We start from the raw sequence: 144,179 nt of genomic DNA on the forward strand, positions 1-144,179 counted from the left end.
AGGGACGCCCAGATCTCGACTCTGCTTCGTTTCCAGCCGGCAGGAACCCTTGAGGTAAGGGCCGGGACGTGGGCTTCACGGACTGGACCGCAACAATCTTGTAATTTTGGTCCCAGATAGAAACCTCGATCATGGATCAAGATCACTATCACAAATCCAGACTTCTTCCGCCGCTACACATATTGGCATCTATAAATATTTCTCCTTCTATATAATTCATGTATTAGTTCATTGAATGTATTTTTTATAACATATTTTTTATTGATGCTTTTAAACAATAAACAAATAACAGATTACAAAAATTCATAAATTGTTTTATTAGTTCTATAAGTTCTGAATATGAAAACTGAAGTCTCCACTTTCACCTGAATTTTTACTGCTTGCTGTCCGGATATTATTTTGTTTGGAAGGCCAATAATTCATCTCCATATTACAATTGTGACAACATTAGCAACAAATTGTGTTAGAACCAAGATTTGCAGGCCAGCAACCAATTAATACTGAAGTTTGAACATTTTTTTTAACCCCTATTAATCCAAATGAAGATAAACTTCGAGTTTTAATGTTTAAATCTATAAACTCTGTTCATCTCCTGCTACTTTTAACTAAACTGTTTTATCCCTATGAACCTTTTGTGCCTCTTTATTCCATAAATAAGGGTTTTCTTATGATCCCTTCATTACAGTTTGCAGGAAATTCGATATCGAATCTTGTCAATTAATGGGTCAGTATAAAGGCGCAGTGCCGGGCCAGTACATATGCTCCACCAATAACCTGGTGCCGTGCCTGGAGCAGGAAAGGGGAGAATGCAGCGAGGGCGGCATTGATGCAGTGTGGTGATGCCACCGATGTGGGCATGCGCAGTCGATACCGCAAAGCTGTAAGGGGAAGTGCATAGGGGCAAAGGGGGCATGACCAGTGATGGTGCACGCCTTGAAGGCGGGTTGGAATGGCTTGGGATGGCTCATTGGGCCATTTGAAGCTCACGGGCTGTCCTGGGGGTGGGGGCAGCGGCACGGGGAATGATATGGCCAGCACGCCCTGGCCCTTTTGGCTTATGCTTCCCGCCCTGCTGCCTTCGCTGTGAATCCCATCTACCCCTCCCCCTTTTTAAGGACTGTAAATTATACTCTATGCTTAGGGCCAGGGACACAAGAACACTTAGACTCAGTAAAAGGTATAAAGTATTTTTATTAGGCAATATAAGTGTTCTTGGGAGATGCTGGATACTGAGTGCCCTTAGTCTTACAAACTGACCAGCATCTCGTTGGATACAGGAAGTGACCCTTCTTTTATAGATAAACATACACTATTATGGAAGCTTCTAGACTTACGTGACTGCCCAGAGAATCATTTACAGAATCACATCATGATGTTGACATGACAACCTATCCCTGAACTGCCCTGATTAGTTTTCCCAGGCGTAGCCCATTTGCCCTCATTCTCCAAATAATCCTTTGTTCTGTTAATTATCTTGTCCAGTGAGATTTTAACAGAATAGTGCCTGAAGCTCCCGCCGTTGGTTTCTTCTTTGTGACCCAATGAATAGGCCTCACCTTTCTGGTGCCAGCTTGTCTACCTGTTCAGGGACATTCTGCAAGTCATGCTCAGAAAGTCACTCAGAGTTGGTTAATAATTATAAACATATCTGGCTTATTTGGCTAGTTAGACTGATTGTTAGTGAGAGTTGTTTCTGAGCCGGGAAGGGGGCCACCAGTTGGAGGCAGTGCACAGCACATGGTGTACCCTACTTCAATGCAACGAAAGGCTGTCTGTTGCCAGGGCCCGCTGGCCCCTGGTGCAGTGACAGACTGGATGTTCCCATTCCATGATTGGACAATCACTTTGCTTGGACGAGGAGGGAGACCAGAAAGCCCTGGAAATGGTTACCTCCCAAAAGGCAGGTCCTTACTTGGTTGTGGCAGGCCCCAGGCTGGATATACTAGCATGCTGCTTGCTCTAAAAAGGGTGCTCTGGCAGCTTATCTATGTTATGGCTCGGATACAATGTTGTGTTGTTTCTAGTTTCTTGTAATAAAGCTGCGGCCAATTTACTCCACATCTTGTTTCTGTGGTACTCTGTATGTGTAGCATGCTATGTCACTCCCCCCCCCCCCCCCTTTCCTCAGTGACAGCTTTCACCCAGGAAGCCCTGGGTCCCAGCCACGAAGACCCAGGTCCCAGTTACCCTTGGGAGGAGCATGCTGTCCCATTTCAGCTCGATGCACAGACCAACAGATGGAGGAGGAGGTGCAGCAGCAGCAGCTTTTTCAGCAGCAGGAGTAACTCATGGTTCCTGTACGTACCCGGATCAGCCCAGACTGCTCGGTTATGCCTCCCTTCCAGCAGATGAAGACAGAGAAAAACGTGAAGGACACCCCTGTAAGTAGGATGCGCCACCTGCAGCCCCTTCAGTATTTCTCTGTCTTCAGCAGATGAAGGTGGCAGAACCTGCAGTCCTGGCTAATTGACTCTAAACAAGATAAAAAAAAAAAAAAAGAGAGAGAGAGAGTTGCAGTGACAGGAGTTCTTTAAATTTGTGTGGCTGAAACAAAGTTTTAAAAAAAAAAAAAGAGCCGGGTCTCCCAAGGAGCAGAGTCATTTCTCCTCAGTGGTAGGCCTGCCATGTGTTTTGCCCTTCACTCCAGTGTACCAGGAACAGCAGCCGGTGAGAGACTGGGGAGGATTGTACAAATCAAGGCACTAAAGTTATCTAAGACTCCTGGGCCCAATGGCTTGGGAAAATAATTTTATAAACTTTTGGGTCATTTAATAATTTCATCTGAGGAAACTGTTGTTGCTCGCCAATTCTCTTCAGACATGAACATCTAATTGATTACTCACCTACTGAAGAAGGGAAAGGATTTTGAATTGCCAGAATCTTTTCATCCTATTTCTTTGTTGAACTCTGATTTAAAACATTTTGCCTCTATATTAGCTGCTAGACTTGGATCTGCAGTCTCTTTTCTCATTGCTCTGGACCAATTTGTTTTTGTGGGCAACAGATATGCCCTTAAAACTGTGGCTAAGGTCTTCCGAGCACTTGATACTAAGCAACCTGTAGCTATTCTTTTGAGTTTAGATGTGGAGAAAAGGTTTGATATGGTTAACTGGTCCTATTTGTTTCGGTTATTGCCTCAATATAGGTTTAGTGACTTCTTTCTGAACAGTTTCACTGCTTTATAAGCTTCTCCTAGTGCACAGATTTTGATTAATGGCCACCCTTCTGAGTCTTTATGTCGTGGTATCAGATGGGGATTTGCTTTGTCCCCTTATTGTTTCTATTTCCTTTGGAGCCTCTGGCTCTTTGGCTAAAGGACTTGGCCTTGTTTTCTGGTATTAGAGTTTAGGGTCACAAATTTGAACTTGGGCTTTTTGCAGATGACTTTTGCTAGTTATGGGTGATCCTAAACTGCCCATTCTAGTGGTATTGCAAGAAATCTCTCATTTTGGGCAGTTTGCAGGATTGTGGGCTAACTTTTCCAAGTCTGCTGCCCTCCCCCTTGGATACGTGGGAAGCAGCCTTTCCCTTTCCTTGGGCAGTAGACCATTTTACTTATTTAGGTATTAAATGCCCTAGGACTATTCAAGTTATTTATAATTTAAGTATTTTGGAGACTAATCAGGGAGTAGTCTCTTTTAGGGAAATGACATGATTTCTTACTGTCTCTTTTATGCAGGAATGCGTTCATCAGAAAATGTTCATTTTACCAAAACATTTATATCCTCTTCAAAATATACCCTTTTGGGTCCAGCAGAATGACATTAAAAATGTTTCAGTCTGCAATTGTATGTTTTCTTTGGAGGGGAAAGCAACTAGAATTAGCTATGCTAAGTTGACCATTGATAGAGAATTCATTGGGTTAAAATTGCCAGACCTGAGACAGTATAATGCGCTTGTCAATTGTGATTGATAGCTGACTTGTTGTTAAAGAGAGAACTGTGGTGGTGCAGTTTTGATAACATGCATAGGCAGTGGAAACCCAACAGGAGAAAAGGAAGTAAATTCCACGGCATGTAATTTTAATGACATGTCTGTGGGTTTCCAACCCCCAACAGGCAAATTTTAAAAACTGTGGCAGCACTGAAAATGAAGTGCCCATGGGCTTCCACCCCCTGTGGGCAGGAAGAAGAGCACCAAGAGGTGAGGCAGATGAGATGAGGTAGCAGTAATGGAAGTGGATGGAAGAGGTGAATGAGAACTTCCAAGCAGCTCAGTGAGGGAAAGGGAAGAGGGCAGAGTGAAAAGAGAATGGGATGGAAAGGAGAGTGAGTGAGAGGACAGGAAGGTGGTTGTGAGGGGCGGTATGCATGAGAGAGAATGGTAGAGGGAAGGTAATGGAAGGAAAGGGAAAGGAGTGAGGAGAGGGAAAGGTGGGGAGGGAAGGGAAGGGAAGCAAGTGAGTGAGTGAGAAGAAAGGGGGCAAGAGAATGAGAGGGAAGGGAGTAAGGAGACGGAAGGGGTGAGTGAGGGAGGGGTAAAGGAAGGGAAGGGACAAGTGAGAGAGGAAAGGGGGTAAGGGAGGGAAGGGGCAAGTGATTGAGAGGGAAGAAGGTAAGGAGAGGGAAGGGTGGGAAGTAGAGAGATGGCAAGAATGTATGGGGTTGTAAATGGGAGAGAGTACAGAGCCAGTAGAAGAGTGCAATTGTCTAGAGTGCCTCAGTTTTGGGAGCAGCACAGCAGAGGAAAGACTGTGATGATTGTGGCTCCTTGTTCTTCCCACCCGTGTGGGCCCAGAGTAGGAAGCTGAGTTGCATGGACCTCCATGGATATAAAAGAAGCATAATTACTGCTGACAGAAGGAACAGGAGCAGCATGAGCCCATGCCCCAACAGAAGAGCGGTTTACTCCCATTGGCTGTGTGGGCTGAAGATAGAGGCTTCTGCAGCTTGTGCATTCCAAAGGGGGAAAAAATATGTGTGTGTGAACATGTGAGAGAATGTGAATGAGTGTGTGTGTTACTATGTGTTTATGAAAGAGAGAGCAAAGCATGTTTGCAGCCTCCCTCCTCTCACTCTTCCATGACAATCTCTGTGTGACTGGAAATCAAAACTTTCCAGGTTAGGAGAGTTGAAAAATTATTTTATCTTTAATGCTTTTAATTATTGGTTGTTGTGATGTATCTGTTTTTATTAAATATTGATTTTTTTAGGAACCTTTTAAACAATTTAATATGAGTTTAATTATTGAATGTTTTATTTTTCAACTTTTGAAATATTCATTTTTTTAGTATATTTTTATTATGATTAACGTTCTATGTTTCTTCATTGTATGGTTTTTTTTTAAAGGAAAGGTTATGTCTTTGTTCTTTCATTGTTGCATTGGATACAGAGTCTAGCTTGTTGCAGTCTTCAGTTCAGTATTTGTCTCTATGTTTCTATTTGTAATTTATGGTTTCTTTGTTCTGTATTCGGTCTGTGTTCTGCTGCATGTATGGCTGAGGTGAGGTATTCTGCTGGCATATGTAGTTTCTGTGTAGGAGTCTAGAGCAGCCTAGCTTGTTCTGTTTCCTAATAGGAGCTGTATTGATATTGTTTTAGGGCTTGATGTTATATTTACAATGATGCTATTCATGGGTAGGGTTGTTACTATTTGAGTGCTGGCAGTTAGTGCTGTTTTGATATGGGAGGTTTAATATAGTATAATTTGTAATTTAATTTACTCATGGCTTTCTAAAGGCCAAACTCACATCCAACACACTTTACAATAGGCCTAAATCCATATAAGGGTTTCAAGTGTCTTGCTTTTTTTCAAGGTTTTCTGATCTATTATGTAATGAGTGAGCATAATTGATAGACGCTAATCGGTTATTTACTCTTTCAAAAAGTACAAAGGGTAGGGAACATTCAATGAAGGTAAGACATTTAAGACAAATAGAATTACATTTTTTTTACTCCACATATAATTAAACTCTAGAATTCATTGCCAGAAAATGTGGTAAAGCTGTTAGTATAGCTGGGTTTAAAAAAGAATTAGATAAGTTCCTGGAAGAAAAGTCCATAAACTATTACCAAGTTGAACTTGGGGAAATCCATTGCTTATTCCCAGGGTAAGCAGCATGGAATCTAGTAATCTTTTGGGATCCTGCTAGGTACTTGTTACCTGAATTGGCCACTGTTGGAAACAGGATACTGGCCTTGATGAACCTTTGGTCTAATCAAGTATGGCAAATCTTATGTTCTTAAATATAATATACCTGTTATAAGTGATGTTTTTACCTTAGAAGACTGTACTTTTTCATGTAAAATGTATTATAAATGCATAATGTTTTATTGTATATGTGTGTGGGGAGGGCCAGTGGGTTTGGAGTGGGGATGGGTGCAAGGCTGTAAGATTCATCTAGGTGCCCAAAATCCTTGTACTAGAGAATGCTTTCCAAACAAATACACACATTCACCATCTCCCACTTCCCCAGGGGTCAAATGTTGAGAAATGATGGGAGGCAGATTGTAGAGTTCTGGGAGTGTGGCAAGGTTATCAGCTTCCTAGAAATATCGCTGATACTCTCTCTGCCACTTCTCTAGGAACCATAACCCTACCTTTTCCCTTCCCCAGTGTTTCAAATTACCAAAAGGGCTAGAGTCCAAGAGGGACCCCCTCTGTCCTCTTGCTGATTTGACCTGCGCCATGCCTTGAGTGGAGGGGTACCATCTTTTTCCTCGCTTCAGGCAGCAGGTTGCATTGATTTGCCCCTGTCTGTATAGATTGAGGGCCTGAAGAAGGCCTGGGAGCTGCACCAGTAAACAGAGAAGATAGATGGACCAGCTGTAAGCCAGACAGGATAGGGCTGGGTATAAGTTCATGATATAGTTATATGGGCGATTTTCTCAAGGTTTGTCTATGTCCTTTTCCATCATCAACCACATTATTGGCCTACCAATAATATAATGCAGGCAGCATGACCCTGTTTCTGCCTTGAGCTTAAATAAGCAAACATATTACACCTTGGTATTTCTCTGCGTCATAGGCAGTACTGTCAATAATCATTACTTGGAACGTACCCTCTGGACTAGCTGGGAACCCTTCAGGGTGTTCACATCCACTACTAAACTTATTTCCACTGAAAGTATATGCTCTCTATCCTATACAACTAGGTTTTGCCTCATGACCCTAGATGCCTTGCTATGTATACCACAACCCAACACTAAAAACCCTGACATTGAGTCTAACTTTAAGCCCATATCACAACTGAGGCATCACCAGTTATGTATGTCAAGGACATAGGTGTCCTGTAGTTAGGAGCACTTACTTCCCTTTGCCTACACTTCTCCCAGAAAAGAAATTCCCTTTAGCTGCTTGTATGATCATGCCCATCACTTCCTGAAGCATGCGAGCACATGAAATGACACTTTTTCTTTTTTTTTTTTTTTGGGGGGGGTTTCACAGGTGACAGAGGAGGCAGAGGAGGAGGGGGAAGAAGAGGTAAAGGAGGTGGCAGAGGCAGAGGAGGAAGATGGAGGCAAGATTATGACCTCTCTTGCAGACCCAGCCAAGGCCACCACTGACGAGGAACAGACCACTCCTCCCCAGCCCCTCTACCACCAGGGGACTCTGTAGTGGCTGTCAAGCCCCTCCATCCCCAGCCAGTGGGCAGTAGGCCAAAGAAGAGACCATATTTCTTACCATCCCAATTTGGCCTTCTCTCTGTTCTGCCCTGGAATCTAGGGATTCTGGGACTCAGACTGGCCAACTCTTACTGTCTGAAGGGAGGCTAATATCCCTAAATCCCTTCCAGTACAATCTGTGATCCTGCCAGGGGTTCCTAGGAAAATCTCACTGCTTAGAGCTCCAGGTTTTGGGGAGGGTATGCAGATAATGGTGGAAGGGATGAGAGGGATCTGAGCTGATCTCAGGAGTCTGCTGGTATTGTGGATTGCCTCAGTGAGAAGCAAGAGCGCCTCATGATGGCTATGCAGTCCCTTGTCATGAGGCTCTCACCATACCAACCAGACTCCTAATTCTTCTGGACCCAGCATCCCTGGGTCCCTGGGCCTTTTTTAAGTCTGTAAATTGTTTGTTCCCTACAATGCTCCACCCCTGTCCATTTTTTATTCAAAACAATTGTAAATAGTCATTTAAAAGTTTTATATTTTCTATTAAAGTTTTACATTTACTTTGTGTGTGTCTCTCCATTATTTACTACATATTATGCTTTCTTTTCTACAAAGTACAGTCCCTTTAAGGTTATCCTATAGCCACAACTATCTTAACCACGCATAACACTGAATGTCATTTGCCATGCTGTTTTGACAGCATGGCAAATGTAATTGTATGACTTTTCTTATCTACCATTACATCATCATATGTAATTGTTTTAGTAGTGTTAACCTTACAACTCTAAAGCAGCTATCAGTAAGGGAGACCACAAAACAGAGGCATAAATCTATATGTACCACTTCCATCCCAAAATGCAGCAGATGTGAGTGCTGACAACCACAAGCAGGATCTTTTGTGTATAAAGTTACTAGTATATTATGTATTACCTTATATACATTCATAACATAGGGAGTTAAGGAACACAGGTGAGGTAGCTTTTTCTAAATCATTACACTATACAATAGAGAAGAGGTATATTATAGATGTCTGATAGGAGATGCATTTACTTGAAGTAGGCAGCTGCTTAAAAGTCTATTAAGTAACCTCGATGTCCCATGGACTTATAGAAACAGAAATGATGGCAGAAGAAGACCAAATGGCCCATCCAGTCTGCCCAGCAAGCTTTCACACTTTTTTTTTCTCTCACATACTTATCTGTTTCTCTTGGCTCTTAGTAACCTTTTTTATTCTACCCCCACCATTAATGTAGAGAGCAGTGTTGGAGCTGCATCTAAGTGAAATAGCTTAATTAGTTAGGGGTATTAACCACCGCAATAAGCAAGCTATGCCCATGCTTATCTGTTTATCCAGACTATGTAATTCAGTCCTTGTTGATTGTTGCCTGAATATAGAGCCACCTTTCTTCATTCCCCACCCCTGCCGTTGAAGCAGAGAGCTATGCTGGCTTTACATTGAAAGTGAAGTATCAGTCTTGCTCCCCTGCCGTTGAAGCAGAGGGCTATGCTGGATATGTGTGAAGTGTCAAACTTTCTCCCCTGCTGTTGAAGCAGAAAGCTATGCTGGATATGCATTGAAAGTGAAGTATCAGGCTTATTTGGTTTGGGGTAGTAACTGCCATAACAAGCAAGCAACTCCCCGCTTCTTTGTGAATGCAAATCCTTTTTTCCACATTTCCTCATTGCCGCTGAAGCTTAGAGCAATGTTGTAATCGCATTAACCGTGTGTATGTTTATTGAATAAGGGTATTATCACCAGGTAGTAGCCATCGTTCCCGAGGGCCACCCACTCTTCATTCACATCCTCTAGACTTTATGGATCCACAAAGTTTATCCCACGCCCCTTTGAAGTCCTTTATAGTTTTGGTCTTCATCAAATATAACAGTAAAGAAATGTTATATTTCCAATACTTCAGAGATGCAATGCCTACCTTACCTTAATACAGCTATCTGATTAATGACCAGCACCCAGCCTACTCTTCTCCATGCTCACAATGGCTATTCTTACAGGTAAACTCCTGCTTTTTAGTGGAAAGCTATCTGCAAATCCCTTCAAAGACCAAAATAAGCATATAGCTTTCAAACGCCCTACCTTTCAAAGGACATCTGCCTGCTGGAAGACTGTTAAGCTTGTGTTCTATAAGACATCCAGGATCACGTGCTTTTTTAGGACTCTTACACCACAGCTCTCAGCTGAAAACAATCAGTCAACAATTGGTAAGTAAATTAGCTGGCCTGCTCACCCTCTTCCATCAAAGGTGAAAGGAATGGACCAGAATGGTCACCTGATTTAAGGGAATCTCGGAGTTTGTCTAGCACCTTGAGCTTGTTCTACAGTGTAATTGTCAGGAGAAATTTCCCATTACTGATTTAAGAGGACATAGGGTGGGAAGACAGAAGAAAGGCAGAGTCTGAATAGAAAATCTGGGCCAGATATATAGTGGGACATAGGACACATATAAATGCCTAGGAGATACAGATTTCCAAATATGAGATCCATTTTCAAATGGAGAGAAATACCGGTTCACAGGGAATAAGTCCAAGCTCAAATAAATGTTCATCCTGATCTCTGATGCTCATGAAGTCAATATTTAAAAACCATTTAGATGCATAACTGACAAATTATCCATCTAAATGGCTTATATAGTAACATAGTAGCATAGTAATGATGGCAGAAAAAGACCAAAATGGTCCATCTAATCTGCCAAGCAAGCTTCCCAAGGTAGTAACTGATGCTCCGTGCAGGTTACCCCTATTTTTCTCTTAAGAATAGTAACTGCCGCTCCGTGCAGGTTATCTCCATGTTTCTCTTAAGGGTAGTAACTGCTGCTCCATAGGTTATCTTCATGTTTCTCTTAAGGGTAGTAACTGGCACTCCATGCCAGTTAAGCTTTTGTATTTATTTCCATCCTCTAGCCTCTTAGGGATCCACAGTATTTATCCCATGCCCCTTTTATAGGGCATATTCAGCCTCTTAACCAGCTAAATTATAGCTAGATAACTATTTATATAGCAATAATTTAGCCGTATAAGAAAGGGGTATTTCAGGGGTGTTCTAAGGAGGTGCTGACATATCCGGCTAACCTAGCCAAATATTGTGTTTATCTGGCAAGGTTAGCCAGATAACTTTAGACCTGCTTCCAAGGTCTAAAATTATCCAGCGTTATGTGGCCAAATAACTTCCTATCTAATGGGATATCTTCAAAGATATTTGGTTAAGTAGTAAAGATGTCCATTCTTTTATCACAAATTAGGCCAATTCAACAAAATTGCCTAATTTGTCCTAGTTCAGGGGACCCGAACCCCGAAACGGATTTACTCCGAACTTCGGGAAAAATTAGTTTTTTGGGTTAGTGCGGGGGGGGGGGGGGGGGGGGAGGGCACATTTAAAAAAAAACAAAACACCCCAACCCTTCAATTTTACTTTATTACAACCCCCCACCATCCTGATCCCTCCCCAAGACTTACTAAAAGCCCAGGTGGTCCAGCGGGGTCCCGCGAGTGATGTCTCCCTCTCGGGCCATCAGGTCATCGGGCCTGCCAGGAATCAAAATGCCGCTGGTGGCCCTTTGCCTTTACCATGTGACAGGGGCTACTGGTGCCATTGGTCGGCCCCTGTCACAGGGAAGGAGCAATGGATGGCCTGCGCCATTTTCTAAGATGGTGCCGGCCGTCCATTGTTCCTACCATGTGACAGGGCCCGACCAATGGCACCAGTAGCCCCTGTCACATGGTAAGGGCGAAAGGCCACCAGCGCCATTTTGATTCCTGGCAGGCCCGATGACCTGATGGCCCGAGAAGGAGACATCGCTCGCAGGACCCCGCTGGACCACCAGGGCTTTTAGTAAGTCTTGGGGAGGGATCGGGATGGTGGGGGGTTGTAATAAAGTTAAATTGAAGGGTTGGGGTGTTTTTTTTCAAAATAAATGTGCCCCTCCCCCCCTCCCCCCCACCGCACTAACCCAAAAAATGAATTTTCCCCGAAATTCCTGTCACATGGAAAGAGCAATGGTGGCCCGCGCCATTTTCTAAGATGGCGCCGGCCATCCATTACTCCTACCATGTGACAGGGGCCGACCAATGGCACTGGTAGCCCCTGTCACATTGTAAGGGCAAAGGGCACCGGCGCCATTTTGATTCATGGTAGGCCCGACGGCCCAAGAGGGAGACATCACTCACGGGACCCTGCTGGACCACCAGGGCTTTTAGTAAGTCTTGGGAAGGGATTGGGATGTGGGGGGGTTGAAATAAAGTAAAATTAAAGTGTTGGGGGTGGGTTTTTTCCGATTCGTTTTTTTTTTCGATTCGTTTTTCGGGTTCGTTTTTCCAGATCCGTACCGCCAAAAAACGACCCGCAGGAAAACAAAATTTCCCCACGAAGCGCCCGAAATGAAACTCAACCTGACACAGAAAAATGAAGCTTATCTCTATTAAATAGTGCTGTCATTGTCTCATGAAAAATAAAATCATAACACTGGACAAGTCTTTGGGACAAATACCACTTCCACCCTTGATACCTCCCTCTCCCAGTAGACCAAAGTAGCTGCTATTTTATTCTCAAGTTCTCTATGCCTAAAACCAGTAAGAAACCCTTTTCAAGAGCCACACTATTTACTAGAGATGTGCTTCGGCCGAACCTTTTGGTTCGGCCTTCGTTATCAGCCCGCCGCAGGAAATTTCGTTTTCCCACGGTTCAGGCCAATTTTTTTCAGCTGCCCCGAAAAAAAAACCCACCCCAACCCTTCAAATTCAATTACCTACAATCTCCCCACCCTCATGACCCCCAAAATCTTGCCGAAAATACCTGGTGGTCCAGCGAGGGTCCCGGGAGCGATCTCCCCATCTCGGGCCGTCGGCTGTCACTAATCAAAATGGCGCCGGTGGCTCTTTGCCCTTACCATGTGACAGGGGCTACTGGTGCCATTGGTCGACCCCATCACGTGGAAGAGCAATGGATGGCCTGTGCCATTTTTTAAGATGGTGCTGGTTATCAGTTTCTCAGGCCCCTGAAATGCAATGAAATAGGAAATATTGTCTTTATTTCCTATTTTGTTGCAAACGAATGAACATCCCTACTATTTACTGTGTTCTCTCTAACCAGCATAGCATGCTGGTGTTTTACAAGTGTTTCCAAGGTATATATCTGCAGAACAATGTTTAGGGATGTGAATCGTTTTTTGACGATTTAAAATATCGTCCGATATATTTTAAATCGTCAAAAATCGTTAGGGCCACGATACAATACCAATTCCCCCGATTTATCGTTAAAAAATCGTAAATCGGGGGAAGGGGGAGGGCAGGAAAACCGGCACACTACACTACCTGCAGGAGGTCGTTCAGCGGGGGTTCCGGACCGCCGCTGAACGACCTCCTGCAGTCGATCTCCTGCCGGCGCCATTTTCCGTACGGAAAATGATTCGCGGCAAGAAATCGCTTCCTGAACCCCGCTGGACTCCCAGAAACTTTTGGCCAGCTTGGGGAGGCCTCCTGACCCCCACAAGACTTGCCAAAAGTCCAGCGGGGGTCCGGAACGACCTCCTGCGTCGAATCATTTTTGTCTATGGCCGCCGCCATTTTGCGGTGGCCATTTTGCAAAATGGCGCCGGCTGAAGACAAAAGGATTCAATTGAGGGGGCCGTTCCGGACCGCCGCCGTTCTGGACCACCGCTGGATCCCCAGGTCATTTAAAGTATTTGGGGGGGGGGTTCGGGAGGGTGGGGGATTTAATTTAAAGGGTCGGGGGTGGGTTTTAGGGGGTTGGCTCACGATTTTAACGATTTTTCACGATATTTTTAAAACCCAAACGGCAACAATACGATTCCCTCCCCCTTCCAGCCGAAATCGATCGTTAAGACGATCGAGGACACGATTCACATCTCTATTTTCCATACAGTTAGTGATGTAGTTCCAGGTGCTATATGATGGCTCATAAAGAAACATCAACTGGGCATAAAGAGAAATACCCACATTGAATGCATATTTAAAGTATGTGCTGTTTTTTATGATGCAGTGGAGCAGTCTGGCAATGAGTCAAATGGATCAGGCAGTCACTGTAGGGCAAGGCAGCACTCATGGGTGCTGCCTGCTACTTGTGAGGAGGACACAGAGGTAGAAGAGGAAGCAGCAGAGTAGCAGTGACAGTCCGAGATGAAGGAAGAAGAGGAGAAGACCACAGTGGGCTGCTCTTTTTTAACAGTCTCCTGATCTCAGGTAACTTGTGGCTGACCAGCAGAAGGGAAGCTTGACAAAGAAGGAGCTCATCTCTCTGCCAGAAAAGAAGGTGCAGTTTAGTCCTGCAGGGAGGCAACTCCTCAGTATGAATGCCAGAGCGGTAGAGTAGATAGTGAGACTCCACATTGAGATGCATGGCCTCCAGGATTCTGTGAAGGAGGAAATTCAGGGCCTCAGGGATGTTGTGTGTTAGGAAATGTGGGGCATTTGTGAGGCAACAGATGCCCAAATTGCAGTGTAGAAAGAGATGCTAAAAAGGATGCCTCTCTATCAGCCACAGTGCCCTCTTGCTCCATACTTTTTCATAGGACCTTGGATGCAGCCCCCACCACATTTTCTAGCACAAGGCATCTGGATGGCACCTTCGCAGGCCAAAGTTTCACCTGTGCTATTGACTGTGCAACCTATTTCTTTACCATCGCCCATCATGCTATCATCTCCAGTTATGCTGCTACCACCAACTAAGCAGTCTGCAGCATCAACACTGCCACAGCCAGAGAAAGATGCTCCCACCTTTCACAGGGAACACATTGCTGAGAAGATAAAGAATACCACAGTTGCCAGGCTATCTTCACAGTTCACTTAAAGCCCAGAAGGAATTGCTGAAACATCCAGCAATGATGATGATGTGCTACTGTCCCCAGGTCTTGTGCCCTCTGAGGGCAGCATCAGCAGTGACAGGTAGGGGTGTGCATTCGGATTGACCGCATTAGTAAAACGCAACTCATATTTTTTTTTTACTTAAAAAATTGATTCGACATAAACGATCGGATTTCCCACATATCGAACATAGATATGTTCGATATGTGGGAAATCGCGATTGTTGAGCCAAAATAAAAATATAAACCCCCTCACCCTCCTTAATCCCCCCCCCCGACTTACCACAACTCCCTGGTGATGGAGCGAGGAGTGAGGACGCCATTTCTGCAATCCTTGGCGAGAAGCATGTGACGTCGGTGGCACGTCGAGTGACGCCGGTGTCACGTGATTCCCGGCTGGCCAAAAGTTATTTTTGGGCCGAACGAGCCGTCCGGCGCGAACGAGCCGGGAATCACGTGACGCCGCGTCACTCGACGTGCCACCGACGTCACATGCTTCTCGCCAAGGATTGCAGAAATGACGTCCTCACTCCTCGCTCGATCACCAGGGAGTTGTGGTAAGTCTGGGGGGGGGATTAAGGAGGGTGAGGGGGTTTAAATTTTTTTTTTGCACATATGTACATATACCCAACTCATTGGATTTTTTTTATGTCCATATTGGCCGCAAGTGGGACCCCCTTTCGGACATAAAAAATATGAACATAAAATTTTGCTCTGCACATCCCTAGTGACAGGGCACCCCTATGGAAGCACTCCAGAACTGGGCACGTGAAGGTAACAGAGCTTCCCACATCCTGAAAAAGAGGAAAATCAAGTAAGCACTAACATTATGTTATATATTAGTCCTCACATAGAGCACAACATGTAAATAAATGCATGTTCACCTTTGAAAATGTCTTTATATTAGTGTTCTTTTCCTCTACAGCCTTTCTTTGAATCATGCAATATATCTCCTTCAATTCCTCCTAACTCAGGTCTAGATTCATCATTCTGCTATATTTATAGCAGAATGATGAATCTATTTATAGCAGAATGATGAGTCACGAGAAAAAAAAGGTGGGGGCATAATTGTGTAGCTGGCCGCATCACGGTGGTGTGTTTTCACCCGCCGCTTTTGCGGCTGGGCCACACAGTTTTGCACCCATAGTACCACGGGAGAAGGTGTAGTTATTTCCTGTGGTGCTGCCAGGACATAACTCTGCTCAAACCCCACCCACACTCCCCTCTTTTCCCTAATTTGCATTGTACCACCATGATGTGGCCAGTATCGCAAGCGGTATGGCAAAACGCAGTTTGATGAATGACCCGGTCAGTTCTTCTTCCTCCTCCTCACCTTCATCCAGATTCTCTTACATTCTCTCTGAATGAGGCATGTGTCTGGTTTTAACCAGGTTATGTAGCATACAGCAGGCTAAAAATATCTCACAGACTTTAGGTGGGTTGCAGGGAAAGCAACTGCTAGATCTATCCAGACAGTGGAAACATGTTTTGAGTAGCCCAACTGTTCTCTCAATGACTGCCCTGGTCTGTTGGTGGACCCTGTTGAAGCGAACATCTGCTGTAGTCTGTGGGTTAACTAGTGGGATCGTGAGCCAGGGTATGATCTGTCACTTGTAGGGGAGAAGACAGGGAAGACCAGTGTTAGATATGCCTTAGGGTTGAGCAGCAGGGCAGTTTACAGGACAAGGTTAGAGCAGGCCTCTTGGCCCAATGCTGTCAGTCCTCCTTGATATGAGGAAGATAATAATGGGAGCTCTGTTGATTTTTTGTGGTAGTGATAAATGCATTTCTCCCTAGAAGCCAGCCCTGCCCCCACCCGGTGATGTGGCCTTTCTGGAAATAATCATGAATTCCTGACTACAACAGAATGTAGGCATCATGAGTGGACCCCTGAAATTTGGGTACAATGTCCAGGATGATGCCTTTGGTATTGCAGTGGAAGTCCTTGCAATTGCAGTAGTTGGCCTTGTCTTCCCCTGGTGTCCTTATTGGGATGTGAGTGCAATTAGTTGCCACAAGATAGAAAGAAAATGTGTTATTTAATAGAAATTAGTCATTATTTGATGTTGTTGCTATTGTCTCCAAGGGAATAATATGTAATGCTCTGTTTTCCTGAGCAACACAGTCAGAATCTGATCTATATATATGGATAGGACAAACTGGTGGCTAATTACAGCCATGACCTCTAGAGGTATTTGGAAGGTGCCAATGGCAAATAAATGCCATGTCAATAGTGACCTTGATGTGTACTGATAAGGTGTGGCTACTTTGAGGGGTAAGTTGTAGGTCCCACTCTAACGAGGTACAGTATGGTTTCCTTGTTGAACCTGAACCTGTGCATGACTTGTTCCTCACACTGATCCAAAACTGTGTCCTAGACCTGTATTTTTTTATTTATTTTTATTTATTTATTAAAACTTTATATACCACCTGTAAATCATGTTAACCATGCGGGATACAGAAAAATCATAATGGAATTAAAATAAATACATAATACAAACAGGGATATATTAAACATAACTAAAGTAAAATAAAATCAAAATTAACAATATACATAATATAAAATACAATTACAATTAAAAAAAGAAAAAATCAATCTTAAAACTATCAAACATAACATTAACAGACAACAACAGGAGATTAAATTGTTATAGAATGATGTTAAATTCCTGTGTAAAAAGCAAAGCTTTAACTGCCTTTCTAAACTTTGTGAAATTAGCTTCAGCACAAATCTTAGATGGTACTATGTTTCAAAGCAAAGGAGCTTAGTAATTAAAAGAAGAATCTCTGGTTGATTCAAGATAAATTACAGAAGGCTAGGGTAAGGAAAGTTGACCCTTCTGAGAAGAACGAAGGAAGTAATTTGTTACATAAGGAGACAAAAGATTAGAAAGATATAAAGGGGAACCAGAATGTAATGCTCGAAAAGTAAGGAAAAGTAGGTGGAGAACCAAATCCCATATGTAATCATACATATACTGATTTGGTAGATAGTTCAAGTCCATAAACTTTATAAGCTATTCAAATATTATGCTTTATTGGCTTAATAGAAACAGCATTTCAAATAGTGGTGTTCACGGTCCACTGACACAGACCGTGTTTCATTAACTGTGTTTGGAGGAACCAGATCTCAAATAAGAACAATAAACTGTATGCACATGTCTGAGATAAAATAAAGCTTTCTGAATGATGTAAAAGATTTGATGAACCATAGTAAGTTGTGAATCAGGAACAACTCCCAAAGTAATTACAGTATCTTTCAAAGGAATACTAGTTCCAGCAATAACAGGAATCAGAGAAGGAATAGAGAATCTAAGGTTAAACCAAAGTGCCTCAGACTTTTCAAAGTTTACTTGAAAATGATGATCCGACAACCAGGAAGCAACAGAGTCCAAATAGGAGTTGAAAATATTCATGTGACTCACTAGGGATAACTGTCACATAGGTAACTTGAGTAGATAAGGTAAACGGTTTCCTTAAAATAATTGATTGATTAACTATCAGTTCACAATACTCCCCAAATAATTCACAAGGAAATAAATAATTAAAATTAAATGATGAGATAAGTTTATTTTACATTAGAAATAAGCTGGAAAAGGGCAAATTACAATATTTAGTTGCAACATTTTAAATATTCAACAGATCATCAAAGTAGCATGGATGGAAACTGGTTTCTCAGAACAGAGTACAACAAAATATTCAACATTCACAGCCTTGCAGATAAGTAACAGTTTCTACTATATTACTGTATTTCATATATTCAAATTAATGTAACCTTTAGTGTATTTAAAGAATTGATTATTTGTATGTCTTTCTCTTTAAAAAGCACTCGAGAAAATCAAGAATCTTATTTACTGTTGAAAGATTCCCTCAGGTAAGTATTGTATCTTATTAGATGTAACCGTGTCCGTTTCCTTATCTTTTACTAATGTCTCTTTTGTAGGTGTGCACTTATCTTTACTTCTTCACTATTGGGCTAGGGGGCAGAGTTTGTATTCATTGCTGGTGTATGTGGGATTAGGACAACCCAGGAAGAAGGGCAGCTTTAGATGCTGGAGTTTGAAACTGGGACTCACTAATGTGGCAGTGTGGCCTGTGGACCTCTTGATCTCTTGACCTCATAGATGACCTCTATGGACTTCTTTGGACCTACTACTTCTTTGGACCTACTACTTCTTTGGACCTACTACTTTAACCTAAAAAAAATCTCTAACTCCCTGTCCCAAATAATTCTTCTATTTATTAACTGTCAGATAAATAAATTAACACTTTTAACTAATTAAAATAAAGAATAATTAAATTCCCTGACTATGATGACACTGGGAGGGAACTGTGTTATTTAATCTATATAAACTATAATAGTTTATGATTCCAGCAATGTTGTCTTCTCCAGCAGTAGGTGTAATGCTGTGAACACTCGCGCATGTCACAGTCAATTTTTGTAACCTCTCACTTTCACAAATCTTATTTCAAAACTTACCATCTTTCAGTCTATTTAATTGATTGAGAAAATTATATGCAGAACTCAAAAACAATCCTGGTTTCTTTAAAATGAAACAATATATATTTGGTGATTTACGCACAATGTTGAATCATTTATTAATCTCTGACTTGTTTTTGTTGCTAACAATCTATTATTTTGTCTCAACTACAATTAAATCAAGCTGGATTATATTTGTAAATTCCAATTCCCTTTTTCTTCATATACAGGAAGGGCCAGCTTTGTTCCCTTTAACCTTTATGTATAGGATGAATATTTAATCAATATTTATTTGGGGATCCTTTATTTGACTTAGGGGTTATTTTCTAAGCACCTATCACGTGCTTTAGGACCTAACGCACGCGATAAGGCCCTATCGCACACGAAAAGGGCCTTTCGTGGCGGTAATATTAAAATTAGCGGGAGGAGAGGAGTCGGGGCAGAGTTAGGGAGGAGTCAGTGGCAGCACTGCTGCCGGCGATAATGTTTCAAACATTATCGCCGGCAGTAGCGCAGGGAATAGCACCACCTTTTACGGTGGCACTATGCCCACGATAGCCTGCAGCTGGCCACATGTGGAAAGCAAAATCACACCGCCGTGGTGCAATTGGCTGCGGGCTATCACCCGCCTGCCCCCTCCTTCGCCCCCTGCCCCCTTTAACACAGGCTTCATCTTTCGACACGGAATGATGTATCCTAGCCTTAGAGGTAGATCTTCAAAAAATACGTGCGCGCGAACAAAAGTACACCAGATTTTATAAGATACGCGCGTAGCCGTGCGTATCTTATAAAATCCAGGGTCGGCGCGCGCAGGCTGCGCAAAATCGGCAGCCTGCGCGCGCCGAGCCGCGCAGGCTGCCTCTGTTCCGTCCGAGGCCTCTCCGAAATCAGAGCAGCCTCGGAGGGAACTTTCCATCCGCGTCCCCCCACCTTCCCCTCCCTTCCCCTATCTACCCCACCCCCCAGCCCTACCTAAATCCCCCCCTACCTTTCTTGGGCAAGTTACCCTAGCATCCCCCCGCAATGCCGGGGGACTCAGGACCGCCCTCCCGGCCCACCCCTGAACCGTCACCACGCCCCCGGACCCGTCCCGGACCTGCCCCGGACATGCCCCAGACATGCCCCTCCCGCCCCTTTTAGGAAGCCCCAGGACTTACGCGTGTTCCGGGGCTTTGCGCGCGCTAGCGCGCGCGCAGGGGTTTTAAAATCTACCCCTTAATGTGAGATATGTAATTTTAATATTTTTTCTGCTTCTTTCAATTCACTAATAAAGCCAATGAAATACACACGGATTGACTAGTTAATTAAGTTCAACTATTCCTATCTCCTTACCTTTTACAAGGGTATCTTACAATAAATAATCATTTCTCACTCATTCACACTTAATCAGTTGTGTTTCTTCACTATTCTGAGTGCTTTAACATAAACTAGGCCTAAAATGTGAGCTCTAGTCACACAGCTCCTGCTCCTCTCAGTGCCTCTCCAAGAAAAATCAACAGCCAGTTCTAAACTGTCAGTATTCAAGTTTCTACCTGAGATGAAAAAACATTAAGTCTAGCTAAAATGTACCTAGACATAATTAAACAACTACTAAACCAGATGGAACTGGTTATCAACATTGACAAAACTGAATTCCTTCACCTTGAGAGAAAACATACTAAAATCATTCAAGCACCGATAACCCTAAGAAATAACCAAAAAATTGAGCTAGCTGAAAAAGTAAGTAATCTGGGAGTAATAATGGACCCAGAAATCAACCTGAAGCAACACATATCTATAAAAGTAAGAGAAGGCTACGCAAAACTTATGGTCCTCAGAAGATTAAAACCATTACTCACACCTGCCCACTTCAGAACAGTATTGCAAACACTTTTTTCTAGCACTGACTACTGCAACGCACTCTTACTCGGACTCCCAAGCACATCGATAAGACCACTCCAGATACTTCAAAATACTGCAGCCAGAATACTAACGGGAAAAAAGAGGAGGGACCATATAACCGAAACTCTAGCAGACTTACATTGGTTACCCATCGAATACAGGATAAAATACAAAGCCTTATGCACCATACACAAACTAATATATGATAAAGAAGCAGACTGGCTAAACACAGCCTTACGAGTACACGTTCCACAAAGAAACCTCCGCTCAGCAAACAAAGCACTACTAACAATCCCTTCAGTAAAGTCAGCAAAATTAACCCAAGTGAGAGAAAGGGCTTTATCATTGGCTGGGCCCATACTATGGAACACGATGCCACCCGAACTCAGATTACAGAATAATCTCAAAACTTTTAAGAAAAATCTAAAAACATGGCTCTTTAAAAAAGCCTTCACTAAAGAGTGTGGAGGGTAGAGAATGAAAGTACAAGGTAATGCAGATGAGAATGAATTTAATCAATCCTACTTTTAAGAAGTAATATTTCAATGCGATAGTAACTCAATAATATACCTGGACTTGACCAACATTACTCAAATAATGATTTTATTTATGAAATTGTAACCGAACTTTATTGGCACCTGTTAGAATGTAAGATATCCTACATTTACTTACCTTAGTCTATGTGCCTATTTGTAAACCGTTGCGATGGTATATAACTTAGCGACGGTATAGAAAAGTTTTAAAATAAAATAAATAAAATAAATAAATAAATAAATAAATAAAATAAATAAATGTAATTTTTCTGGTGATGTCATGAGAGATACTTCTCAGCAAATCTAAATATTCTATGTAACTTTCTTACATCTTCATAAAAATATACTGGTATATATAAGTCAATTAAAAAGGAATTTTTTAAATCATCAATTTTTTCTTAACAGGAATAATTTGGGAAAACAATTTTGAAATTTGGCTAATGTTCTGTATAAATCCTCCAACCTATTCACCTTCAGCAATAGGTGAAGCTTGAGTTGCCATGGAATTGCTATGGTATCTTTAAGGAAACAACTTCAAAATATTGGCAAAGACCAATTTTTTATAATAACAGACCTTGCTTTTTTACCTGAGCCCATTTGCGTTAATGGAAAGGAAAATCCTATTGGAATAAATACAAATATACTATCACTTATAAAAACCCAGAAAAAAATAACTAAAAGTTTTAAAAAACTTTGACAACATTCTCACCCCTCACAGACATCATACTGTTGAATACAGCTGTAAAACTTCACTACTGCTCTCCTCGAAATTATTTAAGTAATAAATCAAAATGTCAAAGAATTTTGTCCATACTAATGGTCCCTTGGCATTTTGTAACTTCTCCGGTGACCAAATCCTCTAAAACCCTTTTTTGTGAATTTTACAATTTTTTACTCAGCACAGTAATGATGCCATTTGTCCTTTCCCTTTTACGTACATTTATCTTAACACATATTTAGTCCATGGTGCTACACTCCTTCTTTTCTTTTTTTTTTTTAATGTGTTTTATACTTAATTCTTTTTTGTCGATTTTACATTGTTTTTATTTTTCTGGCAGCATTTCCAATTGATCACTGTAATACATATCAGCCTAGGTATGTAAACTGTTTGCTTTTTTTATAGCTTCATTCATAGTGGTGTCCTCCACAGTATACATATTTGTCTCTTGATACATTCTACTTATTTAAATTGTACTTGTCTAGATTTTTTCATTTAGTGGAGGGGAGGATAGAAACTGGGCATTTTTCTAATGTAGATGTGCAAAGTGTATAGTGATTCCTCACTCAGCAACCTTTAGGTCCCGTGCATTGTTTGCCCTCACTCACTTTTCTGCCTGTGAAACATGGGAGCAAAAAGCCCTGGCCTGGGCCAATGGTCTGCATACATTACTGCACAAGGCACTTGACATGCCACCGAACATGTCCTCCTCCACAGCCACCTCCATTTGCGTGCCATTAGCCAGATACACATAGGCAGACATGGAATTGAGAAACATAAGTGTGTCTTCCCTACAAGCCAATCGTCACCATACAGGCCAGCTTCAAAATTGTCAAAGAGCCCCAATTGCCAAAGGATAAAGGAATCGTGCGCGATTCCCAGATACCTGACTACCGCGCCAGGATGCCCATTCCAGTGTTGCAGACCACATAGATGTTCAGGGAGTGGAAGATCTTTCTCTTAAGGTACTTCTCCTCACTCCGATGGGGTGGAATGATGGCCACATGTGTGCAATCGATAGCTCCAACAACATTGGGAAAGTGTACAAGGCATAGAAACCTCTCTTCAAGTCCATCAACTCCTGCCGGTCGCAAGGAAATGTGATGTAGCGATTAATGCGGTCAGTGACTGCTTCAATGACGTAGTCAAGACAGCGTGAGAAAGTGCTTTGGAACATCCTCCCCATGACCCCTCCTGTGGTTTGGAAGGATCTGCTTGCAGTGAAATGCAGGGTGACCTTGTCTGTTGCTCAGGTTGTTCTTCTTCCAGGTCATCTGTAGCGAGGCTGGCGAGGCACAAAGTACGCCTGTACAAGTAAACGTCACACAAACCAAATGGCTTTAGAAAAGTTTACCGGGTAAAAACAGGCATTTTTATTGGTCCAGGATGGCCTGGTAGGTGTGCCGGTAATGTTTGGAGTTTTATCGTGCGTGATACGCGCCGCAATAATTACTTTTCGGCCCATACCGCCAAGAAAAAAGGTGCAGTTATTTCCCATGAAAAGGATCACACACAGTGCCAGCAATACTTTTTTACATTAATCCCACCCACTTTAATATTTATATAAAATTTACATATGCAATTTTCTGTTTATCATGTGCATTACAGCACACAATAACAGCATATTGCAAATTGATGAATGTATGAGAGAGAGAGAGAGAGAGCCTCTTTAGAAGGCTCTCATTCAGGAGGGTCATCAAGTAACTCCAGGTGGTGGTCTAGAGTTTGGGGGCAGTTTTAAATGCACAGTCAGAAGTACGAGCAGCACAGAACACAACAGTGAAGATTTGTTGTGATTTGGAATGAGGAAAGATATACAAACATGGGATTTCAACAATGTGTTCTCGCCCTAGCTTGATGCACTCTGTACCTGGGTGCTATCAAAATAGGATGAGAGTACACTGTAGGAATCACATCTTTGTGTACCTTTCCTCATTCCAAATCACATCAAATCTTCACGGATCTGTACTGTGCTGTTCATACCTCTGACTGTGCATGTAAAACTGCCCCCAGACCCTAGACTACCACCAAAACCTCAACTCATGTTACTAGATGACCTTCCTATTGTGGTATAAATAGATGACAAATGTGTGCCACCCCAGAGGCTCCCTCTCCCTCTCCTCCCCCCCCCCCCCTCCTCCTCCTCCCCTGTTTTGGGCATATCACACAGATTAATGCCAGGAAAAAAGGTGTAGATAAAACATGCAATAATGTGCATTATGCTATTGCATACAACGTTAAACACCTCTCATGTTTATAAACACTGCCCAAACTCCTCCCCTTTGACAAAGTTTTCGAAATTTGCATAAGCATTACGCGATGTGAAAAATAATGCATGTGTTATGGTGTTCTCACAGCCCTAACACCTGCGATAACTCCCTAATGCATTTTGATGCATGACCCTGCAAGATTGGTACAAAAACCAGATTGATTAGGACATAGCACATTTGTCTTAACAACAAAATCATTAAGTGATTTAAAACTATTTTTCTCAATAATTTTAGAAATCATTGATAAATTTGGAATCATTCTATAATTGGCCAGGATGCTAAAAGATTCCTTTTTGAAAATTGGTTTAACTCTCACAATTTTCAATTGATTAGGAAATGAACTATTAGATAATGAATTATTAATTATGTGAGAAATAGATTCTAAAATGAGGAGATCATTCCATTAGTAACTTAGAAGGGAAAGGATCTGAAATTGATAAAGTAAATGTTGCGAGCGCAGCCTTCAAGGGCCTATGGAGCGGGCTCGGTGCGCGTCACTTACCTCATAGGAGAGCGGAGCCCTTGGGCCATAGGAAGGCTCAGGTAGAGACATGAGTCGCACACATGGTGAGGTGTGTGTGCAGGATGGGCAGCACAAAAGCAGAACTGGATGGAGCTTGGTACACAGGGCTACAACGTAGGTCTCTGGCTAGGACTAGGAGCTTGGAACATAGGAGAGTTCAAGGAAAGCTTAGAGCACAAAGAGTCAGAGAAGAGCTTGGAACTTGGGACTCTCAAGGAGTATGACGTGGAGCTTGGAACATGGACTTGGAATGTGGACACAAGGAGGTGAAGACTTGAAACATGAAGATGAGGAGATGAAGATTTGGAACATAGACTTGGAACGTAGACTTGGAGTCATGGAGACTTAGACTTGGAGACATAGACTTGGGCAAGGAAGGCGAGTCCCTCAGGTGCCCTACACAGCACATGTGGCTGGTCATGGACCACACTGAAGACTCAAGCAAAGAACATGGAGACATGGAGGTCTAGACGTGGACTTGGAGATGTAGACTTGGGACGTAGATTTGGGACGTAGACTTGGGCGAGGAAGGTGAGTCCCTCAGGCGCCCTACACAGCACATGGGGCTGCTCACTGACCACACTGAAGACTCAGGTGAAGAACAAAGACACAGGCAGGGATGAGCAAGACCCTCAGGTGCCCTACACAGCACATGGGGCTGGTCGCAGACCACACTGTTCCCTATGCACCCTACACAGCCAGGAGGCTGGTCACGGATCACAAGGGGAGCAGGGCGAGCTCGGAAATCTCATAGCACAGGAGCGAAGCAACCCCTCGGGGCCTCTGGAGTTGGGACTGGATACAAGGAGATAAAACTTTGTACATAGTAATTGAGGACCGAACCTCGGACTTTAAAAACAAGGAGACTCTGGAGGAATGGGTACATTGGGACCTGGAGAATTAGGACTGGGACAACATCAGGAAGGAAACAAGGAACATCTTGGAACTAGGAACATCTTGGAACATGGGACATCTTTGGAACACGGGACATCTTGGAACATGGGACATCTTGGAACATGGAACCGGATCTAGACACATTGACATCCGGACTTGGAACAGCATCAGAATCTGGACTCACAGACCTCCAGACTTGGAACAGAAATCGGGATCTGGTCTCACGAACATCCAGACTTGGAACGGACATCGGGATCTGGACTCACGGACATCCGGACTTGGAACAGACATCCGGATCTGGACTCACGGACATCCGGACTTGGAACGGACATCGGGATCTGGACTCATGGACATCCGGACTTGGAATAGACATCAGGTCCCGGTCTCAGGAACAGACATCAGGATCCGGACTCAGGAACAGACATCAGGCTGAAGCGATGTCTTCAGGAGCATCTGGATAGATGCGAAGACAAGGGTGAAGTGACGGACGAACCTTTAAGTAGGGCTGAGAGGCAACTCCCTGGGAGGAGCTACCAGGAGGGCCACGCCTGGCTGGCCCCATAAGAATGGGGGAAAGCCGTGTGCCTGCCCCTTAGGAGAAGCAGCCAGAGGAAGTCTGCAGGACCCTGGACAGTGGCCCTGCAGACGCCAAAGCAGGGAGGAGCCGGAGCTGGGACGCGCAGGCCCCGACATGGGAGGTGGACTAACGCAGCGTCTTGCTGCTGGAGAAGGCCCTCGGGGGCGGCTTCGGCAGTGGCCTCCAGGCCACGAGAGGACAGGCATGGGCGGCGGCTCATGCCGCGAAGAGCAGAGGTGGCGGAGGCAGCCTCCAGGCCACGAAGGGGAGCAGCGACAACAGCGGCTCCAAGCCACGGGGATCGGCGTTGTCCAGGAGCAGCACCTGGCAAGGTCAGAGGCGGCACAGGGCTGCAGAGGTAAGGCCCTGTCTGCGTGAAGCGCAGGCAGGGGTGCAACAGTAAGATGAAGAGTCTTTAAAAGAAAACCAACATGTATACTATACATTGAAGAACATGAAGAAAATTATGAGCAGCAGAGCAACCAGAGACAACTGGTGTAGGATTGATGAAAAAAGAATTACAAATATTCTTCACTTTTTCTAAGAAAAACAATGCAAAATAATTTGCTGAAAGATTAGAATCCACAGAATCCACAGAAGAAGCTAAATTTTAAATAACTGTTTAGGATGGTTTTCAGCGGATCTTTATTTATGAATGTATTTATTTTGACATTTTATATACCATAGTTCCATGTATAGATCACAATGATTTAAAAGTGACATTCATCATTAACAGTCAACAGTGATCATATGAGATGAGTTTATTTCTCATTTCTATGTGACTAAGGGTGGTTTTTGTAGTTCATATATGATAATTGATGTGTTGAGAGGTTTGAGATAGGTATAAAAATAAAGAACAATTAACTAGCAGAAGAATGAGAACAGTTTCTGATACTGCGGTGGACATAAACATATTTTCTTGCTGATGCTGTGTTCTTTTTTTTTTATTTATTATTTTTATATAATGACATTTGATCTCAATTGGGATATTATATCGGTTTACATTCAGGTATTGTAGGTATTTTTCTATCCCCAGAGGGCTTACAACCTAAATTTTTGTGCCTGAAGCAATTGAGGGTAAAGTGACTTGCCCAAGGTCACAAGGAGTGACAGCAGGACATGAACCCTGGTCTCCTGGTTCTTAGTCCACTGTGCTAACCACTAGGCTATTCCTCCTCCCTCAAGAAGTATATCAAATACGTATATTAGATGATTCTTGATAAATCATCTAATATACATATTTATGTAAGATTTTTTAATTAATGCTTTTGTTCTCCCTTGTTGCGGTTTTGGTTAAGCTAATTAGTCAAGGATTGGCCTGTTTTGGTTGGTTGCAAAATTCTTTGAATGCCATATACTTAATAAACATGCTTACGTGGCCCCTTTTAAAATATGACTTACTTGTTCTAAGACCACATGAAGGTGGATATGGCCTTTTTTATGCATGTGAGCCTTTGAAAATTCACCTTAAGAACATGCCATACTGGGTAAGACCTAGGGTCCATCAGGCCCAGCATCCTGTTTCCAACAGTGGCCAATCCAGGCCATAAGAACCTGGCAAGTACCCCAAAACTAAGTCTATCTCCTATTACTGTTGCTAGTAATAGCAGTGGCTCTTTTCTAAGTCAACTTAACTAATAGCAGGTAATGAACTTCTCCTCCAAGAACTTATCCAATCCTTTTTTAGACCCAGCTACACTAACTGTACTAATCACAACCCCTGGCAACAAATTCCAGAGTTTAATTGTGCGTTGAGTGAAAAAGAACTTTCTCCGATTAGTTTTAAATGTGCCTCATGCTAACTTCATGGAGTGCTCCTTAGTCCTTCTATTATCCGAAAGAGTAAATAACCAATTCACATTTACCCATTCTAGACGTCTCAAGATTTTAAACACCTCTATCATATCCCCCCTCAACCATCTCTTCTCCAAGCTGAATAGTCCTAACCTCTTTAGTCTTTCCTCATAGGGGAGCTGTTCCATCCTCTTTATCATTTTGGTTGCCCTTCTCTGTACCTTCTCCATCGCACCTTCCAGGGAGCAGTACAATATGGGGGGTGAGTACTATGCACAAAACAAGAGCAGGATCTGGGAATGATTATATCTAATGATCTTAAGGTGAAGAAACAGGTGGATAAAGTGATCACAAAGCCTGAAGGATGCTTGGGTATATAGGGAGAGAAATAACCAAAAAAAAAAGGAGGAGATATTGCCTATGTATAAGTCTCTGGTGAGCTATCTTTTGGAATGGTATACAATTCTGGAGGCTGCCTCTTCAAAACATAGAAACACAGAAACATAGCAGCAAGAAAAGGCCTGCCACTCAACTACTTTAGCCCTCTGAACTGACTCTATTCTGCTTATATCCTTTACAAAAGAATATAAACTGAATAGAGTCAGTCCAGAGGGCATCTACTAAAATGGTCAATGGTCTTCATCATAAAGCATATAGGGACAGACTTAAAGATCTAAACATGAATACCCTGGAGGAAAGAAGGGAAAGGGGAATGATAGAGACATTCAAATACATCCAAGGAGTAAATATACATGATGTGGGCTTCTTTCCCCAGAAAGGAGGCTCTAGAATGACAGGACATGGAATGAGAATGAAAGGGGGTAGACTCAGGAGTAATCTAATGAAATATTTCTTTTCAGACAGGGTAATAGACACATGGAACAGCCTCCTTGTGGAGGTGGTGGAGACAAGGTCAGCATCAGAATTCAAGAAAACATGGAACAGTAAGTAACTATAAAGCTGAACAGGATGTTGCGGAGGTAGACCCCACAAGTCCCTACCATTGGAAGGTGAGGTCAAGCGGAAAGCAGAGGCCGACTGAACCTTAGCCAATACCAGCCCTCATTCCCCACAGGTTGAGCCCTTGGGCACTGGGGCCCGCTGGACTTAGGTGGGCCTCCATGTGGTTGATCCTAATGGAGGTGTCCAGAGGCAGAGTTCCAGAATGCAGCAGAGATGGAGGGTCCCAGTAGTGCGAGGCGAGAGCTGAGGTCAAGTCCAGACAGAGGGTTGAATCAGGAGGCTGGAATCAGGGTCAGGTTTGGCTGAGTAGTCAAAGGCAGGTGGCTATAGGCGAGATCAGGTCCAAGCAAGAGGTCGAAGGCGGGCAGCTAACGGCGAGGTCAGGTTCAGGTCCAGGTCAAGCAAAGGAAGTCCGTCCGAAGGTAGAGCAGGAACAGGGACTGGATCAGGAACTGGATCAGCAACAAAGTGCACAGCAGAGAAGTATGGAGACCTGTTGGCAAGCAAGCTCTATGCGTTTGAGCCTGCCTTAAATAGTAGTGCTGGTTGACGTCATCACCTAGGGCCGCGGGAGGCTTTCCCACCATGGCCGACAGGCCAGAGAGGAGGAGGTAGCGGCATCTCCCCGTGCCACACGCAGGGAGGCCTGGTCAGCCCCGGAGGAACTCGTGGAGGGTGCCGGGAGCACAGAGGGAGCACAGGCACGGAGGTGACTGCCCACCATTGCCAAGGAGGTCGGGCCAGCTCTGGAGGCCCAGTGTCGGGGGTGAGTGAACCCGGCTGCGGGCCTGCCACGGCCGGAGAGTGCAACACAGGAATTGTGGGTAAGCAGATTGAATCAGCAGTATGGTTTTTATGTGCTGTCATGTTTTCTGTTTCTGTGTTTTTCTTTCACCATAAACTTTAATGGGACCAAACCAAATGAACTGAAAAGGATCCAGATTTCTTTCGGCGATCACACCCATCCTGTTTGGTTGCCCCAAAGCGAACATGGCCTCATTTAACACATTTTTTACATTCAGATTGACTTGAATGCACATCCCCAGAATTTATTAATCATGGTAATATAGGAAAAATAGGCTGCTAATCATTCCAATGCTGAAGTGCCTGGTGGCTTGTATAATAGCAATTTACTTGTGCTTTTTATGTCAAGGCAAAGGCAAAGTCAGTTCAACATAAGTGTACAGGTCAAACTGCATGTAGATAAGCCAAGGAAAGTACCAGGGGATCAAATCTAGCAAGCACAAACAAAGTCAGGGCCAGACCAAGGTTAAAACAATGAAATCATTCTGTAGGAAACAAAGCAGAAACTGGCAGAGGAAAAAAATGAAGAGAATACAAAGGAGAGAGCAAACAGACAAGAGATTCAAGGCAGCTAGGTGCAGAAACTGAACTGAAGCAGCAAAAAACAACAATGAAATAGGAAGCGTCATATATATTCATTATGGATATTTTTGAAACCCAGACCTATTTCTGACTATTCAGGACTGAAGTGGCTACTTCTAAGCTAAAGTTCTGAATGTCACATGAATTCCTGGCAGTGTGCAAGTAAAATGCCTTCATTAATTTAACACTTTTTTAGATTTCACATCTTTTCTCACGATGTCTTATTTGTTAGAAGAAAACAATCAAGCAAAGGTTAATGACAAAACCAATGAAGCAACTGACATGATAGATATGAAAGCCAGAAGCAAATGGAAAGAGGTTGCATTGGAGAGGGACTAGATGGCGACCATAGCAGAGCACTGAAAGGGTTTTATCGGTTACCAACATTTTTGTTTCTTACTCTCTGGAGGTTTTCCTTCAATTATGGTAAAATGTAAGGGGTAGTGTAACTTAAACCCTGGTCAGGGCTCTAATTTGAGACTCAGTTGCAAACATCTCAGCATTCAGGGTCAGCATCCTGGGATCGGTGTCATGACAATCGAGGTGGAGAAGGACGGATCCCCAGGTGGGGCAGCATCTCCCATTTCAGGCTCTCCAACTCCCTCCACCCCCCAACACACACACTCACACACTCACACACACACACTCACACACACACATACACACTCGCACACACACATACACACACACACACACATACACACACTCACACACACACACACTAACACACACACATACACACTCGCACACACACACACACACACACACATACACACTCACACACACACACACACTCACACACACACACTGTCGCCAATTATTTTGCATTTTACTGCCACCCCTGCTACTGATGCACTGCTAAGGAGAAGGGAGTTTGGGGAGCAAAGAGTAAGACTTTTGACTAAGTTAGCCAGATAATGTAGATCTGCTATTGAGCAAAGGCTAGAGTTAGCCAGAAAAAGAGCAGCGTTTTAGTGCTGCTGAATATCCTGGACTAATTAGCCGTATATATTTAACTTGTTCAGCCAGATAACAGATGAATATAGACCTCTAAATTATGGGCAGAAGAGCCAAGCTTTCATTTGTTTCCTGTAATAGCAGCATGTGTTTGTGAGAGCTCTTCTAGGAGAGAGTTCCAGAAGGCTTGTGCTGCTCTCAAGAAGGATATTTTGCGAATGCTTGTTCTTTTGATTTTTTTTGACAACAGAATTGACATTGAGGATCTGAGTGAAGATTTTAATTGTCTGGAGGCAGCTATAAAGATAGCCTTTGCCTCAAGTAGATAGACTCTTCTTTTCTCAGAGCCCTGAACATCATTGTCAGTGTTTTGAATTTGATCTGTTTATTGACAACCAGTGTAATTTTTGTAGGATGGGTGTGATACTCCCATGCTTTTATATCCTTCTATCAGTCATGCAGTGCAGCTTATATTATCAGGCCTTTGTGGAAGGCCTTATCTGTTAGATCCTTATACAGTGTGTTGCAGTAAGCCTTTATCTTTCTTTCCTTAGGAGAAACTTTGGAACTTTTAAACCATGTCCCTTTATGCTCAGATGATTTATAAAGGTATAACAGCTCTTTGAGGAAGCCTGCTTTTATATTATTATAGGCAGAACCAATTGTTCCTTTATTCCAGAAAACTCTATTATAGATCCAGTACTGGATTGCATATAACTTCTCCTTTTTCTACACTAATTATGGTTTATAACACTGAATTACTCAGAAATAACTGATATTCTGGGGGAGTTTCTCTTACAGGCTAATTTTAAAACAAGTGCACGTGCACCCATATACACACATATGAGTGTGTAAGCGGAGAAACACTTGAATTTTAAATCAAGCGCGCACGTGTGCACAGAAGATTTAAAATCTATTGTATTCTGCAGCCATGGCCGTCCACGGCCGCAGCCCCCTACCTAACCCGCGGCAGCAACCCGCCGCGGCAGTATCAAGAGAAGCTGCTGAGTCTGTGCCAGTTGCACCAGCGCGGGCCTCCAGGACGGCCGCCGGGCTGGGAGCCGTCCCTGCTCCTCCCTCACGGGGTCGGGCAGCCTTTCCTCCGTGGACGAATTCCAAGATAGCCGCTGCCATCTTAGGCGCGAGGCCATGCCTCCTTGCTAGATTTAAAGGGACCTCGTCCTTTTAACTACTCACAGTTGTTCTCAAGGAGCCAGAGCAGAGGAAGTATATAAGGAGATTTCCTCTGCTCATTCCTTGACTTGGCAACACTTCGGTTAGTCAAGTCTTCTTGCTTCGGTGAGTCTTCTTGTGTTTCGGACCCTTGCTTCTTGGTTCCTGTCTCGTCTCAGTGATTCCTGGTTCCTGACTTCGGACTGGCAAGCGGTGATTCTTGGTGTGAGACTTCAGACTAGCAAGCAGCGATCCCTCGGTGTGTGACCTCGGACTGGTAAGCGACAACCCTCTGGCACTTGACCTTGGAATTCTCCTGGACCATCTTCTCCAAGGGCCCACCTAAGTCCCAGCAGCCTGGGTCCTTACGGGATTCTCCCGGTAGGACCGCAGGCTTCCAGGGGTGAAGCTCCAGTTAGCCCTTGCACCGACCTCACGACTCCTTGACCTCTCAAAGGCCCATCTAAGTCCCAGCGGCCCAGGTCCCTATGGGTTCCTCCCAGGGCGACCGCGGGCTTCCAGTGGCGAAGACACAGTTCGTCTCCTTGACGTCACAACTTCATCTGCCTCCACGGTTGCCTCAGTCTACAGTGCCGAGGGTCAGCCGGTCGCATCTTCTGTTCCGCCTCGCCACCCGACGGGAGAACCTACGGATCCACCTCCAAAGGTATACCATCCTCCCATCGGTCCAAGGGTTCACAAACCTGAGCATAACAATCCACCTATCACACATAAGTATTCTCCCAATTTTAAGAGGTTATTCGACCAAACCTGCTTTGCGTATCTTTCATAGGACTTTGCTGGATTTAACGTGCATTGGGGCATATTTTTGAAGGATTACACGCGTATATTATGTGTGTAACCCTGAAAACCCTCTCCTGTGTGCACCGAACCTATTTTGCATAGGCTTGGTGATGCACGCAAGCCCCAGGATGCGCGTATGTCCCAAGGCTTGAAAAAAGGGGCTGGGCGTGGGCGATCCGGGGTGGGGCAAGGGCATGGCCAGAGGCCTCCGAAGGCCTGCTTGGCTGGGGAATCGTGCACGGCACTTGGCTGGCGCATGCAACCTATGCCTGCCCAGAGGCAGGCGCAACTTAAATAATAAAGGGGGGGGGGGGGCGAAAGGAAAGTTTCCTCCGAGGCCACTCGGATTTCAGAATGGCCTCGGAGGGAACGGGGAAAGCCATCGGGGCTCCCCTAGGGCTCGGCGCACACAAGGTACACAAGTGTGCACCCCCTTGCGCGCGCCGACCCCGAATTTTATAACATGCGTGCGGCTGCGTGCACATGTTATAAAATCTACGCCCGCGCGTAGGTTAGAAAATCTGGCCATTTATGTAAGCATATTTTAAAACATGCTTGTGCAAGGGACATTCTCAGTTTTTCCAATTCATTCTCCAGTTTGTCCAGTCAGTCTCTAAGTCACCTAGACCCCTCAGGTTCTTCCATATCCCAACTGACCTGGATCCCTCACCTTGTCGTGGAAGCCCAAAAACGTGAGATCTGCAGACTTGCCCCTTATCAGGATCAGAGGGAAATTTACAAGGTAACAAGCCACAGTGCGCTGCAGCCTCCAGTTTTAAAATACGGAGTTCAGCACATAACAGCTGGGGCCCCAGCCTAGAACACCTATTCTCCTCCCCCCCCGCCCCCCCCCCCCCTTATTTGTTGCCCGTGTAAGCGCATATACAAACATAAATTGTGGCTTCTAAACTTTGTATTGCTCACACGTGGCCCACATATATGTGTATGTGGGCATTTTAGCATGAGCAACACTTTTAAAATTGCCCCCTTAGGGGTAGATTTTCAAAAAGCGCGATTTGGCGTACTTTTGTTGGCGCATCAGGCGCCAACAAAAGTACGCTGGATTTTAGTAGATACGCGCGTAGCCGCGCGTATCCGCTAAAATCCTGGATCGGCGCGCGCAAGGCTATCGATTCCATATAGCCGGCGCGCGCCGAGCCGCACAGCCTACCTCTGTTCCCTCCGAGGCCGCTTTGAAATCGGAGCGGCCTCTGAGGGAACTTTCTTTTGCCCTCCCCTCACCTTCCCCTCCCTTCCCCTACCTAACCCACCCCCCCCCGGCCCTGTCTAAACCCCCCCCTTACCTTTGTCGGGGGATTTACGCCTCCCGGAGGGAGACGTAAATCCCCGCGCGCCAGCGGGCCGCTAGCGCGCCGGGACGCGACCTGGGGGCGGGTCCGGAGGGCGAGGCCACGCCCCCGGACTGCCCCGGGCCGTAACCATGCCCCCGGACCCGCCCCCCAAAACGCTACGTCCCGCCCCGAAAACGCCGCGTGGATCGGGCCCGCCCCCGACACACCCCCCTCGGAAAACCCCGGGACTTACGCGAGTCCCGGGGCTCTGCGCGCGCCGGTAGGCCTATGTAAAATAGGCGCACCGGCGCGCAGGGCCCTGCTCGCGTAAATCCAGGCGGATTTACGCGAGCAGGGCTCTTAAAATCCACCCCCAAGTGAGTAATAATTGTTCCTCTCTGATCTATGACTTTATACAGAGTATATTCAAGAAACTCATGGAGGTCAGTTTAGCATAGCAACGTCTCCAAGTAGGAAGAGGACTATGTTGTTCTAATTATCTATATTGTTTTAAAAAAATAAAAGCACATCCCAAGCGCCTTCTTTTTTTCTTCTGCCTCTACCAAACCATCAGTGGACAAAAGTCCAGATAGAACAAATACAAATGACACATTAGCTTTGGTAATCAGCTCTACAGACTCGAAAGGGACTACAGAAACATGTTGGCAGAAAAAGATCATGCAACCTATCTAGTCTGCTCATTAATTCTAATTTATTTATTTATTGAAAACATTTCTGAATATATAAGCACAGCGCCCAAAGAGAGATAAAAAAAATTTAAATCAGCAAATCTAACATACGAACAGGACAGCAAACAGAAATATTAGAAAGCCAATAACTCAATGAGTTTCATAATGACCCAAAGCAGTGACACACACCATCAGACCTAGATATAAAATAGGTATGTCAAACTCTGGGCCACACTTCTTCTATAAATATTCACAGAGCCCTACAGTATTTTCTTGGGTATTGAGTTTTATTACTTTTAGGGATCTTCACAGCTATAGCAGCCTCCACAATAATCCCAGGCTCCTCCATTTCTGCAGCTCCATTCACTCCCTACAATCACCAAAGTGGAGTGACCACTAATGAACCTCGATCCAGGGATCAAAATGTCCTATTCCCAATTTAGGTCTACAAAAATCTTGAGACAGGAGGCACAACAAACCTCGGCACTTAGAGGCAGTCAAAAAGTCACAGACACATCAAGATCAGATGCTGTGGCAGCAAAGTCTCACCTGGAGCAGTAGCACCGTAGAGCCAATATTCAAGATGAATAGCACAGAGCAGGCAGACATCTTACTATATGGAAAGAAAGATAAACAGTAATTCAAATACAGAAATGGAAGTGGCCAAAGACAACACTTAACAGAGTTTCTCTCATACTCATTATTTTTAAGACAAAATTGTCTGAACAATTAGCAAAGCTAGTCCGTAATTAAGCCAAGTCAAAATTATGATTGCTTTCTCCTCTTAAAAGTATATTGCACTCACAAGTAAACCCACTGTTTATTTTTTAAAGTGAAACTTTTGATACTGTCCCACATTGAAGGCTAATAAATCATCTGAGCAGCCTAGAGGTAGGTCCTAAAGGGGTTGAATGGATTAAAGTGGTTGTGTGATAGACTGAGATTAGTGGTAAATGGATTTCATGCCAATGAAGAAGGGTGATTAGTGGAGTGATTCAAGGATCTGTCCTGGGGCTAGTTCCATTCAATATCTTCATGAGTGACAATTGCAGAGAGATTAGTGGGGAAAAAATGTGACCTTTTACTAACATCTACAAGAGGGTGGTCACCCCTGAGGGACTTGACAGAATGAGGACAAATGTAGGAAAACCTGAGGAGTGATCAAGCTCTTGTCAGCTAAGCTTCGATGCAAAAAAAATGCATAATCATACATTTGGAGTGCAGAAATGCAAGGGAGGTGACGAGGGATGTGCACGAAGCAGGAAGATCTCAGGCTGATCTCTTCTGATGATCTCAAGGTAGTGAAACAGTACTAGGCAGTAGCCAGAGCCAGAGCAATGCCAGTGTCTGCTTTGACAACAATGCTGTTAACGTCAATAGCGTACATAAAGTATTTGGCACCCAGGGCAGCTACTTCCTTTGGCACCCCACCTTCCCACTGTGATCTCTGGTTCATTCCCTCCCTGCCCCTCTGGATCCCCTCATTCACGGTTCCTCTCACTTCAAAAATAGCAAAACCATATTAATAATAAGAATATTCCCAATGAGCTGACAAATACAATAACATCTAATAATTAAGAGCTCATACAAAATTTTCCAAATTTTCCAAAACCGGTAATAAAATATTTAAAAATGGAAGACACAACAGATATACAATAATTAAATCTAATAAGGATGGAAACATTTCTCACTCTCCATAACTGGGAATTTTTTATTTCCAGTCATGCTGAGCTTGTTATGGATTAATGGGGCAGCACAAACTTTCTTCACATGCACACATACACACACACACATAAAACCCAGGCAGGCTCCCATTTATTTACAGAAAAAACCCAGACAGGCTCCCATTCATACACACGCACACAGACAATCCAGGCAGGCTCCCATTCAAATGCACACACAAACAATCCAGGCAGGCTCCCATTCACACACACACACACACACACACACATATACACACAACCCAGGGAGAGAGAGGTGAGATGCTGGTGGGCACTAACTGCCAGCACTCAAACAGCAATAACCCTACTTATGAAAAGGCAATATTGGAATTACTATACCAGGCCCTAAAACCCAATGCACTTCCTATTAGGAAAACAGAATAAACTAGTCTGTCATAGATCACTATACAGAAACTACATGCTAGCAGAATACCTCACTTCAGTCACATAAGCAGAACACATACACACACACACACACACACACACACACACACACACCTTCACCATATTCAGGATAAAGAGATCACAAAATATAAAGAGAAAACATGCAGACAAAATTTGAACTGGAAACATCTACAAGCCAGACTTTGTATGCAGGTCAACAATGGAAAAATAAACTGAAGCATCATTCCTCACAAAACATCAAATAAAATCAAGAAATATAAAATATCAATCATAATGGTAAAGCCATACTAATACAAAGAATACATATTTTAAAACAGGTGAAAAATAGCCAATAATTAGTTTTTTTTATGTCCTAAATGCCAATAAAATATTTCAAAACAGCAAGAAAATCAAATAACACTCAATAATTAAAACTAATAAGGAAAGGATTTAAAAAAAAATCACCAGGTCTCCATACCAGGTCTCCATACCCAGGAGCTTTTGATTTTTAGATGCCCTGAGATTGTCATAGATTAGTAAGGAGGAAAGAATGGGAATTGGGGTATAGAGTGGGTGTTGCTGCAGACAGGTTTTCTCTCTCACTCACACATACATGCTCTCTCTCAGACACATACACACACACACACACACACACATACATGCACTGGCTCACAGTCACATTCATAAGCTGTCACAACACACAAATTCTCTTTGTTGCATACTATCTCTCAGTCACACGCTCATACACACACATGATCTCAATCACACACTCACAAACATATGTTCTCACACACACCACACATATGCTCTCAGTCATAAGCTGTCACACATGCTTTCAGTCAAAAACACACATGCTCTTTCACATATAAGCACATGCTCTCTCTCCACATATGCATTCAATGACTCACACACATTCTTTCACTCACTCATTCCCCCACACACACACACACACTCCCCAAGAAGCATATAAGACAGCAACAATCTCCTCCTTTAACCTCCACAGCCTGGAAAAAATGAAAAGTCTCATGGGCAGCAGGAACCGTCAATGCTCTGCTATTTTAGATCTAGTCCTTAGTGGAAAACAGGATTTGGTGTGAGAGGTAACAGTGCTGGAGCCACTTAGCAATAGTGATCACAAATTTATCAAATTTGACTTAACAACTAGAGGGAGTGCAAAAAAATATCTACTGCAACAGCAATTAACATTCAGAAAGGTGACTATGATAAAATGAGGAAAATGGTTAGTAAAAAGCTGAAAGGAGCAACTGCAAAGGTTAAGAGTTTAGCTCAGGCATGGATGTTTAAAAATACAATCTTGGAAAACCAGACCAGATGTATTCCATGCATTAGAAGGCTAAATGACTATCGGCATGGTTGAAAGGTTAGGTGAGAGAGGCTATAATATCTAAAAGAACATCGTTCAAGAAATAGAAAAGGGATGTAAATGAAAAAAGCAGGAAACAGAATAAGCACTGATAAGTCAGATGCAAAGCATTGATAAAGAAGGCAAAGAGATAATTTGAAAAGAAGTTTGCTGTGGAAGCAAAAACTCATAATAAAAAAGTTTTCAGGTACATTCAAATTAAAAAGCCTGCAAGGGAGTCAGTTGGACCATTAGATGATCATGGGGTAAAATGAGCATTTAGGGATGACAAAGCCATAGCGGAGAGACTAAATGAATTCTTTGCTTCGGTATTCACTGAGGAAGATGTAAGAGATATACCCATGCCAGAAATGATATTCAAAGTTATTCAGATGAACTGAAATAAATCTCAGTTAATCTGGAAGATGTACTAGGGTAAACTGACAAACGAGTGTGAGGGTTCTGTATTGAATTCTTTGGCTGATGGGAAGCCAATGAAGTTTTTTAGTGTGGGTGTGATGTGGTTGCATTTTTTTATGTTTGTGATGGACCTGGTGGCGGCGTTTTGTAGTACCTGAAGAGGTCTGATGGTGGTTTCGGGGAGGCTAAGGAGTAATGTGTTACAGTAGTCGAGCTTTTAAAAGATTATTGTTTGTAGGACTGTTCGAAAGTCTTGAGTGTGGAGAAAGGTTTGAGCTTTTTTAGTGTTTGCAGTTTGAAGAATCCATCTTTGATCATGTTGGAGATGTGGTTCTTGAGGATGAGTTCATTGTCAATAGTCACTCCCAGATATTTTGTAGATGGTGTAAGTTGCACCCCTATGTTTTTATGGGTGTTGATTTTGAGGGGAGCTGAGGGACGTTCATTGGAGATATGTAGGAATTCAGTCTTGTTTTGGTTGGGACAGAGTAATAATTGAGATAGCAGATCCGTTATTTTCGTGCTGAGTTGGTTCCATCTGTCTAGGGTGTATTCCATGGTTTTGTATATGGGGAGTAATATTTGTATGTCGTCTGCGTATACAAAATAAGTGAGGTGTGATTCTGAGAGGAATTTGCAGAGTGGGAGGAGGTATATGTTGAATAGGGTGGAGGATAAGGAAGATCCTTGTGGGACACTGATTGTGGTATTTGGGAGGATTCTGATGTGTTTATCTTTATGTTGTATGATCTGTTTGAGAGATATGATTCGAACCATTTGATTGTAGTGTCTCATAGTCCAATTTCTTTGAGTCTTATGAGGAGTGTTCCATGGTTGATGGTGTCGAAGGCGGAGGATATGTCGAGGAGTATCAGGATGTATGATTGGCCTTGATCGAGCCCTCTGAGGATGGTATCGGTGAGTGTAAGAAGGAGGGTTTCAGTGCTGAATAGTTTTCTGAAGCCATGCTGTGCAGGTTGTAGGATGTTGTGGGTTTCAAGATGTTCCATAAGTTGATTGGTTTTTCAAGGATTTTCATTTTTTCAAGGATTTTCGCTATGAAGGGGAGGTTGGATACTGGTCTGTAGTTCGCTGGATCAGATTTGTCGAGCTAAGGTTTTTTGATGATTGGTTTGACTGTGGCATTTTTGAGTTTGTCAGGGAATATTCCTTGCTCGAGTGATAGGTTGATGTTGTCGGTTATGGGTTTGGTGATGGTCTTGCTGATGAGTTTTAAGGTTTTGATGAGGATGGGGTCTAAGGGGTGGGAGGCAGGGTTGGTTTTTTTTGATGATGGGTTCTATTTCTGTCGATGCAACAGGGATAAATTGTGACCACGTTGAGTTGAGCGGGGGAGTTTCTGTTGCATCAGGGTGGATTGGGGGAATCTAGGCGATGATGGTGTTGACCTTGTCTTTGAAGAATTTTTCTAGCTTTTCGCTGGAGATGGTGGGGGTGTCCAGGGTTGAGTCATTCTGGTGTGGGTTGGTTAGATCTTTGACGTATGAGAAGAGGGTCCTGGGGTTGAATTGATATTCATGTATCTTTGTTGTATAGAAGTTTTGCTTTGCTGTGTTGATATCCATTGCATATTTGTGAAGTAGAGTTCTGTATTTGTTTTTCAGTTCTGGCATTGGGTTTCTTCTCCATAGTATTTCTGTCTGTCTTAAGGTTTGCTTTGAGTTTTTTAGTTCTGGGGTGTACCATGGGGATTTGTGTTTCGTGGATGCTTTGATTACTTTTCTTACTTTGGGGCATAGTGATTTGGCAATATCCGCATTGATGGAGATCAAGGCGTTCGTGGCAGAGTTGGCGTCATTTTTGTTGAGAGTCTTTAAAGCTTCAGGTAGTAGATCGGCGAGGTTGTCGCTGGAGCATGGCTTGGTGAATTCGATGATGTGCTTGTTTAGTTTCATTGGAGTGCGTTGAAGTTGAAGCTTGGTTTGAATGAGGTAGTGGTCTGACCATGTGGTTGGGGTAGCTGTGGGTAGGCCTAGGGTGGAAATTTTGTTGTTGATGAAGAGTAAGTCAAGGGTGTGACCTGATTTTTGGGTGGGGGTGTTGATGATTTGGGTGAATCCAATGGCAGACATGGTGGAGAGGAGGAGTTGGCTGGTGGAGGAGAGGGGGTTGGTGTCCATGTGGAGATTGAAGTCCCCCAGACTGATGGCTGGCTCCTGTAGGTTGATGTGGGTTGTTACGGTTTCGATTAAGGGGGAAAGGTTGTGCTGGAGGAGACCGGATGGTGCATAGAGGAGGAGTATTTGGAGATTTTTAGATTTAAATAGGTTGGTCTCAAACCGGGGGGGGGGGGGGGGAAGGTTTAGTGTGTGGGATGATAATTTGTGTTTTTTGTGTACTAAGAATAGTAGGCCACCTCCTTTTCTTTTGGGTCTGGGGATGGAGAATATGTTGTAGGTGTTTCTGGGCAGTTGATTTAGTAGTACAGTGTCGGTGCTTTTCAGCCAGGATTCTGTGATGCAGAAAATGTCAGGTAGGGAGTCGAGGATCAGGTCATTTATGATAGGGATTTTTTTGGTAATTTTGCGTTAATGAGGAAAAGGGTGAGAATAGTGAGTGCTGACCTGAGGATATTTGGGTTGATAGGGATGTTGGTGAGGCGTCTGATGTGGATGGTTTTTTGGGTGGTGGGGTGGCGGTTGATGCAGTGGGGAAGTTTGGGAATGTGGCATGGTGTTGCCATTGTGGGTGATTAATGTGTATATGTGCCTTTGTGCCTTGCTGGTTTGGATTATGGGAAGGGGATAGGGTGGGGGTATGGTTGGGTGGGAGGAACTCGATGGGGGGGTCACAAGGGGCAGCACAAAGGAGCATGACTAAGGGGCTAGTCACACTCCTTCGGCGCGCGACACCTGGTATGAGGCACCTGGGCCTAGCAGGAGGCTTTAAAGGCCTTTTCCTGCTCTCCGCCTCCCAGGGGTGGAGCTAGGTTAGAGGGGCAGATCGACAGCGTATGCGGCTTTGGGTGTCCGGCTCGAGGGAGGCCTTACCCCGATGGGATGGCGCCGATCGCACAGCCTGGAGTCCCTCTGCTGTTCCTTCCTCTGGCTCTTTTCCGGTAGGCCGCGGTTCCTCTCCGGCGTCTCTCCGTGGGTTGGGTCCGGCGGGGAGGATCAGTCCGGGTGGTGCTCGCCGGGGCGTGGGTTTGAGCGGCGATCGGGTCCGGCGGTTGGGTCTGGCGGTGGGGTCCGGCGGCTTCGGGCAGTTCGGATCAGGCGGCTCGGGTCCGGAGGCTGGGTTGGGCGGCTAGGGTCTGGCGTGATCTAGAAGCTATTACTGAATCAGCTCCCCTTTCCACTCCTCCCATATGCTCTCCCTACCTGGTGGGCTCCCTCCCCCCCCCACCCAAGCAATCAGACTACACCTTTGCATTTAAACTTACTCTTAAAGTTACTGTATCTCTCAGATCTTGTGAAGCTGGTTTTAGCTGCTGAAATTCAAAAATATTTTAGTTTGTTTAGAATTACAAAAGGTTCATAGGTCGCAAGGTGTGGAGATATGCCCATGCATTTGGAAGTATGGAGAAAGTGCTTTGTGCATAATTTATTTATTTTTGTATTTATTTGTTGAGTTTTATATACCGTCATTCGGTGAAGCCATCATAACGGTTTACAAGATTCAAATTGTAAAAAGATTTTTAAAGATGACACCTTCATGCTAACTTAAAGCTGGTCACAGATGAATTTAGTCCATTAAAAAGGTATTGCCTACGACTTGTTTGCTTATCTTTTTTTCTACTTAACAACAGAAAATATGCCTCCTGTACACTATAATTAGGGACCATCGTTTTCAGTTGTATGCTGATTTCTGCATTTCCCACACCCCCTTTGATTTTTAAGAACAAAAGAGAAAACTCCAGTGGAGAGAAAGGAACTAGGGCGCTTGCGCAAGAGTCCACTATCTTCTCTCCAGCAACCTAGATTTCTAGGCTTTTCTAGCCTTGTTTTTAAACTGTTTTTATATCCATAGGTATTTTTGTCAATTTGTCTGCATGCAATGCAGGACTTTGTATAGAATCTTACTTAAATAAAAAAAGTTTTTGCAATTTTTTAGTTTTGGGCTACATTTGGGCCAGATATTGTGATTGATTGGGCTTTAAAACTTTTTGGCATCTGGCAACACTGATGTGGACAAGTGAAAAATGATGCACTTAAGGAAGAGTAACCTAAATTATAGCTACATTTTATTTATTTATTTATTTGTTTGTTTGTTTGTTTATTTAAGAACTTTTCTATACTGACATTCATTTAAAATATCACATCGGTTTACAAAGAACTTGGTTAACACAACAAGGTAAAAAAGAAACAAAAGTTACAATGAACAGGGAAAGATAACTTGGAAGGGGACAGAATAAATTGAAGATAAAGACGTAGTAAGGAAATCAGGGGTGACTAGCTCGAGCATAATTTCACTAACTGGCGGGCCGATACAGGAAAAACCGCGGGAGAGCCGGCGCTCCGAGGCGAGCGCCCACTCTCCCAATGTGCGCCCAGGTCACTCTCCTGGGCGCGCGATCGACTATTTAAATGAGGGCCCGCGGTAAAAGAAGGCTGTCAGTGGGTTTGACAGCCGACGCTCAATTTTACTGGCGTCAGTTCTCGAACCCGCTGACAGCCACGGGTTCAGAAAACGTACGCTGGCTAAATTGAGCGGCCATCTTCCAACCCACGGGTCGCAGGCAGATTTAAAAATTTTTAAATTTTACTTTTTTTTTTAAATTTTGGGGCATCCAACTTAATATTGCAATGATATTAAGTCAGAGGGTGTACAGAAAAGCATTTTTTTTTCTGCTTTTCTGTACACTATCCCTGTGCCGGCCGAAATTAACTTCTGCTTTTGGGCAGGCGTTAATTTCTGAAAATAAAATGTGTGGTTTCGCTGCTCATTTTACTTTCTCTATCACGCGGGAATAACTAATAGGCCCATCAACATGCATTTGCATGTTGCGGATGCTATTAGTTTCGGTTGGGGGGGGGGGGGGGGGGGGGTTGGCTGCGCATTTTCAATGCACTATTACACCTTACTGTATAAGGGGTAAAAATAGCACGTCGAAAACACGCAGCCAAATCGGGGCTAAAGGTGCGCTCGGCCGAGCACACTATACTGAATCAGCCCGTGGGAAGGCAAAGGTAGTTTCACTGGTGTTCAAGTAGTTTCTATACTATGGCTTATATACAATGGTTTCTATACTATGGAGGGGAACAGTATAAATTGAAGTTAAAGTAGGGGTAAGGAAGTCAGAGGTGGCTAGCTCGAGCATAATTTGATTAACTGGAAAGGCAAAGGTAGGTCCACTGGTATTCCAGTGGTTTCTATACTATGGCTTATATACAATGGTTATATACAATAATTTATGTATAATTAGGCAGGAACCAAGGTACTTGAGTATTCACGGGCAAAGAGGTAATTAGGAAGGGGCGTTGGGGCAGGCAGTTAGCGGTAAGGAGAATCGTAGAGAAGGACGTGGCTATGTGAAGGCTTGTTTGAACAGTCAGGTTTTTAGGTTTTTTTTAAAGGTTTGGGTGCAGTGTTCCAGGCATAGATCTGGAGGCATGGAGTTCCATAATTTAGGTCCTGCTAAGGAAAAGGCCTGTTCTTTGGTAGAAGCAAGGTGGAAACAGCTTGGGGGATGGTGTGTGAAGGGATCCTTTGTAAGTGGATCTGACGGGTCTGTTAGATGTGTGGTATTTTAAAGAGTCATTTAGCCAATGAGTGTGTTGATTGTGGAGTGACTTGTGGATGATAGTAAGGCTCTTATGGATTATTCTAAAGTGGATGGGGAGCCAGTGGAGGTCTTTGAGGATGGGGGAAATATGTTCTTTCTTGCGGGTATTAGTGAAGATTCTGGCCATGGTGTTTTGGAGCATTTGAAGAGGTTTGATGGTAGTCATCGGGAGGTTCCACATTAGAAGTCACCACTCACGAAAAGGATCTAGGTGTCATCACTGAAAATACGCTGAAATGTTCTGCTCAGTGTGCAGCAGCAGCCAAGAAAGCAAATCGAATGCTAGGGATTATTAGCAAAGGAATCGAGAATAAAACAGAGAATATCATAATGCCTTTGTATCACTCCATGGTGCGACTTCATCTTGAGAATTGTGTGCAGTTCTGGTCACCACATCTCAAAAAAGATATAGCAGAATTAGAAATGGTACATAGAAGAGCAACCAAAATGATAAAGGGGATGGAACAATTCCCGTATGAATAAAGGTTAAAGAGATTAGGACTTTTCATCTTGGAGAAGAGACAGATGAGGGGAGATATGTTAGATGTCAAATAATGAGTGGAATGGAACGAGTAAACAATCAGGTGTTTACTCTTTCAAAAAATATAAAGATCAGGGACACACAATGAAGTTACTAGGTAATACATTTAAAATTAATGAGAAAATATTTTTTTACTCAACGCATAATTAATCTCTGTAATTTGTTGCCAGAGGACATGGTGAAAGCTGTTAGTATAGCTGTATTTAAAAAAGGTTTGAACAACTTCCATTATTAATGTAGAGTTGCAGAAATCCACTGCTTATTCATGGGATAAGCAGCTTGGAATCTATCTATCCCTTGGGAGCCTGCCAGGTACTTGTGACCTGGCTTGACCACTGTTGGAACCAGGATCCCTGGCTTGATGGACCTTTGGTCTTACCCAGTATGGCAACTCTTATGTTCTTATGTTGTTTTGCTTCCTGCTCCTTTGTGCTAGCATCCCAGCTTTTTCTGTCACCACTCCTGATGATGAGCAAGATGAGCTATGCTCGCGGCCTTCCAGGTGTTGTCACTCCTCAGCCGCAAGAGGGATGGGCTCCGCTTGTAACTCGCCAGATGTCCTCACTATTTCTTCTCCATCTGATCAGGGGTTGACGTTTTTTTACTTTTTGGCTGCTGCATGTTGGACTCTGCATGCCAGTGACCGCAAGTCAGGGTCTCCCAATGGCAACCCCCTCCTGTCCCCTCGCCACCCTCCTTAGTACACCACTGATTAACATACTCTTCCAAAATTGCTAACCAAGTTTTAGAACTTGGATAGCTATGGATAGGAACTAGTACACTTTTATCACTGGAAGGGTGATAAACGTGTACTAGTTCCAGGCCCATATTTGGAGAGGGGGTGGGGGTTCCTGCAGGAGTGGCAGGGTGGAAGTTGGGATTTTGGATGAGTGGGGAGGGAGAAGTGCTTGACAGATGGGGTCAGGACCGAGATTTCAATTGAAATGTGTGTGCATGGAAGTGACCTCAGGCCGCTATGGCCTGCAACGTTTTTATTTTGGGGTTTGGGGCAGAATCAGACACTATACCCGATACATATATATATATATATTTTAGTATTTTGGGGATTGCAGGAGGTGGGAGATCAGGTCTACTGGCTTACAAGGCTTTTTTTTAAAGCTACCCAGCTAAGGGGGTCATTTTCAAATGCTTATCGCGTGCGATAGCATGCTGGGGGCGGAGTCGGGGCGGCGAGGGGAGGAGTCGGGGCGGCGAGGAGGCGGACTTGGCGGTGTCTTTGCTGGCAGTGATAAGGTAAGCAACGTTATCGTCGCCAGTAGCGCGCCCAATAGCGCCACCTTTCACGGTGGCGCTATTGGGTGCGAAAGACGGCAGCGAAAACATCACGGTGGTGGCGTGAAGGCTGCCGGCTTTTGCAGGCCCGCCCCCGCCCCCCGTTTTCGCTGGATTCACCATTCTGCGATAGAATGGTGAATCCAGGCCTACATTTGTCCTGCCCCTGGAATGCCTCTTTTTCATCCGAATAAATTTTAGCCGGGTAATAATTTACAAGGCTAAAACTTAGCTTGGTGGGGGGGGTGGACATATAAAAAAAAAAAATGTCAGGTTAGTTTGGATCTCTTTATACACATATACATATTAGCAGTGAAAGAGCAGCATCCTGCTATATAGAGATAGTATTAGTATTATCATTAAAATGATTTACTCAGATTTAGCAAAATGTATAGAATTTTCCATAACAATTTTTAAGTGAGGAAAAGAGAAATGTGCAGAGAAAGAAAGAGAACTTTGTGACTGATCCTAGTTTTCATTGACATAAACATCATCACAAAGAACACCCAACAAAAGAAGTGAAGTGAGTATGTGAATCATTCAGTTGAAAAGCTGAAAAAAAGTTATCCATGTTGCTCTGGCAGGGGCAGATTTTCCTGCGCATTTCTGTTTGAAGTCATGCCTGTGAGATGACTGCTGCCCTTCTCACTTTTTATATCAAAAGAAGGGGAAAAAAAAGGCCTTTTGAAATTTTTTTGAAATGGGATCTTTATTTTTGCTTTCGCTGTTCCCTGTTAATAGAAATGTACCCTGGAAACCAAACTGCAACAGCACAGAAATATCAGGGAACATTCTGCTCAGATGGTACTAAAGAAAAATAAACATTGCAAATACATTATATTACAATGCTCGTTCCATAAACAACTGTGCTTCTAATGCAGATTCCTTCATAACTTGGAACCACATCAAATGTTATAAATACTATGCTGCTCATAAACCTCCACAAAAAAAAAAATATTACAGAGAAAATAAAATGATTTGGCATGCTGGGCTGCATCTATTAGATTATGCCTGGGAAACAACTTTAGCATTTTTTTTTTTTATTTTACATGCTTTTTAATGATTACCTTTTAGTGGTTAGCTTATTGGATCAGCCCTCCCAGTGCCATGAACTATGATATTCTTCAAAACAAGAAACTTTATTAGTTTAATGAGAGTGAAAAGACATGGATGCACATGGACTAATAAAACAGGAAACCCCACTACAGGTCACTGAACAGTCGTCTTGTTTTCAGTATTGTTGTCATAACAGTGGCCTTCATCAGAGGGATGTTTTATGTTGAAGCAAATATTTGTAACCCCTCTTTTGGAGAATTGTTCCTCCACCTCAGGGAACCCAACTAATTTATATCTACTGGGGCTGCTCCAGCTAGCATGTTGCATCCCACGCTGGATCTCAATCCCTGGGGTGGGGGGGGGAGATTCTTTTTTATGGGGGGGGGGAGCTCTTGCTTATAGCCCAGATGATGAAAAGGGGTCACCAGTATGTATGTGGTTATTTTGTGCTTCAATGAAGTGAGAGGCTGCAATAACTCAGACAGGACCAGATCTGGGTGTTAAAATAAAGTTTACTGATTGGTAATAATAAATTAAAGTCTGTTATCCAGAAGTATAAGTTTACATCTGACTGAAGGTGCATTACGGTTTTCCTCTGTAGACAGGTGTCCTTAATCCAGAGCCCATGGTGATTTTAAAAGTACTTACTCTCCCAGCGGCTGTGCAGGAATCCTATCGGAGGTGTCCCCAACTTTACTGAAAAATTCTACCTTTATATATATATCTTCTCTCGGACAGCCAGCCTGTCCTGGACCTTCAGTTGGAAATCCAAATGGGATCTCCTGATCTTTTTTTCCGTCCTTTAATTTAGTTTTTCGTTCATCATTGATTTTCTGATTTTTCTGGGGACTTCTCTTAAGGAAAAGGTAGTAGGATGAGGCTATTACTCCTGCTCTGAAATCTCAGTGGGGAGGGTTTTATTATTTGTATTTTATTTAATTCTTTTCTATACCGACCTTCATGGTCATAACCATATCAGATCGGTTTACATAGAACAAGGGGTATAACTTTAACAAATCAATTTAACAACAGGAGCAAAAAAGTTACAATCAACAGGGTTGAATAACTTGGAGGCTAGAATAGCCGGAAAATAGGATAGGGGGACAGAGGTTAACAAAGAACAATTGAGAATTAGGAGATTAAACATATTAGGTACTTATTAGTAGGTTCCTGGTTGCATGATTGGCGAGGTATGGCTAAAGGCTATTTGTATGTTGTGAGGGTTACGGGAAGGCTTGACTGAATAGCCAAGTCTTGAGTTTTTTCCTGAATGTTAGATGGCAGGGCTCCAGTCTAAGGTCTATGGAGATGTTATTCCAGATGGCCGGGCCTGCTGCCGAGAACACCCGGTCTTTAGTCGTAGTATGACATGTAGCTTTGGTTGGAGGGGCTTGCAGGGTTCCTTTGTATGTTTCTCTGATGGGTCTGGTAGAGGTGTAGTTGTTTGTGGACAGTTTTGAGTATTATGGTGAGGGATTTGTGTAGGATTCTGTAGTTTACTGGCAGCCAGTGTAGGTTCCGGAGGATTGGTGAGATGTGTTCTCCGCGGTTGGTGTTCGTCAGGATTCTAGCCGCGGCGTTCTGTAGCATCTGTAGAGGTTTGGTGGTAGAGGGCTGTATCCAAAAATCTCCCCATACAGTTTAAGTTCTAAACATACGTCTAATGATAAAACTGGATCTCTCTTCTGCCTTCACCGTCTCTCGCAGCAGGAGCCATTTACTGGTGCTTGCCTACCTAGGGTTTAGAGTGGGCTCACAGGTCTTTGGTCCCCTGGTGAGAGCCCTTTTGCCCCTAAAGAGTATCAGGCTTACAGATCTATCTCTCTATAAATTATAAGAAGGAGCCTCAGGCAAGAAGTGCACTGGGAGGTGTCACTTCTAACATAAACTACTTGGAGTGAAGCTAGGAGGCCTGACCAAAGTGTGGGAAAAAAAATACATCTTTACTCTCTAACTGCTTCTTTAAAACTGTCTTAAAATGGCTGCGCTAAATAGAGCTGAGGCATCCAATCCAGAACCTCCAAGAGGGAGGGACTCAAGTGTATTGGATGCCTCCTTAATAGTGTTATATTACAGGGGACAGGGACATCTGATGGACCAAAACCCAGTAGGGGTGCCTCATATTTATAAACTGTGGGTACAGGAACCCAATCCAGCTGTGGCACGGGCCTCCTGAAAGTCTGGTCCACTAAAGGATAATCGTGTATCTGAAACTTTCTAGGAGTTCTTGAAAGCCTGAAATGAAAATCACAGAGGTGTTAAGGGCCTGTGCCACAACTGGAATAGGGTCAGCAACAAGGAGGCAAATAGAGAATTCTAAAACATTAACTCCCAAGAGAAGTTTTCTGGCACAGTGCCCCCATTATGGCAGGAATTGTGATTGTATTTTCAAAATATATTAATCCTAGCACATGAAGTCCTTAATTTGGGTTCTATGAAACATGATCATGGCTCTAGGGCAAGGAAATCTATGACAAGTGTGGTGTCACTGTTAGAGCCCAGTAGGTGCATTCAAGGGATCCATCTTGATAGCTAGCTATCTGTTTACATTATTTCAATGAAGTTTTGTTCAAGTTCACTCATGATGGTGATAGGGCAAAACCAGTTCTCTTTTGCACGTCTATGGCTGAGACAGATCCTTTGTGCATTGCATGAATGAATGAAAACAAAAATGAACAAATGAACAAATAAAGTTGGAAGGCGTGAGTTCTGACTATCTCCTGCATGTACAGCTCAGATGGAGCCTCATTAGTATGTGTACAAGCAAAAAGTGGAAATGGAGGGAAGCTTAGACATGACTTGCTTTTTGTCTTGGATGGGGCCTCCTTACCCTTCACACAGAGGCAGAAGTTTATAAATGGGAAGAGGTCTGGCCAATACTTGCTTTTACAGCTGGGATGGGGAGTCTTTAAGCCTACAGGAAAATGTTTGTAAATGGGAGAAGGTCCCGCCATTCTTTGCTTCTCTAGCTCAGATGGGGCCATCTTAATAATAAAACTCCCATGCCTCAAAATAAGAATAAGGAGAATCAGCCGTTCCAAGTTCCTTAGAGGACAAGGATGGTGGCTCCACAGCTTGGGACAGTGGCAGTAAAACTGTGTATGCCTAATAACAGTTCTATTAAAATTGCCTGGATGGATCCAGTTTATTATTATGAAAATTTGTAATGTAAAGAAATAAAATCTGCAGCCCTGTTATTCTGTAAATCAGATCTCCTTACCGTTTCTTGGTATGAACCCAGTTCTTGGAGGGAAAAGGCAATAGGGAATGAGGGGATGAGGGCAGAAGTGAAAGGGGGTGGGCGGAGAGGAGTTGTAGGGGTAGGAAGTGGAACCAAGCAGGGCAGGGATGTGCACCAGTTCTCAAAGGCAAAGTCACTGCATACTTTCTCTTTGAAAATACTTAGGAAAAAGCTACCCACAGTTATTTTCACCTGCTTTTACTGTGGGTTCTTTTTCCCTTCAAAACAATGTGCAGTTTTGAAAATCCAACAACATGGGTTGTTGTGTTCCCTGCCCTATCTCCTATTACTTATCAGGTCTAAACTACTGCTAGATGTTTTCATCATTCTTCAGATATACATAAGAGACAGTTCCTGCTCAGTGGAGCTTACAATCTAGTCAAAACAAGCAAGAGTATACAGGAATGTATTTATTGTAAAGAATGGGTTAATATTTAAAAGCAGCTTTAAAAAGGTGACTTTTTAGATTGTTTTTAAATATGCCCAGAAAGGAAGCATGATGCACTAATGTAAATAAATGTGGCTAAAATCACATATATTATGGAACAACACAGAGAGAGAGAGGGCAATTTACCAAAAGCCCTTTTACCTCAGTAAAGAGCGATTTGTGATGTTTCAAATAGTAACATGACATTCAAAAATTAATTCTGACACCAATGACATTGATCATTTTGAACTCTATGCAAACAAAGTAAATATACCTTTATACAATAGTCATGAAGGTCGGTATATAAAAGAATTAAATAAATAAATAAATAAATAAATAAATACTATTCCTCAAAAAATGTTGTGCCTGCTCTACTTCGTTAAAGGTCATTGAAACATGAAATGCCTTGCCTGCTTCCTTAATTTGTTTAAGAGCCAGGCTTAGAGACGTACTTGATATCTCAAGGTTATTTATTGTTATAACATGCTACCTTGGCCATGTTTTCAGGTGTTTTGGTTCTTCCATTTTTGTAACTCCTTTCTCACATCCTCTCTTCATATGTCATATATAAATGATGCCGTCCAACACCTGTTCAGGCTGGTAGAAGTGTTTTTTATATTTCCTTCTGTGTATTTGATAACTGCCAGACGATCCTGAATAATTTATGTAACATTAGAAAATCAAATGCTAGGCATATTCCCTACTGACAGACATGAATTGACCATATTTAGCTCTGGAAATCCAAGAGCAAAGACCTTTCATTTATTGCTGTGACACAAAATTGTGCATGCTCAAGATCAGCAGTAATAAAACTGTAATATTGTTTATATGCTGTGTGCTTTTCATTATCATTATTGTTCTAATGTTACATAGACCGAATCTCATATTTACAACCTAATGTCTAAGACTTCTTTTAATCCTTTTAAATTCTGGCAGTCTGCAGTTTGCTAAAGTATGTACAAACCACTGGAAGATCATATCACATCATTATCCTTTTTTAACGTGATTCACCTGTTAAAATGTCTAGTTGTATGCTTAAATGTGAATGGATTATCATTCTTGTAGTTTGTAAGGACCCCCAGAAATATGTTTAATGTCATATTTATGTTAAATCATAATTTTCAGTCTCTTCATCAAGAAAGGTGTTGCAATACCCCTCATGGGAGGGTCCTTCAAGCGGCCCCACTCACCCAACTCCGCCGCACCCCGCAGCGGGAGAATGCTACCATCGCTGCCTGACCCCTGCAGCCACTTTCGCGGCAGGAGAGATATGCTGCTGGTCACTATGCAGCAGCGAGACTCCACTGCCTTTGGTCTTTGTGGCCTGCAATGCCACTGAACGCCGATGGTGCTCTTATCCTCACTAGGTGCGTGTGTGCGCCTTTGCTCAATATTTAAAAGGACCATGGCAGGAAAAGCCATGTGGCCCCTCCCGAGGATGTCACTGTTTCAGGCCTTTAAAAGGCCACTTCTCCCATTGCTTCAGGCCTTTGCAAGGTCTCCGAATGTCCATTGGTTACCAGTCCTTCAAGGTCTCCTGTTTTGAGTAGTCTTCTGTTCCTGGTCTCCTGGTTCCTGTGTCCAAGTCTTCGTTCCTGAATCCAAGTCTTTAGTCCAAGTCTTCAGAGTCCTATCCAAGACTTCACCACTAGTTCAAGTCTTTAGAGTCTCCTCCTGAGTCTGAGTTCCTGAGCCCAAATTCCAAGTTCCTAATTCTGAGGTCTGAGCTCCTAGTCCCAATTCCTAAGTCTGAGTTCCAAGTTCCTGAGTTTGAGTTCCAAATCTGAGTTCCTGAGTCCTGTCCCTGGTCTGCGGAGTTCTTCTTCCAGCTACCTGCTCATTTCGAGTCCTGAGCCCTCATCTTGTTCCATCAAGCCATGTTCCTGTTTTAAGCCATGTTTCAATTTCAAGCCATGCTACAGTCTTTCTCAAGTCCAAGTCTTCAGATTCCAGTATCTTGTTCATGTCTCCAGAGTCATCTTTGAGTCCTCTGCCTCTGTCAGTCATCACATAAGAACATAAGAAAATGCCACACTGGGTCAGACCAAGGGTCCATCAAGCCCAGCATCCTGCTTCCAACAGTGGCCAATCCAGGCCACAAGAACCTGGCAAGTACCCAAAAACTAAGTCTATTCCATGTTACCATTGCTAATGGCAGTGGCTATTCTCTAAGTGAACTTAATAGCAGGTAATGGCCTTCTCCTCCAAGAACTTATCCAATCCTTTTTTAAACACAGCTATACTAACTGCACTAACCACATCCTCTGGCAACAAATTCAAGAGTTTAATTGTGCGTTGAGTAAAAAAGAACTTTCTCCGATTAGTTTTAAATGTGCCCCATGCTAACTTCATGGAGTGCCCTTTAGTCTTTCTACTTTCCGAAAGAGTAAATAACCGATTCACATCTACCCACTCTAGACCTCTCATGATTTTAAACACCTCTATCATATCCCCCCTCAGTCGTCACTTCCAAGAGGCAGTCCAAAAGGGCTTTTGGAGTGACCGGAGGGCTATCCCAGAGATGAGCATGAGTTACTGGTTCTCAGTTCCAGGAGCATGATGGACATCCAAGTGTCATTGTTCCAAGTCAAGAGTGGTCTCCTAGTTACTATTCCAAGTCTTCAAGTGATGTTGTTCCAAGTCTTTGAGTGTTCCTGTTCAAAGTCACAAGTGATCCTGTTTCTGTCAGCCTATGGTCCAGATGCACTCAACCACCAGCAGTGTGGACCACAGCCAGCCCTGGGTTGAGTCGGCCACGTCACGGCACAGGGACTCGCGTTCTCGAGCGCACGTTCCGTGCTCCCAACAAAAGGTCTGCATTGTTTCTTTGTTTAACTCAGTAGACTGAGTAAAAAATTAAATACCTGTTGATCTGTCAAATAAAAAAAAAGTTTCAGTAGTTTCAAAAATAGACTAAGACAAAAACAGTAAAATATTCAACTTTTTTTTTTATTTTATTTTTAATTTTCAAAGATTTACAGCAAGCCATCACTTACTTACAGAAAAGAAAAAAGGAATACAATAATCTTATTTAACCCCCCATAAACACAGAGGCAAAGGAAAAACACTTCTCCAACATTCAACTTTTATATATTGTATCCCACGTGAAACACAGAAAGGAGGACGAAAATTTAAGGAAGAGTTTTGCAAGAAAAATGAAAACCTGCATGAATTGGCTTAACATAGATATAGGTGTTAAGCCAATTCATGCAGGTTTTCATAGATATAGGTGTTAACATTATTTTGATCCACCTTTAGATGTTAATATTATGTATTAGTAAGGTTAATTACTCTCCTTGCGTTTAAAAAAGATCTCAGCTGCTCAGGATATTGGAAAGCAAAAGTATCTATTGTGGATTTTACCATACATTTACACGGATATTTTAAGATATATGAAAAACCTAGAGCAAGAACTTGAGATCTCAATGCAAGGAACTCACGTCTCCTGTTCTGAGTAACAGGGGCGTAATCTGGGAAGACACGTATTTGTGCCCCCTTAAATTGCAATTCAATATTTTTAAAGTAACGTTTCATGATTTCAGATAAATCTTTTCTGTAATAAAGGATACCATAAGCGTTGCTCTCTCATAGTATTCCATTGCAGAGTCTTCTAAAAACCTAGTCAAGTTCCCTTCATTAACATTCAGCTGAGGAACATTCCTATTTTTAATTGACTTAGACAAAAAATACAATTTATTCACTAATGGAATTTCTCCTTCTTGAAATTTCAAAATCTCTACGAAATACTTTTTCAATGTGATATATGGAAGCTCTCCAATTATTTTAGGAAAATTTAGGAATCTTAGGTTTAGGTGTCTAGAGAAATTTTCCAAATGCTCCAATCTCTGAAACCAAGTTAATGTCCTTTATAATCTTCAAGTTACTCTCTTGATTTTTTTTAACCTCTGCTTCAACTGTAAACAATTTTGGCTTTATTTCATCCAACTGATTTTCACACTCCTCCAATTTATGCTCTGCTAACTCCAAATTGTCCTGAAAGCTGCCGATCGATTTTACCAATGCAGCCATAATGTCCCATATTGTTTCTAAAGTTATTTTATCTGGTTTTGCAGGCATTGAAAAATGGGGTCTTAACACTGACTCACCCGTTTTCAGTACCGGTGATATTCCATCCAGTCAAGTTCCTCCTGTTAAAATCATCTCTGTTGCTCCGCTCGGTACTTCGGTGAACCCCTCCCGAACCGGGGTAGATACTGGGGGCATCGAAAACAAATTTTCTGCCCCTGTTGTTCCAGAGCTCACAGAGTCCTGCTGCTGCAGCCATTCGGTGTCTTCCGCCCTCTGACCCCCCTCCGCTGAGCCAATCGCATTTGCCTCATGGGCCTGCGCCTCAGCTGCAGTCGGGCGTTCAGGAGAAACAACAATATCGGGCTTACGAGGATCCAGAGGGCTTAGAGTAACTTCTCCCGGGGAGACCAGCGCTTCCTCGATGGTTCCCTCAACGGAGCCTGCTCCACCCGTCTCATACACCTTTGCTGTCACATACGAGGTGATCAAACGCTGTGCTGCCATTAGCTCCGCTTCAGAGGGGTACGTTCGGAGCTTGCCTTTCCGTTTAGCTGGCATCCTTTGCAAGAAAGAATTTGCGGTATCGGAGCTCAGGAGTATGTGACTGCCTATGCCGCCATTTTGCCTCCTACCAAATATTCAACTTAATTTTCCAAATTTGCTTGTTCTTTTAACATTTCATACTTTGTTAGAACTCATCAGTTCCTTCTGCTGGATGAGTTTACCTAAACCATGATAGTGAGACATATAACAGACTTACTATTAATCTTAATTGGTTTGCATTACTATTAATATTTCCATGGTGGCATATTGTCTACAATTCTAGTGGGATGTATCAGCATGGAAATGCACTTGACCAGTAATGCCAACTCAAGGAAGTGCATAAGAACATAAAAACATAAGAAATAGCCATGCTGGGTCAGACCAAGGGTCCATCAAGCCCAGCATCCTGTTTCCAACAGAGGCCAAACCAGGCCACAAGAACCTGGCAATTACCCAAAGAACCTGGCAGAGGGAAAGGCATTAGGTAGGCCTTGCTCCTACAGTGCACCTCAAACCACAGTAGCAAAGGCTTAGGGGATTAGTATTTGCAAGATTTATATGGTTAACACCGACTTAATTGTATAAATTATACCTGTTAAAAATACCCCGACACACACATGCAACAAGGGATATTCAGCTCTAACTGGTTAAGGGTGTTATTTTCCAAAGGCTTATTGCACGCAATACAGCCATATCACGTGCGATAAGCCTCTGTCGCACGCGAAAAGGCCCTTTTCGTGTGCGATAGCATGCAAATTAGATTGAGGCGGAGTCTGGGCGGGGAGAGGTGAAGTCTCGGGGTGGGGAGGGGTGGAGTCGGCGGTGGCTTCGCTGCCAGCGATAATATTACTAACGTTATCGTCGGCAGTAGCGCGCCGAATAGCACCACCTTTCACAGTGGCGCTATTCGGTGCGAAAGCCGGCAGCCGGCACACCGCAGCTGCCAAAAATCACACCGCCATGGTGCGAAGGCTGCGGGCTTTCACAGGCCCGCCTCCCCCTTCGCCACCCTGCTCCCCGTTCTTGCAAATAAGTGCAGTTGAATATCTGGGCAAAGTTAATCTGTTAAAATTAATGGATTAACTTTATCTGCTCAATACCAGCCTTTTAGTGGTTATGTTTTTAGTTCGCTGGTATTGCCTTGGAAATTAATTTTACCCAAAATGCAGATCCATAAAGCATTGGATGCTACTACATTAGGTATAGTGCCAACTTTTATAAACACCATCTACTGTATTCTGTAGATATTCCAGAGGATTGTACAGCAATTTGTGATAAGTGATCAGCGCCACTAAAGTCAGTGGCACTGCAGGATGGCCAAGGCAATTTACAGCACCACCTTACCAGGGATTCCTGTCAATTATAAGATCCCTTATTGCAGGAATCTGCAAAAATTGAAGCAGTGTAGCAAACAGAGGGATTATCCTGCATTTGGCCCTGGCTGACATGATTGATGGATTAGAATGAGTCCAGTGAATGTATGAGACACAGCAGGAGACACAGAGAAGGAGAAAGGCAGGTATCTTGTAATATATTATACTTCTAAAAAGAAAATAAAATCCAGCTTTATTGCATTATATGTGATGGGCAAAAGGTGTTGAGTTATTGTTGCAGCAATCAAGTTAGAACTATAATATCACTCCCTAAGAGTTTTTCTAAACTCTCAGCAAACTTCTTGAATAAGAATTGCATGCAACCCGAAACAGCACTTGTTTCTTGTTTTTGGAAAAGTCCTTTCAGAAAACTTGAAACTAGTGATGTTCTAAAAGGAAATGTTCAGAAAAGATTGGATGCACCAGTTCAAATTATGAATGTAACTTTTTTTTATAAATATATTATACATATACACACACACTATATATATAGTTTGTGTGTTTATATATATATATATATATATATATATATATATATATATATATATATTTCTAGGCCTACTCTGTTATCCTTACAGACATTAACAGATGGAATTTTGCATGATAATGGTTAGTAATTTTTTCTATGATGAATCTCTGAAGCTTATCCTAATCACGTTTGCTGTATTTTACCACTAATGCACACACTGATATAAAAGAATTGTTTTTCATGCCTCTGTAAACAAAAGATTTTTAATTATGATTCTGCATTTTTTTCTATTTTGTCTCGTTTGTATGGAAATTGGCCTTGATTGCTATACTTCCCTTTTTCCCTCTCAGCTTGCACATATTCTTCCTGTTATCTTTCTCTCCAGGTAATTTTCTTAGTTTCTCTAGCTATATTTTGCTGAAGCTGGCCATTTTTCTAAGAAAAATACCCAAAACTGACTGGAATAAAAGCAAAACCATTCCCAATCTATAAAACTTCAAAAAAAAAACTATGAAACACATTTGAAAACTATTGTAAAATATAATTGTTTTTATTAATTAAATCTCCAGGGGATATCATGAATACCTAAGGATCATCCAATAATTTTTTTTCTGAATGCCTGACCAAAAATATATAAATAAAACTGTATACCAAACAAAATCCCATAACACAAATATGACAAAGACTAAAAGGCATTGTTCCATCATATAATGCCTGGTCAATGAGGAATTATTAAAAATCACAATTTATCCATTATCCATAAAATGAAAAAAAAACCATGTCCATGCTATTCATCAAATATCAAGTTCAAGTTGTCTGAGAAAAATCTTCAAACCACAGAAGACCATGTAACATGCATTTCATTCAGTGCACATTGATAATAAAAATAGCTACTTCCCTTTTGTGTTCAACTAAAAAGCTCATGATGCCCACAGCAACCTCTGTGACTTTCTATAGTCCTTTTCAAACAAGAGTTAATATCTCTAATTTGTGAAATTTATAAAGCTTTATTATTTCTTTTGTAATCAAATTGAAACCAATGAAAGTCTTTTTCTGGTTAGAAATAAATCTTTTTGGGTACCAGCTGGACCTGAGGATCCCTTTGTCAATAAGATTGTCCATGTTTTTGGAGCTTTCAGACAACTTGAACTTCATAGGTGCTTAACCATATAAAAAACTTTTTAGAAAATTGACCCTCCTCCCTTCCCCTAAGGGGGAGCAAACTCTATGTGTTATTCCCCACAAAAGTTCAAGTCCCTAGTACAGAGTATGTAATGGCTGCTGTCGTTTCTGAAGAGAATGGTTGCCGACAATTCTGAAGTCATTCCTATGTGTAAGCATTAAAATAGAGTGTTCCCAGAGGATATACAGAGATCCCGCGTGAGTTTCTACTGAGTTCCAGGAGAATTCTAGAGTAGAGGTCCTACAGGAAGGAGGTGAAAGCAAGCATTCTTCTCCTTGAGGTGAAAGGAAGAGTTCTTCTCCTTGCTGCATTGATTGGACAGAATTTGTCTAGTTCAGCAGCATTGATGCATGCTTGTTCAAATATAGCAAGAATCTTAAAGGAAGGTGCAACATCTGTGCAAAAAGATCTGGAGACGGAAAAGTAATTTGAGAAACATTAGGTGTTGAATTAAGTTTATGCTCCCTTGAAAATTCACATTAAATTCATCCTACCTTGTTTTCCATTTTCGGTATGTGATTTAGATTTCCTGTTCCTTTCTGTTTCTTATGTCTATTAGATATTCAGGCATTTCTCATAAATTAGAAAACTTTAAAATAAATGCTGAACAAAAATGATTTTTCTTAAAATTGCCAATCTATACAAATCAACCCAGACTGGATAGAATGAAATGATTGGAAAATTGTTTACAGAAGGTACACCCAGAAGGAAGTACTTTCTTTTTGTAAATTCTAGAAAGTCCTTCTTTAGATTAATGCATTAGCCAAACTCAGCATGTCTTCTTAGGATAGAAGTTTATGGGGCAATAATATCTGGTCTAAGTATAGCCAACTGAAAATATATTTATTTCCAGATTATCTTTTCAATACTGAAACATTTTGATTTGTGATGTATTTTCTTTGAAGTATTTTATTTATTTATTTATTTATTTGTGTTTTTCTATACCGGCATTCACGGGAGTACGTATCATGTCGGTTTACATAAAACAAGGGGTGATCAATACATTATAACATCAATACATTATAACATACATAACTAAAACATAAGAGTATACATTACAGTAGTATAAAACAAGTGCACGGAAGAGAAAGTTACAATAAACAGGGGTTATTCTAACTGGGATTAGAGTTAAAGGAAAGATAAACAAGTTTAATAAGAATTAGAACATTGTAGTGATTGGTTTGAAGTGATTGATTCCGTTTGGAAGGGAATGTTCAATTAAGTAATTGTTCTTTTAAATAAATATTTTATTTGATAGAAAATGTTCAGTATTGCTGTATTAGATTTTGCTGCAATTGCTGGAAGAGATCTGGACATCATATTATATTGACATCATATTATATTGGGGCACATGGGGAACTGTTAAAAGCACTGCTGGGGATATATCTATCAAAATATTCCCCTGGGAGGAAGCACATTTGTTGAAAGTAATTTAGAAAGTGCTTTCTTCTGGGATAAATAATTTGGCCAATTTCAAGAGGTCTGCTGATAACACAAATATGGAAACAGCAATTTCAGTCACTTTAGGAGTACATTCAAAATAAATATTTAGGGTGGGTAAACAAAACTCTAAGGTAAGTAAAACAAATATTCATATAAAAATAGGAGATATGGGGAAAAAAGAGTAATATTTGAAAGCTATGTACATTAATGCCCATAATTTGGGAAATAAAGTTGCGGATCTAGGGGCAATCAGAGAAGAAGCTCATTTAGATATAGTAGCTGTCACAAAGACCTGGTACATAGAAAACCATGACTAGAATATAATTATACCGGGCTACAATCTATTCAGGAAGGACTAGGTAGGAAGGAAGAGAAGAGGCATGGCCTAATATATAAAAACAATATTAAAGCAACAGCATTGCTGAGCTTACAAAATAAAGAAGATGCACTGTGGGTTAATCTTGAAAGAAAGAATGAGAAACATCTATTTATATTGGTGTAATATACAGACCTTCATCGCAGACAGAAGAAATGGATAGAGATTTAATGTAGGATATTCACAGGATTGCTATGAAAGGGGAGGTGCTATTGCTAAGGGATTTCAATCTGCCTGGTGTTGATTGGGACATCCTGGCTGCAGTGGGAAGTAGAAAGATCCTGGACTGTTCTGTCGACTGGTAACAGAACTGACACTGGCGGGGGCGATATTTGACTTAGTGCTTGGTGTTGATGTTGTACTGGATGATCATTTGGGATCCAGTGATCACTGGAGTGTGTGGTTCAGTATGATGGTGCAAGAAATGAAGGTTTATTCAAAGGTGAGGGTCCTAGATTTCAGGAAAAATAACTTTCTTAAAATGGGGAGGGGGGGGGGAGTACCTCAAGGAGACATTAGCTGGATGGGAAAATCTAGGGGAAATAGAAGGACAGTGAGCAAAACTATCCCTTGGGCTGCTGTAAACTTGGTGCAGCCTATTTTGCAGAGATGTGAATCGTGTCCTCGATCGTCTTAACGATCGATTTCGGCTGGGAGGGGGAGGGAATCGTATTGTTGCCGTTTGGGTGTGTAAAGTATCGTGAAAATCGTTAAAATCGTGAGCCGGCACACTAAAACCCCCTAAAACCCACCCCGACCCTTTAAATTAAATCCCCCACCCTCCCGAACCCCCCCAAATGCCTTAAATTACCTGGGGGTCCAGCGGCACACTAAAACACGGCACACTAAAACCCCCTAAAACCCACCCCGACCCTTTAAATTAAATCCCCCACCCTCCCGAACCCCCCCCCCCCAATGCCTTAAATTACCTGGGGGTCTGTAGCCTTAAATTACCTCCGTAGCGGCGGTCAGTAGCTAAATCGGGGGAAGGGGGAGAGCAGGAAAAGTGGCACACTAAATCGTGTAGTCTTCAGCCAGCGCCATTTTGCAAAATGGCCGCCGCAAAATGGCGGCGGCCATAGACCAAAACAATTCGACGCAGGAGGTCGTTCTGGACCCCCGCTGGACTTTTGGCAAGTCTTGTGGGGGTCAGGAGGCCCCCCCAAGCTGGCCAAAAGTTCCTGGGGGTCTAGCGGGGGTCCGTGAGCGATTTCCTGCCACATGACCTGTCACATGGTAGGAGCACAAGATGGCACCGGTGACCATGTGACAGGGACTGACCAATGGCACCGGCAGCCCCGTGACACAGGCTATCGGCGCTGTGAGGAAACCACAAACGAGTGCGGGATTTTGGTAAGTCTTGGGGGGGAGGGGTCAGGAGGGTGGGGGGTTGTAGTTAATTTAGTAGTAACGTATTTACAGATCGACAACTTATTGAATTCGCCATACGTTCGCATTGAACGGAATTGACCCCCCACAAATACGTATCGCGTACGCAACGGAAACTTTTTGCCTGTACATCTCTACCATTTTACAACATATGTGCGTATATGCATGAATGATATAAAATTGGATATACGTGCATACATGTTCACACAGTTTTATATGGACACGCACATGTGCGCGCAAATGCTGGCTCTACCGTGTATGTGTGGGCATTTTATTAGAAACGTGCACCAATGCAATAGCCCTTTTTTCAAGTTCGCTCCCAGTTTGTCCAGTTAACAGATCCGATTTCCTAAACTCCCTCCTGTAATTTAGCCTCCCTTTTATCCCAACCCTTAAACTTGCCTAGTTTTATTTATTTTAATACTTACAAACCAACCATAGCAGAAGTAAAATTACGTGGTAGGGGAGCCTGGCACGTGCTTGTGCATGTAAATACTTCCATGCATATTTCAAAGTAACTTCCCAGAACACCCATGTCCTGCCCATGCTTCACCCAGACCATGCCATTGCCCCACTCCTTTTTAAACTTCTTGATTTGTGTATGTACTGGGAGATACGTGTGTATTCGTGTGTTTATTAAATCCGCGCAGTGAACACCAGCCTGAGTTGCACAAATCTTCCAGCCTTGGCTCGCATAGGCCTTTTAAAATCAATGTTTCAGGGAGCTTAGAGATTTTATTTATTTATTTAGCATTTTTATATACCGATATTCATGTAAAAATTACACATCACTTCGGTTTACATTAGAACGTGAACTAGCATGTAAGAATGCATTACATTACAACAAGGGATACATTAACTGGGATAACCGGGCAAATAAAATGATGGGCTCTTATCTAGGGCCGGAGAATAAGGAGGAGAACAAATTGACTGTACCTAGTGTACCTGAACACTGTGCAGAGTCTTGTGTCTAAGGAGACCTCATCAACTGAAAGGGACTTGTAAATAGGGTATCTAACGTGGGCTAGTCTTCTGTAGCACACATATGTTTGTATGTGGAAGGGACACTCTTACAGTGAATTTCTAGGGAAATTCTGCTCAAAATATTTAAAATTCTGCAACTTTAAAGTAATAACTTTTTTCTATAACAATTTAAAATGTAATTACTTAAAGACTGTCATGTAAATTGTGTTATTTTGACCAATATACAGTTTACAGAATTTTTCTGAATTTTCAGTTTTTGTGCGCAGAATTTTAAATTTTTTGTGCAGAATTCCCCAGGAGTAAATTTGCTAGCTGTTAAAAAATCAAACATTTAAACAGTGAAAATCTTGTTGACAGAATACATTCAAAATGACATTGATAAAATTATAATTTATAAAAAAAACAACCAAACTGCAGTATTTAAGAATGCACAAAACTAATACAGTACATAGCATCCTTAATATGGAAACTGATTGTTGTCTTCAGCAACAGACACAGGAGCTCCAGTGATCTGATTTCCAAATGGGATGGTAGACAAAGCCCAAACACTCAAACAGCATGAAGACCAACACTCGGTAAGACTACCGTGTATTGCAAAAAAAAAAAAAGGCCTCACATTTTTACTGTACCAGCATCAGGGCAGGGTGGGGCTTTGTGTCCTGAGGATCACATGTTTAAAGGAAAATTAGTGCTTACCTGATAATTTTTGTTCCTGTAGTACCAAGGATAAGTCCAGACTGCTGTCCTGGCAGCTCTGCTGGCTGACCTTTTCAATGCTTATTCAGAGTAGGGAGTACCTCCGGAGGACTAGGTGGACGTGGTTCTATTCATAAAAGTAGAAGTAAGGAGGAGGCTGGAAACTACAGACCAGTTAGTCTGACTTCTGTGGAAAGCAAATTAATGGAATCTCTGCTGAAACAGAGAATAGAAATCAATCACTAAAATATGGATTCAGCTATGTGGTAAGAACTCTGTGAAAAAGGGTGTCTTGCAACCGTCATATATTGCCACAGTATACCTTCTGGCTTATATCGTGAATCCCTTAAAGTACTGGGCTTGTCTAATCATAGGTTGCATGGGCGTCCGATATTCTCCTAGTCGGAACAAATCGCTGTTTGGCTGCACTTCGATAGCGCACCACTTAAACAGACGCTGTTACCAACTCATGGACTGATCGTATACAGCCATCTAAATTATTCTGACAGTATGTCACCACCTGAAGCTCCCTGAAGAAGGAGTCATATACTCCGAAACACTGCCGTGTTGGAGGATATTCTTCAGGACTGTACATGCTATCTGCTGTCTTGTGGATTAAGATAAGTGCACGCATAGTCATTTAATAGTATACAGTGCAAGCACTTGTGATATAGCCCCGACAAGGAGAATATCGGAAGCCCATGCAACCTATGATTAGACAAGCCCAGTACTTTAAGGGCTTCACAATATAAGCCAGAAGGTATACTGTGGCAATATATGACGGTTGCAAGACACCCTTTTTCACAGAGTTCTTACCACATAGCTAAATCCATATTTTAGTGATTGATTTCTACTTTTCAAGCTATTGTTTGGGTTACATATAGCACTAGAAACAGAGAATAGTGCAGTTTATGGAATCCAATGGATTGCAAGATCCAAGGCAGTATGGTTTTACCAGAGGTAGATCTTGTCAGACAAATCGGATCAATTTCTTTGATTGGGTGACCAGAGAGCTGGATCAAGGAAGAATGCTAGATCTAGCATCCTTGGATTTCAGTAACATATTTGACATGGTTCTGCATAGGAGATTTATAAATAAATTAAATGTTCTTTGTTGGAATCTGTGGGTGGGAGCACTAGGGAGTGCTCCTGATTCCGGGGAGATGTATGCCCTTGGACCACGTGGAGAGGAGTTCCGTGGAAGCACCGCAGCAGGCAAGATGTATCCCAGCATGGGAGTAGCAGGCTTACCACCGCCCTAATCTCTGCCGAACCTGCACGCACTGGTAGAGACCCAACAACACAATGCTGATCTCTGGGGTAGCCTTCTGGCCACTCGATAGCCCTTTTGGACCTGCCACTGGGTAGCAGCAGATGCGGCAGGATGGACAGAGCTCGAGGACAGACGATGGTACTGGAACCTGGAACAAGATGAGACCTCGGCCTTAGACTAGGCTGATGGCTTGAAGAAAGCAAGGAAGCTCGGAGGTTCAGATAAAATGAGGACACATGGAGGTTGGGACTCAGACGAGATGAGGACACTTGAAGACTCAGGCAAGACAAGGACGTGAGGTGGCTTGGAACTCAGACGCAAGACACTCAGGCATAGGTGGAGATCAGAAGTGGATTCTAGAGAGCCAGGCGAGGATTCCGGATACTCCGATGAGGATTTTGAACTGGGGAAGACTCAGACGAGGATAAGGACTCAGGATACTCAGAGGCTCAGGAACTAGAAGGAATACGGCCAGTGCTCAAAGACAGATCCTGCCAGAAGAGGGCTCCAGCCACCAAACTCAGACACTGGAAAGAAATGGATTTACTCCAAAGAAGGTCACCTGAAGACGAGGTCCAGGGCGAGCAAGCTGAACCCATAACTTAAGGATTGTTGGTACTTCAGGATTGGAACCTGACAAAGGACATCAGAAGCAAGACTTGGAATATCAGGGTTGGAATGTAGGACATCGGATATGAATGGACACCGGTACCTCAGGACATCGGGACATCTATGGTATCTGGGCATCAGGAGACTTCTAGAGAGGAGGATCAGAGAGACGACTGGAATATGACTGATGAAGACATCAAGAGACTGGAACGTCTGGACATCCGAAGACAAGGAGACGTCAGGGCATACAAATATAGGGAGACGTCAGGACACCTGAAGACAAGAAGACATTTGGAGACATGGTGACATTGGGACATCTGAAGACACGAGAACGGGATCCGACGAGAGACCAGGACATGGAACAAAGATGACAATGAAGGTTCAAGAACCATGGATGAAGACAAGGAGGACCAACGAAGAACAGGGTGCCTTGAAGAAGTGAAGAGGGATCACGGAGGACTTCCAGAGTGAAGAGCTGGAACTGAAGATCCAGGAGAGGTCCGACTCCATGACCAACTCCTTGTGAAGGCGAAGACTGACTGAAGGCTGAGCCCTTTTGTAGGGCTGAAGAGGAAATGCCTAAGGACGTCAGCAGGAGGAGCCCAGGAGGACTGCCCATCGCTGGCCCTTTAAGAGGAGAGAGGAGGCACGGCCATGCACCTAGGAAGAAGGCAGGACTAGGAACAGCAACATCTGTAGTGAAGGAGGAGGCAGGCCCTGTCGAGAGCGGCTCCCTTCTGTGAACAACACTGAAGATGATGGCGGCTTCCTGCCGCAAGAAGAGGAGCTTCAGGGTGGCCTCCAGGCTGCCGAAGAGGATGTTGGTGGCGGCCTCCAAGCCACAAAGAGGAGCTTTGAGGTGGCCTCCAGGCCGCTGAAGAGGAAGGCTTCGGCGGCGGCCTAGCTGCAGGGAAACAGCGGTGTTTGGTGGCGGCCTCCAGGCCGCAAAGAGATGAAGGAGGTGGCACCCAGGCCGTGGGAGAGCAGCGGGGTCGGCGGCGGTCTCTTGGCCATGAAGAGAAGGTGCTGATGGTGGTGGCTTGAGCCGCGAAGAGAAGAATTGACAGTAGCGGTCACTGGACCGCGGGGCACCGCGGACGACATCGGGGAGCAGAAGGCTGGCTGGAAAAGGAAGGTAAGAGGCTGCTCATGGCTAGGTCCGCGGGCAGCATCGCAACATTCTTATATGGGACCTAGAGTGATTGAATGAATTAGAAACTGGCTAAATGGGAGGCAAGAAAGGGTAGTGGTAAATGGAGTTTTCTCTAAGGAGAGCAGGAGGGTGTTACTAGTGATGTGCCTCTGAGATTAATCCTTGGACCGGTTCTTTTTAATATTTTCATGAGCACTATAACGTATGGATTGTCGGGAAAGATTTGTCTTTTTGCCGATGATACCAAAATCTGTAACAGGATGGACAGCCAGGAAGTGTGGAAAACATGAGGAGGAATCTAGCAAATCTCCAGGAATGGTCTAGGGTCTGGCAGCTTAGAATTAATGCTAAAATATGCAGAGTAATGCATTTAGAATGGAAAAACCCAAGGGTGAGGTACAGTATTGGAGATGAAACTCTTCTAAGCACAAAGGAAGAGCGGGATCTGAAGGTGATTGTATCTGATGATCTTAAGGTGGCCAAACAGATGAATAAAGTGTTGGCAAAAACCAGAAAGATGCTTGACTGCATAGGAATGGTAATGGAAAGCAAAAAAGGGAGGTGATATTACCCCTGTATAGGTCCCTGGTGAGACCTCATTTGGAATATTGCACACATTTCTGGAGACTGCACCTTCAAAGGATATAAATAGAATGGAGTCAGTCCAGAGGATGACTATAAAATGGTCAGTGGCTTTTTTGCTCTAAAGCATATGAGAATATACAGAAAAATCCTAAAGAAAAGATGAGATAGGGGAGATGTGCTATATTTTTATTTGATCATAGTTTGGTTATAATTTATGTCTGATTGTGATGTGTTTTGATTTAAGAATGTATATGTTTCATTTTTCAACTGCTTAGTACCACATCTTTGATTTGGGCGTCCTATAAACATTTTAATAAACAAAAAAAAACAAATATAATAGAGGAGACATTTAAATATCTCAAAGGTTTCCATACACAGAAGACAAGTTTTTTTTCAATGAAAAGGAGGCTCTAGAATGAGGGGGACATGGGATGAGGGTGAAAGGGGGTTGACTCAGAAATAATCTTAGAAAATATTTCTTTACAGAGAGGGTAGTAAATGCATGCGACAGCCTCCCAGTGGAGGTGGTAAAGACAAAAACAGTATCTGGTCTAGGAGGTTCAGATCATTTGGAGTCTTTCTTATTGATCAAAAGTGTGAATTGATTATAGCCAATACATAGCATGTTGGACAGCCAAGTTATTCAGGGATGAAAGCATATCACTAAAAGATTTGGCTTGTATGGTGTTTAGTGAATAATTGTGTTCTATTTTTCATCATTCAAACTCTCTGAAAATAGAATTGTAATCTGATAGTTTGGTACAAATATTTTATTATAGGCAACTATAAAACCATAATTAAGTACCAGTACAGTATAAATCTGTTTTGACAAAAAACTAAAGCTAGGTATTATTATGTGCATTGTTAACATGCCAGACAACACTGTGGATGACATCATTTGAAATGTGTTTCATTTGTTGTGAACATGTAATATCTATAGGTGAAAATGTATATTCACACTTGCTTAATTGGTTGGCAATGTTCACTCCTAGTACCTGATTCCTCAGGATCTTTTCCAATAGACAAAAAATAGAGAAAAAAAGCCCTAGTGAATCAAGCTATTAAAGTAAGCAGGCAGACTACACAGTGCTAGGACAAAGGCAATGCCCTCTCTTTTGCAGTGTCTCTCATTAGCTGCCAGACTATTTGTGATAGGCCCTAAATAATTACATTTGATACTAAAGCCTAGCATTACAGAAAAATATGATAGCTATCACATCAGAAGCCTGTGTGGATGACCTTTTGAAACCTTAGTGAACTACTGCCTGCTTCCCACAGTTTCTTAAATGCACGCTTTGATATCCTGATCTTCCCATGCTTTTTGTACAGCTGGCAATGAGCACAATGAAATTTCAACAATATGACATCATGACCAGTAATGTAGGCTGCTATTGAATTATAGACATATAAACTGCAGAGCCCATGAAGATTTTTAGATTTAAGATTTAAAGTGATTCCGTTTTTATTTTCATTTTTCATGTGCGCCAAACTGCTACACATTCCAAGTCAGCATATTAAACTGATTTAAAAATGTAATACCCCTGACCATAAAAATTACATATGAAGACATAAAAAGGATTAATGCTGGTTATTTTTCAAAGCTCCTCAGCAGTGAAGCAGTCATGAAGTAAGACTATTATTAAAGATGGACAAAGCACGGTAATTGTGAAAAAATAAAAGTACAGATGAGAAATTGCACTGAACATCAACCTTCTAACCACATGGGCTAAGTCATAAAAGGCTCATGGTTGCTGGCAACACACTTCATCTCTGTACGGTATCAAGATACCATAAGATCTAAAAGAAAAATTCTGTATATTTTGGGAGGGTCCATTTTCAAAAGTTGCTAAGTACATATGCACTTTTAGGGCACATACCTGGAAAGTTGCTCTTTAAAACTTAGCTAGCATAAAGCATACATGTAGAAATACTTGTGGATCTTGCACCGTTTATTTATGCAGCGAGGAGTTTGTAAAAAGAGCATGCACATTTGAAAACCAAATGAAAACCATGTGCATTTTTCCTCCCCTGACCTAACCACAATCTCAGGAACATATCTCTTTAACCTACTTCAAACTCTGCAAATATTTAGTTAGACCAAGTAGTTAATTTCAACCAAGCCAATTTATTGATTTACTAAGGTAAAAACCTTTGAAAATTGTCCTCAAAGAGATCAATTTTCAAAAGACCACTAAGCGAACAGGGAAGATAACTGTGTATATTTTTAAGCTGTTACTTTGAGCTGAATTTTCAACCAAGTTGTCTGGCTAAATTTAACCATTTATATGCTATTAAATGGTTATATGGTTAGCATATAAATTTAACCATTTATATGCTAACCAACTATTGTCATAGAAATGTCTTTCACTTTGTCCCTTTTTTCTTTTTTCCTAAGTCCTAGATTTAACAAATTGCCATAAATAAAGCATAACTATGGCACATTAGTGCCTGTGTTGAACAAGGGGCATGATTTACTGCGTTGTATAGGTAAGTTTTGCAAAGCACGAACTGTTAGCATGTCGCACGTTATTTTATGCGTCTTATTTTATTTTCATTGTTTATATATATATATATACCGGCTTCCTGCAGCTGCCTCTTTGAGGGTGTATCAGGCATGGCAGAGAAAGGAAAGGAGAGGAGAGGCGGTAAGTTTTTGGTAGGAGATCTATAGGGATAACTGAGTACATTGTCTTGTCTTCTGTTTTCATCTGTTTCCCTTTAGCTTTGTCTCTTGTCTTTTTCTATATGTGAAAGTTTTTGTAAATGTGTCGTTTCTCTATCTGTCTTTGTAGTGAAGGAGTGGAGGTGGTAGTGGTGAGGAGGTTCGATGATGGTGGTGGTGGAGGAGGAGTGGTATTGGTGAGGAGGAGTTGTGTTGTAGTATTGAAGGAGTGGTGGTGAGGAGGGCTGGTGGCAGTGGTGGTAGTAGTAGAAGAATAGTGGTGTGGTGAGGAGTGGTTGTGATGGTGGTGAGGAGTAATGGTGGTGAGTGGTGGTAAGGAGATGGGGAAGATGGAGCATGAGAGGCATGGGGAGAGAGGAGGAGAAGAGAAGTGTGAGGAGAAGAGGGGAAGGAGAGAGGTGAAGAAGAGAATGAGGAGGAGTGCAGGAGTGTTAGGAGGAGGAGGAACAGGGACAGAAATAGAGATAAGGAGGAGGTAAGGGATAGGAGAAGGTGTAGAGGGAAAGGGATAGGCAGGCGAGTGTGGCAGGAGGAGGATGGCAGGGTGAGGTTAGGCAGAGAGGGTGGGGGAGTTGGCAGGGCAGGTGCAGGAAGGGGGGAGGAAGGGAGTGTAGTGGGGAGCAAGAGTTAGGATAGTGACACCTCTCAAGAATTGGAAGTGTCACCCCATTCATCTGGCAGCCAGGCAGCAGGACGGATTTGTCTTTGGGCCTTAAAGTTCAGTGTAGAGGACAATGCCATATTAATTGCTGTGGTCTTTGAAAACTACAGAATGCTATTCAAGAAGCATGCGGCCAAGACATCCAGAGCAGCCAAGGGCTAGATATGGTGCAAAATCACCCAGGCTATATCCCAGAGCAGTGGAGTAAAAGGACTGGGGAGCAGTGGAGTAAAAGGGCCCAGCTTAAGAACAAGGTGATGAGCCAGAATAAATATCTGCACCAGACCAGAGGAGGAGCCCCTTGCCTCATTGTGATAACCCCATGGAGGATAGCCTTATTCAAAGGCTGGGACTGGACATATTTGAGGGACTGGACACCACCTGAGCTGGGGCCAGTAAGTTCACCTTATCTGTAAATATCAAGTGTGCTACAAATGTCCACAGGTTTTTGCATAAGATGCTCACATTGATTGTAGCAAAGTGTGCATCTTATGTCAAACAGTACTTGTGTACTTCTTAGCATTCATACTTACGTCTTCTTCTTTGTTTCCACAGCTCTTGCCCAGGAAACTGCCAGTCCCAGCTGTAAATCCCCAGGGACCAGCAGGTCAGCCCCACTGATATGAGCTACTTTACAACCAGTGCACAAACACAGGGGAGTGAGGAAGAAGATAATGACCAGCACCAGCAGCCACAACACCTTCAGATACTGGTATCCCTTGATTCGCTACTCAACATGAGCCCAAATGTCTCCAGCTTCACAGAGGAGTCATCCCTGCCATGGGAGCAAACTCAATCATCCCCACCTGCCTCCAGCATGCCACATCACAAGCAGAAGGCAACAGACACCCAGCCTGATCAGGTCACCAGCCTGGACATGCCAGTTTTGTCCCTGCAGACAGTACCTCAGCTTCCACCAGTAGCACTAGTAGCACAGGAGCAGCAGGTCCACTAAACCATCAACTGCATAGAGAAGAGGAATGGCCTCCAACTGCACCATATAGGGGAAGAGCTGGTGTGGTTGAGGAAGGCTCACATCAAGAACACCAATACTGTGCAGGTGCGCTCAGCTGCCCTTATGCAGAGCCTTACCACTATTGCCACCTCCATTGACAACCTGACATCTGCCATAACACAACTAATTCAAAGATTGTCAGAGCCTCTACCTGTTCGATCCACATCTTCCCAGAAGTCAACTCCATGCAGCAGTCCATGACTTTCAGAATGGTCCAGGGGTAGGCCCTCCAAACCTATGCCACCCCCAACAAGCCAAAGGCCCAGGTGAGGAAAAGGGCCATGAGGCCCCCCAAGTATTAAACATTTTAAAGGATAACATATTTCACTCAAAGATGATTTGTCCAAACAAGCCAGACTGATCCTCACTATAGAGTTCCTATGCCAGTAAATGAAAGAAGACTGCTGGACCCTTCCTCACTAAAAGGTTCCTGTGCTGGCTAGATGGAAGAAGACTGCTGAGCCCATTCTCACTACTGATTTCCTGTGCTGGCTTGCTGATGGAGACAGTCTACTGTCAGCCAATGACATCCTGCTGCTTTCTTCTCATGCCCTCCTCTATGCTCTGCCTGTAGTCTTGCCTCCTTGGTGAGGTCTCCAATTATGGTCCTGTTGGTGTCTCTTCTCATCATGTCTCATGTCTAGGTCTGGCTGATAGTTCTCATCTTATTTCATCCTACTGCTGCCTCCATGCTAGTGTTTCATCTCATCCTGTTCCTGTAGCCATGTTACTGTATTATCTCCTGGGGCTCCTGACTCCATACTGTGCTCTCCAGTCTTAGTCTCGCTACATCTATGCTGTGCAGTATGGTCCTGGCAATGCTGCCTACTACTTTAACTTTGCTACCTTGCTGGCCCCTTTGAGTGCACTCTTTCAATATGGACTATCTGGGCCTTCTCTTGCCATCAAATAGTTGTGCAGATATCAGCTCTAACATTAAAGCTGTACTATAGCTATTGGTTTGCTACTTCCAGTTTCTATGTTCATTGTTGTAATCATGATATTTTAAAAGGATAAGATCCTAATACTATATATGCCAAGCTGCCATTTGTAACTATGTATGTATAAGTCTACATTAAATGTGCCGGTTATTTCAGTTACAATGTCATGTGCTATTTTATCTCTTGACCTTAAGGAATGAGATTATCAAAGACATTGTCTTCCTTTGATTCTGTTGACTAAATTGTTTAATAAAATGGCCACATGTCTTGAAACTTTACTTCTGGTTGTGTCTTTTCATTGTGTGGTTTTTGTCTTAAGGGTTTATTAGATAAAAGACTTGGGACCCACAAGACTTTACATGTTAGAGTGCCATTGGCCATTCCAACTAGGCACATTTCTCACATGTAAGACTATATAGCCTAAGCCAGGGGTGGGCAATTCCGGTCCTTGAGGGCTGCAAACCAGTCGGGTTTTCAGGATATCCTTAATGAATATGCATGAGAGAGACCTGCATAGACACTGCCTCAGTTGTATGCAAATCTATTTCATGCATATTCATTAGGGGTATCCTGAAAACCCGACTGGTTTGCAGCCCTCGAGGACCGGACTTGCCCACCCCTGGCCTAGGCCATTAAACTAAAAGTTCATTGTATGCTCTGAAGGAAAACAGCAAGAGCTAAACAGGAAACTCCTTACTGTAGAGCTTCATAAGTGCCTCTTGTTGCCTTCTCCAGAGAGCATACTCTTAGCTAACTCTTGGGTACATGGCTATGCTGCATAATATTCCCGTATTTGATGCTACCTAGCCAGATAAGTTATGTCCTGCTAAGATATTGTTATTGTTTGTAAGGTTTTGGGTGGACCCTTGGACACTGTGACAGATGACCACGCCCACGGGGGGAAGTCCTGTGAGGGGCCACAGGTTAGGCTCAGCTTTAGGACACACAACACAGAATTATCTTTTATTAAACAGAGTTGAGAAGCCACCAGAGGTAGCAGTAGTGAGTAGAGATGAAGCCCGGCTGGGCTTGTAGTCCCTCAGGACACTGGAACAGCGATCCCTCAATAGCTGTGCTGTAGTGGAGAGAAACTGAGATAGTGAGTACAGTGGAGCATACACAGGGTTCTGGTATAGAGCCTCGTTGGTTGATTACTCACACAGCGATTTCTCCCGGAAGGTAACACAGAAGCTGGAATAGAGGCAGGCCCTCGAGGAGCGAGTACCTGGTTCCAGGGAACAGCTCTGAGAGAATATAGATGGTAACTCACTGATGGTGTAGGCAGCGGTTTCTTCCAAGCAGAAGTGAGCTCAGGCAGCGAGTCCGGGAACATGGGCCCTCAAGGAGTGAGTACCAGTTCCAGACAGCGACCTGAAAGAAAAGAGAGAGGTCCCCGAGGAGCGGGTACCCCGATAGTGTAAGTCCAATTAAGGAGAGGCAGAGTAGCTAGGTACGGAGAGCGAATCCCATCCGTAAGGAGTTCCTTGCTAACTCGATTAACTAGCAAACAGAGTAGGCTTTTGTATCCAGGATGCATGATGTCATCACAGGGGGACACCTCTGAGGTTCGCGCCAAAGAAGGAATAAGAAGCAGGGCTGTGCGGCACTCACGCGCTATGGCAGCTGAACAACATGGCGGGATGCAGCGCCCAAGCCGGACCGGGGACGCCAGAGAGGATGGCAGGCAGATGCCGCGGCAGCCAGACGTCTAACAACCGTGGGAAGAGTCGCCAAAGAGGTAAGGAGGGTGGAGTGCAGACGTCGGGCAGCAACAGTCGTAACAGTACCCCCCTTCAAAGGGCGGTCTCCTCTGCGGGTACCAGGTTTAGGCTTCAAAGGATGCGTGAGATGAAATTGACGGAGCATCTCTTTATCAAGGATGTTAGCCTGAGGCTCCCAAGAGTTTTCTTCGGGGCCAAAACCTTCCCAAGAAAGAATGTATTCAAGTGTTTTGCCTCATCTTCGGACATCAAGAATCTCTTTGACCTTAAATTCTAGGTCATCTTCTGCATTGATGGCAGGTGGTCCCTGAGTCTTGGAAGAGAATTCACTGAGTATGAAAGGTTTCAAGAGTGAAACGTGAAAAGTGCTGTGGATGTTTAGTCTTGGTGGTAGCTTCAGACTGTAAGTGATGTTGCCAAGATGTCGGAGGATTGGAAATGGTCCAACGTAGCGAGGAGCAAAACGAGTGGAGGATAACTTCAGTCTGAGATGTTTGGTAGATAACCAGACTTTGTCACCGGGTTTGAAGACAAGCACTTGAGAATGGTGAGCGTCATAAAACTTAGCATGGTCACTCGCTTTAACTAGCATGTCTTTCATCTGAGTCCACAGGTTATGGATTTCATCAGCAGTAGATTGAGCTGCTGGGGACATCACTGAGAGCTTCAGTGGAAGTGGCGGTGTTGGAGAGCATCCATATACCACTTCAAAAGTTGTTGATCCAGTTGATGTTGCTGGATGAGAATTGATGGCGAATTCAGCCCAAGGTAACAGTTCAGCCTAGTTATTCTGACGGCAACTCACATAGGCTCGAATGAACTGTTCTATTCATCTGTTCTGTTTGACCATTTGATTGCAGATGATAGGCTGAAGTGTAGTCTAGAGAGATGTCGAATAACTTGCACAAGGCCTTCCAGAATCTTGCCATGAATTGAGATCCTCGGTCTGAAACAATGTGTCTTGGCAGGCCGTGAAGGCAAAAAATGTGAGATATGAAGAGCTTCGCAAACTCCAAGGCTGAAGGTAAACCAGGCAGCACCACGAAATGGGCCATCTTGCTGAAGTGATCAACTGTTACGCAGATGGTATTCATTCCTCCAGAAAGGAGTAAATCGACTACAAAGTCAGTAGCGATGTGTGACCAGGGCTGTTCCAGAACTGGCAGTGGTTGCAGCAATACCCATGGTTGGCCAGAAGCAGGTTTGTGTTTGGCACAGTTGGTACAAGATGCCACATAAGATAGGGTATCTTTCTTGATAGTAGGCCACCAATAGAACTTCTGGATCTTGTCCAGGGTGCGGCATTGAGCAGGATGGCCAGCCAGCTTGGAATCGTGTACCCAAAAGAGCACTTTCTTCCTGAGGTGTTTAGGCATGATGGTCTTACCAGCGGGCACAGAATGTGTAGTCGCCAAGATGACTCTCTTCGAGTCAATTATGTGCTGAGGTTCTTCAGGCACATCCTCCGAGAGAAAGGAGCGTGACAAGGCATCAGCTCTGGTATTTCTATCTCCGGGGCGATATTTAACTTTTTGCTTCTTCAATCTATGTCTCTTGTTAATTGGTTACGGTTAACCGCTTTGTTCGATGTAAACCAAGTTGATTTGATTTGTATCAAGAAAGTCGGTATATAAAAGCCTTAAATAAATAAATAAATAAATTTAAGCACAAAGTCAAAACAATTGAAAAATAAGGACCATCTAGCTTGTCTGTGGTTAAGACATTGCACATGGCGGAGATACTCTAGATTTTTATGGTCCGTGAATACGGTTATTTGATGTTGTTCTCACGGGAAGAGTAGTTCCTGGAATAGCCCTGAGGAGTGGGGAGAGAAGGAAGACAGTGTCCGAAGCGCAGGGCCCTTTGAGGAGTGGATAGCCAGAGACAGGAACAGGGCCCCCGAGGACCAGGTACCCAAGAGTGTCTCTCACCAGGAGAACCAGGAACCAGGAACCGACATCTGTAGCGAGAACAGCAGGATTCAGCAAGGAGGGAACTCGTTGCCAAGTCGATTAGAACCAATGGTGCTTAAGAGTCCAGGGCTAGTGAGGTCATCAAGGGGAGACACCCCTGAGGTTCCCGCCCTGGTGTTCTTAAAGGAGGGCCATGGAGCATGCACAGGTGCCTAGGAAGGCCCGGGAGAGACATGGCAGTTGGCGGCGTCCTCGCCGCCCTGGGGAGTCCTGGAATGGAGCCAAGAGGTTGGAGGCAGTTAGCTACAGTGGTGAGTCTTCCCAGAGGAGAGAGGGCAGTGATACACAAAGTGAGTAATAGCAGTCGCAGCCGTCTGCGACAGACGGTCATAACAAATATATCTTCACAATGGAAGAGGCCAATGGTTTGTTATAAATATACTATGACATTAGCATAGCTATATAACCTATTGGTCACCAACAGAAGAAAGACCTTGCTACATCAACTCTAGCCAAGCATGTCTATATCTATTCTACTGGACAGCTTATGTAAGTGAATATTAGCTAGATGTGCCCATTTCTCATACATGCCCACGTACCTAATAGCTAAGAGTGTACTCTCTGGAAACGGCAACACAAGCCACTTGTGACGCTTCACACTAAGGAGGTTCATGTTTTGCTTTTGCTGTCGTCCTTGGGGTCATACAAAAAACTTTCCTTTTTAAGGCCTAGTCCACATAGTCTTGCATGTGAGAAATGTGCCTAGTTGGAATGGCCAATGGTACTCTAGTATGCAAGGTCATGTGAGTTCCAAACCTCTAACCTAGACAAACCTTAAGACAAAAAGCACACAATAAAAAGACACAACCAGAAAGATATGTTTCCAAATATGTGACCACTTTATTAAACAACATTTGTAGTCACAATAGAAATATAGAAACATAGAAATGATGGCAGAAAAAGACCAATCGGCCCATCCAGCATGCCCAGCAAGGTCCCACATTTATTTTCCCATACTTATCTGTTTCACCGACCACTAAGTTCAGGGCCCTTATTGGTATCTGTTTGATTCAAATTTCCTGCCACCACCTGCCATTGATGCAGAGAGTAATGTTGGTGTTGCATCAAAGGTGAGCATAAGGCTTAATGGTTAAGGGTAGTAACCGCCGCATCAAGCAAGTTACCCCAATACTTGTTTACCCAGACTGCACAGAGCAATGCCTTGTTGGATATTGTCTGAATATAAATCCTCTTTTCCACATTTCTCCCTGCCGTTGAAGCAGAGAGCAACGCTGTATTTGCATTCAAAGTGAAGTATCAGGCTTAATTGGTTTAGGGTAGTAACCGCCACAATAAGCAAGCTACCCCTCACACTTATTTGTTTACCCAGTCTGTGTAGTTCAGTCCTTGTTGGTTGTTGTCTGAATGCACTTCCCCTTGCCATTGAAGCAGAGAGCAATGTGGGGGTTACATTAACCATGTGATGGCTTATTGAGTAAGGGTAGTAATCACCAGGTAGTAGCCACCATTCCAGAAAGCCACCCCCATGGCTCTTCTCTTCATTCCCATCCTCTAGCCTTATGGATCCACAGTGTTTATCCCATGCCCCTTTGAAATTCTTCACAGTTTTAGTCTTCACCACTTCCTCCAGAATGGCATTCCAGGCATCCACCACCCTCTCCGTGAAGAAATACTTCCTGACATTGGATATGAGTCTTCCTTCTGGAGTGCATTGTTATAAATAGCAATATAACATAAACAATATTATGATCTTATCTGTTAGCAAAATGAAGATCACAGCAAAAAACCTACAAACTGGTTGTGGCAGCCCAATAGCTAAAGTACAGCTTTAATGTTAGAGCTGATGCCAGCACAACAATGTGAAGGCAAATGAAGGCTCAGACAATCCATGTTGAAAGAGTGTACTGAAAGGAGCTTGCAAAAGGGCCACGGCAGCAACGTTAAAGTAGCAGGCTGCAGGACCAGAACCAGAGAGTACAGTATGGAGGCAGCAGGACTAGCACGAAAGAGTGCAGAATAAAGGCAGCAGCCGGATTTACGCGCGCAGGGCATTTAAAATCCGCCCCATATTGCTTATCCTTTTTCTTGAATACCAATATTAGTATGTATTTGATAGGTATGTTTTTATGTTTGTATGTTCTGTTCCTATGTCATTTGTCAACTAATCGAAAAACTATACTGCACTCTTTTATTTTATCCACATCACTAACATTATTTAAATAATTACATTTCCAAAAAACAATTTATATCATAAGGAGGAAAAGACTTCAGAGGCCAGAATGACCGGTTTTAAAAGTCAATCTGTAAAGGGCAAAATCATTAGTCTGAAAAAAATCTTGTTGTATTTATTGTTTTTATAGAAATTTATTAACTTTATTCAATCTTCCTTTGAAAAAATTATATTTTTTACTTTTCTATTACTTTTTTTTTAATTCATTGATAGCAGGAACAAGGTTATTCCCATGTGTTTGTTTATATTAATAATCACTAGAAACAGGAACACCGTGACTTACGATGGTTCCCATACACTCTTCTCTGATGATTAATAAAGTCATTTCATTTAATTTTTGGTCTTCAGCAATTCAACTAATAACAACATTATGCAGTCTTTCATTGTAACTCATTAAATATATATACTTATTATTGATAAACAAGTGACTCTCTTGCTTTTATTTTTTCTGATCATTTATTTTGCTCTTGGGATACTGTTTCATCCTGTTTGGTTTGTTTCATCAAATTCTCATCTGTTTCTCATTTTATAGAACTACATACCTGGACTTGTAGTTCTGATTTTCCTAAGCAGGATTTGTACAAGCAACAAAGGAAAACATGAATTGGATTGGCCTATCCTGAAAATCAGAATCAGTAGGCAGTTTTATTGCTACAAACCAAAATTGATGCAAGCCTTTAATAAATCTTCTAACAGACCGAATCTGCTGGACATCCTGCTACTTATTTATTCCCTGTGGTACTCGTTGCCTATACTTTTCTGTTATTCAGAGCAGTTGCTGAGATTATGGCCTTTATTCAATAAAGATTTATTTTCATTGGCATAGAATGGGAAAAAGTCCTTTACCAATAAGACCCTGCGTGACAAGGATAAGACCAAAACAGTATTTGTAATACTTTTTCATACAATTCTTTTTAATTCACAACTTCAGCTACTTTATATATCTGGGACAGCCCAAATAAGACATCATTAGGAAAATTGATTTTTCTATCCAACATGATTGGTCGTTGCAGCACAGCTTGGCTATTTAATTATACCACAAACATTTCCATGCTGGGTACTATAACTCCAAATGAAATGCAATATCGATTGTTAGGAAAATTAATTCAAATGTGTTATGTTAATGCAGTATCTTTCCAATAAAGAATGTTTACTGGCAATGTATGTTAAAGTGAAGAGAAGCACACGGTTGATGATTAGGAGATATTTAGAACTGAGGCTTTCTTTATAAACAGCTAAAAAGATATTCACTAATATATCTCTGATGTTCACTTGCTGGAGGAAATTGATTCAATAATTACTCTCACCTCTTTTCATATTTATGTTTGCTAGAATTACTCAGAACAATAAATGTAATGTTCATTTGGGCCAAACAAGTACCTTATAAAATTAATCCTATACTTAAATTGTTTATTGCTCACAATTGCATAACATGTGTTTATTTTTATGCTTCCCAGAGCAGAAGGAAGTAAAAAATATTTAAACAGTGGGTTGGCCCCACGACTCAGTAGCTAGTTCTATGCACTTGGGTTCAATTTCCGCTCCCGGCTTCTGATCCCCTATGGGACAGTTGGAGTTGGGGGTTATGTAGGCACAGCATCCATAGGCCCTGGGAGAAAGAGACTCAGCTATTGCTCAATTGTATCACCAAGCAGTCAGAATAAAAATCCATGTTAAATAGATCCTGGCTAGAGATGCAGCTTGTTGATCCCTGGCCAAGGACTGTCACTGCAATGATGGAGATGAGTCAGGAAAGGGAATATACAAATCAGATGCAAAAATCTTGAGTAGTTGTGAACGAAAGCTCATGGCAGTGCAGCCAATAGAAACATGTTCTCATTGAGCTGAAAGCCCAAAGTAGCAGAAGGAAAGTGATGGTCCAGAATGAACACAAGAGCATAAAAGTTGCCATACTGAGTCAGACTGAGGGTTCATCAAGCTCAGTACCCTGTTTCCAACAGTGGCCAATCTAGGCCACAAGTACCTGGCAGAATCTTAAACAGTAAAATGATCCCATTCTGCTATCACGTAGTGATAAGCAGCGGCTATTACCCAAGTCTACTTGGTTTGTAACAATTTATGGACGTCCCTTCCAGGAACATGTCCAAACTTTTTTTATGCATAGCTACACTACCTGCTTTAATCACATCCTCAGGCAATGAATTCCATAGTTTAATTGTGAATTGACTGAAAAATAATTTTCTCACATATGTTTTAAATGTGCTACTTGCTAACTAACTTCATGGAATGCACCCTAGTTCTTGCACAACATATGCAGTGGGATGTCTTCTCACTCACCAGGCATGCAAACACAGCCATTCCTTATATTACAGAGGCCACACCAGTATGCAGAAAACTCTTGATTTTATGGAAATCTTTTGGCCGCAGCATCAAATCATCTGAACAAGTACACATTTAACATTATTAATTATTATACAATTCCCAGCCAAACAAACAATAACTGTGTCTCATACTGCAAACTAACCCGGTGACCAGCCTTTCTTCACTAATCACAGCCAACAGTATTTATTTATGTATTTGCTATTTATTTTCTGCTTTTCGGCACTTTAAAGCAAATTAGTCTAAAGAATTGTAGATGGATGCGGCAGTGAATGCCTTATATGCTCCAACAATATTAGAATTGCATCCTCATCCATAAAAGTCAGGATCTGGAGTTCCATCGCTGTAGTCCCAGATCTCCACCTTTGAGGTGGAGAGCAATAAACATAGCACTGACAGCACTACTTGGGGCTGCACATGCAATGTACAGTAACTTGTAGCAAAATACTATGACTAATCTTGCCACAACACAAATTTTGCAATTGCTGGTCACATCCCGTTATGCTGCAACGGACCCGGAAGCCTTCCTCCTATATACTTCCATACTTGGGCAGACGGATGGGCTTATCCGGGAAAAAAAAGAGCTTGGGAAGGCCCAATTCTGGCCTTAAATTGACAGTAGGTGGGAACCACCGAGCCCCCCCCCCCCTTTCACTCTTCCCATATGCCATCCCTGGGGACATTATCTTAACCTCTCCCAGGTCCACCCCCCCCCTCCCCACCCTCTTTCCCACCCCTCGACCCTCCCCCCAGCTCCCTAACCCTCCTTGCCTGCTCGAGGGCTTTCCTCCCTCCCATATTGTATCAGCATTCCCCAAAGAGGAGATCACTTGGATCTTTATCTGAAAAAGTAAACAAATTATTCACATTTACCTATTCTAGATCTCTCATGATTTTATAGACCTCTGTCATATGCCCCTTAGTTGTCTTTTCAAGCTGAACAGCCCTAACCTCTTCAGCCTTTCCTCATAGGGGAGCCGTTCCATCCCCTTTATCATTTTGGTTGCCCTTCTCTGTACCTTCTGCAGTGCATCTATAACTTTTTTGAGATGCGGTGACCAGAATTGCACACAGTATTCATGGTGCAGTCTCACCATGGAGCAATACAGAGATACTATGACATCCTCTGTTTTATTCACCATTCCTTTCCTAATAATTCCTAACATTCTGTAAGGAACATTTGGTTGCCCTTTACTGGAGGAGTGTACCATTAAGCTGGGGAGGTCCTGTATAGCAATAAGAGAGGGAGGTATGGGTTTTGCTCCCCCATGTGGGAACATTCAAATGGTATGAGTTAGTTGCTTATCATCCCACAGCACCTGCTATCCTTGTAGATTTTAGCTTGGATTTTGTTGTTTTTGTTCTAATTTATGGGAAAGGAGTAAAGAATTTCCCATTTAGGTGGTCATCCTCCCATTGACTCAACAACCTGTCTTTGAAGATTGGACTCTTTTAAGCCAATTTTTGAGGATTCCCTATGAAAGCCCATCCCCCTTGTTGTAGTGGATCGGGGTGTCCCTGAATTCGAGGCTGGATATGGGGTAAGGAAGACCTGCTTGTACTATGTCTCTTAATGAGCATACACAGGGATAATGACCTGCTGCAGAGGAAGAATATTTTTGCATTAACTGTTTTGCACTATCTCTTATGTTGGAGGCATGGAAGTTTAATTCCACCCTTCCTGCTTCTTGATAATTGTTCCCCTTTTTTAGGTTAAACTAATATTTTTCCACTTGGAGCTCATAACCCATGGTAGCTGGGAGTCAGTATATCAAACCTTTGAAAAAGGGAAGCCTTTCATCCAGAAAGATACAGAGGGTTACAATTTCCATCTAAAGCAAGAGATCCCAGTAGAGTGCACTGATAGGAGAAACAAAGAAGATACAACATAAAGGTAACAAAAACATTGTTGCTATTGGGGAAGGTTACTTAAAGGTGCCCACCTGGTGCTGCCTAAGGAGTGGAGAGAATTCAGGAAAACACAAGGGAGAGTGAAGTACCCTTCAGGTCCTGCATAAAGTGTTAAAAGTATTCAAACAGGATTTCTGGAAAAGATATTAAATCTGGGACGGAGGTCTAATTAAATATTTGGACTGTGTATCTATTCTAACCACCTTCATAAGGAGGAACCAAAAAGAAATAAACTGGGAGATAAAAGAATATTAAACTAATTTTAATCTTTAAGGAAAGTAAGGAATTGGATGCAAGGAGTAATTCTGTATAAATATAGAGCTTCCACTAGAAGTAGAGATTTTACTAGAAATGGAGTCACAAATGTATTCTATCTGATGTCCAATTATTAAATGCTAATCGATCAAATGAGAGAAGTATAATTATTATTCAAACATCTAACCAAACTATCAGTAAAAAAAAATTGGAAACCACCATTCCTTTGCTATGTGTTTATTGGATGCTCAGACTGTATAATTATTGATGCTGTGAACTAAAGACAGGAACAGGGCTAAATTGCAAAGAAGCAGGGTATAAGAGCTATTGTGAATCCCCACAAATTGGAGCTCTGGGGCTCACATGAAAGCTATCTGGTAGGGAGAAGGAGTTGTATACAGACTGAAAGCAGTGGTGCAAAAAGGATCCGTCTCTACATTTTCTTTCTATGTGCCCCTTTCTATGTGCCCCTTTCTATGTGCCAAGTAAAGGATCTGTCCTCCCCAAGGTCCTCCCCAAGGGTTACAAATCTGTTTGCTTTCCTGACCGCTGCTGCACACTGAGCTGATTATTTCAATGTATTGTCCTCTATGATGCCCAGATCTTTTACCTCAGTTGCAACCCCTAATATGGAACCTAACAACATGGGTTACTTTTCTCTATGTGCATCATTTTGTACTTGAAAAACAAATCGGAAGCCAATCCAAGATGGCTATGTAGTGACCAAAAGAGAAAAAAAAGATTGGTATGTCAGTTTTCTCACTAGAGAAAGGTAAACAGTAGAGTGCCTCAGGGATTTGTAATTGTACAGGTACTTTTTAAAATATTTATAAATGATCTGAAAGGGGAATGACGAGTGAGGTGATCAAAACTGCAGATTGCACAAAATTATTTAGTTGTTAAATTACAAGTGGATTGTGATAAATTGTAGGAGGAACTTGTAAGACTGGAAAACACAATCATCTTTGAAATTGTTGTTAAAACAAAATCCACTGGACAACTTGAAACCAGAGCGTCATTCCGCCTCGGATTCACCTGTTTCCTGTGCTTACACCTGAGGCTCTGGTTTCAAGTTGTCCAGTGGATTTTGTTTTAACAACAATTTCAAAGACGATTGTGTCTGCGGAACAAATAGCAGATGCACTACTAAGAATGCTTACAATATGTATGTATACCTGTTATGATTAGTGGTGTTTGGGTGGATTCTTGGGTACTGTGGCAGATGACCACGCCCATGGGGAGGGGCCCAGTGAGGAGCCATAGTACTGGGCTAGACTCAGGACGCACAAACACAGACAGATCTTTTATTGTATAGCTTTGATGTGTACCACCAGAGGTGGCAGTAGTGAGATTATCCAGAGGTAGCAGTCTCGGGACCCTTGGCAGAGGGGACCCGTCTCACCACGTTGGTATAGGGGGATTCCGGTGAAAGTTTCCCAGCAAGGCAATGCTGTAGATGAGACAGACTGAGAGTTAGATTACTCACTAGATGATAGCTGTAGGCTGGCGATTCCACCAGGCAGAAGTAGATGGTACAGGCACCGAGGCAGGGAGAGCAGGCCCTCGAGGAGCAAGTACCTGATCCCTGTAAGGCACTTGAAATAAAGCAGAGGGCCCCTGAGGAGCCGGTACCCAGGTTAGAGATTACCCCAAAGGGCAGAGAGAGAGCTTCCAGCAGCAGCACAGAAGCGGCAAAGTAGCTTAGATCGGCCGAGACCAATCCTTGCTAACTCAATGAGCTAGCAAACAAGTACATGCTATATACCCAGATGGCGTGATGTCACTTGAGGGGAACGCCCCCGAGGTTCACGCCATAGCTGGAATAAAGACATGGATAGCACGCGCATGTGAACCCTAGTAGGGCCTTGGGAAGAACATGGTGGGAGGCAACGCCATAGCCGTTCTGGGGATGCCGAAGAGGATGGCTTGCAGATGCGGTGGTAGCCATCTTCCTAAGGTGAGTGGGAGGAGCCAAGAAAAAGGTGAGGCATAAGGGGTATCTGTCTGACCCCGACGGACGCAACAATACGATTGCTGATTGATGACTGAAATGCGTACTTTACAAAAGTTCTTCTATACAGTAGCCCCTGAGACAGCTCTATATGAGAGCGAAACTTGGCCAGAATCGGGCAGGAATATTTTAAGAATAAAGGTATTTTTTACATACTGATCTTTTTTCTCATTTTGTATTTGTCCACATTAATTTTAATCTGCCATTTGGATACCCAGTTTTCCAGTCTTACAAGGTCCTCCTGCAGTTTCTCACAATCCACTTGTAATTTAACAACTAAATAATTTTGTGCAATCTGCAATTTTGATCACCTCTCTCGTCATTCCCCTTTCAGATCATTTATAAATATATTAAAAAGCACCTGTACAATTACAAATCCCTGAGGCACTCCACTGTTTACCTTTCTCTACTGAGAAAACTGACCATTTAATCCTACTCTCTGTTTCCCATTTTTTAGCCAGTTTGAAATCCACAGAAGGACAATGCCTCTTATCCCATGACTTTTTAATTTTCTTAAGAAGACTTTGGGGGACTTTGTCAAATGCCTTCTGAAAATCCAAATCTAAATCTACTGGTTCATTTTTATCTACATGTTTATTAACCCCCCCAAAATGCAGAAGATTTGTGAGGCAAGATTTCCTTTTGGTAAATCCATGAAGGCTGTGTGCCATTAAACCATGTCTATCTATATGTTCTGTGATTTTGTTCTTTAGAATATTTTCTATGATTTTTCCCAACACCGAAGACAGGCTTACTATTCTATAATTCTCTGGATCACCCCTAGAGCTCTTTTTAAATATCAGGGTTACATAGGCCAACCTCCAGTCTTCAAGTACAATGGACAATTTTAATGATTGGTTACAAATTACTAGTAATAGATCTGAAATTTCATTTTTGAGTTCTTTTAGTACCTTAGGATGCATACCATCTGGTCCAGGTGATTTGCTACTCTTTAGTTTGTCAATCTGGCCTACTACATCTTCCCGGTTCACAATGATTTGGTTCAGTTTATCTGACTCACCACCCTTGAAAACCATCTCCGGAACTGGTATCTCCCCATCATCTTCATTAGTAAACACGGACACAAAGAATTTATTTAGTCTTTCTGCAATGGCCTTATCTTCCCTAAGAGCCCCTTTAACCCCTTAGTCATCTAATGGTCCAACCGACTCCCTCACAGGTTTCTTGCTTGGTATATATTTTAAAAAGTTTTTATTATGAGTTTTTGCCTCTATGGCCAACTTCATTTCAAATTCTCTCTTCGCCTGTCTTAGCAATATTTTATACTTAACTTGACAATGCTTATGTTTTATCCTATTTTCTTCAGATGGATCCTTCTTCCAATTTTTGAAGGATGTTTTTTTGGCTAAAATAGCCTCTTTCACCTCACCTTTTAACCATGACAGTAATCGTTTTTGCTATCTTTCCACCTTTCTTAATGCATGGAATACATCTGGACTGTGCCTCTAGGATTGTATTTTTAAACAATGTCCATGCCTTTTGAACACTTTTAACCTTTACAGCTGTACCTTTCAGTTTTTTTCTATTTTCCTCATTTTATCAGTTTCCCTTGGTTAATAGCAGTTAGTGAACTTCTCCTCCAAGAACTTCGTCAAACCTTTTTTATGTTTACCTATTCTATTCCATTCATGATTTTATAGATCTGTATCATATACCCCACTCAGCCATCTCTTCCCCAAGCTGAACAGCCCAAATCTCTTTAGCCTTTCCTAATAGGGGAGTTATACCTTCCCCTTTATCATTTTGGTTGCCCTTCTCTGTTCCTTTTCCAATGCAACTATATCTTTTTTCAGATGTGGTGATCAGAAGTGCACACAGTACTCCAGGTGTGGCCTCACTATGGAGCGATGCAGAGGTATTATGAAATTCTCTGTTTTATTCTCTATTACTTTCCTAATAATTCCTAACATTCTGTTTGCTTTTTTTGATGGCCACCACATGCTGAGCAGGGGATTTCAAGGTATTATCCATGATTATGCCGAGATCCTTTCTCTGGGTTGCAATTTCTAATATCGAACCTAACATTGTGCAATTACAGTAGGTTCACTTTTCCCCATGTGCATCACTTTGCATTTGTCCATATTGAATTTCATTTGCCATTTGGATGCCCAGTCTTCCAGCTTCGGATGATCCTCCTGCAATTTTTCTTGTGATTTAACAACTCAAAATAATTTTGTGTCATCTGCAAATTTGATCACTTCACTCATTTTCCCTGCTCCAGATCATTTATAAATATATTAAAAAGCACTGATCCCAGGTTAGATCCCTGAGGCACTCCACTGTTTACCCTTATCCACTGAGAAAACTGACCATTTAATCCTACTCTCCATTTCCTGTGTTTTAACCAGTTTCCAATCCACAATAGGACATTGCCTTCTATTCTATGACTTTTTAATTTTCTCGGGAGTTTCTCATGGGGTGCTTTGTCAAATGCCTTCTGAAAATCCAAATACACTACATCCACCAGCTCACCATTATCAACATGTTTATTAATCTCTTCAAAAAATGTAGCAGATTGGTGAGGCAAGAATTCCCTTACGTAAATCCATGTGGCTGTATCCCATTAAACCATGTCTTTCTATATGTTTTGTGATTTTTTTCTTTAGAATAGTTTCCAAGAGTTCCATATTCAGTAATTTTCTGGATAGCAAAGTTTATTTGATAAGTATATATGGCTAATTTTGGAGGTATATTTCCTTATGCAGCTGCAATATTGAATATAGCTGGCTAATTTTAGGACAGCTCTTTAGCCTGACCAGACTTAGGCCTAGATTTACCAACGTCGCAGGGCTCCCTGAATCCCACGGTAACAGGGGGCAGGGGTGAAAACGGGGGGGAAGGTCATGCGATAGCCGGCAACGATCACACCTCCTCTGTGCGATCGCTGCCGGTGTCGCGCCAAATAACTACACGCGTGTTATCCACTTGGTAAATGACCCCCTTAGCCAGCTAACTTTAAAATATCAAATTTAGCTGGATAACTTATCTGGCTAACTCAACTCCTCCTAGTTATGCCTGGAACACTCCTTAACTTGGTCAGCTAAATTCTAGCTGTCTAACTTATTAGCCAACTAAAATATAGTATTTTAAGTGCTAAACTATGCATTTAGCTGGATAAATTCCAAGTTAATGCTTCTGAATATGGACCTTTTTGAATTTTTCCTGGCACAGAAGTCAGACTCACTGGTCTATGCTCTCCTGGATCACCCCTGAAGTCCTCTTTAAAGCTTGGGGTTACATTAACCACCCTCCAATTTCTGACTACAATAGATGATTTTAATGATAGGTTAAATTTTCTACATACCGACTTACTGAATATTGCAAACAAAACAAATTTTACAGCAGAGCAGTGGTCACTTACCCAGTTAAAATTTACCTTTCAGCAAGTCAGGGTGGAATTCAAATCTTGGGGTTGTTCTGGCTAACTTCAAAACTTACAAAAAATCATAGGCAAAATCCTCTATCGCTGATGTTAATGAAATTTTTACAGATACTAATACAAAATTTTTGGTGAATAAAATGTACTTTTTGCACCTACATAATGTGGAATATACTTATTTAAAGTGGACTATGTAGTATTTGATAAAATATTAAAGGAGTTAGAGGAAAATTTCATACATAATGTAGGTGTCCCCGCACCACTACTTTGTGGTATATAATCATAAACTCTCCTCCTCCTCCTCCTCATGTGCAATTTTTTTGTATGAAAAATTTTTTTTTTACTTTTTTCTATATGTTATAATAACCTTAAGACTCTGCCGGGGCGGAGGGGTCAATGAGATTTCAATGCGAATAATGCATAAATGAGGCTTAACAAGCGTTAATACTAAATAAATGAAAGTCAGACTTCCCCGATTGGTGTTGGTGTGTGATGTCCGCCTTCTGGTAACGGTCCCTCGTTAGGTGGACATCACACACCAACACCAATCGGGGAAGTCTGACTTTCATTTATTTAGTATTAACGCTTGTTAAGCCTCATTTATGCGTTATTCGCATTGAAATCTCATCGACCCCTCCGCCCCGGCAGAGTCTTAAGGTTATTATAACATATAGAAAAAAAGCAAAAAAAAAATTTTTCATACAAAAAAATTGCACATGAGGAGGAGGAGGAGAGTTTATGATTATATACCACAAAGTAGTGGTGCGGGGACACCTACATTATGTATGAAACTTTCCTCTAACTCCTTTAATATTTTATCAAATACTACATAAGTCCACTTTAAATAAGTATATTCCACATTATGTAGGTGCAAAAAGTACATTTTATTCACCAAAAAATTTTTATTAGTATCTGTAAAAATTTAATTAACATCAGCGATAGAGGTTTTTGCCTATGATTTTTTGTATTGTTGTTTAGATCGCTGAAACAGTGGTGTATCACATTGATATATTTTAACTTCAAAACTAGGCAGACAAATCCTTTTGAATATCCACCGCAGGTATCTGAAAGTGATGTATGTTGCTACACTTCCCAGTTTGGGTTCTTCTGGTCTGTATTTGTAGCCATATTCTCTGTTCCTATGTTTCCATGCAATTTACTTTACCAACTGCTCTGTGTGCTAACCATTTTTCCCATGGACACAAAATGGGAAAAACTATTTAGTACACAGGTCTTCAAGCTACAAAGCCAAATATTACAGAACTCTAATTCACAGTTCACTTTATTCCTGTTTTTGAAATTTGCATATTTAACTAACAAACTAACTTTTAAATAAAAGTTGTCACTAGATTTTCTCTTCTTATTAAAACAAGTCATGGAATTTTTTTTTTTAAGTTTACTTTTCTAAATGTGACTATAATTCACATTGGATGTGGCCTTGATATTTTATTATGCATAAAGAAGCATAGAACTGTCACAGGATGAGCAACTTTTCACAGCTAACTAATATATCTGGAGGCTATAGGGAATTTATGATACTTCAGTTATATATTGTTCCTGTGAAAAATTGTTCTCTTTATAATTCCCTATTCAGGCAGCTAATCATTTACCTCTTTTTCAGCAGCTGTTATTTTTCTATGCTTACGAGTTGCTGTGGCAGACAACAGAAATGAGTAGAAAACATATACTATTCAATAAAGCCCCCTATTTCCATCTCCTTATCAAAACTGTTATAATGAACTGACAGCTTAAAACCATGAATCGGTGGTTCACTCTGGCTTGCTCAAAACCTGCTGATATGCAAGAAACGTGTTTATTTAGCTCACTTATACATAGCTTACTTAATTAAGGCAAAAAATAGAATATGCACAGTAGGGTCTCTGTATAGAGCAATTTTAGTTTCAGATCCACTGATCCCATTACAGGCTCCTCTCTCCCTTCCCACTCAAGTAGAAACAGTAGATATTTCTAGCAGGAAGCAGCAGGTTAGGAGCCTTGCAGCCAGACACAGACAGACAATCAAGAAAAAGTAGAAAAGTAGAAAGTAGAAATCAAGAAAAAGTAGAAAATGAAAAAAACAGATGAACAAAAGACAAAAAAAAGTAACAAAACCATACAGCCAAAACAGCAATGAAAGAAATAAAAAAGTAAAGCAAATTTATCAGAAATGGAATAACAGGGGGAAAATAAGATAGGAAAAGATCATTGATCAGATATAGCATGGAGACAGTCCTTTTCGATCTCCCCACAATGTCATCATAATTATGTCAATTATTTTATGTTATCTCTGTGTTAGCTTACTGTTTTGATTATGCTCCATATTATATTCTTAATATTTCTTGTTATTTGCACCCATTGAATCTCCCTTATGTTATGCCTTTTGCCTTGTTTATCCCCCTTTACTGTCGCCCCTCCCCCTGTTCACTATATTTCTCCTAATTCATTGTAAACTCATATGATGTATTTCTCTTAGTTCATTGTAAACCAATATGATGTACTCACGAATGTCGGGATAGAAAAGTTATAAAATAATAAATAAAAAAATATACACAATCAGTGGTAATTGTCTAATAGGAAAGGTGCCAGGTTGGACCCAGAGGCTGCCTCCATCTTCCACTTTTTCTCAATGGGGAAAAGGAAGTAAGTTCAAAATGTTTCTGGGTTGGTGGCCTGCCGTGACCTGGCAGAAAAATCACCATTCCTCTGCATTCTGGTAGGTCAGTCCCACCAGTGAGGTTTTGCACCTCTACCATGAGATGGAGACAGAGCAAAAGATGATATCACTGATTCATAGTCCTGCCCCAACATCAACCTGCTAGTATTCTCCATCTCCATCAGATGGTGGATATGCATTTCCCTTCAAGAGATTGCCTGTGATAAAAAAACAAGACAAAACAAGAAGGAAAAGGAGACTTGAGAAGACATTTATATAGCACAGCTTGCCTCCTGAGGTGATACCATGCGGTCCCTCCATCAGTAGAGAGTCTTCAGTCCGGTAGCCTTGGGTGACATGAGCTTGGAAAATCAGTAGTTGCAGGCCGAGAGAGTCTCGGTGGTGAAGGCTTTAGTCCTCTCCCCCCCGTAGCCAGGACCCATTACTGCTGTCAGCCAAGGAGGGCTGACCTTAGGTAAAAGTTTTTAATATTGGAATTCTTACAGGAAGGCTTGAGTAAGGGCTTGGTCCTTATTACCTTAATTTCTTTCTGGAATTCTTGGCAATTCCGACCTTACAGCCACTGCACGCTCTTTCCTTATGGTTACTTAACTTAAAGCCTTTTTTTTTTAATCTAGTAGCAGTCTGTTCAGCATGTTGGATTTCCAAGTTGTAGGCTCCATCTTGCCGTGAGCCTTTTCTGCATATGCCTTCCAGGGGTGGTACAGCATTGGGCGGTGCCATCTTTTTTTTTTTTTTTTTTTTTGCAAAAGTGGTTTCATATGAATCAATCCATTTCTCCGCCCACCTTCGGCAGGGACAGAAATGAAAGTGACTGTTGTCTTTTGTATTCCTTGGACATCAAATGACATTTGCTACATTGCTTGGAGGTTAATAAAGCTGTCCGGAAGTTGGATTGCTTGTTCGAGCTCCCTGGTGGTGGTGAACAGGGATCACTGGCAACCTGGGCAACGATAGCCTGTTGGATTAAAGAAGTCTTTATGGCCACCTATGTTGTGGCATACGGCCTGATTTTAAAAGGGCCACATGCGTAAAAAATGGGTGTATGTGCGTGGCCGGGCCTTGCGCATACTGCGCACATTTAGAATGGGCCCAGTCATGTGCGTAACCGCCCCTACGTGCTGAAGTGCTGAGCCCTGTAAAAGGGGTGGGCAGGGGCATGGTCTGGGCGGGGAGGGGTGGAGTGGGGGTGGGGCAGGACAGCGCCATTAGCCACTGTCCCGGGGAAGCATGCGCCAGCAGCTGGCTGGCACGGAGAGGTTACTTCTGCTCTCGGGAAGCAGTAAGTATTAAAATAAAAAAAATTAGGGATAGGTAGGGTTAGGTTAGGGGTTGGGAAGGAGAGGGGAAGAGGGAGGAAAGGTTAGGGTTAGGGATATGAAAGTTCCCTCCCAGTCTGCTCCTTAATTGAAGTGAACTGTGGGATGCCCAATTATGTAGCTGCGCGTATTTTGCTAAAATTCTCCCTCTGCGTGTGCGAGTCATGGCCGACCGCTCAGGCACGCGGCCATCGGATTTTATAACATGCACTCGCTGGGTCTTAAAATCGACCCCATAAGTTGCTCTGCAGAAACAAATTAGACCATATTTCAGAGGCTCAGGCAGTATCATGGGTGGAACTTACAGGGTTATTTATCATTTCGTGTTAGGGCCTTAACGCCCTAATGCATGTGGTATATAGCAGCACAACAGTATGCAAATATGATGTTTGCTTTGCAAATGGGGGGAGTTTGGGCAGAGAATGGTAATGAGCAGTTCCTACCTAGAAAATGTTTTTATTGCAAATGTGTGGGGGGGAGGGGGGGCGAGGAGAGAGAGAGAGAGAACCTTTGCATAGATGTTAGTATGGCACTCTCTATTTATACCACTGTAAGAGGGAGCACTTTCAACTTGGGGTAGGGTTTAGTGGGGTGCATTGTACAAATCAACTCGTCTTGTACCTTTCATCAATCGAAATGGCAGAAAATCTTCAATGATGGGTACTTTCTTATTCGTACCTCCTATTGTGTATGTAAACCACCCCTAAAACCACCCCGTTTCCCCCAAACCCCACCCCAAGTTAAAAGTGCCCCCTCTTACAGTGGTATAATTGGAAATTGCCATATTGACACCAATGCACAGGTTCTCTCTCTCTCATAAGGGAGCAGCAAAATTATCCTAACTACACCCTCTTTTTATCACAGAAGCTATTTCCACTTTATTTATAGCATTTTGATAAATCTAGGGGTAAGTTTGGTTTCACTTGCCAAGCTTTGCCAAGCGGTGACATGTTTACCTTTGCTCAGTTTTTCCAAGCACTACTGCTTGGATGTTCGGTCTACAGAGGATGCCGCATTCACATGGGCGGTATTATCTGTACCGCTGGCAGCCTCCTGCCCTGTTCAGGATTAGCTTTGGTTCATCCCTCTGGTGGGATTGACCTGGCAGAATGCAGAGGAAGTAGAAATGACTATTTACCTGATAATGTCCTTTCCTCTAATGAGGGCAGGTCAGTCCCAGATGTTAAATTATGGTTAGTCTTTACAGGGTGAACATTGCAAAGTGTGATTCCTGTTCTTTGTTGAAGACTCGTAAATGACTTTTCTAGCCCCGTAGTTTATTTATTTTATTTATTTATTTGTTATTTTTATTATACCGAGTTTCATGATAGGAATCACATCAACCCGGTTTACAATTAACAATGTGAGTAAAGGCAGAGAGTAACAAAGTAAAGAACATTTCCCAATACAAGAACAAATATAGTATGAAACTTAACAAATATTATAACAATATTTTGGATGTGAGAAAGTTACAAAAAACATGGAAAAATAACTTGGATATGAAAGGGGAAGAATTGTAGAACGACTATAAGCATTTTAACCAGCTGTATCAATTATTAAATATGTATAATATTATAAAATGTAGATGTGTAGCAAAATGATTAGATAAGATATTGTTGTGAAGTATAATAAAATGTTGCTGTGACTGCGTGTGAAGTTAGTGGGATTTTTTTTTTTTTTTTTTTTTTTTACAGTTCCTAACTTTTGTGTTTATGCTGATGATGAGTGGGGAATTTAATCCAGATCTGGGAAAGCTTTAGTGAATAAGTCACTTCTTTTGACTGAACTCAGTGTTTTTGTTGGATTGGAAGGATGAGTGGTTGGTTGTTAATGATAATATTCAAGTATAATCAGTTTGTTCACAGTTTGGCTTTTCCAGAGAATACTGGCAGGCTGATGTCAGGCCGGGACTATATATCTGTGACACAGCTTTTGCTCTATCTCCTTCTGCTGGCAGAAGTGCATAACCCCACTGATGGGATTGACCTGCCCTCATTAGAGGAAAGGAAATAATCAGGTAAATAGTAATTTTTCCATGTAGACAATGATGTTTTTTGAAATAATGCAGAATCTATACAACCAAACAGCAAGTAGCTATAGCATGCAACCATCTCATGATAAATTCATACTGTTGCCATTTTTTTAGCCATAGGAACAAGGATAAGCATGGTAAAACTAAAATTATATATCAGAAGATTAATTTTATAACAACCCCTGTAGTTACCCAAATAAGTGCATTTTGAAAATTCATGGGTTGTCTTGGTGCACCCATACACATCTGCACAGAAATTTAAACCTACTTCCAAGCATATGTAACTTTCTGCATGTACATTTACACGCATGCTTTTGAAAATAGAAAGTATGTATGCAAATGCTTTCTCTGCCCCAAATCCACCCCCTTGAATACATGTTGCTAATGTAGGTAGAAGTACTGTACATGTGAAATAGGCTTTTGCGTACACTCTTATGCACACAACACCCGATTAATTTTCAAATTGCCACTTGTACACACAAAACAGGGTTTTATGTGTGCAAGTGGCATAGTGTTTTATGTGTGCAAGTCAAAAAAAGAAAGCTGTTTAAATATGATGTAATCTTAATATTAATATTCAAAGCACCATCATATGAAAATGATATTAAACCATTGCCTTTGTAGTCTTACAGTTTGAGACCTCATATATCGAAGACATATGAGATCTCAAACTGTAAGACTACAAAGGCAATGGTTTAATATCATTTTCATATGATGGTGCTTTGAATATTAATTATGTGTGCAAGTGGCATAGTGACACACACATAAAACAGGGTTTTATGTGTGTGTCACTATGAAAATCAAACCCATGAAAACAAGCATTTGTATTTGTTTATTTATTTGACAGATTGATAACCCACACAAATCCAATTTTTCAGTGGTAAATAAGTTTGATAAATAAATAAATGTCACTACAGAGTCTACCAATCAAATAAGTTGATCAGTATTATGTACGCTTGCCTTCAGCATAAGCTACATAGTTATAGCTTTAGGCAGTTATGTGACAGATAGAGCCCTTGATAATGGAAACTGTTAAACAGCTAATTCTTAAAATACGACAAAGGAAAGTATAGTAATTCTAGTTAATATTTTGACTTTTACAAAATATTTGCTAATTTTTAATATTATGTACTTGTTTGTTTCTGTATTGCTTTTTTTTTTTTGCAAAATCAATCATTTTTATTGTGAAGACCTGCAAATCCACAATCTCATAACTGGTACAGAAACAGGACCAACAATGGAAACATCAAGAATATGGTTGTGCAAACCCACATTTACAGTTAAACATCAGTTCCCACCCATGTGGACAAACGAAGCACCCCAAACTTCAGAACACACATTTGCGACATTCATACCAAACACACTCCACGCATTCCCCCCATCCAATCATCCACTCCAACCATCAGATGCAGCCTCTCCCCCTTCCCAACCATCCCAGGAGCCCCAGTGCCCACTGCCACAGACGGTAACTGACAAATAAGCAGACCCCATAGCCTCGCTCAGTGCTTAGACGCAGCTAAAACAGTGGAATACCAATGGGCGTGGTAACCCACTGTTGTCAATTGACCTTGATATTCAGGAGAGAGCAGAGAGTAGTATACAGTCCAACAATCAGCATACTTCTTGTCCGTGGTCGAGGATGAACGGGGATAACCCATTTGCTCCAACAGCATCCGGTCCATCATACGATGATGCCAGGCCGCTACCGGCAGCGCATATAAGGGGTCAGTCCAAACAGCAAGAATAGATCGGCACGCCAACAGAACCGCAATCCTGCCAAAATGTTCCTGACCCCCAGTGCACGTATCAGAAAGCACTTGTGGTCCAGCCAAGAGAAGAGCTGTTGACAACTGGAGGGGTACCTGGGTACATTTACCAATACAATCCAGTATCGGAGTCCAGAAAGAATCTAAGGTCGGGCATAAAATTAACCGATGAGTCATGGTACCATCTACTTGAGTGCATTTAATGCATAATGGAGAAAGATGTCCCATATGAAAGCGATGCACGTCGTCACATATGATGTGATGCAAAATTCTGAACTGAAGATCTCGAAGACCACTATCTTTCAGTCGTTTATGTAGAGATTTAAAGCAGGAAGGAATGAATGTTGGAGATACATCCGGAGTGCATAACTTTGACCAAAATGTGGCCAGATGCTCAAGATGTGGTGCTGACCACTGGCTTTTAATCAGCCCACTCCAGCCTTTGATGGAGTTATGCAAATATGCAGTTTCAAACAGAGAGTTGGCGAAGGCGACTTTGCAAGAAAATTCCTCCGGCTGCCACTGGAAGGCCTGCAAGTAATGTCTCGCTTGGAGATAGGCATAGAAAAATGTGTGTGGTAGCTGATAATTTTTAGCCATAGTCTCATATCCTAACACTTGAGGAACACCTTCTTCGAAATAGTGAAAAGCATACATTAAACCCGCTGGGCCCATGTCTTAAAAACCCCACTGGCACCCATTCCAGGCTGAAAATCACAATTGCCCACTAATAGCGTTAACAGTGAGAAAGGTTTGTGCAACTGGTAAAGATTGCGCATCCATTTCCAGGCCTTTCGGCAGGGATACAAAAAACAGTGTGGGATATTTAATGTTTGCAGTGTAGCCGTCGGTGCCTGCACTAAATACAAGGGAGACCAAGGGAAGGACAAACGCGGTAACAACCCCTCCTCTCAATAAGTATAGGTATCAATTATCCATTCCCCGATAAAGCACATCTGGCAAGCTATGTTGTAAACTCGAAAGTATTGCACACCCAAGAATTTCATTTGTTTGTTTTTTCCCCTTTCTCGATAGGTTTCATTTTTTGATTCATGTTAATATTTATTTCTGTTCATTTTGTTTGCTGAGCCAAAATAAAACCCTCTAAAATAAAAACAGCTGAAACAGGGCCCCATGGACCCTTCCACCCCTTCCCAGGACATCCCCAGGTACATCCAGCCCCCCCCCCCCCCTTCCTACCAACAAGATGGGGGCTGGACCTACCCAGATGGACTGAGCCAAGACCAGGTGGAGCGTCCTTGGGGGCCATCTAACCCCCCCCCCCCTCCTACCTCCATTAGAGGATCTAAGGCTGGAGACATCCGTAGCCCCCAATTACTCCTTGGGTGGCGATTTCTATAGCAAGAAAGGGGCAGGAGTGATGCCAACTCGCTTCTGCTCTACTACGATGATTTAAAAGAGTGTCCAGCCCTGAAACCAGCGCCAAAGTGACATCAAATTGGTACTGGTCTCAAAGCTGGCCAGCACCTTTTTCTTTTACAGACATGCATACGTATGGCTGTACTAGAAACAGCGCCAGCTGGCCCTGAGACAAGAGCCATGTTGATGTTAAGCTGAGGCTGATCTACTGGCCAGGCTCCAATTTTTACAGATTTGTGGTGGACAGGAGTCAGCGGGCATCTTTTCTTTCCCATTCTTACTACAGAACCCTTATGGAAGAAGTAAGTAAAGTCAATAAGGGCCCTGCTCTGAGCTCCTTTTAGGTAGGCAGAGGGGGGTTTAAGCTGGGATTGCTTCAGCCCAGCAGGGTAGACCTGGGCTCCATCTTGTCAGCAATGGATGAGAGGTCAGAACAGCACAGGTTGTCCCTGGCTGGGTTTTGCTTAGCCCAGCCAGGCAGGCCTCAGCCCCAGTTAGTGGCTGAGCTGCATTTCTTTTTTTCCGCAAATAGTGCACCTCCACACTCTGAAACCTTATTTGTAGTTATATTTCATTGCTCACTTGTTGCTTTGAAGAATGAAGTCGCTTATCTTATACAAACACATACAGGTTGATTTTAAAAGCTTTGCTCACTTAAAAATGCACCACGGGGTGGTAAAATCCATTTATTTTTTAAAAACATTCTACATGTATGGATTAAATCTGGCCATTAAATGGGAATCTTTTATGTGATTGGGACATTGTTCATTAATATTTCTAATTTCGATTTTTATTTTCATGTTTCATTTTTTCAGACATTAACATTTCCAGTCAAATTACATTGATACAAATTCCCAGTCAAGATTACACATTTCAAATATTGAAATTCTAAAAAATATTCCCATCCCCAGACACACCCGAACACCTTCCATAAGTCTCCATTTATTCACAATCATAAGCATCTTTATGGGCCAGGATTAATCCCCTGATGCTCTGGCCCCTCTTGTGCTATATTCAAAATGGCACCAGAGGTCAGCATCCTTTTGTTGTACAGAGGTATAGCTGCTCCACCCTACTCTGCTGCCTTTTTTTCCTTGAAAACCAAAAAAAGCTAATGAAATTTGGTTTGTTTTTCTTTCTTTTTATTTTTCAGAATGAAATGAACTAGTAAAATGTATTCATGTATTTATTTATTACTTATTTCTCAGATTTATAGTCTACAATTCGCAAAGCACCAATGCGGATTACAACAAACATACACAGTAATAAATACCTCCAAGTAAATAAACATACAGGGGTAGATTTTATAAATGTACGCGCGGGCGTACTTTTGTTCGTGCACCAGGCGTGAACAAAAGTACGCTGGATTTTATAAGATACGCGTGAAGCCGCACGTATCTTACAAAATCCGGGGTCGGCGCACGCAGGGGGTGCACATTTGTGCAACCTGCGCGCCACCGAGCCCAGCGCGCGCTGCCTGTATCCCCTCCCCCCTCTCCCCTCATCATCCCCCCTCCCTAACTACCCCACCCCCACCGGCCCTAACCCCCCCCCCCACCTTTGTTGGCAGCTTTACACCTGCGGAAAGCAGGCGTAAATCTGTGCGCGCCAGCGGGCTGCTGGCGCGCCATCACCCATCCCGGGGGCTGGTCCGGAGGCCTCGACCACACCCCCGGGCTAGTGCCATGCCCCCGGGCCCGCCCCCGAAACGCCGCTTCACTCGTGGCACGCCCCCCGACACGCCCCTCCATGCAAGCCCTGGGGCTTGCGCGCGCCGCCGAGCCTATGCAAAATAGGCTCGGCGCACGCAGGGGGGGGGTTGGGGTAGGTTTTCGGGGGGTACGCGCATACCTCTTTGAAAATCTACCCCACAATTGTTAATTAAAAGCATCTAAGAACAAGAAGGTTTTCAATGCCTTTTGATATTTTATATAATCAGTTATGATACGAAGTTCCTTAGGTATCGCATTACAAAGTTCTGGACCCAATACAGAAAAGACTTTAGACTTGGTTCTGATTGACTTTACAGATGCATTGGACAGAACAGTTAAATGTTGAGAGGCAGAGCGCAGTGGGTAAGCAGGTACATAAGAAGTAATCCTTTTTTTCAAAGAAAAAGACTCAGAATACAGAGACTTGTGTACTAAGGTTAACAAATTAAACCTCATCCTCTGCTTGACTAACAGCCAATGCAATTTTATCAGAAAAGGAAAAATACTATCACCATACTTTAAATCAAATATTAACTTAACAGCTGCATTTGAATAAACTGCAGTACATGCAGTAAAATGTAGGTAATCCTCCAATCAATGAGCTGCAATTATTTCTTTGAAATTTACTGTTTCTTTTCAATTGAAAGCATATTCCTACTGAATAATCCTGTAACATCCTTAGAAAGTAAAAAAGCAATAATGCCATTACCAAATTATAAGTCATAGCTCATAGATATGGAGGAGAGTTTTATAAACATCTGAAAGACAAAACAGTACCTTGCTCAAGTTGACAGCAGCTTTTCATGCAAGTTTAAAGAAAGGATAGCTAATTTTAATCTCGCACTCATTTCAGTATTATACAAAAAAGACAGAGATCCTCCATTACCTTCATTCTACCAACCAACATCTCTAATAAACCATGACAGTAAAATATTAGTAAAGGTATTAGAGGAGAGGTTCAAAAGAATAATTCCCAAAATTAATCCACATATATCAAGTGGGTTTTCTGGCAGGCAGAGAAGGAAACAATATTTTTAGAAACGAAGTGGCAACATTTCCTCAGATCACCGAACATAAAGAAGAAGCTCTAATGGTGGGGATAGATGCAGAAAAAGCTTTTGAAAAAGTAGAGGGGGAATATCTATTTTGGGTTTTGCATGCATATGGTTTCCTAGCTGAATTTATAAAATATGGCATATTGTTATACAATAATCCTAAGGCAAGGATATTAATCAGTGGAGAGCTGACTGAAGAATTTAATCTATCTCATGGAACCAGACAAGGTGGTCCCCTATCACCATTGTTTTTTTGTATTATCATTGAAGTCTTTGGCTATTAAACTGAGGGAAGCAGATGTTTTCAAAGGGACACAAATTAGAAAAAAAGAATGCAGGATACATATTTTTGCAGATATTTTATTGCTTGTAACAAAAGTGACCGGTTCTATACCAGCCATATGGGAGATAATCAATATGTTCAGTTCTTTTTCTGGTCTTTTGATAAATTATCAAAAATTCAAGGATTTGGTATTGATCCCTGGGTTAGGAATAACTGGACTGCAGCATTCCAATTTAAATGGGATGAACAAGAGATAAGGTATTTGGGAATAAGGGTTTCAGCTAATGGGAGATACATGTATAAATTCAATTTGAAACAGTGCTAGAGAAGATATGTGATCAAATGTAGATTTGGGAATAATTATTAATATCTAGAATGGCAGAAATGCTTTGCTTAAAATGATTTTGTTTCCAATGATACTATATATTATGTAATGCTGAACAGATACAGTATTTCAACAGTTTAAAAGAAATTTAAGTATATTTCTTTCTATTACAAAGGGAAAAAAACAAAATAGCATCTAAAAAACCTATTTAGGATGAAAGCATTAGGGGATATTAATCTTCCAGAACTGAGAATTTACAACAGAGCTTGCCAAATGCGGGTAATGACAGATTGGTATTTGAAAAACAACAATTATATCCAAACAGGCATGTGCAGAGTCAAAAAATGTGTTTCAATTTGCTCATTTGTTTTGTAGGTCACAGTCATTTGTTAGGTTTGCTTCAAATGAAAAGTATTTTTCATTTGTTTGTTTTATTCATTCATTTGTTTACCATTATAGTCAATGGGGGAAGCAATGCTGGCTATTTCATTGGAATTCTCTAATCATTTCTAATGAAACTGAGGGTAGGCATCATCAGAAGCGTGAAGGAATGCCAATGTATCAAGACCATGTCAACAAAAATAACATGAAGTGCCCAAGGACCTACAATGGGGCAAAATGGTACCAGCAGTGTCATGAGTTCTCCAAGGCACCATCAGAGAAGCAAAACAGTAGCAAAATTGACCAAATCATCCCAAGGCTGCAAAAGTGGGGCATAGGGCACAAACAGTGGCATGAATCTCCTAAGATTTTACAAGAGAGGCAAATTTGCACCAAGTATGGCATGAATAGCTCAAGGCACTATGAAAAGTGAGCAAATCACCAAAAGAGGCAGGCCCTTCCCCCCCAAGGCAGTGATAGAGAGTGAAATCAATAAAAGAGTGGCATGAAGACTCCAAAGCATCATGAGAGATGCAAAGCAGCCACCCAGAGTGGCAAGAACAACCCAGGCTCCAAATGAGGTGCAAAGTGTATCATCCAAACTCTTAGAAAGCCCTAGGCAGGGAAAAACCAGAGGAAATCCCTGGAGAAGGCCTAATGTAATTTCCATATGGCATCATTACATGAAGGAGCTGGCTGTTTGGACTTGAAGCTGGTCTTCAATGAATGTTAACATGCTACTGACTAGAGGTACTAAATGCTCTTTCACCACTAGCTGTTTAATCTTTTGTGATTCAACGAATCTCAAGACCCAATTTTCTTCTAAATCAGTTTTTGCAATACTGCCATCCATTTCATTAGAAGCATTACTCAAAGAATTGTTTGACCCTGATTCTGTGTGCAGCATTTCTACAGTCTTTGCCTTTTACTGTAAATATCCATTGAAGGCTAAATACAGATGAGACTCAATGATTGTCAAGAAACGTTTGAAGAAATATCCAAGAGGGGCCTGAAACTGTTAAAGATAGCTGGATGGGTAAGGCCTGTTAAAACATCAGATAGCCAGACAAGAGTAAGCAAGTACCATAGGGGCAGGAGATTTGGAAAGCACTAAGATGACAGCTTCAGCAGTAGAGGAAGCACACTAAAGCATCATGATTGACTTGGAGTGGCAGCAGCAGCAGTGGCATTGGTGATTATTAAAAACTGAAAAGATAGGAGTAGAGCAATCTAGCAAGAAGAGTAGCCAAAACAAAACCCAAGATGTACCTTGAGGGCTAAGGTATGAGGATGAAGAATGGAATCAAAAGCCTGTGGAGTGGTGCAGTAAGTGTGCAAAACAACAGAAAGCCAAAGCAAGTCCAAGAGTCAGCAAGTACCATAGGTGAAGGAGATTTGAAAAGAACCTCGAAGATAGCAAAGTGGGGGGATGCCTGTCTCCACAAGAGGAATGTAATTGATCCTTCCAGTAGCATATATTTCTGTTAAACTGTAAAGATCAACCCATGCCCGTGTTATGTCTCATGGCCGGGAGAGTGAAACTGTGAATGGATCATTAAATCAGTTATAGTTCCATCTGTTACTAATATAATTAAGGTGATTGTACCCTTAATACATGCTTACAAGGGATGACCCCTAAGATATTTTGCAGGAAATCACAAACAGCACAAATTCATCAAAATTCCCAAGGTGTACAATGCAGGGAATTGCAAACAGCATAAAGGTGTCAATATCCTCAAAGCATGGAATATGATCCTTTGCAAACAGCACAAAAATGTCTAAACCCCAAAGCTTAGAGTGCAGTCTATTGCAAACAACCCAAAGGTGTCATAACCCCCAAAGCATAGAGTGTGGTCAATCGCAAACAGCACAAAGGTATTTAAATCATCACAGGCTTAGAGTGTGGGCCATCATAAACAGGACAAAGGTTTAGACAGCCTTGACAGCAAAATGAAAAAACAGAAAAGAAGTGGAAACTTGTACTTTTTTCAAATTATTTTTCTGGGGACAAAACACCTCAGTATAACCAACAAAGAAGCAGGATGGGAGAACTAGGCTGGGATTGCATAAGGGTCGAACAAAATGAAGAACCAGAAAAGATAAGAGGTAGAAGGAGAAACTTGTATAATTCTTTCATTTTTAAAATGTTTTTTTAATAGGAAAAAAACCCTAGTATAACCAACAAAGAAGCAAGGTAGGAGAATTAGGCTGAAATCCAAACAGCAAACATGAAAGCACCAAAACTCCCATGCTAGTGCATCACAGGAATGGCACATAGGCATATTCACAGCATGATCCTCAAGTTGGTACATATAGATCATGGTAGATAGACAGAGTAGTAGTAATATCCTTAAGATGGTATATCTTGGACACGGCAGGTAAGCATATTAACACTAGGGATGTGAATTGTTTTTTGACGATTTAAAACAATCGTCAGATATATTTTAAATCATCAAAAATCGTTAGAGCCGCGATACAATAGCAATTCCCCCGATTTATCGTCAAAAAATCATAAATCGGGGGAGGGGGGAGGGGCGGGAAAAGCCGGCACAACCAAAAAACAACCCTAAAACCCACCCCGACCCTTTAAAACAAATCCCGCACCCTCCCGAACCCCCCCAAAATGTTTTAAATTACCTGGGGTCCAGTGGGGGGGGGGGTCCCGGCGCGATATCCTCTCTCAGCGGGCCATGGCTGCATTAATAGAAAATGGCGCCGGTGGCCCTTTGCCCCTTACAATATGTCAGGGCAAAGGTAGCGCCGCGCCACTTTGGTTCCTGTCACCCGACGTCACGAGTGCAGGAGATCGCTATTCCGGACCCCTGCTGGACCCCCAGGGACTTTTGGCCAGCTTGGGGGGGCCTCCTGACCCCACAAGACTTGCCAAAAGTCCAGCAGGGTGGGTCCGGGAAGCGGACCTCCTGCACTTGGGCCGTATTGGCCAATATTCAAAAATGGCGCGGCGCTACTTTGCCCTCACTATGTCCATACGATCAGATTTCCCTCCCCCCCCAGCCAAAATTGATCGTTAAGATGAGCGATCACACGATTCACATCCCTAAGTTAACATTAAGATCCCTAAGGTTGTCATCAGGGGCATGGCAATTAAGCATAGTAGCAGCAAAATTCCCAATGTGGGTACATCTATGATATGGCCTATAGGTTAACTGTAAGCTGTTTAGGTGATATATAAGGGATATGACTGTAGGTACAGTGGTAGCAAGACCCCTAAGCTGATATATCTAGGGCATGGCAGGTAAACAGCATGAGTATTACGACACTAAATAAGTTGATACAACTAAGGCATGGCAAGTAGGCAGAGGTGATAGCAATATACCTAAGGAGGTACATCAGAGAGCATGACAGATAGGCCTAGCGGCAGCACTACCCCCAAAGTGGTTAAATCTGGAGCATGGCTAGTAATCAGAGTGGTAGCAAGAACCCTAAGGAGATACATTTAGCGGGCGATTTTAAATGCCCTGCCCGCGTAAATCCGGCTGGATTTACGCGAGCAGGGCCGGCGCACCTATTTTGCATAGGCCACCGGTGTGCGCAGAGCCCCGGGAAGCGTGTAAGACCCGGGGCTTTTAAAAAGGGGCGTGTCGGGGGCATCGCCAAATGAGGCGACGTTTCGGGGGCATGACGCAGCGTTTGGATGGCGGGCCCGGGGGCGTGGCGCCGGCCCGGGGGTGTTCTGGGGGCATGGCCGCGCCCTCTGGCACAGCCCTCGGGTCGGGTCTTGGCACGCCAGCAGCCCGCTGGCGCACACGGATTTATTTTTTATTTATTTATTTTATTTAGCATTTTTTATATACCGAGGTATAGCAGAGTTGCCTTCACACCGGTTTACATACAGAAACAACATGTTACATAGAACGATGTATGAAGATTACAATTTAAAATTAACGAAAGTAAATACAACAGGAGAATGTATAACAAGATAACACAGGATAGAACCCTGAATAGATGTACATATAACTCATGAAGCATTGAAGGGCATCTGTATCATTGTAACAGGGAGATTGAAAAATGGCAGAATATAAAGAATTTTTAAAGTCATTGAGTGCTATCTTTAAAAATTTACATCTGCCTCCAGTAGGTGTAAATCCATGGATAAAGGTAGGGGGGGTTTAGATAGGGCCAGGGGGGTGGGTTAGGTAGGGGAAGGGAGGGGAAGGTGAGGGGAGGGGTGAAAGAAAGTTCCCTCCGAGGCCGCTCCGATTTCGGAGCGGCCTCGGAGGGAACGGAGGCAGGCTGCTCGGCTCGGCGCGCACAGGCTGCCCAAAATCAGCAGCCTTGCGCGCGCCGATCGCCTGGTGTGCGAACAAAAGTACGCGATCGCGCTATTTTTTAAAATCTACCCCTGGGGGAATTGCAGGTAGGCAGAGACCCCTATGGTGGTATATTAGGGGCATAGCAGGCATGCAGATTAGCAGTAAGTCCGCTAAGATGGCATACAAACAACATGGCAGGTAGGCATATTAACATAGATAAACTAGCAGCAAGAGCCCCATGGTGGTACATCTGGGGCATGGCAGATAGGCAGAGAAACAGTAAGACCCATAACGTAGAACATCTGAAGTACTGTAAGCAGGCAAGTAGCAGTACAACACCTAAGGGGGTACATCAAGAATATAGCAGGTAGGAAGAGTAGCAGTAAGACCCTTAAGGTGGTATATCTGTGGCATGGCATGAAGACAGAATGGCAGCAAAACCCATAAGGTAGTACATTTCGGGCATAGCAGGTAGGCAGAGCAACAGCAGCATGACCTTCAAGGTGCTTTCCGTTGTCTTGCCAGTTGCACTGAAATTCTGGAATGTCCAGCAAAGCCAGATTTTTAAATACACCAATTTTTCCATCAAATCTGGCATCAGTATTGAACATTGAAGTCTAATGACGTCCCCTGCCATAGCGAAGTCATGTTCACTAGGCACACTGGTTGGTGGGAAGAAAGATAGTGCAAAGCCACCTTATCTATATGGCACCCCTATGGGTTGACCACTAGATGTCACTAAGGGCCTCATTTTCCAGTAACGCATTAGGGGGTGTTACCAATGCAAATGAGGCTTCTTTCGTGCAGTGGGGAAACATCACATGCGGTGATGTTTTCGCCATTCGCGCCACACATGATGTTTTTGGACTTCAATCATCGCAGGCCACGATAGTCCCAGACAGCCTGTTTCAGGCTGGGGGGGGGGAAGAGAGAGAGGAGAGGAGAGGAGAGAGAAGAGGAGAGAGAGAGAGGAGGAGAGAGAGAGAGAGAGAGAGAGAGAGAGAGAGAGAGAGAGAGAGAGAGAGACTTACTATAGTGCCTATGCCCTACATAGGTATTTGAATCCCTATGGGAGGGCCACCTACTAACTCAGGGTGGGGATTAGGTATGAGCGTCGGGGGTTGGGGGCCACTTTCGCATTCCACATGAGACCTACGGACAGAACAGTGGTCTCTAGTGCAGATTTGCTGGCCGTCAGAGTGAGGACGCTCACTCCAAGAAGTGGTTTGGGCAACGTTCTCTCTACCTAGCTTGATGGACACGCTACCTGGGCAACAACATGCTAGGTGGAGAGAACGTTGCCCAAATCTCCTCTTGGAGTGAGCGTCCTCACTCCGACGGCCAGCAAATCTGCACTAGAGACCACTGTTCTGTTCGTAGGTCTCATGTGGAATGTGAAAGTGGCCCCCAACCCCGACGCTCATACCTAATCCCCACCCCGAGTTAGTAGGTAGCCCTCCCATAGGGATTCAAATACCTATGTAGGGCATAGGCACTATAGTAAACTCTCTCTCTCTCTCTCTCTCTCTCTCTCTCTCTCTCTCTCTCTCTCTCTCTCTCTCTCTCTCTCTCTCTCTCTCCCCCCCTCCCTGGAGCCTGAAAAAGGCTGTCTGGAACTAATATCTCAACCTATTTAGCCCAGCCATTTTAGGACTCTTTGGGATCAGTTTTAGGAAGCCTTGTGACTGTAAGGATGATTTGGTTTTACACTTTGGTGAGGCCTCCCAGCTTCACCCTGGAGTTTCAGTTGGAAGTGATATCTAATCATGCACTCCCTGCCAGAGGGTCCTTCTCCTACTAATTTACAGAGAGGAAGACTTTTACTCCTGATTCCCTTTTGGAATGAAAGGGCTCTCACCCTATGTGGGCAAACAACAGTGACATTTTTTTTTTTTAGATTTTTTATATTCTGCTTTTCACACTTTTTTCAGCACTTCAAAGTGGATTACATTCAGGTACTGTAGGTATTTCCCTATCTCCAGAGGGCTTACTATCTAAGTTTGTACCTGAGGAAATGGAGGGTAAAGTGACATGCTCAGGGTCACAAGGAGAAACAGTGGGTCTCGAACCTTGGTCTCGAATCCTGCTGCGAGAGACAGTGATGGCTGAAGATGTATCCAGCTTTAACTTAGAAGTATTTTTGGACATGAAAATTCTGGGGAAGTTTTCGGATCCCTCCTCCCCTCTGGGATGCAGCACTGGTATAGCCTGATCCCACTTGACTTTTCCCCAAGAGAAGTCCCCAGAAGTATCAATGAAGGATCAAAGAACAAAATCAAGAGACCCTAACCAGATCTCCACCCATGGAACCAGGACGGGCTGGGTGTCCAGAAAGGAGATGGCTTAAGGTAGGACTGTTTTGCTGTGGTGGGGAACCCCTCTAATAGGATTCCCGGTTAGCCATTGGGTGAGCTTTGCACAAGCGAAATCACCATTGGAGCTCTACCCAGAGGCCTGAATCAAAGGACACCTACCTACAGGGAAAATCATTCATGTATCAAGTCAGATGTAACTTAACTATTTATGGACAAATGGACTTTTATTTAATTATCAGTCCTGTTGATTTGTCCCAGCATCTCACCTCATGGGATGCAGCTACACCCTAAACACACTGAAAACAAGACACCATGATCCGGGTCATAAGCAAGAGCTTCCCCCCACCCCACCCGCAGAAAGAGTCCACCCTGGGATAAAGAGTTGGAGCATGGGAGTTAAAAAAATCTAAGATCGGCAAACAAGGCTTTGTTATCTATACCAACAATTTGCTCGGCAAGATTGAGCCAAGTGAGAGAGCGCTCATTGTCTATTGCAGGATCCAAACTGTGGAACGAGTTACCAACAGATCTGAGACTAACAATTGATAAAAAAAAAATTAAGGTTGACTTAAAAACCTGGCTTTTTAAATGTGCATATTCTGAAAATAATCAAACTTCGCAAGGCTAACTACAGGTATTAAGACAAACGCTCCAAAATTCCAATTTTAAAGGCAGAACTAACTTTTATGTTTTATGACTAATATTTAATATATGTTTTATTATTTTGTCTTAATTGGTCTTAACTTTACCCTTGAAAACCACACTGAGGAACAGCAATCTATAAGTTTTATCTTTACTTGTACAGCTATAATATTTCTATGTGCTTTTAATTAATTTTAGCTGTCATCTTTTATTGAATTGATTTACTGTATTATCTCTAATTTGTATATTGTAAACCATTGTGAAGGCTAACGCCAATACAGCAGTATAAAAAAATCTAACAAACTATAAACTATAACCGGAACAGTCCCAAAGAGAATTAAATATGGTACATTTATGTGCCCTTGGGATTAAAACCCCATCTAGGTCTGGCCAGAGTGCTGACTTATATACCCAATAAGCCAGCCCATCTATTTCCATGTCCTCGACAGGCTCCACGACATAGCATTTCAGAGAAATTTCTGCTGCGGTTTCCTTTCCTGGGGTGGACTGAGAGTCTTCCTTGCCAGATGCTTTAGCTATGGTCTGTGGCAGAAGAGGTGGCGCTTTACAGTCTTTGTCATAATGAGGTGGGAGAGGACGTGGGAGCTGATCATGCTTGCACTACTCTCTGGAGTGTCCACTTTCCTGTGCTACATCCCCACTGTGCCTCTGGTGCTCCTGTTCACACACCCCAGCTCCCAGCATCTCCTTCATGAAAATGTGATGCTGGGACTGGAGGGCGAGGCTCCCTTTCATCTGCAGATCACAAAGTGTGGCAATCATGTATTTTTATCGTTTCCTGTCACAGGTTTCAGTCTCACTTGCACGTCCTGATGCAAGGAGTCCACAAACTTTACTTCCTTTCCCTCTTTTCCTCCAGAATATTTAGTAAATGGAAGACCCACCCCACGGTGGCGCTACAGGAACTCAGGTCCTCCATGGCATCCTTGAAGGGCTTCAGGATTTCTATCAGCTGCCTCATCACAACCCAATCATGATGACGCAGGGGAAAATCCACATCTATCTCTGTTTGCAGAGGCAGACCATGAAAGGGAGTCTGCTACGCCACTAACCTCTTCAGTATCAGATTGGTGGAGTTCCAGCGGGTGCTAATATCTTGAATCCGATTCTTAAAAGGCGTCCTGAATTTTTCCTGCTTCTCACAGAGAAGCTGCCTACCCTTCATGCTTTGATGAATACACGCTGCTATTCTCTTGCAAATCTCTCTCAGGTTTTCAGTAATATATTCCCATTGTCCTTGGGCCCCCCGCCACAGGGCATCCCTCACTGCAAGGATGAGCAATATCGCAAAGCTTCCCCATCTTATATTGTCTTTGCATATTTTTACACTGTCTTCACAACAAAACCTCATGTTTAGCTACCAACCCTCCAGAAACTTTCTTATGGGCAATAAGTTATTGCATGAATTATGAGGACAATACATCACGTGGATGTGGAGCTCATCCTACTTGCAGCTTGATGCTTTGTCCTTGCTAGAGCTGCTGTCTGCCCCTGTCTCAGTCAGTTCCATCAATCAAGGAGAGGTATGGGTGTGCAGCATTCATTCTGGTCCAGAAATCACTGGAGAAAGGCTTTATCCAGCTGTGCCTGCATGCAATTATGGCAGTTTGTACAGGGTTAGGATAACCTGTCTACTAAATGTAGTCATGTAGGGGATTTTGTAATTGGGGGCTAATACATGCAGCAGAAAATTAAACCCACATTCTCCACTACCTGCAGGGCTTGGTCATCAGGGGCAATCATTTTCCCAATGCTTCTCATTCTCATTACTACTTTTGATGTTACCTGCTTCTTGCCCCAGGACAGTGATAGAGAACATCACCCCATTTTCTACATAATGGGTCACCGCTTCAGATGCATGGCAGGGGGCTGCTGGCCTGCCACCTGCCTGGTGGAAGGGGCCATGGGATCAGCTTGGGGAAATGTCATTCCCCTTTTCATCATCTTTCCTCTGGATTTTACTTGGAGAGGCAGAAGGGGTCCGCAGGCAAGTACTGCCACCATCCCTGATGACAATGCCTCTGGGTGCCGCTTCTGCAGGTGGATGCTGCATACCAGCATTTGTCCCACTTGTTTCCTTTAACTGATATATAAAAAATAAAATAAGTAAACAAATTAAATAAATTAATTAATATCCTTCCTGCGGTGAATACACGGGTGAAAGGGAGCCTCATTCCCCCCCCAGTCACGGGCATCTCAAACTCATGAAGGAATGTTGGCAGCTAGGGTGTGTGAACAAGAGTTCCAGAGGCAGATGCACAATGAAGCAATAGCATAGGAAAGAGTGGCCACCCCAGAAAGTAGTGAAAGAACAAGTAGCAACCTGTCAGCTACCATTTCCTTCCCCATCTAGATATGTCAAAAAAAAGAGTTGTCACAAAAAGAACATCTCTCCTGATAAAGGCCATAGCTAAATCTCCTCTGAAGAGGGACCCCGAGCCCATGCCAACATAGGAGAAAGCAGCAGAAATTTCTCTGACACACTACTTCTCAGAGCCCTTTGATGTCAGGGAAACAGATACACTGGCATATTAGGCACACAATTCAGCAGTCTGACCAGGCCTAGCCAAGGTAGCTTAGGACTATCTTTCTTGCCCACCAATCAGTGTGCCCACTGAACATGTCTTCTCAGTGACAGGGGACTTTGTGAGCCTTCATCATTCAAGGCTGGTTTCAGACTTGATGGAAAAGTTGGTGTAAAAAAAAAAAAATCAATCTGCCTTGACTGGACTTTCCAGAATTTTCATGCAGGCGGCAAGATGACTGAAATCATCTTGGAGGTCTTGTTGCTACTCTGACTACCTGCCAAGGCAAAGATATACCATCTTAGGGGTCCTGCTGTCGCATGACCCAGATATACAACCTTGGTGATCTTACCGCTAATATGCCTTCAGCTCTGCTTCAGATATACTACCTTAGAGATCTTGCTGTCATATGCCTACCTATAATGTCCCAGATATACTATATTGAGGGTCTTACTGCTACTGTGCCTACCTGTCATGTCTCAGATATAACGCCTTAGTGGTCTTGCTGCTACTATAATTACCTGGGATTCCTCTGACATACCACTTTAGGGTTCCTGCTGCCACATCTCTACCTGCCATGCCCCATATATATTACCTTAAAGGTCTTGCTGCCATTCTACCTACCGTACCTACTTTGCACCAGGTATTTCACCTTGGGTGCCTTGACACTGTTATGCCTAACTGCCATGCCCAGGATGTAGCATGTTAGGAGTCTTGCTGTTATTATGCTTACCTGCCATGTGCCAGATATACCACCTTGTGGGTGCAGCTGCTGCTACTATGCTCACCTGCCATGCCCCCAAGGCTTCACCTTGGGGGTTTTGAGGCCTTCTTGGATCTCATCCCTGTTCTTCTATTCTACTACTTTTTTAGTATGGCATTTGTCCCCAGAATAGAATGTAAAAAAAAGATAAAAATATAAGTTTCTCCTCCTACTCCATCTCTTTTCTGGGTTTTCACCTTACTGGTTTTTCATAACCCTCTAGGATTCATGTCCTAATTATCTCACCTTGCTTCTCTCTTGTATTGGGGAGCTTTATCCCCCAATAAAGTAATGTTAAAACAAAGAAAAAAAAAAACAAGTTTCTCTTCTAACCCCATCTATTTTCTGGTTCTAACACAATTAACACAGCATATGATGGTAGAAAAAGATGCAAGTGGCCCATTTTGTATGTTTGTTTTTTTTAATTTCTTAGGGTTGTAAGTGCAGCTCTGTGCATGTTACCCCAATTAATATGGGTTACCTCTTTCCTTCTTTCCATACTTTAAATCTCTAAGAATCCTCTTTGTTCATCCCATGTCACTCTCCAATCTTCAGAAAAAGGTGATCCTAGAAACAATAGTACACCACTGGTTGGTCAGTGAAAGTCTGGAAGGTAACAACATGATACCAAAAATATACAGAGATGATAAATGTATCTAAAAAAGAAGCAAAGAAATTTAGTAGGGAATTCCGCCAAGGATTTTCCTGTTTATGAGCAAAAGTGCCAGTAATATCCCTCACAGAAGGGAAAAGCAGAGAAAATCATACAACAAAATAAAGATGTTTATGTGTTGTATGTGTGATATTCCTCAAGGATCGTCTAACTCTGAAATTACAGCAAAGATCTGATATTTAAAACAGACAATATACATATAAATACTATAGCAAAACCTTCATTGAAAGGAAGAAAATGAAGGCACAAGAGAAAGCATGCACAGTAGAGGCCTTTTACATGTTCTGAATGTGAGAAAGGTTTCAGTAGCAAAAATGAACTAATGAAACACCAGACAATCCACAAAGGGAAGAGACTGCATTGAACTAGAGATTCATGGGAATAGCTTTCTTAATAAAGGAAACCTCAAAAATTACCAGGAAAGCCACACTGATGAGAGACTGAAGACATTTTCTGATTGTGACAAAAGTTTTAATTAGAAAGCAAATTTCAATTGATACCCAAAATTCCACTCAGCAGCAAGATAAATTCCAAGTAGATAATGTAATAAATGCTTATCTCACAAAAATAATAATGATGAGTGACATAGTAGAAGGATTGTCGAGAAAGATTGCCTTTTTGTCAATGATACCAAAATCTGCAACAGGGTAGAAAAGCCAGGAAGGTGTGGAAAACATGAGGAGGAAACTAACAAAGCTCAAGGAATGGTCTATGGTCTGACAGCTAAGATGAAATGATAAAAAATGCAAAATTATGCATTTAGGTTGCAAAAATCCAAGGGAAAGGTACAGAATTGTGAGTGAAATTCTAAGCAGGAAAGAAGAGCAGGATGTGAGGATGTTTGTATCCGATGATCTTAAGGTGGACAAATAGGTATATTAATCGACAGCAAAAACCTGAAAGATGCTTGGCTGCATAGAAAGAAGAATGGGCAGCTGAAAAATAGAGGTGATATTGCCCCTGTATAGGTCCCTGTTGAGACCTCATTTTGTATACTGTTTCTAATTCTGGAAACCACACCTTCAAAATGATATAAACTAGTTGGAGTCATTCCAGAGGGTGGCTACTAAAATGCTCCATGGTCTTCAATGTAAAGAATATGGGGATAGACATAAAGATCTAAACATGTATACCCTGGAGGAAAGGAGAGACAGGGGAAATATGATAGATACATTTAGATATCTCAAAGGTTTCTAGAATGAGGAGTCATGGGATATGGGTGAAGGGGGCTAGACTCAGGAGTAATCTTAAGAAATATTTCTTTATGGAGAGGGTGGTGGATGTATGGAACAACCTCCCAGTAGAGGCGATGGAGACAAAAACATTAAATGAATTCAAGAAAGCATAGGATAAATACAGGGATCTCAGAAGGAATGATGGAAATTGTAAAGCTAAATTAGTTAGGAAGACTAGATAAGCCATAGGTCTTTTTCTGCCATCATATTTCTATGCTCCTATGACAGATCATTCTCTTGCACTGAATCTGACAAGTAGCAAATGCTTCAACAGGAAGACAGATATCTGCCATGCCAGTCTGCTTTGTTGGCCTGCCCCTTATCCTGCACCTTAGGAGTTTTTCTTCCACTCAGCATTGCTGCCATATACACCCTTCAGGGTCTTACTGTCACTCTTTCTTGCTGACATACCCCAAGTCCACACCTGGGGGGGGGGGGGTTCTTGCCATTGCAGGGGGCTGCTTTGCACCTCTCATGGTGCCATGGTGTGTCGATGGCAGTCTTTGTGCTGCTCTGCTCCATTATTAGTGTCTTGGTGTTTTTCCTGCCACTTTTTCTACTTCATTGCCCCTTCATGGTACCTTAGTATGTTGATGCCACTCTTGGTGCCTATTTGCCTCTAGTGCTGCCTTTGAGGATTCATGCCCCTACTGTTGGTGCCTTCTTTTAAATCTTTGGAGTGTTATACTCACTATTGCTGCTTCTTTGATTTTCTCACAGTGCCTTGGAGAACCCCTGCTGGTACCCTTTCGCCCTTATACAATGCATTAGGCTGTCCATATCACTTTTGGTGCCACTTTGCCAGACTCTGGGTGTCTTAGAGTTCTCTTACCCTTCTAATAATGTCTTCTCAAATTTCATTAAAGTTGATGAGAAAACTCCAATTTTGGTGCTCAAAACAGGCTGCAGTACTTCCTTTATTGACTTTAATGGTAAACAAATGAACAAATAACAAGGTCAATATTCAGCCACCATATGGCCTGGCTAGTTAGCCAGATCAACTTATCCAGCTAACGTAGTGCCATTGAATATATCCAGCTATCTTACACTTAGCCAGATACATTTATTTGGCTAATGTTATAACAGCCCTATGGGATGTCCAGACTTACCCCCTCATTTATGAAAATGCAAGAGAGCAAGAGCCTAGCCATAATGCTCTGACCCTAGATAGGTATTTATATCTCTATGGGAGGCCCGCCTAGTAACTCGAGGTGACGTTTAGGTATTAGTGTAGGGGTTTAGGGGCCACTTTGACATTCAATGTGAGACATACGAACAGAACAGTGCTTTCTTTTGAACATTTGATGACCCTCAGAGTGAGGAAACTCACCCAAAGATGAGATTTGTGCAGTGTTCTCTCAATCTAGCTTGATGTTACCCAGGTAGGGAGTCCATCAGTGGTGAAAAAAAACCTGTCCCATATCACAAAAACTGGGAGAAAGGCAAGAGCCTACAGGGACCACCAAAACAAAGATTTGTATCATCTGACACACCCTCGAGAGAGAGTCATGGCAGCTTGTCTAACAATGCTTTGGCCTCTTGAGGTGTAGCAAGCAAATGGGGCCCTCTATTGTGGAAAGGTTTAGGGTGAGCAGTGAATTATAGTGACTTCATGCCCCTATGGAAGAGCTTTACCCGTGAACTGGTACAATTGGTCATGACCTACTCCACTAAACAATTGATTGCCTTTAATGATCTATTATAACCAAACCTTTAGCAGCACCTGTTAGAATGTACTAATGTACACCCACACCTACATTAATTTATGTGCCTACATGTAAACTGTTGCGATGGTATATGACTTAGCGACGGTATAGAAAAGATTTAAAATAAATAAATAGGGAGGCCTGTTTATTTTTAAGAAGGATCCCATTTAGGAACCCATAGGTTAAGCGTGTCTCAGACTCAGTCACAGAGTCCATGTACCAGATGCTGCAGTCTTTGCAGGTGACCCCCCTTGAGAAGAGGGAGGAAGGGGGGAAATTATACAGGTATAAATTAGTTCTGGATCTGGCTGAAATATAATTTCTAAATCTCACATCTAGAAATATTAGCTGGATTAAGTCGCCAGAAAAATGACTGTTTCATACTTCTATGCATCATTATTGTAATATGTAGTGCTAATTTATTTATTTATTTCCTTATGATATTCTGCTTTACCTGAGAAAGTCACAAGGCAGATTGCAAAGAAAGACGTGAATTACGGTACAGTTGGGAGGCGTGGGGCGTGGCATTATAAAGAACATGTAAACTGGAAATTGAACAATGCAAAGTTGTATAGACAGAAGTACATGGGATACCCAGATTTCATAGCATTTCATCATCGGTTGTTCTTTTCCAGCCTGTCCTTTTTTGGGCTCCATTTTGTCATCTCCTGATTTAAATGTATCCATTATTGCTTTCCTGGTTTTCATGGCCATATTTAATTCTTTTGTACGTCCAGATTCTCCACATAATGACCACTATCTAGCTCTTCCAATGTTCATCTTCTCTGAGTTATCTTCCATCAGTTTTATCTATTTAGCATTTATACAGATAGGAGCTTGAGGAAGGCATATCTTCACCTTAACAGGACATCAAGCAACTCGTAAAGGAGGGCCTGTTTGAGCTAATTCCAGCATAAGGCTAGTAGTGCAATCCTGAGATATTCTTCTGTTAAATAAAGAGTATGTAAGTAGATTAGGGCAGGGGTTCTAAACCCAGTATTTGGGACGCCCCTAGTCAGTCAGGTTTTCAGGCTACCTACAATGAATATGCATGAGATAGATTTGCATGCACTGCCTCCATTTTATACAAATCTATCTCATGCGTATTCATTGTGGATATGCTGAAAACCTGACTGACCAGGTGCATCCCAAAGACTGGGTTTAGAACCCCTGGATTAGGGTATTTGAGCAATCACTCTTACAGCCATGGTGCATAGGAACAGAGCAGGCTAAATTAAGAGCCCGGTTATCACCCAGAAGACCTGATTCCCCCCAATCCTTGTTGAAATAGTCAATACACCTACAGTGCAGAGACACTGGTTATGGATGTGTTAAATAAAGTATTAAAGAGTATCTATCATTATGTACTGAGAATGAAGCATCATTGTCGTTGATGCTATATGAAAAAATGTCCAAGTAAACCACTGAATTAATGAGATCCAGTTCAGATTCTTACTATAAAACTGAATGTAGGATGCTATTCAACTATAGGATTTATTAGACAGCATTCTCAGTTGTTACCTAGTGAATAGATAATTGTCTGTATCCTGTCTTCCAGATGTTTCCAACTGATGCACAGAAAGGATGGTAAAGTATAGGCTAAATTGATGAAAATCTTGACTGAATGTCTGTTTAGAAAACCATGGAAAGGAAATCATGAGGACAATAATAGAACTGAATTTGCCTGTGTCTACGCATACAGACTTGAATTTGTCTGTGATTATGCATACAAATTTAGATTCATGCTATGCTTGTGGATGTTATAATAAATAGTGATGCATGTTTAGTAATCCTGATTTTGTGGAGTTGTCTTATTCAAGTTTAGAAGAACTGGTTTGCTTCATTTTTACTGTGTCACTATTCAATCCAGTCCAAAACAACACATGACAAGTAGATTGCCTCTGGTCAATTTTCCTGGATGTGAGAGGTTATTAACTGAGGAGCACAGAGTATATTCATTGTTCAAAATAAATGAAGTTTATTGTGGTCTTCATTAAATTTCCTTGAGATAAAATTTAAAAACATTTTATTTGAGCTTTAAAGACATTTGAATACATGTGCTTGCAACCCAGATGGGGGAACATTTCAAAATATTATTTAAATGAGAGCTGGACTTTAGGATTTTATCCCTTGCCACTATTTGGTACATTCATGTCACATTGAAGGAATCATTAGAAAAAGCAAAAGAGGCACATCCTCATCAGTATTAGGTACATGACTTTTGCGAGTTTAAATGAATGCATACATAAAGGTGAATTTTAAAAGCCCAATGCGCACATCAAGTAGGGGATGCGCCAATACGTCAGGCCAGCACATGCCAAGCGGATTTTAAAAGCTGCAAGGCTACGCGCGTAAATGCCCCTGGCGCACAAATGAAAGGTTTTTCTTAACGGGGGGGGTCCTGGGTCGGGGCATGGGCATTCCGGGATTTTAACCTGACATTTGCACATAAATACTTATGCAGAATGGTATGCGCGCCTGTGTCCCTGATGCATAACTTTACTTCTGCTATGGATGACATGTAAGTGATAAAACAAAATAAATCTAGGCAGATCAGCAGGATTTTAAAAGTCAGGGCTAACAGGTGGGAAGGAAGATTATTAAACTAGGGGGTTTGAAAGATCTGTCCCTTAACTGGGTGAACTGGGAGCGAACTGGTTTTAGTGGCAATGGCGTCGGCATGCATCCCTTTTAAAATCCCCCCACTTACTCCGTTGAAGCAGGATTTGCGTGCATGGGTGCACGTCCACTTAAAATTGAGCACACGTGTGCACAGCCAGGTTATTTTATAACATGCGCGCATATACACATGTATGTTATAAAATAGCTGCGTCCCTGGGGGAAGGCTGACGAATGCGCACGCATGTGCACCCGCATGCCGGTTTAAAAGTTATCATAGTGTCTTAATTAGTTAACGAATTAAGATGACAGCAAAAAATATTAAGAAAGCAAAACCTAGAAGTACGTACAGACAAAAATGTGTACAGACCTATATAAGCAGTGCTTAAGTGACATGAAATACAAAGACAAAATCAAACATCAGATAGACGCAAAAAACCTGGCAACCAAGAAAAGGGAGAAATAGGTGTGTAAAGTTTTGGAAAGCTCTGCATAAGCCAAGTGAGTATATAAAGAAGGAGAAATGCACAGTGATATATAAACAGCACAGTATACAGGGTATTAGAAATGCAAAGACAAACTGGCTAATTTAATGGCTAAAGATTTGCACAAGGGACATTTCTAGTATGTTATCAAGACAAAAACAAATGCATGAAAAAACATGGTATCCCCCAAGGCAAGAAATCAACAAAATATACATGTAACGTTTGTGTTTCAGGGTTCCTGAAATGGCTGTATAAGTTGCCTGTGTACGTTTGGTCATGCAGCTGGTGTAGCGGCCCACAGGTGGCAGGGCAAACCTCGACTGCTTTATCAACAAAGTCCATTAAACTAGATTTAGTTCTTTTCTTATTCTTTAAACAGAAGTTTTGTTCAAACACCACACTGTTCTCAATAGGTCCATCCTCACTTGCAGGAGATATCAGACTTCCAGCAGCAAAGACAACTTTGGGAATACTTTCCAAACATGTTTTCCTCAATAGGTGTTATCCTCAGGGTCTCTGCTCAGACCTCTGCTTCTTGCTCAATAACACCCTCCAATAATAGGGGTTCTTCACTGATCAACCTCTACCAGGCATTCTTGCTAGCAGACTATACGGTATAGAGCCAGAGAGCTTCCTTATTTCTCACACCTCTTTTATTTATATCGGCTTCCTCATCTCTGGCTCAGAGACAGGAAATACTCCTTATAGGACACAGTGACTTGTTTTATTCATGGTGCCATAATCTCTCTCTAAAGGTATGTGGCAACCCTGCCAGGGAGTCGGGTAGCAGCAGCTTGCTCCATGCTGACTTCTCTTATACCCTGCCCTCCTCAAAATCGCTTTTAAAAAAAAAAAAAAACTCAGGATCTTCCCTCAGATTATCTAGTTGCAGTCTAGACTAAACCGCCTGGGGGTCTTACTTCAGGGATGTTCCCGGAGCATAAAACAATTTTCTGTCATAAGCTCATTTCAGTCACTATATACACTATCAGGAAAACATTGAAAAGCCTTTCAGCAGGCACAAATTAACATATTTCTTATTATAAACTGATTGCTGGTGGAGCTCACCAGGATTGACTGGCGTGGCTTCTCCCTGGTTTTTTTTTTTTTAGCCTGGCAGGTCCAAGGGAATCCCGCCAGCTCCACTCCTTTGGAAGCACCTTGGGGAAATCTTGCCAGCCTTGCTTCTCAGGCCGTGGGCTCCTTCCTCTTATCTTTGGTGGGTGGGGGCCAAGGGACCTTCGCCAGCTCCACTGTCACTGGGGTCACATTGACACCTTGTGGTACCTGTGCATGCCCGCCCACCCTGTGCATGTGCACACTTGCAAGAATGACAGACACCGGGTATGGTTGGTTGTTATATTAAATAAATAATACATCATGTTTAGGGTGATGATGATGCTTTTGTTGTCCTATCTGGTTTTTCTTAGGCTTTCTGATGTATGTGTGTGTCTGCATAAAGGATCTGCGTGCAGGAATGCGAGTGACTGTGTGCACGGTTACGTGCTGGTAGCATGTGTACTTGAAACAATAAAACGCTGTATATGAGTGTAAAGTATGAATGGGGCTAATAGACCGATGTGGGCATGGATTGGAGAGGCATATGTTTGGCAACAGCATGGAAATACTTGGGCAGAAGGTAAGCAGAGTGATCGAAATGGGGGGGGGGGGGAGGGGTTCCTATTTTATTTGGGATCCAATTTTTGGATTTGACTGCAGTGCCATAACATAGAATAAAAGGGGGGAAAAAAGTGTATGAGTTGTCATCTGGCTTCATTTTCTTCAGGAGGAAAACATAATTAAAAATGTTTCCTTTTGTCCTCATAGGAAGCAATGGGAAATATTTGTTGAAAAGGGAAGATGTGGATTTACTGTTGTCCTGGGCCATTTATAGAGAGCAATGGCTGCAGAGATGGGTCTAAGAACTATTGGTGAATTTTTAATTTCGCTACTGATTTTTGATGTTGCCAATTATTCCTTTGAATTGAGCTCAAACAAACACCTTGATTTGGCCATTTCAGGACCTGTAGCTTAATGTAAAACAGAGAAGGTGCACAGGGTGGTCTTCTCCTCTATCCTCCCAGTAAAGGAGGAAGGCCCAGACAGGGAAGGTTACATTCTGGAAGTGAATGAATGGCTGTATAGATGGTGTTAATCAAAGCATTTTGTCTTGCTGGACCATGGAATGACGTTTCAGGTACTGCTTAGCACTAATATTCAAGAGCATATTTCTCCATTTAAAGAGAACTGCACTGGCTACTAGGGATGTGCAGCTTTTTTTTTTTTTCATTTCGTTTTCGAGTCATTTCATTTTTAGGGTCATTTCGTGGATAAAATGGGTCGAGACAGTCTCATTTCATTGCTTTTCAATTTCTGAGTTAGTACGCACTAACTCCCAGTTAAGTGCACGCTAACTAGGACTTAGTGCGCACCAACAAATGTACTGCGCACTACATTGAGCATGCTCATTAGTGTTCCTTAGTGCGCACTAACTCCCAGTAGTGTGCCAACTAGGAACTGGTGCACACTAACAAATTTAGGTGCCGATTAAGACCCTTGGCAAAACAGGCATTGGTGCTTCCACGGCATGTAAAAATAAATAAATAAATAAATGATGGAAATGATTTGCTCCTAGATAGGAGTTCAACTGGGTGCAAATCTGAATGCTTGTGAGCCCAGAAAAGTGCCTAACTAATCACAGATCTTTGCCACTCGCCAATATAGGCACTCTGCTGGCTGCCTATTTGGCCACTCTGGTGTGACCAGATATAGGCGCTCAGTCGGGCACAAATGTGGATGATCAGGCATCCAGAAAGGCACCTAGGTAATCACCCATCTGGATGCTTGGGGGTGTCCAGATAGGTGCTCTTCTGGCCGCATATCTGGCCACTCGCGTGCCGAGATAGGCACTCAGCTGGGCGAGAATTAGGAGGTTTAGATGCCCAGAAAGGTGCCTAAGTAAAATCTGGATGCTAGGGTGCCCAGAAAAATGCCTAGTTAATCACGAATCTGGCATGTTCAGTTAAAAGATGACCCTGGAAGGTATTTTTATTATTTTGAATAACTGTGCTGCACAAAACGAACATGGCTAATATTTCCATGGGTGATAATTCACACCGCATGGTATATATAATGACGGGTCTTTTAAGAGTGGGAAAAATAGTGTTACCCTATTGGCTGCATCGGTGAGTACAGGGGAGAGTGGGAAATTGTAGCACGTTTTATTGGTTTTCAACAGTGGCATGATCTTCCGAGGTTTTTATTGGTGTACATAATGTCAATAGTTATAGGACACAACCCCTTTCTTGTAAAAAGCACATCCTTACATTAGTTTGGAGTTGGTGGGAGTAGGAGGTGTCTAGAGATTAGCTGCAGGTTTTGGAGTTATTTTTGCGATTGCTGATTGCTGTGTTTTTTAGCTAATTGTTTTGTCATTGTTCTTTCCCTTTTGTCTGTGATTGTAGTTTACAATACTGTATACAAGGAAACCCCGAAGTGTAAGAATAATATTAATCTGAACAATAAAAGATCTCACTTTAACAATAACCGATGTGTGGTACAACAGAACTATTACATGAGCATATGAATGACCATCATAATATAGCACTGGAATAAGCAAATGAGGAACTGTATTATAACTCCTCTTAATGCTAAGGGACTAATCAATAGCCCTCTTTGCTAGTACGTTGAATTCAATTGCCATTCAAAGCAAGGACTTTTGCATGCATTGAGCGCTTCCCTAGCTTTGGTGCTGAGACCGCCTTATCCTTCGAAGATTTCGTCTATACAAGATACCAGGTTAAATTAGGCTCTGTTATGGAGTTTTTTCAATGCTCCTCTGAAGAAGGAAGGCCTCTATCCTTCCGCAACATTGCTATGTCGGGCTAACTTTGAAGATTACTGGGCTAATTTTGAAGATTCCTTTTCAGAAAAGTGTTTATGAGATGTCAGCTTGATCCCGGTGTTTGGCATATTATACACAGACAAGTACATGCAAGACTTTCCTTTTTAGAAAAATTAAGAAATATAGGAAAAATTGGTATAAAAAATGTAAAGTTACTGTAGTAATATTGAATGGCTGATGATTAGCACAAAGAGGGCTATTGATTAGTCCCTTAGCATTAAGAGGAGTTTGGCAGAGCATTGCTTTTGTTTTGCTGTCTGTGTTTGTCCTCTAGGCAAGAAAGAGTGGAGTGGGAGTTTTTGAGAATGGAGTGTGACAGAGGGGGCAGTCTGATGGTGAGGATGTGCATGACAGATGGATGAGTGGGGGAAGGATGGATAGGAGGAGTATGGTGTCTGTCTCAGGTGAGTATAGTCAGGGAGGGCAGATGGGGCAGGAGGAGAGGGCTGTGCAAGTGTTTGAGGGTGCAGCTGGGGGTGGGAGTGCAGGGGGGAAGAAGGTGGGTGGAGGAGCTAGAGTATGGGGTGGGGGAGGGGGAGAAGGAGTTGGGAGTTGGGAGTGGGAGAGGGTTACTTGCAAGAGGACAATGATAATGCCCAGCTTAATTTAGCATGCATTGAGACCTCTCCGAACTCAGGGGGTAGAGGCTCCCCTGTTATTGAAGGAGATCTCTGCTGCCAATCAGGAGGGGACAATATTTGAAACTCCAGGGACATCCATGGATGCCTTTGTGGAGAACCTGGCAGCTGAACTCATCACTAGGCAGGAACAAATTCAGGCCGATATGACATCAGGATGGAGGACTATGCAGAATGAACTTAAGCAGTTGTGCAAAGAAGTTAGAAAAATGTGAAGGCGGGCAAGCACTCAACACAGAACCTATGTACTGCAATCAGGGAGTTGAATGTGACTCGGAACCGGAATCTGATCGGTTCCGGTTCCGATCCAAATCTTTAAAATTTTTATTGCCCAGCCCAATTAGAATTCTGATTATCGGCTGCGCCCGATCCAATAATCAAAAAACCCTCCCCCACCCTCCCAAACCCCCAAAAAAGGTTTTAAAATTACCTGGTGGTCCATCGGGAGTGCGGGGAGCGATCTCCCGCTCTCAGGCCATCGGCTGTGTTAATAAAAATGGCGCCGATGGCCTTTTGCCCTTACCATGTGACAGGGCAAAGGTAGCGCCGGCGCCATTTTGAATACTGGCAATATGGCCCGAGTCCAGGAGGTCGCTCCTGAACCCCCGCTGGACTTTTGGCAAGTCTTGTGGGGGTCAGGAGGCCCCCCCAAGCTGGCCAAAAGTCCCTGGGGGTCCAGCAGGGGTCCGGGAGTGATCTCCTGCACTCAGGCCATATTGCCAATATTCAAAATGGCACCGGCTCTACCTTTGCCTTGTCACATGGTAAGAGCAAAGGAATTGCGCCGATGGCCTGAGAGCGGGAGATCGCTCCTGCTGGACCACCAGGTAATTTTAAAAGGTTTTGGGGGGGGGGGGGTCGGGAGGGGGGGGGGAGGCTAAGGGGGTCATTTTAAAGGGTCGGGTGGATTTTTTTTTTTTTTTAATCGGGCCATCGGCGCCAATTATATTAGTGGCAGCCAAAATGGCGCCGATGGCTCGAGAGCGGGAGAGCGTGCCGGGACCCCCCCACTGGACCACCAGGTAATTTAAAACATTTTGGGGGGGTTCAGGGGTTGTTTTGGTGTGCCGGTTTTCCCGCCCTCCCCCTCCCCCGATTTTTCACGATAAATCAGGGGAATTTCTATTGTATCGCGACTCTAACGATTTTTGACGATTTAAAAAATATTTGACGATTTTTTTTAAATCATCAAAAAACGATTCACATCTCTAGTGACTTCACATGCTCAGCAAAACTCAGCAAGCGAACATTTAGCCAACCAAAATAACACCTCTCGCAGAGGTAAAGGCAAAGGCAGAAGTGGGGATCAGGATATAGCATAAACAAAAAAAAAAAGAGAGCATGGTACAAAATCAAAGGCAGTTTCATAAAGAATGTCAACTTCATCGCTCATCCATGCTGTACATGGAAAGGGGAAAACAGCTTCTGCTCTTCCATCTGGTGGTGACGGATCTCATGCCTGCAAGCATCGTCTCTTTGCTGACAGCTCTCCTTCCCTGCCTCTTCCTTTGTGTGATCTGTCTTCACTCATCACTGCTGTATGTGAGTAGTAGTAACATTATTCCCCCCTTCTACTCTTCCCTTTGAGATATTACTAATTCTCTCTCCCACCTACCCCTTCTGTTGACTCTCCTTTCCCCTGCTTTTCGATTCTCCCCTTCCTCTTCTCTTGTGAAAGCCTTGATCATAATAATTTCCCCAACCTCTCCTCTATCCCCCTACTACCCCACCATTTTCCCTTGGTGCTGACTCTCCCATCCACCCCTTCTTTTAACTCCCTTCCTTCCTCTCCTCTTGTGCAAGACTTGCTCATAACAATTTTTAAATGTTTCATTTGTTGATTAACTTCTTTTCAGGTGGATGTCATTGTAGCTGTTCATCGCTGTTGAACATGTAAATGGCAATTTTGGCTCCTTCACTTTCTTCTGGTGCCAATGCTTCTGATTATTGCGAGTGCTCCTACCATGTGACAGGGGCTGGCCAATGGCACAGATACCCTGTCACATGGTAAGGGCAAAGGGCCATCGGCGCCATTTTTATTAGTGGCAGCCAACGGCCCGAGAGCGGGAGATCGCTCCCGGTGCCCCCACTGGACCACCAGCTAATTTTAAAACATTTGGGGGGGGGGGGCAGGAGGGTGGGGGAGGCTAAGGGGTCAGTTTTAAAGGGTCGGGGTGGGTTTTTTGTTGTTTTTTTTTTTAATCGGGCCATCGGCGCCATTTTTATTAGTGGCAGCCGACGGCCCGAGAGCAAGTGATCAGTCCCGGGGCTTGCACTGGACCACCAGGTGATTTTAAAATGTTTTGGGGGGGGTTTAGGGGTTGTTCTGGTGTGCCGGTTTTCCCGCCCCCCCAATAACTCCTGTTAGTGGACACAAACCCGATTAATGATTTTTCACGATAAATCAGGGGAATTTCTATTGTATCGCACTCTAATGATTTTTGACGATTTAAAAAATATCGGACGATATTTTAAATCGTCAAAAAACGATTCACATCCCTACTCTCTGTGTGTTGCAAGTGTGATCGAGGTGAGCTGATATATTCTGCTAGTGCGTAGGGATCTGAGGCAGTCATGTTCTGATTTCCTATTTTTGTTGCAGAGCCCGGTGTAATCTTTGCGGCGCTGCTCTCTCTTAGGTAGAGTTGTCGCTGTGTGAAACTTGCGAGTTGGTAATGCTTTGGTATGGCAGGTTTGAGGTTTGCTGCAGACGTCCTGAGCGTTTTTCTTTCTTGCAGCATTTTGTATTATTTCACAATGTGCCTGGTAGTTCTCATTACTTACATGACACCAGAATTTTTGTGTAATGAGGTGTACAGGGAAATATCCTGCACTGCCCCCCTTGCTGGAGGGGTGTGTGTATGGGATTCTGTGTATATATTTACAGAACTGGAGGTACAGAATTGATATTAGGTTTTTCTTGCACATACATTGACATGAAGGAACCTCACACATAAGACAGGATACTGTATGTTGGTTGTGAGCTCAGATTTATTGACAGTGCTCTTCTTAATACTCGCATTGCCAAACAGCTTCTTTCTGAAGCTTGTACGGTTTAATATGTACAGGCAACACATTGAGGTGAACTTGGACGTTTTTTGATCCAGCGAGCGGTGTCCAAAAAATGACGACTGTTTCTGTTTTGGGGTCTCGGATTGCATTTCCTGGTACTCGATCTTCACTCTTCCCATACCTAATCCAGCCTGGTCACTTAACAAAGACACTTCAATCACTGATGGCTGTTCTTGCAATTTCTCCTTCACCAATATGTCTGGGTTTTCTTGCATCAAGCATTTTAGTGGTTTGGCTTGGGAATGAATAATTATACTCTTGATTTATGTGAAGAATGTATGTAAGATAGAAGGATTAGCTGTAAACGTAAAGCCAGACTTTGGGGCTGCCCCTCCCCCCCAACCAAAAAGGTCTTCCACTGCCCCTGCAACCTGATGCCTATTCATACTATTGGAAGGAGACCTAGCTAACATTTTTGGTCCTTATCTGCAGTCATGTACTATGTTCCCATGACTGTTCCTCTAGCAAGTGACCAAACCCCTTATAAACACAGCTACCCTGGATTCCTTGACCACATCCTCCAGCAACAAATTCCACAGCTTGATTGTGTAAAGAGTAAAAAATTAAAATTAAAAAAAAAACACTTCTTTTCCTGATTGTTTACACATTTGTTCTTTGTTAGGTTCATGGAGTGTCTCCTAGTCTTAATAGCATTTGAAAGGCTAAAATGAACATTCCTTGTTTACCAGTGCTACCCCACTCATGATTATAAACCTGTGTCATATTCTCCCTGTCATCTTCGCCAAACTAAAGAGCCCCACCTGTTTAGCCTTTCATCATAAGGGAACCATTTAATTCCCTTTATCATTTTTATTGCCCTTCTTTGCACCTTTTCTAGTCAGGTTGGGGGGGGGGGGGGGGGGGGGGGGAGGGGGATTAGGGGACCAGAACTGTCAAGGTGCAGTGCCACCATGGAGCTATACAAAGGAATTATGATATTCTCTATTCCTTTCTAAATAATTCCTAATATTCTATGCACTACATATTTGTTTATGCCTTCAAAAAGTCTAATAGATTGGTAAGGCGACTTCTCTTTGCTGAATCTGTGTTGGCTATCCATGTGCCCAGTAATTCCATTCTTAATAGCTTGGCACTGACATCAGGCTCACTGGTCTATAGCTTCACAGATCACCCCAGAGCCTTTTTTAAAAATTGGCATTACATTAGCCATCCTGGTTGTTTTTAATTGTTATTTACAGAATCAGATTGTGATTAATAGGTCAGCAGTTTCATATTTGAATTCTTTTAGCACGCTGGGGTGAATACTATCTGAGCTTGGTGATTTTTTTCCTTTTTTTTTAGTCTCCCATTTCATATATAGCAGACTGAGCAGCCTAGATAAACCTTATGGTCTATATAACTGCCATTAATATTTGATTGTTTCTAGGATATTAATAGAAAGTGGGGAGAAAGCTTTTAAAATCAAAATCAATTTTTGAATGTGCAGGTGGCAAAATGTCAGATGGCAGGCGACAATTGTCAGGAGCAGAATACAGAAAAAGAAAAGCAGCTAAAGAAGCCAGCTTAAGAAAACAAGCGGGCTGACTGCACAAGTTCTTGTGAACTGAAAAAGACTCTGAAGTACAGGATGTAGCTACAACACCAGCCGTTTCAACAGGAATACACATGAGGAGTGCTCGGCTTCTATAACATCTGACTTAGCTGTGCTAGGGTCATCGCTGCAAGCGCAAGAATGCTTCAGCGGGAACGAAACTGACACTTTAGAAGTTAGCAATGGCCCAGCAAAATGGACGGACATTATAAATGATTCATTAAGGTTGGTAATTGTTCAGAAAGGACCTGCTAAACCTGTAAGAGGACATTTCATCCCCCCCCCCCCCCCCCCCAAAGATAGTTTTGGGCGCCGGTTTACGGTTGGTAAATTATAAACATCCTCTCTGCAATGGTGAAATGTCTCCCAGAGCATGGCTAGTTTATTCTGTTTGTAGAAATGCTGGGTTTTTTTTGTTACTGTTGCAAACTTTTTATTTAAATAAGAATGCCCTTACATTGGAAGGGTTCAATGACTGGAGACACATAATCGGGGCATTTGAGTCAGCACAAGCTTTCTAGTATCCATCAGAATGCACAGAAGCAATGGGTAGAACTGTCAGAAAGACTACAGACTAACCAGACAATAGATAACATTCAATAGCGCATTCTCAGTGCTGAAACTAAGCGACAACAATGTGTTCTGGAGCATCTTATTGATGTTTATTTACCTTCTTTAGCATATTAGATGTGAACAAAAACGGTTTACAATAATGAGCAAAAATAGATACTATTCTTTCTAAAAGTGAAAGTAAAAATAGAAATAAAATAATGTTCAATTCTTAGGTCAACAAAATTTGGCATTTTGAGGAACTTCCAATAAACTCTATGTTCATAACAATGGAAATTATTTGACGCTTGTGGAGCTAATTTGATTCTGTGATGTCAGAGAATCTCACACATATTGCACGAGGTAGCCATTTGCAACATTACCTTGGGAAAGATATTCAAAATGAACTTATCCACCTATTATATAAAACCATTAACAATAAAATACTTGGTTTTGTTAAAGAGACAAAATATTATAGTACAATTCTAGATTGCACTCCAGATATTAATCACATTGAACAAATGATAATCTTAAGGCAATATTAATGTTGAAGTTCATGAGCATTTTCTTGGATTTGTTGCACTTACAGATACTACTAGGGCTGGACTCACTGAAGTCTTATTAAACAAAGTTAAGGAAATAGAACTACCAATTGAAAACATGAGAGGTCAGGGTACGATAATGGTTCAAATATGAGAGGAAAACATGCTGGCATCCAAAAACATGTGTGACATAAATCCAAGAGCTTTGTTGCACCGGGAGTGGACCCTTGGCCTGGTGTAGGATTGGTACAGCTCTCCATTTGGACCCGGAGAGCACCTGCCACCAGGAGGCAGAGCCCAGGAGGAGACAGAGGCTAGCTGGAGCTTCACCAATAGCAACCTGGGGTTCCCTCAGGTTGAGCCCTTGGTTACCTGGGCCTCGCAAGGTCTCCTAGAGAGGAAGAGCAGGGGCATGCGCACCATGAGCAAGGGTGCGCGGTCGAGGTTCAGGGCAGAATGTCCAAAGCTCACAGGAGGCCAGAACAAGGAGTCTGAGTGTATATTGAGGATCAAGGCCAGAGTATCAGTCCAGAATGGTCAGCCAAAGCAGCGGTCAGTACCTTGTAGTCAATCCGGAAGTAGTCAGGTCAGGCAGCGGTCATGTTCCAGGCAGTGATCAAGAGTAGTCCGAGAACAGGCAGAGGTCAGATCCAGGCAGCAATCTAGAATTGTCAGGAACAAGCAAAGGGAAGTATTGTGAGATCAGTCCGAAGGGTACTACCAGGGATGGAGAGAAGGAGCAGGAGACACTGGAACAGGAGACACTGGAACAGGAGACACAGGAGATGCTGGAACAGGAGACGTTGGAACAGAAACACTGGAACAGGAAACGCTGGAAGGCAAACTAGACACCAGAGTGTACGACCCGATTGCCAAGGCGAGAAAGTGGTAGCTGACCACTTCCTTAGGTATTTCTTCAATCAGGGTGCACCGCAGAACTGGGACCCGCCCTGCCCTTTAAGAGGCCAGGCTGTCCACGTGCACATGCCTAGGGGGCAGGGCTGACGCCACAGAGGATGCCGAGCCCCGCCATGAGGACTGGTAGGAGGTGGAAGGGCCGGCGGTCGCCATCATGGGATGCCGAGGCCGAGCTGAGCTAGCAGCAGCAGCAGGGGAGGATGGCCCGGGACTCATGGGACCAGGAATGAGGTGAGCAGGCCCGAGTGTGCGCCGAGCACACCCGGGACGCACAACACTTTCTATATTCCGTGCAGCTGTCACTCCCTTAACCGTGTAGTGAATGATGCTGCAGTGGCATCCAGAGAAGCAGTGTCTTCTTTGGGGCTATTCAAAAAATGTATGTTTTCTTCTCTGCATCAAATCACCGTTTGAATGCTTTTAAATAAACACATCACTAGCTTAACAGTAAAACCTCTCAGCATGACCCGATCGGAAAGCCGCATTGATGCTATTCAACCAATATGAAATCAAATGAGGTTTATGATGCTCTGCTAGAATTAGTATAAGATGAAACAGTGGACCAGATGGCAAGACATGAGGCTGAAACACTTGCAGCTGAACTTTGTAGTTTCAAGTTTTTGTGTTGTCTTGTGTGGCATAACATACTACAGCATATCTGCTACTGTTCCTAGTTATGTTATATTATCCAAGTTGTTCACTCCCTTGTTCATTGTAAGACATATGTTGTCATTGTTTTCTACTTGTTATAATGTAAACCGGAGTGATAAGTAATTCTGTTACCTGAACTTCGGTATAAAAAAAGTTATAAATAAATATCAACATTGCCAGCAAAATGTTTCAAAGTCCACAACTTGATTTATCTAATGCCATAGATACTTTAAACAGTATCATGAAGTATCTACGGAGCTATACATCTGATGAAGGTTTTTGTAGTACATTGACTCATGCTAAACAAATTAGCAGAAATCATGGAAATTGAGCCAAAAATAGCTGCTATGTTCTCTAAAGTTCAACGATGCTGACAGAAGAGTCAGTTTGAGTATGAGTTGCCAGATGAACCCACTGAGGGCCCAGAAGTGCGATACAAAGCACAGTCAGAACAGGAAAGATCTGAACAGTTAGAACACAGTTCGTACTTTCAGGTTTTGTATATCAGTAAACTACACCAAATGTTGCAATTGCTTTTTGTTGAGTCTTCCTATTACAGCAGCAATTGGCGAACGTTGTTTTTCAAAACTCAAACTAATTAAAAATTATTTAAGATCTACAATGACTGAATCACATTTGGTTGGACTGGCAAGGATTTCTATTGAATATGAACTGGCTCAGAGGTTGGATTATTCTAAAATTGTACATTATTTTGCTACCCTTAAGGCAAGGAAGGTGTCATTTTTCTAGCTGAAAACCACTTGTACAAAAACAGCATTAAGCTGGGAATCTCCATGAGTGAAAAACATTGGTGGTCTAGTAAAGAGCAGCTCAGTGACAATTCAATGAGAATACAAGTATAAAATTAGGTGTTACATGATTGTTTTATTTCATTTAAGTTTGCCACCAAAAGCTGATAGTTTGGAATCAACAGGCTATATGCTTAAAAATTTAACATGTAATGATCATTATGTAAACAAGAGGGAGGTGGAGTTGGAGGGTGGGAGGTTGCGCTCTATAGAGTTTTCCAGTTATGATGTCTATTATATTTTAAGGCATTACATGTAACAGGAAAAATTATGTAATGTGCTATTGCTGTTGATTCTAAGTTCTTTTGTAATAAAAACAGATTTTTCTAAAACAAATGTAATGATCTCTTGTTTATTTTTGTTTCTCTTGTATATTTGGGTATTGGAAAAACACTTAAGCGTTAGAAAACTGAACTGGGGAGTATTTGACAGCACAAGCATTGTTCTCATGGGCGGGGAAAGGCATAGATAGGCGCTTTTCTGGGCACCCAATCACCCTGAAAGGCACCTAGCTGAGCGCCTATCTCTGCACCTGAGGGGCCAGCGTATCTAGGCACTTTTGTGGGCTCCCAAGCCACTTGTCTCAAATTTAGTGCACATGCACACTCATAAGTGTTCCTGATGCCATTTAAAGCTTCTTTTAATCTTTACTGTCAGGAACAGCAGAAGGCTACTAGTAGACTAGGCAGGAGTTCATCTACCATATCAGAAATTAATCATCAATTCATTGCTTCAAGAAACACCCGACTGGAAGTTTAAGCTTTTGCTTTAATTTTATTATGGAATTTTCTTTAATGTAAACAAAGTTTAAAACACAAACTGTAAAAATAATGGTGAGAAAGCTGAGACCAGTTTGCCAGTTTGTGTTTTAAACTTTTTTTTTAACATTAAGGTTGCATAAAGTAAAATGAAATAAAGTAGTACTTTAATTTTTAAATAATGCTTTAATTCCCACTTCCCTTTCACATTCAACTACTGGTACATATTCACATTGCAACAATTAAAAAGCTCTCTTCGATGGGCTGCCTCGCCAGTTGCCCCTCCCCCATATACCAGCCAATGAATGCATGTTATAAAATTGCTGCGCAGCCATATACACATGTATATGTGTACCCGCGTGCTCGTTTTAAAGTTATCATTCCTGAGGGTGACTTTAAAACGAGCACTCTTTCACTCACATGGGTACATGTCCACGTACGCTGAAATCTTATATCCTGCATGCAAGTATGTGCACATGTTATAAAACGGGCTTAGCGTGTATATGTGTGCTCTTAAGTTTAAGCATTTAACGAACAGCTGGGAATGGTCAGCATTTACATGCATAAGTGAAGAAGTGTTATAGCATGCATGTGTGAAGGAAATGACCAGTTTAACCTGTTCGGCCACCAGTTTGCCCAATCTCTATCTAAGCCATCAAGATTCCCCTGTTTCTTTAGCCTGCACTTCTCCACAGTTTCCTCAAGCAGTTCATATGTAGCTATAAATTGTTTTATTTAGACTTACACCTAATTAATATCACACACTTTTCCCTCATCTGCTTTTTTTTATTTTATCAGGGTATGGAACCTTCATCCTCAAAGGTGGCAGCAGATGAGAGCACTCTGCGGTCCAGGAAGCCCCGCTTCATGGAGGCTGATGTGGACCTCCTGGCACGGCTGATCCTCCTGGAGGAGCAAAATTTATATACACCTCCAGGCTGCAAGCAAACCTGCAAAAGGAGACTGCCTGTACTTGTGTACAGATTTCTCTCCTGCAGGAATTTCGGGAGTTGAGGGCAGATGTCAGGGTGTTGAAGAGGAGGATGCAGGTCCTGGAGACCGCTCTGGAGCAGAGGGCAATGGCACACGAGGAGATGCCAGTGCTATCAAATTTTCCCTCTGCTCCAGAGTGGGATCCTCCAGAGATGCGACCATCTTCTCCCAACACCCTGATTTTTGCACCCCAGACCCCATTGGATATATACAATATCATATGTGTGTAATATATATATATATATATATATATATATATATATATATATATATATATATATATATATATATATATATATAAATAAACATAATATTTACTTTGTTTTATTTGTTGGTTTTTTTTACAATAAATAATGTTAAATGAAAGCTTTGTTTCTTTTTGGAATTTTAGAAATATTAGTAGACTGAGAGTTCTATTGTGAAAACTGTCCTCAGTGCATGTTTGATTATGTTCATACATGTCTTTCTGTACTATTACTAGTAGTAATTATTAATTCCTTATTTACTAGTTACTAATAAAAATTATTATAACTAAATTACAGAGCAGATATGTATTAAAGTAATAATCAAACATATTTGAGTGTTTTTGTAAAATGGCACTCAGACATGTCCACAAAACATTCTGTCAGTGAAGACAAATTAGCACAAATTGCATACTTGTGAGTAATAGTACCAACATCAAGGCTTCAACCATAGCTACTGTCCATTCACACATCTTTCAAATTGGCCGATGCAATACTGTGCACTCAGGCTAGTGCAACAGGTAACACTTCAATGCCAAAACTTTCTGCATGGCCAAGCCTTCAGAAATAGACTACTGGCCTGAGTACTCAGAATTTCTTTTTTTATTATTTCTGAAGGGTTTCTTACTCCTACTTAACAACAAAACTTACTGGCACTGGCAGAATCACATAAAGCTCCCGGGCAAGCTTTAAATTTGCCGCTTTAAAATGGGTGCTTTGGCAATGCAGCAATTTTTTGCATTGAAGTGTTACTTCACATACAACACACACTCCAGGCCATGTATATTGTAATCTGGGTATGTATATTGTGCCAGTAGCAGGATAAAACGGACGCATAGCCACATCTCCTGGGCACATGATGCCAAGGATGCACATTTTATAAGTGCACTTTATGCATCGGCCTGAATATCTTTCATACTTCATTCATACAATCATTATGTCACAGGGTTACCGGTGCCATTGGTCGCCCCTGTCACATGGTAGGAGCATGTGACAGGGGCTGACCAATGGCACGGGTAGCCCCTGTGATATCGTAAGGGCAAGGCTATCAGCAACATTTTGAGTCATAGCAGGCCCGACAGCATGGAGGGAGAGATCACTCGTAGGACCCCGCTGGACCACCAGGGACTTTTAGTGTGTCTTGGGGAGGGATGGGGATGGTGGGGGGGGGGGGTTTAGGAAAGTAAAATTTAAGGATTGGGGTAGGTTTTTTTGTGTTTTTTTAATAAAATGTGCCCCTGCCCCCACACTAACCAGAAAAACAAATTTGGGGAAAATCCATTTCATGGTTCAGGTCCCCCCAACCACAATGAATTAGGCAATTTTGCTGAAATTGCCTAATTCATAATAAACGAATGCACATCTCTAGACTGCGTATGTGTATGCATGAGAGAGAGCATGGGAGTGAGAAGCCTGTGTGTCATGTGTGTGTGAGAGAGAGAGCGCACACATGTGGGAGTGAGCCTGTATGTGTTTCTGAGAGACAGAGCCTGTATGGTGTTAGAGAGTGAGTATGTGGGTGTGGAGAGACTTTGTGGGTGATAGAGAACATGCGGGTATGAGATCGAGTATATGGACAGGAGCAGCCATGTGGTTGTTGTAGTGTGCCCCAACTGGCAGTGTTGGGGACACAGCAGGACATAGCATAGCATCTCTTCCAACCCTCGATCTTGCATCTCAGGCCTGGACAGCAGCAACAGTGTGGCAGTTGAAGTGTGGCCCAACTGGTGGTGTTCTGGACACAGCATTCAGCAGGACTCAGTATTGTTGTGTTATGGCCCTTGGATTGGCTTATGGAACCATGAAGGCAGAAGCAGAATAGTTATTATAGTGTATACCAACTGGCGGTGTTGGGGAGACAGCTGCACACTGCAAAGCATCTCTTCCAGCTCAGACCTGGACAGGAGCAGCAGAGCAGTTGTAGTGTGCCCCAACTGGTTTTAGTGTGTGGCTATTTCCTAGCTATAACTAATTAAATGGTGCTATCACTAGTGTTGAAAATTGAATCAACTCCAGTATAGTGAAAAACTGACAGAGTAGTTAACTGAACCGTGTAGATGTTCTGGGTCAGTGCCGCGATTCCACCGGTCTGCTCACTCCCAACTGCACCGTTTCCAAGGTCCAGCCCCTGAGAGAGCTTTCCTGGTCCCTTGAAAACTCAAATAGAAGTTCTTTGTAATTTGTCCTCACAACTCCCCAGGCAGGGTTTGAACCCTCCCAGCCTGGCTGGAAGGCAGATGCCCTCCCCAGTGAGCCAATCAAATCAATAACTAACCTCGTTGCCTTGTGTAACAATTCTATAACTCACTACACAACAAGGAAACCTCTTGCTATGTGGTTATTTGTACAGTTGCTAGCCTCGAGGCAGCCTCTTATTTTGCTGGCTCCCCAGTGAGCCAGCAACTCACCCTGCAAAGGCTGGCTCCAAAAGTTCATCACCAAACATCATCAAGTCCAAAGTTCAAAAGTCTGACCCCATGGACCTAACTGCCACCTCCCACTGTATCTCTTGGGATATTTTCCTTGTCCCTTCAGATACAACCACCCACTGGTAGTCTCTCAAATAATATCTTTAAGTAGGCACATCCAGATATTAAAACAGTCTTTAGCTCCTGGCTCACCTTCCTGGAAACCACACCAGCCATCCATCTTTCCTCAAAACAGGCACACCAAATGCAGCACACCGACTAGCATGGTCCTTCTCCTTCAGTCCCTGGCAGGAAACTGAAACTGCTGGGTTAGGGAGTCTCTTTTATACTCTGTAACTCCTCCTCCTCTGCCAGCTGATTGGCTCCAGGGAAGTCCCACCCTTAACCTCCCACACCTGTGTGTTTGTCTCTATGGTTACAGGGGAAGCCACCAGTGTATATCCTTGACTCTGTGTCGCCTGGGTTTTCTTCCCCCTCCTTCTAGGACTTTGGTTCGAGGGAGTTTTTTTGTTCCTGGCTTTATTCTACCTACCCACCTGGCATAGTGACCCCGTCACAGTCAGGCAGACATCCAAGTCTGCCATCCAGGCAGCTAAACTTTCTTTCCAATCAGTCACTGCTGGGGACAGAACAGTAGCAGCAGCACTCACTTATTAAGATCAGATCACCAGTCTGCCACTGCACACAGCACAGTAGTGCAGAGACCGTCTCTAAGATCAATACTCAAGTTGGCTGCATACATACACACACACACACACTAGGGATGTGCAGAGCAGAATTTTATGTTCATATTTTTTATGTCCGAAAGGGGGTCCCACTTGCGGCCAATATGGACATAAAAAAAATCCAATGAGTTGGGTATATGTACATATGTGCAAAAAAAAAATTTAAACCCCCTCACCCTCCTTAATCCCCCCCCCAGACTTACCACAACTCCCTGGTGATCGAGCAAGGAGTGAGGACGTCATTTCTGCAATCCTTGGCGAGAAGCATGTGACGTCGGTGGCACGTCGAGTGACGCGGCGTCACGTGATTCCCGGCAAGTTCGCGCCGGACGGCTCGTTCGGCCCAAAAAGAACTTTTGGCCAGCTTGGGGGGGCCTCCTGACCCCCCCAAGCTGGCCAAAAGTTCTTTTTGGGCCGAACGAGCCGTCCGGCACGAACGAGCCGGGAATCACGTGACGCCGACGTCACATGATTCCCGGCAAGTTTGCGCCGGACGGCTCGTTCGGCCCAAAAAGAACTTTTGGCCAGCTTGGGGGGGCCTCCTGACCCCCTCAAGCTGGCCAAAAGTTCTTTTTGGGCCGAACGAGCCGTCCGGCGCGAACTTGCCGGGAATCACGTGACGTCGCGTCTGAGTGACGCGGCGCCACGTGATTCCCGGCTCGTTTGCGCCGGACGGCTCGTTCGGCCCAAAAAGAACTTTTGGCCAGCTTGGGGGGGCCTCCTGACCCCCCCAAGCTGGCCAAAAGTTCTTTTTGGGCCGAACGAGCCGTCCGGCGCGAACGAGCCGGGAATCACGTGACGCCGGCGTCACTCGACGTGCCGCCGACGTCACATGCTTCTCGCCAAGGATTGCAGAAATGGCGTCCTCACTCCTCGCTCCATCACCAGGGAGTTGTGGTAAGTCGGGGGGGGGGGGATTAAGGAGGGTGAGGGGGTTTATATTTTTATTTTGGCTCAACAATCGCGATTTCCCACATATCGAACATATCTATGTTCGATATGTGGGAAATCCGATCGTTTATGTCGAATCAATTTTTTAAGTAAAAAAAAAATATGAGTTGCGTTTTACTAATGCGGTCAATCCGAATGCACACCCCTAACACACACACACACACACAGTTAATGAAAATGGCAGTGGCACATGCTGTGACCACCAGTGAGTCACTGAAAGACCAGTGCTATACTATCTGCCTACTTGGCTAGCCTGCCAGCCAGACACAGTCAAAGCCACAAGTGCAACACTAATATCGTCAAAATGTGACCTCACTCACTGATATAATGTGTGTGTGTCTTCCGATTATTGTACAAGAGCACTTGAGCTGCTGCTCTAGTCCTCTTTCTGCTTTTAAAAGGTTTTAATAAATTTGAAAATTTGGCACTCATGTTATTAGACCAGATGCCTCAGACCACTGGCAACTTGACAGATGGCAGAGCCCAGGCTACAGGAAAGAGGATAGGATAATAAGAAGTTATAGATAGATAGTGTGTGGTTATTTAACTAGGCTGCTACTAGCACCTCCAGTCCAGTGTACTAATGCCTGAAAAATATTAACTCTGCACCAAGTCTCTGCAGCACTCACTCACTGAGATCACAGATCAGAGAGATCATTAGTACTAATGCTTTAGTGGCTGGCAGTGACTAGCTAATAGCCTACTAGCTAACTAGCTACACCTCAAGATTGCTATAGTAAATCAATCAATCACCAGCTGCAGCTAACACTGATTGAATGATTAATATAAATTTATTTTTTCTCCTCTAGAAAATCAGATGAATGGAATGAATAAGCTGTTGTTTTCTCCTCAAACCCCACAAAACAAAGCAGCACACAAGCAGAAAATCCCTTATTATATAGCTATTGAGTAAACGTAGGAGGGGAAATAAACAATATAATTGGCCAAATCAAAAATACACTTAACCAATTACCATGTACCTCTCATAAAAAATGAAGCAGGATTGGAACATTTAAAGTATGTGTGCGGCTTGCACATACATATTCCAAATTGCCAGGACCCCCTTTTCTAAAATGCACAGGGATTAACAAATTAAAAATATGCACTAGGAATTTGACCTCCCAGTGCCTGGTAACAAGAATAAACATAAACAAACAAGTTCTAGTCATGTAACTTTTGCTACCAGGCACTAGAAGGTCATGCCACCCCAACTTCCAATAAACATCACCTCAGTGGCAACCTTGGCAACAGAAATAACTAACAAGAAGACAGCCAATGGAAATACGGATTCATACCTGTTGCCAACAAACTGCTCCCCCTGAATGACTAAAAGTGTCAATTTAGTAACATTTTTTTATTCATGCACACTAACAGTTATTAGTGCGCCATAACACAGAGTTACTGCGCAGTAAGAAAAATAGGCAGGCAGCAGAGTGCCTATATCAGTGCCCCAAGCGCCAAAGATTGATTTGTGATTAGTTAGGTGCCTTTCTGGGTGCACGAGCATCCAGATTCGCATCCAGTTGAGCACCTATCTAGGCGCACAAGCATCTAAATTCATGCTCATTACTCTGTAGTGTGCACTAATTGGACTTACTCTGCACTAACAGTTGTTAGTGTGCCAAAATACAGAATGAGTGTGCAGTAAGTCCCATTAGTGCGCAATGAAAAGAAATACCAATTTCCACAAAATTTCAGGGGGGGGAGGGGGTTCAGTTTTTGGGAATCCCAAAAAAAGATGAAATAGACCCTTTCATTGTTGAATTCCATTTCATTAAAAACGATTGCACCTACTGGCTCTACTGGCTACCTATCCAACCTGCTGTTATGGTGCATTCTTTTTTAAAACTTGACACATTTCCCTAGACAAATACTCTATTAAGAATCTATGTTCCCACCAGTACTCTTTGTTCCGCACATAGAGGCTTTCTAGACATTCTGTCTCATAAAATGGCATGACTAGACATAAGAACATAAGAAATTGCCATGCTGGCTCAGACCAAGGGTCCATCAAGCCCAGCATCCTGTTTCCAACAGAGGCCAAACCAGGCCACAAGAACCTGGCAATTACCCAAGAAAGTATTCTCTGTTGCTGGCCCTGAGTTTTAGAACAACCTATCTTATGAGCTGAGGCTATTGATATGTCCAAAACAACTTAAGTCCTTTTTGAAGATCTATTTATTTCAGGTGGCTTATGGCTAGTCTTATTTATTTTGTTGGGCAGTCTGTTATGTAAATCCTGGCTGTTTGGGTTTTTATGTATATTTCAATTTTATGTGTTTATGTTATCATGACTTTTTTGTTTTGTATTATTATTTTATTATTGTAATTTGTTTCTTTTATAATGTTTTTGTTTTATGTTCTTATTTTATTATGAATGCTTTATTGTAAATCACCTAGTGTATCAGCATAAGGCAATAAAAAAATAATAAAGATAAAGGTAACCGCAGGGCTTACAAGGTAATGAGGAGGCACTGGGAAATAATCTGAAAAGAATGAATGAAATATCCATTTATATTGGTGTGATATACAGATCTTTTTTCATAGGCAGAAGAGGTAGATAAAGATTGAATTGAAGACATTCACAAAATTGGGGAGGTGCTATTGCTAGGTGATTTTAATATGCCAGATGTTGATTGGGACATCCCAGCTGCAGTGCCGTCTAGAAGAAGGGAGATCCAGTATTGTATGCAGGGAGAATTGTTCTGGCAAATGGTAATGGAAGTAACACATGAGAGGGTTATACTGAATTTGATGCTTAAAAATGGAAAGAGTGTTTATATGATATAAAAGTGGGGAATCACTTGGGATCCAGTGATCAGGTTCAGTATTAGAACACAGACAGTAAAGGATCATTCGAAGCTAGGGTCATGTAAATTAGGAAAACTAACCTTGTTAAGATGGGTGACAACCTCAAAGAGTTATTAACTGGATATGATAAGCTAGGAGAAGTAGAAGAGCAGTGAGCAAATCTGAAAGGAAATATTGTAAGAGCCTTCTGATAGGAAGGTAATTAAAGGGAAGTAAGAAAGAGAGATCACAGTGGTTTGCTAAAGTGGCTGAAAAGATAAGAGAATAAAGGTTAGTGTTCATAAACTACAAGAGATTGCACAAAGAGGAAGACAAGCAAAAATATCTGAAGAAACTAAGAAAAGTTGTGAAAGTAGTCAGGAAAGTGAAGGCGCAAATGGAATAAAAAATAGGTAATACAGTAAGGGGGGAAACGAGACCTTTTTTTAGATATATCAGTGACAGGAGAATGTGCAAAAATGGGATTGTAAGACTCATAGATGAAGGGGACAATATGTAGAGGCTGATGTGAAGAAAGCTTAACAAATATTTCTGTTCAGTGTTCACTGAGGAAGGGCTTGCAGTAGGATCACAGATGCAGTAGGATCACAGATGAGAAATGGAAGACAGGTACCTGTCTTCCATTTCTCATCTGTGATCCTACTGCAAGCCCTTCCTCAGTGAACACTGAACAGAAATATTTGTTAAGCTTTCTTCACATCAGCCTCTACATATTGTCCCCTTCATCTATGAGTCTTACAATCCCATTTTTGCACATTCTCCTGTCACTGATATATCTAAAAAAAGGTCTCGTTTCCCCCCTTACTGTATTACCTATTTTTTATTCCATTTGCGCCTTCACTTTCCTGACTACTTTCACAACTTTATTTCACTAACCTTTATTCTCTTATCTTTTCAGCCACTTTTGCAGACGACTGTATTCACAAAGAGTTAACAAAACAAAGAATAGATAAAACAATAGGGTTGGGTGGGATACATCCAAAGTTATTAAGGGAACTTAAGGAAATTGTAGCAGTTCTGCTGTCTGACATTTTTAATGCTTCTTTAGAGTCAGGAGTAGTTGCAAAGGACTGAAGACAGACAGAGGAGAATCTTCACAAACGTGGAAGTAAGGAGAATTCTGAAAACTATAGGCCAGTTAGTTTGATTTCTGTGGTGTAAATTAATGGAATCAATTCTAAAATAGAGGATAGTGAAGTTTCTGCAAATCAATAGATTACAGGATCTGAGGCAAGTATTGCCAGGTAAATCTGAGCAATTTCTTTGACTGGGTGATGACAGAGTTAGGTCAGGGAAGAGTGGCAGATGTAGTATGCCTGGATTTCAGCAAGGCCTTTGACATGGTTCTGCACAGGTGACTTTTAAACAAACAGCTGGACCTTAAAATGATTGAATTAGAAATTGGTTGAATGGGATTGCAGCAAAGGGTAGTGATAAACAGAGTTCAAACCAAAATAAAGGGGATTTCCAGTGGTGTGCTTCAGGAATTTATCCTCAGTCTGGTTCTCTTCAACATTTTCATCAATAATATAGCAGAAGCACTATTGGAAAAGGTTTGGCTCTTTGTGGTTGAAATGAAAATCTGCAACAGAGCAGATAAACTGGAAGGAGTAGAAAACATGAGGAGTGAACAAGAGAAGCTGAGGAATGGTCTAGAGTTTGGAAGCTAAATTTTAGTGCTAAAAAATGCAAGATTATGCATTTAAATTGCAAAAACCCAAGAGAGTGGTACAGCATAGCATAGAGCAGCGGTTCTCAACTGGTGTGTCGCGACACACTAGTGTGTCGCCAAGCACCGGGTAGTGTGTCGCGTGCTCCGGGTCTCTCCCGCTGCTCTTTCTTCCTTGCTGCCGTTGCCGCCGGGCTATCAGCACGTTCAAGCCCAGCGGGAACGGCAGCGGCGCTAAAAGAAGCTGTGGCACTTGTGGCTGGGCCTTTTCTTCTTCCCGCGCCCCCCCCCCCCCCCCCCCCCGTGACCCGGAACAGGAAGGGATACGTGGTGCGCGGGAAGGAGAAAGAGCCGGCCCGTGCCGCGTGATAAAATAGCAGCGGCAGCAGCAGCAGTGTCATCGGCCCCCGGGCAATCAAAGCAGCCGGTAATCAAGAAAGGAGAGAGCAGCTTGAGCCTCCCGCGGTCGATGGGATTCTACTTTCTTGGCTTGCGGGGGCTGGAGGAGGAGGCTGCTGCAGTTTCCATTTGTGCTCCGGGGGGGGGGGGAGGAAGTGAGTGAGAGAAAGAAGCAGCCAGCCTGCGTGTGATTGAGAGCACATTTGTGAGTGAGAGAAACTGGTCAGAGAGTTGATGTGGTGTGTATGTGAGAGACAATGAAAGTGACTGCTCAGGGAGATGACTGATGTGTATGTGAGAGTGTGAGACATTAGTCAAGGAAGTGACTGATGTGTGTGTGTGTGTGAGAGAGAAAAAGCATGGAAGTGAGAAATCTGGGTATGTGAGAAAGCAAGGGCGTAAGAAGCCTGGTGTTGGGGGGGAGGGGGTGTGTGTGTGTGAAAAAAAGCATGGGAGTGAGAAGCCTGATTATGTGAGAGAAAGAGCATGGGAGTGGGAAGCCTGTGTGTGTGTGCATGCATGAGAGCGAGAGACTGGTTGGTAAGGTGACGGGGTGTGTGAGAGAAAGAGACTGGTGTGTGTGAATATGAGAGAAAGAATGTGATTCAGGGAATGAGAAGCCTGTGCAGTGGAGAGCGAGCATGGAAATGAGAGAGAGACTGGTGTGTGTGTGTGTGTGTGTGTGTATGTATGTGTGTGTAACAGAGAGAAAGTGATTATGGGAATGAGAAGCCTGTGCATGTGAAGAGAGTGAACATGGGAGTGAGAAACCTGGGTGTGTGTGAGACACAGCATGTGAGGGAGAAGCCTGTATATGTAAGACAGAACATGGAAGTGGGAAGCCTGTGTGTGTATGCATGAGAGAGATCAGGTGATTGGTGTGTGTGTGTGTGAAAGAAAGTGATTATGGGAATGAGAAGCCTGTGCATGTGAAGAGAGTGAACATGGGAGTGAGAAACCTGGGTGTGTGTGAGACACAGCATGGGAGGGAGAAGCCTGTATATGTAAGACAGAACATGGAAGTGGGAAGCCTGTGTGTGTATGCATGAGAGAGATCAGGTGATTGGTGTGTGTGTGTGTGAAAGAAAGTGATTATGGGAATGAGAAACCTGTGCATGTGAAGAGTGAGCATGGGAGTGAGAAACCTGGGTGTGTGTGAGACAGCATGGGAGTGAGAAGCCTGTATATCTGAAAGAACATGGGAGTGGGAAGCCTGTGTGTGTGTATGCATGAGAGAGATCAGGTGACTGGTGTGTGTCTGTGTGTGTGTGTGTGTGTGAGAGAGAGAGAGAAAGAAAGTGATTATAGAAATGAGAAGCCTGTGCATGTGGAGAGAACAAGCATGGGAGACTGGTGAGTGTGTGTGAGACAGAGAAAGTGATTATGAGAGTGAGAAGCCCGTATATGTAAGTAGAACACAGGAGTGGGAAGCCTGTGTGTGTGTATGGCATGAGAGAAACTGTTCAGGAAGGTGACTGGTATGTGTGTCAAAGACTGTTTGGGAGATGATTGGTGTGTGAGAGACAGAAACTGGTCATGGGGGCAAGACTGGTATGGTGTGTGTGTGTGAGAGACATGGGCATTAAGGAAGAGGACCATGAGTATAGAGCTTAGCCTCTACTGCTGCTTCTGCTGTGTGCTATGGCCTGCATGGAAGAGGAGCTGG

The sequence above is a fragment of the Rhinatrema bivittatum genome, chromosome 2, assembly GCF_901001135.1.
Source record: "Rhinatrema bivittatum chromosome 2, aRhiBiv1.1, whole genome shotgun sequence".
NCBI classification, from domain to species: Eukaryota; Metazoa; Chordata; class Amphibia; order Gymnophiona; family Rhinatrematidae; genus Rhinatrema; species Rhinatrema bivittatum.